Source organism: Excalfactoria chinensis, chromosome 10 (genome assembly GCF_039878825.1).
Source record: "Excalfactoria chinensis isolate bCotChi1 chromosome 10, bCotChi1.hap2, whole genome shotgun sequence".
NCBI classification, from domain to species: domain Eukaryota; kingdom Metazoa; phylum Chordata; class Aves; order Galliformes; family Phasianidae; genus Excalfactoria; species Excalfactoria chinensis.
Genome location: NC_092834.1, coordinates 11971884 through 12116062, shown reverse-complemented (window position 1 = coordinate 12116062; position 144179 = coordinate 11971884). Strand labels below are relative to the sequence as shown.

Genomic DNA, 144179 nt, shown 5'->3' with positions numbered 1-144179 from the left:
GGGGCGGGAGGCCGGAGGGGAGGGGGGCGCGCGAGGCGGGGGCGGGCCGGCGGCGCGGGCGGGACGGGGGCGGGGCGAGGCCGTGGCGGGCGGCGCGCGGGGCCGGCAGGGCGGTACGCGGCATGGCGGCCTCTCCCGTGGAGGTGTTCGGGCTGCCCGGAGAGGAGGTGAGGCCCGCGGGACGCCCGGCTCGGCGCGGGGCGGGCGGTGGCCGAGGGGGCGGGCGGAGAGCGCGACCGCGGGGAGCCCAAGGAGCCCGGCCGGGCGGGGGTCCTCCGAGGGGCCGGGGAGGGGGGGCTTCCGGCGACGGGCTGCGGTGGGCTGAGGGGAGAGAACGGGCGGGGGCCGCGGGCGGGGCGGGCTTCAGCGTGGGGCCGCCCAGCGGCGGGGCGGCGTCCCGGGGCGGCTCTCCTCAGCTCTCCTCGGCTCCCGGGGCCGTGCGCGGAGGCGGCTCCGGGTCCCGACGTCCCGCCCACGGCTGCGGCTTTGTTTGTGGGCGCCGCGCGGAGCTCGCTGCTGCTGCCGCTGTCCGTGTCCGTGGGAGGCGGGCGGTTCGCGTCCCGGCTGCGCGCCGAGCTTCGTCGTGGTGACGCGCCGATTTTTGTCGGGAAGAAGCGACGCCGCTGTGGGAGCTGTGCGCTGCGCGAGGCTGCGGGGGCTGCGGCACAGAGATGGCTGGGCCGGGCTGCGCTGCCCCCAGGCCTTATCCGCTCTCTGTTACAATGCGACTCGTAATTTGCGCGGTGTTTTCAGAGGAGTAGCTGTGAACCTCTCGTAGATCGCTTATTTTCCTCTTAGGATTGCAGACGGGCTGGAATAGTGCTAGAGAATTGCCACAGTGCGCTGCAGGGCTCCGTTGCCCGCTGTTCTCATAGAGCCTCTTAATGGTCGCCAGCAACTTCGGGGCCGTCTAGCTGGGCTGACAGCACTCCCCCCAGGCGCTGTGTTCCAGCTGACTCCAGTAAATTTTACTCAGCTTAGGCTCTTATTGGCCACCCTCGCTAAGGGGAAAGTGTTTTGAAATCTGGTCAAAGCTGACGCTTTCCCATCTTTCCTATGTTTCTTGGAACACAGACCCAGTTTGGAGAAGGATGCAGAGCTCGGGTGTGTAACAAATCCATCAGATCCAACTTTGTCCATAACTCACAAGTTTAGCCAAACCTCTTCAAGTTACAAATGTGGAAAATACCCTTTGTTTACGGTCACAGACTTGCTGTGTAGCTCTCATGTATGATTCTGCGTGCCCAGTTCAGATTGAGCAACCTCGGGGCTATAGAAAACCTGCAGCTCGCTGCTTTGGCCCTGGGTGCTGGCATGGAGCCTCAGCTTCCTGTCTGTGTTCTGTTGTTGGTCGGTTTGTGCTTGACACAGGATTGCTAACATGATATTGCTGGCACAAATAAAGTGATGGTGAAGAGGCTGGGCTCCAAAGGAAACTGTAATTGAGGTTGTTTTGTGCACACCTGCTTATTTTATGTACTGTACTCGGGAACCTGAATTTCAGTGCCCAAATCTAGCAGCTCTTCGTTGCTCTGGTTCAGTTTTCTGTGAAATGGGTATCTGTCTCTGTTCCTCACAGGACTTCTTGTGACTTGAATTGGTGAGCACTAGAAAGGGCTGTGTTGAAAGCTGTTAGTTCTGTGCTCAGAGCAGGATTTTAACGCTGTGTGAGAAGTGACACCTGAGGTCGTGTGCTGAAAAAGGAAGAAAGGAGAAAATGGGGGTGGGAGGCATCTCTCAGGAGTCTGAGTCCTCTGTAGTTCTAAATAGGATCAATGTGCAGAGACAGGGTAAAATAGCCACAGTATAGGAATGACGTCGGAATAAAACTGGATGCTGATCGAGAGTCTTGATTATTTTAAAAACTATCTTACATTGCAGCAGTGCAGAAAGCAGAGAGGAAAAAAAGGGAAATGAGCAAATTATACTCCTACACCTCACCTGAGTGTAGAAAAATAAAGAGCATTAAGAACGCTTAAAGCGATTACTTTTGCTCATCTCATTAACCTGTTCTAAAAGAGGAAGGCAGTGCCCTGTGCGTGCTTCCCACCTCCACACACACCTTTTACCCCCTGCCCATTACGTGCTGCTGGCTCAGCACTGCTGCTGCTTTGCTCTCCCACAGGAGCGGTGCTTGCTGCCTTTAGCCATAGGTTTTTTGGCTGAGCGTGTTCCTAAGCATTATTTGTATGTTAATAATGTGTATGTTCGAGTCCTTGGCTCCCGGTCTGACTTTATTTCTCCCAGCTCTCGTATCACCCAAATAGCATGATGATGTAAAGTCACACAACACGCAGCTCAAAAAAAGCAAACTACGTTTGGTCTGTTTTGAGGATTAAAGCAGCAGCTCTACAGGCAAAACCACATCCTGCTTGTGCCCGTCCATCACTTTAACTGTCACCAAGGAGCTGCCCTCTCTGGGATAAGTGCTCTTGTCTTCTGCAGGTCACCAAGGATTTATTTTACGTGTACATTGTTTCTTTCTGGAAAATCTGAGATATACTCTAAAGCAATATAAAGGTACACTACTGGTGCAGTTTTTTATGAGTGCTGAGCTCGCTGCTGGTGAACTGAATGTCTTGGCTGTACTGCTTATCTTCTGTGCTTCTACAGGCCTGTCACCACAACCCGTGTGGTGCTGCTGTATTTCAGAGGTGATAACAGGATGTTCTTGCCTACAGCAGTTGTTTGCTACATGTGCTCTCTGTGGGAGTACTTGGTCACTTTTACACTGGCTTCTTCAAAAAGCACTGCCGTGCCGCATTAACAGCCCTAGCTTTGGGCTTTCCACACGTTCTCTGTGAGTTTCATCTCTAGAGGTATGCTTAAAATTTCAAAACTTGGATCAGAGACTAAGGTAGGAAAACAAACAAAGTGCACTTGGCTTATCTTACGTGAGAATGTTGCCTGTTGATTTGGGGATCTCTGGTGAGCTGATCAGCTGACTAGGCTGGCAGAAAATCATCTGGCACAGTGAGGTGAGTTCATCCCGTCAGTTCTGCAGTTTGAACAGTTGCATGGAAGGTTCTGCTGCATCCTAGAATTGGTATGAAGGAGATGATACCAGGAGCAGGTATACCGTGGGATTGTTCTATCTGGACACGTTAAGGGCCCACTCATCTTTAGATCAGGTCAGGGTGTGCGCGGATGTGATTTGCCATGTGGAATTCAAGAGCCTCACAGCTCGACTGAGATCAGCAGAGCCTGATCATCGGTGTGTGGGGGGCAGAGGTCAGACAGTCATCCTGCAGACAGCCCTCTGTCCTCTGCAGGATGTTCAGGGTAGGAGAGAAGAATGAATCATTCAGCGTAATGTGCTTCCAACTCCACTGAGGTTAACCCATCTGAATTTCTCATGTCTGCCTCGCTCAGTAGCGTGACCAGAGCTGTGTGCAGCTTGGGTGCCATAGAAGCCACAGGGCTGTTTGAACTGCAGTGATAGCAACATGCTCACTCTTACCATGTTGCTCTACAAGGTCTTCATGTGTGCTGCATAGTACATCCAAATCAGTAGGAGAGTACTGCAAGTCTCTCAAGGGAAAATGGTGGCTGCTGGTGCCCAAGTGTCATCTTTCTGAGGCGTGTTTGGGAAACAGGGCTGCTGGGAACAGCTATATGTGAGGTTAGCCATCGTGTCCTGTAGCATTAAGCACATTGACTCAGCAGAATCCCACTTGAGAATGCTGAGATCCCAGATAAATTAGTTAAAACAAACAAACAAAAAACCCTACCATTTTGATATAGCTGGTGTGTTGAGTTCTTTACTACTGTATGCAATACGATGTTGATAATGCTTGGAAAGGGGTAAAAGTAGGATCAACTTGCCACTGAATTTTAGAACTTGTTCTGTCAGACAACATATCTGCACTGATCTGTAGTTTTCAGTGTGAATGCAGAATTGTGCCAGTGATTGCTTTTTGGCTCTGTAGACTAAAAACAGATCTGAGAAATGAATTGTATGGGAAATTGGTAATCACAGCCTGAACCTCTGATTAATCAACTGAGGCTGGTGTTGGGTCAGCTGTGGGAGCACAGGTGAGAGTAATTTAGCTGTGCTCCTGGAAGGAGTGGAGCTTGACTCCACCTCCTCTAGGCCTCATTTAAGGGCTGACCACCACTAATGCAGCATCTCTTGGAGATTGCTCACTGGTGAGATTGCCTCAGCATTTCCCAGTGAAGACATCCATATCAGTGAGTTTTTCCTCATAAATAACCTTTTGAATATCTGTTACCATCTTTGTATCATTCCTCCTTATGTGAATGTACTGAATGCATCCTAAATATGGCATTTTGTATTTCAGGAGAACACGCGAATTGTCAGGGTGAAGGTTATAGCTGGAATTGGTCTGGCCAAGAAGGATATCCTAGGAGCCAGGTAAGAACACAAGGGGTTAATGTCTTAGGAGACATTGATTATTTACTTTCCATAGCTATTTATCTTAGTAAAGCCCACTGTATCTGTTTCAAAAGAAAGAATTGTTTTAACAGACACCATATAAATGACCTGAGGCTATATAAACGTGGTGATGTGTGCTTTCTTGCCTCAGAGTTACGTGGACAGACCTTATTCCCTAGCAAAGCAATGCGTGGGAAAGCGTAATTCTCCACATAATACAGCGGTTCTGTGAGGGAGGACATTTACATGTGTATGTTTCTCTTCAGGTAGAGTGCAGTACAATAGTTTGATAGAGAATAATAGCTCAATTATAATCAAAATTATCTCAATAGTACTTTAAAGGCTTGGGGTGAGTGCAGTTCTCAGCAGCACAACAAGACTATTTTAACCCAAATTACCTGCAGAGGAACAGCATCCACTAGTTCTATAGATGTGGTGAACCAGTGCCAGGGGCTACAGGCTCTGGGTATGTACCAATTTCTAAGTTAACAATCTGTAAAAGGGAAGAAACAATTAAAGTGGCTTAACGTTTACCACAGTAAAGATCAGACTGCGAGGTGCTTTGCAGGATCTTGTAGAATTGGCAAGCAGCGGCATGCAGCTTATGGTAACGTTTTTTCTTCTGCCCTTTGAGCAGAGGGACTGGAGAAGAGCCGGTGGCATTAATATTAGATCTCCTGTCAGCTTTTTTTTGGCATACGTAGAGGAATGCAGGAATAATGCACTAGCAATATTGTTATTATTTACTTGTGCCATCAGTTTAGCATTAGAAAAATTTCTTGTGTGATATTCATGTTGTTTTTCTTAAGCCATAGAATGTCTTGTATTTTTTTTAATGACGTATGAGTTTTTAACTCTCCAAGAAAAATAGTGGCAGATTTTTGCATCGGAATGAAATGCTTTGCCCCTTTCCTTGAAAAGAGTAGGAATATTGATCGTAGGAAGGGGAAAAAAAAACCCAATCTGAGGCAGTAGACCATTTTAAGCAGTCCTCTTAGTCACTTTCATTAACGAAACATTCAGGTTAATCTCAAACTCTCTGGAACAGAGCATGTTAAAAAGATATTGCATGTTTAAGGAAGCACCTCAGATGCTGGGTGTTCCAAGTTGTTTTGGTCAAAACCAGGATGTATAATACTTGAAGCATTTTTCAGTCACAGCTGGTTGTGTGTGTTTTGTAGAAGCACATCAGGAGGTTTTAAACCTTTCCTCGTGAAAGGAGAATTGCAAAAAGAAGAAAGACTCCAATTGTAGTGATATGCGGAATGTAAAACAGCAGAGCTGCTATGGAGTTAAAAGCTAATTTAAACGTTATTACTGATACTGTTTAGAAAATGTTTCTAAGTGTCAATATATATATGTAGTCCTTATAAAGTAATTGTAACTCCTAGTTTCATAGCTTCTGTTAATTTAAACCTTTTAAAGCTCAACTGCTAATAATGCTGACAAAAAGAAAAAGGATATCTAGCAACTTGCTTATCTTTTTTTTTTTGTTTTTCCCCTCAGTGACCCATATGTGAAAGTGACAGTGTATGATCCAGTGAATGGAGTCCTTAGCAGTGTTCAGACAAAAACTATTAGAAAGGTTAGCTTACTTGTCTTTGTGGATGTGGGTTTTATTTCTTTCATTAAACTCTGAGGAAGAAGTTAAAATGACAAGAAATATGGGGGCTAACATCCCTCCTGAGTGAAAGAAACGTTCTCTAGTCTACTCTGTTTTTCTGTTTGTGGTATTACTTAAGTATTTTCCTTTCAATAAATTTGTTGGCCTAAGCAGTAAAGATAAGGTAAGCAATGACTCAAAACTAAGTGGTTAATGGAAATACTGGATTGCTTTGATTGTTTTAGGTCAATAACGGTGTAATAATCTGTCTCTTTCTATACGACTTTACTGTCTTGTACCAAATCGTATAGTTCACCTGAGCTGTGATACTTTTGGTTTCTCTGGGATATCTGCAGACAAAAGTCAATGTTAGAAGTAATAATTCATGGTAGATCTATGAAAAATGAGAGATTATACACGAGAGAGAAAAGAATCTTCCAAATGGCTGTTGGTAATGACTGTGATTTGTGTTATGAGCTGACCCAAGGGTTGTTCTGTGTTTCTGTTTCACCTTCATGCTGACAATTGTTATTAAGCATGTATAGTATTTAAGATAGGCACCCTCAAAATTGATGTGTGGTTGATCAGAGAATGTTGGTTTTGGTCCACCTGTGCCTGGTGTGTCTAGATGGCATTGTTGAGAGATCTGGCATTTGCTAAGAGTTCATAACTTAGAATTAATTTGTGCTTATGTGTAAGCAATGCAGATAGCGGATATGGACTTGAGAGGAAGCAGTGAGTGTTACTGAAGATATACAGTAAATTAACTGATTTACATGGCAGGATGGGCTGCCTTCTGCATCCCTGCCGTTACCCAAAATCTGGAAATACATGTGTAAATCGTATCATCAATTTTGCACAGCATTAAACGGCATAAGACTATTATGACTTTTATCTATAATAACAAGATTAAATCTTCTGTACTTGAAGTAGGTTGTTACAGGAGATGAAATAGATGTGACACGTGAAAGAAAAGCAGAAAAAGACACTGGAATGTTGTTGGTACTGTAACCAATGTTGTCCTTTTCCTCCTTACATACAGTCCTTGAACCCAAAGTGGAATGAAGAACTTTTATTTCGAGTAAGTGTTTGAGGTGTTTTGTGTTTTTTTAATTATGTTATTACCTGAGTTGGTTGTTACGTTAATAATCATTTTTATTTTCTTGCAGCACCATTTTAAACCAGAAATGCAGAGCTTATAATTAATGTTCAAAGGCTCACGGACTACTTTCCTTAGCAGAACATCTGTTATTTTCAAGACTGAACATTTTACTGTAGCACAAATACAAATCTTACCTTCTTTGTTCCATTAATGCACAAAAACTTGGGCATGAATTTATCAGCTAGTTTTGGGATGGCACAGATTTTGGCTAATTGGTGCCAATTGGTAGTGTTGCATAATGAACATAGTATTATTTAAACTTTAGGAACAAAATGTAGATTTGATGTTTAATTTAGGTCTTATTTGTCCAACAAGCACATAGTCAGAATGTGCACTGTGTTGTTGAGTGTTTCAGGAACTGGGAGGACCCGATTTTTTTTTAAGTGACTACTAAAGAACTCTTGAGTTCTGAATTTGGAATGTGAGAAAACTGCCTTTGTGTAGCGTGCCCAAGTGATGATGAATTTCCCTCCTCTTATAAACAACTTAAATCTTGAATAATGAGGAAATTGTGACCTTATATAAAGTAACATCAGTTAAAATAAAGTATCATCAGTTTCCAGTCAGAGCTTTTCTGCAACATAAAAAATGCTGTACTCTTGGATATCTTTATATGTATGGTTAATTCTAGAAAGCAGTTTTTTTTTTATTCCCATCTGATAAGCTTATTAGATTGACTGCTTGGTCTTGTGCCACTGGTGTTATTTTAATTCTTCTCACTTTCGCTGTTCTCTTTCAAGCATTACTGTTGCTTTCTCTTTTTTCCTTATTGCTTAGAAGGAATATCCTCTCATCCATCTTTTTTATCAGTGCTATGTAAGGAAGAAGGTCATTTTCTTGCATTTGTTTGCTATACCTTTTTATAATAACTCTTTTGACTGATAATTGTTTTAATTTTTCTTGCTGCAGTGTTGTCCAAGACCTCTAGTCATTGGTTTAAAATCTTTCATAGAAGACCAATGTGTGGTTCACTAGTTTGCCATCCCTAAACTTAATCCTAAATATTTTTAGGTTATGTATCTTAATGTTAAAAAATACTTTTTGGTCCTTTTAGACCTCTAGTTAAACCAATTTGCTCTGAGCCACTGTTATTGGAGGAAAAGAATTTTAATCTGGATGTCAGCATCATTTAGTTTTTGCTTTGATATACGTAAAAGCAATGATACATTCTTGAACTCTCATACCGAGTTCTGTGAGAAACGGTCATTTTAATTTTGACTTTTTATTATTCTTCCTGTGCTTATACAGAAGGAAAGAAGTATCTCATTTGTCTTAATGACATGACCAGTGGAATTCAGCTGATATTTTAACTACTATCATCTTTCTTTTTCCTAGGTTAATCCTCAGAAACACAGACTCCTTTTTGAAGTGTTTGATGAAAACCGTTTGGTAGGTCCTTTTATATTAATATTGCAATTTAATAAAGGCTTCAGTGAAAATAACTTCATCTGGATTCAATATTCAAAATAAAAATAATAATTAAAAAAAACAACAACAAAAAACTGAAAAAACCAAAAAGAAAACCCAAAGGGAAGACCTGATTTGTTTACTTTTCTGACATTAGCACACTTAGATGTTCTGAAGTAATGAGGCCATAACTCTGAACTTCTAATGTGCTTTAACTCAGAAGCATTTTTTCTTACGTTGCTTCTCCAGTGGTACAACCAAGTCCATCTGTGACACTGAAAGCTCTCTACTGAATGCTTGTTTTTCTTACAAAGCAGTATTGACAGTGTAGATGTTTGTATATGTGGGGGCATTTTTTTTCAATAGCATGAAGGAGTAGTGGGACAGAAATGTGTTTCTTTGTCAACAGGCAGACCCTGAGGAGTCCTCTTTTTCTTCCTGCCCATATGCTCAGTTGTGAGTTACAGAGGCTAATATTTGTGTTGTAGGCCACTTTAACAGACATTTTGTCTCACTGGAATATATACCTTTACTTCAGTAGAACCTAATTGGAGTGACTTGAGTGGTGTTTAGCTTGTACTTCAGACACTGTTTTGCTCTGCTAGCCATTTTGGAGAATATCAATGCCTGAGGAATGTGTGAGCAGCAAAAACCCTTTCATTTTTTCCTAATGCTGTTTGGATTGTCAATAATCTGTTGTACCTTTTATGGAGGGGCTATTCTGCTAATGGTTGAAAGAATGGAAATGCCTGCAAATAGAAGTCTGATTTCTTTTGAATAATTACATTTAAGAAAGGAGAGCTTAATTTCTTGGTTATAGCCATCACGCTATAACAAAGTCATTTTATCACCAGGCTGGTGGTGTTTCTTGTCCCAGATATTTCAAATATTTAAAGCAGCAGCTTTAAATGGAATCACCAGAACTTGTAGTTTACGTGTCAGGATGCTCCGAAGTTAGTCTCAGAATGCTGTTAAGGGCTGCAGTGCAGGCTTAAAGTACTGTCCATAGTCATTGGAACCACACTGCCACCACGTGGAAGTCAGGAGGCATGACTAGAAAATCATAGGCCTAAATTAAGGGGAAAAAAGCAGAGAGTTTGGTTTCCACCAAGAGAATTCCTTGTTGTTCATTCTCTAATAGGAAGTAGATGAGTTGTTTGACCTCTTTGCTTGTGGGAGAGGAATCAACAAGACATCTTACTGGCATCGGTGTGAAACTGTGCTTTGTTTCCTTTATGTGACTGCATTTGGAGATCAAAGCGGCATGACCTAATCACTCACTGTGTAGTTCTGTGATAACATTTTTTTACATCGTTCCCATTTCCTTATTCAGTGGAAAAGGCCGTTTTCCTATTTCTATATAGCTTTCTTTCTCTTAAGTGAACACTGAATTTCCATCCCACGTGTCTTGAACTACTTCAGTTGGTCAGATCATTACTATAGCTGTGATTCTTGGGACATTGACAGTCTTGCTCACTTCTGTTGTCTTCTCGTGTCAAAAATCATGGGTGCCTCGTGCTCTTTCACAAGGATATGCATGCAGCTGTGCTCAGAAGGTGTTTCATCTGAGGTGATTATAGTGGGCTTGTATATCAGTCAGTCATTGTTTGTTCTGCCTGCTGAATTCTCTTACAGTTGTGGGACTGTCTTCATCTTTGTAGAGTTCTGTCCCATGTGTTTTGATTCCCATTAAATTCTGAAGAGAAATCGAAAGCTTGAAATTTCTTCTTGTTTTTAAGTAATGTTGCTTTCCTGAAAACTTGGTTCAAAATTCCTCTTCAAAGTTTGGCATAAATTGGAAGTCCTGCAGGACTGGTTTTATCACCAATACGTCTTAATGACTAACTTTTACTGACAAGAGTATGTCCAGTAAAATTGTTGCAGGTTTTTGTTGCATATGAAACTAATACGTTATGAACTGTGCTGCTGATAGGTGTATTGTTGGGACAGATAGATTCTTGAAGAACTGCATTGTTTCCTCTTCATTCGCATGGTGAAGGGTGTGTGCTTTTTAAAATATATTGCTTGTAGTTCAACTGTAACTCTTTTAAAACCGTGACCAAAAAAGCTTTTATGGTATTTTACTTTTCTTCCTGCTTCAACATGTAACATTAGAAGAAATCCAGCTGGTGAAGCATAATGGAATAGATGAACTATTGTATTTGTTGGCTTTTATGAATAAGGTAGTATTCATTTACTGCTGCATTCTAATCATGGAATTCAGGTAATGGAGTTTAAGTAAGCCCTGGAGTATAATTAGAAAACAAATTTGTTGCTTGCAAATAGAGTACTGTGAATTGGATTCTTGGCTCTTATTTGGGAAGGAGGTTTAAATGTTAATTTTATTACCTTCTAGCTTAAAATACAGCAAAGGTTAAATAAATATGGAGCAGAAAAAACTCTAGTAGTGTGACCTATAAAAGTATAAATGGCCTAGTGTTCTCCTCTGTTTGCACTTTTTCAGCAGCACTAAGTAATTTCATGCTAGTCTGGTAGCTTTTTGTACTGTATGTATGTATTTATACTGTACATATGGCTTCTGTATTCATAAGTACATTCGTATCAAATATGTTTCAAAGAAAGAAAAGGGAAAAAAAAAAAACACAGAAAAAGAAATATTGAAAGGCAAGATTGCCTTTTTTCAGAAGTCCCACTAGATGCCAGCAAAGGACCTTACCAGATGATGAGACAGCGAAATGTTTGTAAGAACTCTCAGTCCTGTTATTCTTTCAGGAGATGACAGTGTATTAGTTACTTTCTATGCTCTTCATTTTGATCAGTTTACTGAAATAAAACCAACTTAGTAGTTAACTATGAATGTAGAAGACAGCTTTTATATATTTATTCCAGATAGCTTTCTTCTGTAATTGTGCTCAGTGACCGTATTTATCGTTGTGCATAATTCTCTCAGTGTTCTGTAGTTTATGTAGCTGGGCATACATTTGCATGCCATATCGAACTGTAATGAATGTCCGCTTATTCTGGGCTTCCAGCAAACAAGATGGTAGTTTGCTTTGCACTGTAAGAATATTTTGTTTCTTTCTACCTTCAACAAGCTGTAATTTGGAAAGGTTGAAATATATTATTTAACATGGCAGTCTGGATGTAAGCACTGAATTATTAATCAGAATATCTTGTTGCACTTTGAGTTTAGAGGCGTCTCACTAAAAAACATTAACTAATTGGTAGGAGATCTTTTCACTGCGTGGAAATCTTTGCAAAGAGTGATTGGTTAAACAGAATGCAGATTGTTAGGTAATGCCAGGTTTCTTTCAAGTTTTGTTTAAATAGCCTAGAAAAACTTTTTTAAGGAGAAGGGTTATTTTGCTGGTTTATGCATAAGTCAGACCTCAGCAGTTTGCTAGCATGGCTACTATTTGGAAATTCAATCCTAGACTTGATACTCAATTATATGGGATTTCATTCCTACCAACTTCCTGTAATTCTAAACCTATGGGTAAAAATATTAGTAGTCATACGCTGCTGGGGAAAGTACGGACACATTGACTCAGCTAGTGCAGCTGCAGCAGAAGCTGCTGTTTTAAACTTGGAAGTGCTGAGAGGTTATTATTATATTCATATATGCAAATTACAGAAGGTATAATCGAAACAAGGTTGATAGTGTTTGTCAGTACGTTGCAGCTGAGGTCGCTGGAATGTAAGTGCTTTATAAATGAATGCTTTCTGACTGCGAGCAATCAAAGACGATCTAGAAACTGCACTTCAACAAATGGCTGACTGATTTCAAGAGGTACAATATCTTTTTTCTTAACACTGCTATCCTGTAGAAATTAGGACAAAGCTTGCAACTTCTTTTATGGGCTTTTACTGTTGTGATGCACTAGCTCCAGGTTCTGTGCAGCTGCCTGTAAACTTTCTGCTGAAGGATCTTTGTGGTTTTAATTTGCTAATATGCATGGAAATAAGAACAAATGGCACGACGGTTAAGATTGCATTTTGCAACCCAAAGAAGAAACACAGATCTGTTATCGGAAACCTCCGAAGATGTTTTGGATAGTAACAATCAAATGTACTTCAAAAAGGCACAGAATTCTGAACCTAATGGTATGCAAATGAAGCTGGCTTCTAGACAAGTTGCTTGTGCACCTGTAATGCAGCAAGTAATTAATCAAGAGGGAAATGCAGCTATTTCTTCACTGCAAAAAAAAAAGAGCACGTCTCTGCACATTTCTCTGCAGTCTAGAAGGCATAATGAATGTTTTCGGTCTGGTGATGCTGCAGCTGCTGGCGAAGATGCTTCATTCATCAGTATTTGTAATGAAGGAAATTGTGGCATCAGAACTGTGGTTGATCATCAAGCTAACGATAGCCATCTGAGCAATACTGCTGTGTGCATCGGCAGTCTTAACAGTATTGCAGCCAGTGACAATGGGTCCTTCAGCAGTGCTGGCAGTGACTATGGATCATGTGCAAGTACCACGAGTGATGGAGGTTCATATAGTAACAGCGTCATCAGTGACAGCAGCAGCGGCACTCTCTCCACAAGCGATGGTTCTTTCTGTTGTGGTGTTGTACACAGTGATTCTTCCTATGGAAACACTGCAAACAAATACGGTCCATACAGAAACAATTCATCTCAGGAGGAAATAGAAGTGTGTAGAATTAATCCTGCTTTTGACCAAGAAGCTTTGTCAGTGAGGAAGAAAACAAAAGTTCCACTGCGGCGGTGTTCATCATTGGTAATTTTCCCCAGAAGCCCTTCCAGTACTCCTCCAGCTTCTCCAGTAACCTCAGGTCAAATGCCACATAGAGGTGCCTATCAAACATCACATAAACTAATTATTTCTCCTAGTGAGCTGGCACACAAGGAAGACCAGACTGTTTCTAAGGGATTCCTTTCAACAGCAGTCAATGGACTTCGACTGTCTAAAACAGTTTGTGCGTCTGGTGAAGCTAGAGACATAAGACAACTTTACTTGCATACATCGTTACGGGACAAAAGTCGAATTTTGAACTGTTCTGAGCAGGCAGCTCGTGAAGAAATAGCTGACAGCTTCTCATGTATTTCAGTCCATCTGACTCCAAGAGCATTTGCATCAAGCAGTGAAATGGTTAATGGCTGTTGCAGTCAAGAGTTAAATCTGAACTCCACTACAAAATACCCTCCTTTAAAACTGGCACGCAGCACATCTGCATGTTTACCCTCAAAAATAGATTCAGAATACCAGATGAATATAAACGAACTGGAAAGACCGAATGCACAGATGAGCAAAGCCCACCATGTTTTGCAAAGAAGTGTTTCGTTGGAAGGATCGCGTCAGAAAGTTTCTTGCTGTTTATCCAGTCTTAAATACAAGTGTCATAATGCAAGGACGTCTCAGTTGCACATACAGTTCAAACCTGGGAACGAAGGAAAAACAAGTGGTGTTAAGAAAAGATATGGAACCTCTAAAAGGGAAATATCTAGCACTTCTTTGTGGAGGCCCCATAAGGTGAGTGTTCTGACTTATAGAAAAATGAGTGTTCTGCAGCTGAAATTAAATTATAAATTTTAACTAATAACATTTGTAATCAAGACTTTAAACACAGCTATTTCAGAATTTCCTAATGTTGTCAAACTGTCATCATTGGGAAGGTTAATTTTTATATTATCCACAACACTTGTTTTTTTTTAGGTTTGATTCTTAAAATATGGTACTGTTTTTGGTGAATTTGTCATATAGGGAAATATCTGTATTTAATATATTATAAACAATTATTTCCTGCTTACATGAACCCAAAGGGATTTTCTTGTTTAAATAACTTCAATGTCTAAATAACTAAACTTCAGTTTTGTAAAGTTTTAAATACGTAACTTTCTAGCTCAATTATAGTAATGATTAACATTGCATATAAAGTTGGCAAAAATGAATAAATTACTATAAAGAAGGCTTTCAGGTTTATTTCATATAGGCTTTATTCTCAGTATGGTTTACGATATGTGAGATTAAAGATAAGTTATATTTGAACAGAGAAACTGTAAATACCATTTGTTTCTGTATACACCCTGAACCACAGGAATTTTCAGTTTCCTTTCCTTTTTTTCCCCCCCCTTCCAACCACTTCTTCAGTCTGAGCAGCACACTGTAACTTAATCTCTCTCCCAACAACATTGCTGTCCAAATTATAGTACTTGGCTCTAGGAGGTTTGTATTAAATATATTGTTTGGTAATGAAGCTTACATCTAGCTGAATTTCAGGAGGGTTTGATCTTATTAACTCTTGAAGCATTTTGTGTTGTTAGTAAAGCATAAACCATATGAAATGTGAATACTAGAACTTGTTATAGTGAGGTTGTGGAAACTTGAACAAACTGAGTATTACTTACTGTTTTTAATTGTGAGCTCTGGAGAAAGAGCAATAATACTTACAAAAGTTATTTCATGTTTTAAGACCTCACTGTCCATTAATTTAAATTACCGTGGTCTTATATTGCTTGTTGAAGCAATGGGTTTTAGGCCAAAGATCTGACAGTTCAGTAAGGAACTAGTAATATTATTACCTGTAAGATAATTTCCTGTGATTTTTATTGCCGTTGCCTTTGGTTAGTGCCTGGTGATTCCCCACTTTTTTTTTTTACTATTTTTTATTTTTATAAATTTGTTTTTTCCCTAAAAAGTCAGATACTTTCTTGTAAAACTCCTGGTCCCATTTTAAGCTTCATTATGAAGTTCACAGTGGATCACTGGAAATCACCATGTACTTCATTGATTCCTCATCCCAAAGTCGCCCTGTAAAGCTGATGGCAAATTCCACAATAAGCACAAACAGATTATGGCATTTTAAGTAGTCTGGATCTAGTTATTCCTAACTTGTTTTTTCTTCTTCACTGTTTTCTTTGAGTCATGCATTTCAAGTACTTTTCACTGCCGGCTTCTGTGTTTAATGTCAATTAATGTGTAAAATATATTTAAATATTGAATGAATTTTACTACATTTAGTTTAGATAACGTGCAAGTTCAGGATGATTTTGTCAGTGTTTCTGGAGAACGTCACTGAACTGATAGTTGGTTTTGGTTCTTGGAAATGGTGTTCAGAGTGGATTGTCAGGAAATCCAGGCCAGATTTCACTTTTTAAAGTACTTTATATATGAAGAATCTGAATCCCAAATAGCGGCAGTTTTGTACCTGTTGTGTATTTGCAGATATTTGACTTTTGTCAACTATATAATTTGTACCATGCCCACTAATTAAAGGGATTTTTAATGTCAGAAAACTGGATAAGAGGGGCTTTATATTAGTGTGTTTTCCTCTATATTCTTCTGAAAGGCACAGAGCCATATCACTTCTGAGATCTTTGTATACAATATCCTATCAAGCGTGTTATCAAATATAAAAGCCCCCCCACCAAACCAAGCAAAAGCTGTAGTTGACTTCATGGCAGTTCAGCAGTTCAGTAGAGTATATTAGAGGAATAATTTTATATTTGAAAAATGTAATGGATTCTATGGCAATCATTTAATTATACAGTCCAATTAATTATCATGGTGTGTTGTGACTCATTTAAAAATAAACAACTCCCAAAATATTTCTCTTGACTCCAGTTAGTCTGGCCTAGTATATTGATACGCTGAGTCCGAGTTCAAATTTAACAAGTTGATACTGGAGTAGCGTTTAGTAATGTCAGCTATCTGTACAGAGCAGTCATGAAATCAAATCAGTGCTATGGTCAGAGACTGCGGAGTCTGAAGCAGTGAGAGCTCTATGCATTCTTTTCTTATGTGCCTAGCTACTAGCCCTCAGCCACCTAGTATCAGGTTTCGTGCTTTCTATAATCAACAGCTTGTTAAAGGCTGACTTAAATAAATAAAAATCAAAACCCAATTTCTGTGACAACTGGCCTTGGATTATTTTTAATTAAATTTAAAAATATGGGGAATGATGATGGTGTGCGTGCCACTGCTGGTCTTTACTGGAAATATGTTGAATAGATTCTGCAGTAGATAATGGAATTTCATTTGTACGAGCAGGAGGAAGAGGTATATGAGTACACAGCTTAATCACTGAAGGTTGTCCTTGACTTTGTTTTTAATATTATTTTCCAATACATATATACCTTATGTTAGGTATCCCTGTTGACATTAACAATTCCTTCAAAGGCACCATCACTGCTGGTTAGAAGATGTAATCAATAAATCAGCTTGCAAATATGTATGCCTTTATAGTAGTTTCTTATACCCTTAACAGAAGCATTGTATTGTCTTCCTTTCTCGCTTGCAAGTAGTTTTGCTGAAGTTTTGTCCTTGTTGTGTGAAATGCACATTGAAGAAAAATCTTCAGAGGTGGTGTATGCTGTCAATTTAGGGGAGGAAGAAAAAACACAGAAGTTGGAACTCTTAAGCTATTTTTCTCATGTTGTGAAACTACATTTTGCACTTTTAAAAGAGCATGTTGTTTGACTCTTTCAGTAATAATAGCATGAAAAGTGTTAATTACTATCGACCAGCTTGGTAATCTAAATCTTGGAGAAATAATGGGAGGAGTTTGTGTGTGAGGGTGTCCCTCTTTGCTGATAGTCTCTCCAGCTGACCTGTATGTGCTGAGGGGACCAAAGCATGTCTGTGGAAGATCTTCATTCCCACAGTTAAAGTTGTATCACAAGGTTGTGCTGAGTTTGCAAAAATAGAGGATGGTTTGGGTTGGAAGGGACGCTAAAGATAATCTTTTGCTAGATCAAGTTGCCCAAAGCCAGGTCTAACCTACCCTTGGATACTCTCAGGGATGGAGCATTCACAGCTTTTCCACAACCCATCTCAGTGTCTCATGACTCTTATAGTGAAGAGCTTCTTCCTTATAGCTCATCTAAATTTACCCTTTTTGAGTTTAAAGCCATTACTTTGTCCTGTCACTACAGGCTCTTCTTAAGAAGTCTCTCCATCTTTCTTAACTCCCTTTAAGTATCAAAAGGCTGCTGAAAAGTCTCCACAGAGCCTTCTCCAGACTGAACAACTGCAGCACTCAGCATTTTCTCAGCTCTTTGTACCCACACCAACAGCTCCGTGTCTTTCTTGTTTTGAGGGCTCCAGGCCTGAACACAGTGCTCCAGATAGAGCTTCCCAAGAGCAGGGTAGAAGTCATGTCCCTTGCTTGCCTATCCATTCGTTTTTTTGATGCAGTTCAGGATATGGTTGGCTTTCTGGGCTGTGTGCATGCACTTCTAGCTCATGTCCAGTTTTTTTATCCTCCTGTACCTCCAGGTTCTTCTCCACAGGGCTGCTCTCAATGCATTAAACCCCCAGTCTGTGCTTATACTGCAGATGCAGTACCATGCCCTTGGCCTTGTTGAACTTGATGAGATTCAGGTGGCCCCACTTCTCTAGGCTGTCCAGGTCCCTCTGGCTAGCATCTCTTCCATCTACTGTATCAGCTTCACAACTGAGGTTGGTGCCATCCACAAGCTTGATGACACTGCACTCAACCCTGTTGTCTGTCAATAAAGATGTTAAATGGTACCACTCTCCAAATGGACTCCTGATGGGCTGACCTACACCTTCACCTGGATGTTGAGATATTGACCTCAGCTGTCAGCCAATTCCTTATCTCCTAGGTAGTCCATCCATCAAATAAATCTCTCATCAATGTAGAGATAAAGATGTCATGTGGGACCATATCAAAGGCTTTTTTATGCTTCATTGAATAAAAAGGGAAGTGTGATGAGAAAGGGGAAGACAACTGTGGCTTGTTTCCAGCTGTCTCCATCTTGGTGTGTTAAACAGAGGGGCTGCATGGATGTTGTCTGTGTTTCAGATTTGTGCAAAGAAGTGAGGTGAAAAAGGGTCAGATGAAGCAAGAGGTGGTAAAGGGCAAATCACAGATTTGACATCTCTATATTATTTATGATGTTATGATAACCTCGTCACCTAGTAGTGTTCATATTGTTCAGTATTGCATGTCCTGAAGGCTCGTGTTACAGGGCTGTCTATTGCCTGTTGCTATGTTATGGTGTATCAGGTCAGTCAAGGAGAGTCCGAGTTGCATTTGGCAGTAATGAACCAGTAACATTCAGGTTATGGTCATGCTGTAACAGACACTGTTTTGACTGCAGCAGAATACTTCACTAGCCCTTTATATTGAAGCTTTTTAGTCAGCAGCAAAAGTTACATGTATATATTAAAAAGTAATTTTTGTGCTCCGCACTAATTATAATTAGCCTCATTCTGTTTATAGCCTGCAGTTGAACTGAATGTGGGTTGGTTTTTCATATTCCAACAAAAGGGGAGACTAAAACTATATACGTTTTTAATTACCCTGCCTTCAGGCTGACTCATGGTCCTTTTGATCTACCACAGGAGAGTGGGTAAAATTGATGGTTTGGTTTCTTTAATATAGGCAACGGCTATTTTTCCTGCATCTCTGAGGCTTAGTAAACATTAAGAACGTTATGAAGTAAAACTTGCTTCCAAGGCAAGGTGGAGACGTTGTTTCCTTCAGTTCTGATTAGCCAAATAACTCAGATGCTTTCAGGTACAAGACTGTGATCATTGCTGTGATGCTTTTTATTTTATTTATGGAGATTTTAAATATATATATATTATATATATATGTGTGTATATATATATATATGCCTTTGTAAGCCCTGTAAGATAAGACAGCAGAGCTGAATGTACCTCTGGGTATTCTCTGAAGAACTGTCAAGAAGCCTGGGTTGCTGAAATACTGATAAAATGAAATATTTTTTGATGTACTTAGGATGTCTTTCTGGAGGAGGGTGGCAGGTAGTATTGCCAGTGTTTTCGAATGACTGAAGGGGAAAGAAGAGGGGGATTACAAGCTACTGCTTTATACAGGACTCTTAAATTGTAAAAATATTTGACAAGAACACCCAGCAGAAGTTCTTGATAAGTGATCTCAGGGCACAGGTGTGGAAAATATTTATTCATTGATAACATTAATTGCTAATTAAAAGACAAGAAATAGAAGTGAGAATTGAATTGTCAGCTCTGAAGTTGCAAACAATTCTGTGGCAGTGAGTGACTAGATGGATAGAATGGGTGATTAAAAAATCACTGTTGATGAATACCAAGGGAAAATTGGCATTGGGAAAATAGCTGATGATGCATGCATGCTAACGGGCACCCATACTGGTCAAGAAATATTCTGTCATGGTGAGTGGCTTACTGATTAGAGTTAAACTCTAATCTGGTTGACAGTTACAAAGCAAATAAAATATTGGGATATAATAAAGTAATAAATAAGTAACGAAGTAACAAAATTGAAAATGCCATAATGGTGTTGTACAAACCCACATGTGATGTGCTTATTTCTGGTCATCCCCTTTCAGAAAACATCCATAAAATTGCTGGGAAAATACAGTCAGAGGTCACAAGATTGGGATAAGTTCTATGCGAGGAGACCGAGAGCTTTTCAGCTTGGAGAGGGAAGGAGGGGAGAGTGATATAAAGGGTGTTCTGTAAAATTACAGTTCAAGGGAGGAGAATGTAAACAGAACTTACTCTTGTATCACAGATGTATTCTCTATTGTGTTGCTGTTGCACGAAGCTGTGGGTACCAAAATAGAAATGGATTTCAAAAAGAGGCTCTGTAAGTTTTTCAGTCTGTCAAAGTGTATTGCATTTTAGACAGAGGAAAAAAGTCACTAACAGTAGTTAATTGTAATATGGAGGATATACTGGAGGTTGTGCTATTAACTATTGCTTCTATCATCTCCTTAGCATCTGTTCTTTGCCACAGCAGGGAAAGGATACAAGGTTATGTAGAACACTGACCCGATGGTTAGGTTGTCTCACGCCTGCCCAGCCCTTGCAGCCACCTAGGCTCAAATGGTAGAAATGCTTTACAGTTCTCCCTTCAGCCTAGGCTGAGTTTTTTGGTGCATTCCAACACGTGTTTTTTAGAAGTGGATGATATTCACAGGTTGAGCAAGCAAGCAGAACGGAGTGGTATTCTCAAGTAAGTCACTGGCTTACAACTTGTATTCTACCCTTGTCTGAAGGGGACTGCCCTGCATTTCTGTGAAGTGTCTCTGTTTCAAATGAACTTTCTTCATCCCTCCATGTGACGAACAGAACTTGCTGCTTTGGGAACACAGCCAGCAAAATGTTTGTAGCTTATTTCAGTGCTAGTTTATGGATCTACAATCATCTCTGTTTTAATAGATCACTCACTCAGTGTCTTTGCATCATGGCAGTTTAAGGTAAACTGAAAAGTCTACAGATGGATACAATTACTAAGACCTAGGGCTGCTTTCAGTCTATCATAAGCAAACAATTTAATGACATCTGCAAGTCTCTGGCTGAAATCATATGCAAGCTTTAATCAGAGTCATTGAAGATAGAACATATTGTTCCAGCCCCAGCAGGGGGATTGAGCTATATGATCTTTTGAGGTCCCTTCCAATCCCTGACATTCTGTGATGTTAAAATATAAATGGAGCACTGCAGCTACTGAGGAAGAGGAGTATGGGAAGAAACTGAACGTTTTGCTGGACCTATCTGGCTTCTCTGGCAGTGTGTGATTTTTGTGGTGTAAGGGAGAAGGCCTTGTTCAGTGACATGAAAGCACGGGGGATTTCAAAAGAGAGAAAAGTTCCAGAACTTACTAAGAACAGTACTTTTAAAAAGAATTCTACCTTAGCTGCTTGTTGTTCATTGTGATATTATTAATAAAGTTCAATTTGGAACAAACATTTAACTGAAGATGAATAGATCTGGAGTAGGTATCATCTGGCAAATTATAGGTTATTTAAAACAACGTTATTGTGGGAAGCATTGAGTAACGTTAGTAAGAAATGTTGAGCTTATCTAAAGAAAGTTGTCACGCTGATCTAGTAGGAAGAATTGCTGGTGGGTTATCTGTGTAGTCGTTGCTTTCTGTTATAGAGATTGAGGCATCCGTGGTGAGTTCATGCATGTTGGTTTAATAACCTGCACATAGCAAGTGTATCTGTGTATCTGTGTGGTGCTGTACTGCACCTAATAAACTTCCCAGGAGTGAGACTGTGATGCAGATGCTCCGATTGACTGTTGCCATCTTGGAGCCAAATTAACGGTTTTATTTTCTTTCTATTTCACTCTCTCAGTAAAAAAAAAAAAAAAAAAAGAAAAAAAAGAAAGAAAAAGAAAAAACTGACTGTGTATTAAGTCCCTTGGATGAGTGCGTTAACATCTGTCATATCTGGTTTGATCTGTTTCTCAGGGAGAAAATTACTTGTGCATTTAAACATTTGATAGGGTTTTACATTTTTTGTGTTCTAACCTTCATGGTGTTAATTAGTCAAGGTAAAAAAAGAGTGCAGCTGGAATTGTTACTACAAGAGTTTGTTTCTCAAACCTTAACTGAAGTCGTAAGACTGGGCACAAAAGCTCCCACAAATAGATTCAAAAGTTTTATGTTTTTTTTATGCTATTATAGAGTTAACTGTCTTGATATTGGAAGCAGCTTATCAAAGTAGTAACTAAGCAAATATTTGGTACAGTTTTCTGATTATTATTTTTTCATAATATAATTTTGGAAGTGTTGACTAGTTTAACAGAGGAGGCCAAATTTGAATTGGCTCGTGACTTTTTATAAAACCTAATACTCCTGCTTTTTATATAGTAGCTTATTTGGCACATCTGCCTATAAAATCAAGAGAACTCAAATTCCTGATGAATAAAACATACCCTTTACTAACTTTTGACTTGTTCTCTCTTGTACGTAAGTATACTTGGGTTGTATGAGACAACAAATTATCATCCTGTGACCTATGTGAAAATGAGATCTCAAATGCCAAAAAACCCAAACCTATCTTATATTGCTTTGTTAACGAATGTGTAAGTTCAAGTAGCAAATAGTAAATGGAGTAATATGGGATTGATATTTTAAAATCACTGCAGGTTAAATATGGACTTTAAATGTATCTACCCATAACATACCAGTTCTATGTAAAAAGTATAAGGTATAAAAGAAGAAACATGATATTTTTGCTCTGGTCTTTGTAGAGCAGGAATTTTCTGAAAATATCTTTAGAAGTGAGGGGGAATTAGTGAAAATAACTCGTGTCATTTCTGAATCCTGTCTGTGAAACAGATGGTAAAACTGCTGAGGCATGTTATGCTGACACCTTCCTCTGGAAGCAGCCAGCCAGGCTGTTGGTCCTGCAGGAGCTTATGTTGTGTAATAGCCATCTCTCTAACATAGTTGTTTTCTCCACTTTTATCTCAGTAACTGTTGATTGTATTTGTTTGTTAATGCCAATTAAAAAGAAATGCTTGCATTTCATATAAAAAAAAATAAATCCATTCACCATTTACTGTTGACACGAAAAAAAAAAATGCAAGAGTCTGAGATTGTAATGACTCTGTGCAACAAGGTATTTATGGCTTTGCATGTTAGGAAAAACGCTGCATTTAGAATCCACGAACTTGGTAAGATCTTAACATGATAATTCAATTTTGCTGTTTTCCTGCGATGAATAGTGTGTGCTGGCAGTGTTTTGTGGAAGGAAAAAAAGCTCAATTCTCCTGATTTAGGGTTTTAGAATGCCAAATAATATACTCAGTGCAGCACAAAAAGAAAAACACTTGAAATGGTTAGTATAGCCCAGGGAAGTTTTGTTTGGGTTGGGCTGGATATTTTTTTTTTTCATTCTCATCAAGCTTGTAACTAACATTGGTGTTTGGGTGTTTAAGCAAGAAGAATGTTCTTTTTATAAGAGATCTATTGAACCCTTGTTTTCTTAAGCAGTGATAGTCTGGATCACTGTTTGTTTTTCCAGTTTGAATCAATACTTTATATTCCATCGAATAAGAGCTGTATGCTCTCTCCTTTTCCTGTACAGCTGTTGAATTGTGCCTGAAGACCAGCCTCATGTACAACCAGCTGGCTGTTCAGAAAAGGACTGAGAATGTACTTAGGATCCACTTTATGCACTAAGAACAAAAAAACGTAGTCACAAAAGAGATTATGGTAGAGAGAATATGTTCTTTGAACATCTGTGCAAGAGCCATTAGAAGTGGTACTGTGATTAATCCAACAATTAAGAAAGGCATTAAAGTCAGTTTTATCTACTCAAACTTGATAAATTTTGGGTGGTGTTCCAAGCACTGCTCTTTAATGTATGACTCAGTGTGATGACGCTGTTATACTCAGATAAGCGTGTCTTTTAGTGGTTTATTCATAACTGCTAAAGCTTATTAGGCATACATTTATAAATTAGATGAGAATGAGTTTTGGAATTCAGGTATGTCTGGATTACTTTTTCAGTGTTTGTACCCTTCTGAGCACTCACTTTTGCATTGCACTGGAGTTCTTTAAACGTGTTGGATACAGCAGCTGTCTGTCCTCGCGTGTTTTTAATAACCTTCTATAGACTAAACCACTGAATCAGTAAAATAAAAGGCCTCTTTGTTAGTGTACTATATCATTAATAAAGGTTTATGCACTTATGGTTTGGCAAGCAGAAAGTTTGACTTCTCGGGCTGTCAAGTAGTTACAAGTTGACAAGAACAACTGACCTACTTGTCTTTGCTAAAGGAACTGGGATGCCTGCTGTCATGAAACAGAGATGCAAACAGTTTCAGCTCCACTGGCATTTAATTGTTAATGTGTGCGAAGTCTGTTTCAGAGCTTCTTTGGCACTTCTTTGAAGGCAGTTAGTCAGCTTGTCAGAGTGAGGCACACTGCTAAGCAGCATTTCTGCTATCTGATCTATGTATTAGTAGTTTGGAGGTCAACAAAAATCTCGGCTGGAGGATTTTACTCGCTGGCTGGAGGAGAAAGTACTGTTAAAGGTTGGTTATCGAGGCTAGCTCTACTAAAAATAGCAGGACAGCCAGCAGAATAATAAAGTGAATAACAGGAGCTCGTACTAAAATTACGCTGGTAACAAACACAATGTTCTGAGGTTTTCGAAAACGCAGCAGACATTTGTCCCACATTCCAGTAATTTATTTGAAAGGCATGTTCCACTTGAGGATTGCCAAGAACTTTACAAATAGTAAGCCTTTTAACGTGGCTAAGGTATGTGCTGTGCCATTTTAAAAAGAACCTCATAGGCAGAAATGATAGCCATATTTTTTCCAAAAGCTTGTGGTCTCTAATAATACAGAAAGTTTTCCTTTACTAGGTCAGGGAACCTTCAGACTCTTCCGTTATGAAAACCTGTTGTAGCTTTCTATCCCAGACCAGTTTGAGAGCTAGAAAAAAGTGGTGGCATTTTTTTTGGGGGGGAAGGCGGAAATGTTTTTGTTTGGATTTACTTGTGAGTAGCTTTTTTTCCTTGGAATCTGAACAGAAGACACACATGCTATAAATTTAATGTAAGGTTATGTATCTGTACTTTTTTAGCTCATTACTATGTGATAAGCTCTGCAGTCCAGTTACACATTGTGTTTTTTGAAGGTATAAAAAGTAGAGTTTAAGTTAGCGTTGTCAATTAACTGATACATATGTGAGGCACTTTTTCCATATATATCTACAATTCAAAGACGAAATGGGCAAACCTGGGATGACAGGCATAGAGAAAAAAGGATCCAGGATTACTGAGGGAGAAATATCTGCTTGAGGAAAGGCCTGTATCCTTTACAGTCAGAGGTGTTCAAATGGAGAATGCTGTCAGTAAGACAAAAAAGACCGAGTAGGATTGAGTGGGAATTTTAGCACCTGGAAAACTAAAAATATAGCCATGCTAGAAGAAAGGTGAAATGCACAGCTTTGCCTTGAGGTGAAAGGAATGTATTTCAATGAAATATGGAAGCTGGTAATGGAAAGTTATGGGAGAAGACCATAGAAGTCCTTAGATTGTAAATTTGAATAAAAGCTTGTGGTGCATCAACAAATTTTTAGGAAAGAGCAGCCGCTGAAACTTCTGTTAGCTGTTTAAAACACAAGTCAGGAAGATGAAACATCCAGGGGCTGCGCAGGCTGCAGCGTGGAGGACTTCCACAATTGCTAGTCTGTCTATACAGAGACTTCAAAAATGTGAATTATTTCACTCTCTTTTGATTTTAGCACACAGGCAGTGGTGTGTATTTGGGTTAAATGGCCCATGCGATACGTTTCCTTGCCCACGTGAAGGTTTGTGAAGATTTCAAATCATAAGTGGACTTGAAACAACTCAGCCCATGCTTCTGTAATCCAGTGGGATGTCAAGTGAAGTACTGGTACTGCTGGCATGACTGTTGGGCACTGTTCAAGTGACCCACTAAAAATCCTCATTTCTGTAGGAGTAAAAAACCAGTGATCACCAGTAAAGCATAGAATAATTTCATGTGGTGTTGTCCGTGCCTAAATTAGGCTAAAGAATAGGCTGTGGAGAGGTGGTGAAGCTGTATTCATAGTCTGGTTATAATCAGGGCATCTGAAAAGGCATCCTAAGTCAGGATAGGCTCCTGCAGATTTTTCATGCTAAGCTAAACTCTGTGGTGAGTGTAGAGCAATGGCATTTTTCATAGATATAATGAATTTTAGTGCACTTTCAGATGTCAAGAGGCATGTCGGATGGGATAAGGCAGATGCTGTATTTCAGGCTCCTGCTGGCAGGCTCGGGACAGCTGGAATTGCTGCAAGTTCCAAAGCACTTATCACAGATGAAACTTCCTCTTACTTCCTCTTACTTTTGACAGTTAGCTGTATTATTTTGAAGTGAAAAATAATTTAGTAGATGCTTATGTTAGACATTCTGCTTAAGTTCATACCAATTTCACGCATTCCTAGCAGAAGGGTCTGTAAATAATTCTGTGTTATTTCGTGATAAATGTTTAGTTGTTTAAGCATATATCATGACAACTGTTTTACTGGAATAGCTAATGGAAGCTTCTTTACTTTCTGCCCTTCAAGACAGTGTTTCTATTGGAGATGCTGACAGTCCTGACTGAACAACTCCCTTCTGTTTGCTTATCAGTAGTCCATGTGATTTTAAATAATTAAGAAATCCCATAGCACTGTCCAATGTCATTTGTTTTGAGGAAGACAAGGCTGTCCAAGACTCAGGTACCAAGTCAGTTGGAACTTGCTCTGTGCGGAAAGTTTCCTTGTCTGTGCTTCAGCTCTATCTTGAAGATCTTAAAAGGCTTTACTGTGTTATCAGGGGTTTAAAGCACTGTTTCTAAAACATTGTGAATTTACGTTTTTTGTGCTTTTTGTTTGTGTATTTTCTAGACTCGAGATGATTTCCTTGGGCAAGTGGATATTCCCCTTTATCAGTTACCGGTTGGTATTTTGATCTTTTGTTTTCTATTAACAACATGAAAAGGGATTCCGTAAAGAACTGTTTTAGTCACCTAAGGAAGTAAACCATATCGATGACCTGGTTGAATTTTCCTGTTATGTTTTTGTTTACTGCTGGTGTTTATCAAAACAATATAGTTCAACATGTATGTAGATACTGATTGCTGCTGCTATGAGAGCTAGAATTGCTTGTAGCTTTTTCAGAAATAAAAAGGGAAACATTTTAAGCTGTCTTAAAGACAAGAAGAGATTATAACAATTGTCATATTTCTTAATATTTTGTTTGAAGTCTTTCTTTGTTGCTTTGAATGTTACATACATTTCCTTCTATTAGTTCTTATTCCCACAAACAAATGCACAAGAAAATAAGTGGAAAACAGAACTGGACTTGTTCTGTACATCTGTGCATTTTTGCATTCCTGTTGCAAAGCACATTGTTAACTTTTAGGGAAGATCACCAAGAATGCTCAACTAAGTAAGCAACTAAGTAAGCCTTTCCTTTTTTTTTTTTTTTTTTTTTTTTTCCATTTTGGGATTTCCAAATGTTAGAGTACTAACAGTTTTATCAGCAGCTGATTTAAAGACAGGATAATAACTGTGGCAAAACCTTTCCAAGAGCAGTTTCCTCCCTTCGTCCAGGCAAGACCCAAGGTCAGAGTAGTCACAGACCTGTCCTGCCTCCCGCTGTAGGCAGGATGTGAGGTCACAGCACCGTGCTCGGGGGTGAGTAGCTGTGATGTCCCTCCAGAGAAAGCTGTCTCTCCCTGCCTACTGGGAAGCTGGGCAGCAGCATCACAGTCTTCTGGGGATGTTGGTGCATTACCTTTAGCCAGAACTATATAGTCTCACTTGGGTATTTTCACATTCATTTTCTTACCTTCCTCAAAGGTCAGCATCTCCCTGTCCCCTTTGTTTCCATTTTTGTGGTTCCTGATTACTTGTTTTTGCCATATAAATCTACTGTGCTTCATTGGCCCAAGCATAAGTGGATTTTTTGTTGTTGTTAACAACAAACTTTCATTTTACAAAAGTAAATGTATCTTTGATAAGATTAGTTTTGGATACATGAAGTCAGTTTTATATTATAAATTTATTATTGCATGTAGTTTTGGGTCTTGTCCTGTCTTCCTTGATACTGTGTGAAAGCAGACTGCTCATAACTAAGAAGGGCTGGTAGTCATGGGCACATTAAGAGGTTAACTACAGTAAGGTAGGGAACAGATACTAATTTTGTCATTCCAAAACCAAAATTAATTAATCAAAGGCTAACCTGGCATTGAATCCAAGGCACTTCTTGATTTTGAAAAAATAAGAGGCATGATTACAAAGCATATATTTGCTCCTTTTTCTTTTTTTTCCCTTCATGTGATTCTGCAGCATTTTACTGTGTTACATCGAGCAGGGATTAAAGGAAAAAAAAATAAGAAGACAGTTTGAATTCCATTTTACTTTCAGAGAAGTATTTATTTTAATACTTACACCAAAATGTCTGGTATATAAAATAGCATTTTTCTTTCTGAGATTCAGTGCAGGAGATATTCAGGAAAATTGATTTTCCTTAAATTGCCATGAAAGATGCCATTCTTCCATGACAAAGACAGAAGCCTGTTAAAATATACATACATACATACATACATACATACATATATATATATATATATATATATATATATATATATATATATATATATATATATAAGCTTTTTAATGTAATAGCGGCTAACCTTATATCCTGGAATTTTGGGCTTCTTCCCAATGAAATATTGACATTTTTTTGACTTTTTTTTTTTTTTTTGCAAATCCCATTGTGGAATTGCATCATCTGGCATTTTTTTCTTAATTAAAAATTCTACAAACAAGTGCAGTTTTTTTGTCTCTCGTGCAGTACTTTTGGAAATGGTTAGGATATATTAACAAGTGCCTAGAGTTAGATCCCAGAATTCACAAACAGCTGAGTAAGCAAAATTCATTTTGACTTGAAATAGGGATTTCCAAATGTTCCTAAACACACAGTACTGTAAGAAATGAACTGTTTTTGTAGGAATTGCAGAACAGCAGCTGGATGGTAAATATTTGTTAACCAGAAAAAATAAGTATATTATTAGTATATTTTTTTCTGTAGTTGTCCTTCACGTATATTTCTGTACCTGTACCCAGGATATATATTTATAAAATTGTATCTGTTTAATTTCTGTGCTTCTTTCTGTTGAGCAAATTCACTTTCAGGAATCAGAAGAAATGTTCTCAGGAGTGGATTCCTCTGTGGTTTTGTAAAGATTTTCATTTCTGCCAAATCCTAAAGCTTTTCATATCAGTTCTGCATAAGAATATTTGAAAAATACCAAAGCAGGGGAAAAAAAATAATTATGGCAGATCTTTTGAATGCCTGAATTGAGAAGTGACTGATTTCAGGCTAAACAGTCACTTTTCCCTATGCCTGTGCTTTAGAAACTGTAATGTGTGTGTATATATATTTTACACACTGAAAAGGTTCATTGTTCTTTTTTCTTCCCTTGAACTGGGGAATTAACTTTATTCCTACGATAAAAGTTGGCTTTGATTGCCAGAGCTTTAACTGAACATGTTATTCAAGTTTAAGAAGTTACATGGACGTTAAAAAACTGATCTACAATTTCTGATAGTTTTCCTAAGCAACAAATGTTCAATGATAGAAACTTCTTGAAAAAACTTCTCTTATTCCAGACAGAACATCCAAGTATGGAGAGACCATACACCTTTAGGGATTTTGTTCTTCACCCAAGAAGGTCAGTAAATACCATGTAAAAATTCTAACTTTCGTATCCAAACAATTCAATTATATAAATAGTTGTATGTATATAAGTATTGTCTGCGTTTTCACGTTTTCATCACAGAAACTTGAATTTCAATGGAGCAAAATATTTGCGGTTCTGCTAAAGTCAGCATTTGTTTAAATTCTTCTTCAAATGGAAATTGTTTCCTCCCTTCCTTTAGAAGATGTCTGTTGTTTGCCTGTTTCTCATAAGCTGTTTCATATGACTTTAATTACATAACGAAGCTAAAACTGAAAAGCTGCTCACATTTAAGAAGTCCTGTTAAGAAAACAAGCAATTATAAAGTACGTAACACTTCAGTATTGATTTTAGTGTTACACATTTCATAAGAGTTTTTGAAATGTAGATTTTTTAACCTGGATCAGCAATGTAGAGCAATGGAGATAAAATTTATAAAATGCATGTCAATGTTTTTTCAGATATTGCTTTTTAGTTATGGGTTATATAGAGCTTTCTCAGCCACATTGTTAGCTGAAAAGGCAATTTGAAGAATTTTACATACTTGATTTTAGGTTCTTAGCATTTCGGGGTATGTTCATGAGTCTTAAACCTGATACCATTTTAGAACTTGGTTAATTCAGACTCTAAGAAGTCAAGTTTCTGAGGAGAGACTTCAAAATAATCCTCCAGCTGGACTTACTTAGCTTTGAATTTTGTAACAACTCCACAAGTGCACTGTAAGAACGCTTTTTCTCCTCTACAGCCATAAATCAAGAGTTAAAGGTCACCTTAGATTAAAGATGACTTACTTGCCTAAAACCAATGGATCTGAAGAAGAAACCACAGAGCAGGCCGAGGAATTGGAGGTGGGAAAATATATACTTTTTTGCTGAGAAACTTAGCAAACAGCTACTAAGGGCAGTAACCATGAAATGAATGTCAGAAATCGCTAAAATTATTTTTAGAAACAAGCCAGTTAGATCTGATTGCTTTTGTCTTGCTGTACAGCCGTGAGTCAGTGTAAAACAGTTTTTCTGTCTGAAGGAGTGTATTGTTCTTTTTTCAATAGAAAGGAAAATGTACATTAGACTTCAGTTTTGTTCTTATACTGCATTGCCATATTTCCATATATCTTTTAGTTATTAATTTTGAAGAACTTGAGTTTGAGAGTGAAGTGATTCATGCAGAAGTCTGTCCTCTCGTTTCTTAAGAAATACAGCAACAAAACTGGGAGCCAATCTTAGTGCTTTCAGATATAGTAGGACTGCACCTTAAAAATGTGATGATTTGGGATACTTTTTCACTTTGATAATGCAAGTTAAAAATAGTTAATATTGTGTCTCTTAGCCTGGGTGGATTTTATTGGACCAACCGGATGCTTCTAACCAGCCCCAGCAGCAGCAGCAGGAATCTCCTCCACTGCCTTCAGGCTGGGAAGAAAGACAAGACATCCTTGGCAGGACCTATTATGTCAATCATGAATTCAGAAGAACACAGTGGAAAAGACCAACTGCTCAGTATGTCTTTTGTCCTGAAGATTCGAGCCTTATATTAGTTTTCAATTTTCTCTAGTTGCACTGAAAGCAGGGAGAACTAGAAAATCCACGCCTTGAGAGTTAGATCTGAGACCTTCCCACATCTGAACATTCAAGCCCATACGTCTTGGTCATTGACTAGTGGTCCATTTAACTACAAAACATCCTTCCTACTCTCTGGAAGCTTATGTTCAAATTGAAACTGCTTTTAGTTATAGATTATTTTTTATCTCTAAGACTGATTCTTCCTTCCCAGCAGTGACTGTATATTTACCTTACTGTTTTGATGTGTGTGGTTTTTTTTTTTTTTTTTTTTTTTTTTTTAATGGACTACAAATTTTGTCCCTTAGCATGTGAATTATAAACACAATAATTAAAATGCTGTCTGGTTATTTAATTTTACTGATGCTTCCTTTTGAAATGAAAAAAAGCAGTTCCCATTAATTGTACAGCTTGCGACTGCCTCACTTTCTCCATCCAGAACAACCGTAAGGTGTATTTTTTGCTGTTGGAAGATAAAACGTGACTGTAATATAGGTGATGTTTTTCTTTTTCAATAGGGACAATGTAGCTGTAGCAGATATTGGTAACATGCAGTTGGAGGCCCAGCATGCGTTCACTCATCGTCGGCAGATATCAGAAGATACAGAAAATCTAGACAGCAGAGATTCTCCTGAGGTAAAAAAGCATATGTAAATCTTTCTGGAATTCACGTAGGCTTTCAGCTCCAGTCAGAAAGGTTACTCTAAGTATTTGTAACTTAAAACTACTTATTTTAAAATATTTTTTCTTTGTTTCTTTTTAAAGAGTTGGGAAATTATAACTGAAGATGAGGCAACATTGTATAGCAATGAGAACCCTCAAATACCTCTACCACAGAACAGTTGTGATATACAGACTCATCTTGCAGAAGAGCTGAATACCAGACTTACTACCTCTGGAAGTTCAGCTACTGGCCAGTCAGCAGCCTACACTGTAAGTTATTTTTTCTCATTGTTAAAATTGTATTAATAAATGCTTTGTATCAACTGTTATATTTTTAATTTCATCACAAATGTTGAGAACTTAGAGTAATTTTACTATAGAAGCCCATCTAAGCAAACATTTTGTTATGGCCCGCTTTACTTATATAGAACAGGAATTTCTGCCTGAGTCTGAGGCTTGTCTTAACTATTTTTCAGACTCAAAATCTACCTTTTATTCCAGCATCGTGCTGATCTGAGTAGCACTGAAAAGCGCAAATGAAGAAAGCTGTCTGTAATCATCCTGAGTGTATATTTCTAGGGGAATAGTTCCATACTGGTAACTTCTCCTGTTAGGATAAGTTTAAAGATAACTCATTTTTCATCTCAAATATTGGGATGTGGTTTTATGATTTGGGCTGAGTAAACTTGATGACTGGATAGCAAAAAAAAAAAGACTTCACTCATACAGTTCTAAAATCTTGCACTGGTTATGAAATTTGTCTAATTTCCTGTAAGTCTATTCAGCTGACTAACCCAGCAGAAAACTCTGCTTTTTCTCCTCAACGCTGTTTTCTGCTGTTTTAGCAAGTTGAAAGAGCACCCTAGGTTGTCTGAAAAATGCTATACCAGCAAGGGGAAAACAGCACGAGTACACAGCAATGAGTGAGTCTTTTTGGTGGCAGCAAGCAATTAAATAAGCTTAGCTGTCTTGTGAAACCTGACCTTCATAAATGGCCTTGTAAACTGATATGTGTATGACTTGAGAAATCCGCTATCCATTGAGGAAAGCCCGCAGAGGTGACCCAGACCATATGATGCATAAGATCTCAGTATTTAAATGAGGTTGCCACTCCGAGTGTGACTTAAAGGTAAATTGTTTGTGTTTTTGTAAGATTTTACAAAGACGTCTTAAATGTTTCTGGAAATAGTGAAATGAGAGCCACAACACTTGCATATTCAGCATCCTATGGATACCAAGAAAGCCATTAGTTCTGTTTGCTTGGTGGGTAGCCAAGGAGAAAACAGACGGTTATTTGTAATAGCCAGCTAGAACAGCCTTGCATCCCTTCACCTCCACCACTCAAACAAACCCAAACAAACAATAAAACAAACAATAAAAAAGCCCCACAAAATCAGTTGTTTTCTCTGAAATATTCTAAGAGGGTGCATGGGTATATGGAGAACAATACTTCAAGTAGTCCTGAAACTTCTGGAGGAGGATGAAATGCAATACAATTGTAGCAGATGAGATATAAAAAGTAGCTCTAGGTAAACATACGTGTGTGTGTTTATGCAAACTGTAGTAATTGAACCACCCCTTTTGAGAGCTGTTATCTCAGTCTTTCATGCCCTATTTAAACTGCCCTCTGAAAACTTGTGTTGGCTCTGATGTGTCATAGGCTGTAGTTGGCTGAGAAGATAATGTTGTATACATTGTAAATTCAATTGTAATGTAACTGGTTGCAAATAACTGATGTTTTTAATGCCAAAATATCTATTGTTAGGGTTTTCAGAGCTTTTTCAAGTCTCTATATTAATTTTCTTTGAAGCTACAGAAGATGCTGTGAACAATGTTACTAGCAGTGCTGAAACATCAGTTTACAAATTTTTTTTAAGTGGTCATTTCAAAACAAATGATGTTTTCAAGGTGAAAACTGTAACAGTTTAAATTGTGATTATCATAGTCTACAGTTTGCTGTTGTCCTTAAAACTGCAAAAATAGCTGATATGTCATTTCTTCTCCACTACTTCAAGAGCCATTCCAGCAGAAGAGGTAGTCTGCAAACATACAGAGTTGAAGAGCAGCCTGCACATCCAGTGGTATGTCATCATCCAAAAACATTTGTTCGAAGCATTTATACTGTGATCGGAGGCTTGTGTAGCACAGAAGTTGGAGGATGTAGAACATCTTAATTTAGCTATGTATAATGGGCTCCTGGCAGCTCTCCTGATAAAGTTGCAATTATGAGAGTCTAGCAGGACTGGAGTTCAGTTATGAAGTTGGAAGATGGAAACTTTACGTTTTTGGGTTAACATCACTTAATACATGGATAGAGCTTGCAGAGGGAAATGATTCTCCCATGAAATACTGTTTTTGAAATCATTTACTTTTTAATAAGGGCTATACTGCTGTCCTTATGTTACATTTTCAAGGTGATGCTGCGAAATTATGAGTTCCTATCCAGAAATACGAGGCTAGATCAGCCATGTCTAAAGTAGACATCTAACTTAGTCCTTTTAATCCTTTTGGATGAGAGACTTGAATTAAAAGTAAATAAATAAAATAATTCTGTCACTTGATGCTTCAGTAAGGATTTAAATATTACTTTTCTAATTTTTCAGTCCATGGAGAATCACAGCTCTTGTTAATTATTATGTTTTTTAATTTGGCAGAGGAAAGCCTTTTCATAGTCAGTTTCATAGTTTTCCTAACTGCTTTTTCTTCTGTTGTCATTAATATTTAGTTACTGCCTACTTCATCTGGATTACCGCCAGGCTGGGAAGAAAGACAAGATGAAAAAGGGAGGTCATATTACATAGATCACAATTCCAGAACTACTACTTGGATAAAACCAGTTGTACAGGTACTTTCTGCATTCTGATTATTGTTTTCATTCATATAACCCTTTAAGCACCTCACATAATAGGAGTTAAGTTAAGAGATCTCTTTGAACGAAAACATATGAGAGGCATAACCTGATAACAAATCACAAAAATCTGAGGGAGTGCAGCTGGAGTTAGTAACAGTAGTATTTATGGTAAGGCACTCTACGATTAACGTATCAGGAAAGCCTTCTGGAATGTGATAGCTGTTGGGGAAGCCTGAAAAACATCTTTCAACTTTGGTAGCCTAATCTGCGATTGTTAGTTATGTTGTTGATAAACAAACATGTCTACTGTTTGGCAATTGCTTTATGAAACTGCTTTCATGAATCAAGAAATATTAGTACCTTAATATTAAGATAAAATACGTTGTTCTGCAGATAATTTTTATTAGTGTTCTTTTTTTTTTCTTGGTCTGTAGATTGCTATGGAAGCAGGTCAGTTGCCAACTGCACAAAATACTTCTATAGCAAGACAGCCACAAACAACATCAGGTGATTCGTCACAACAGTCTTCTAATCAGCAGCCTGAAATGGAGCAAGGATTTCTCCCTAAAGGCTGGGAAGTTCGACATGCACCTAATGGGAGACCATTCTTTATTGACCACAATACCAAAACTACAACATGGGTAATGATTACTGCTTTCATGGACTGAAGTTCTAGTTTGTCTCAAGTGAAAGCTTTCCTGCTTTCAGCAAACTTGCATAGATTTCTTCAGTGTCAAGATTTCTTTACTAGCATCTTTATTTAAAAACAAAACAAACAAACAAGGAAAAACCTATCAACTCTCCCACTGCACACGCAAGAAGGAAAGAATGACTACAAATGTGAATGTGATTTATTGTCAGTAGGGAATGTATTGTGACACATTTCTTATTCAAGCAAGATAGCTGTGTCATGTCTGCTAAGGAATTTATCTGATTTAAAAAAACAACAACAAAAAAAACCTGAGTAATTTAAAATATCATTCCTGAGTAGAATCTCATGGATTTTATAACATGATTTTATAACTTGAAAGTTCAACTTAGGAGGAAAATACTGTGTATGGGAATCAGTTTTGCAAGTGTAGAGCATCTCTGAAATAACATTGCTGTTACAACTGTGATAGTTTGTATGCAGTGTTAACAGAGGTCAGTTTTGTTATTCCTGTCTTCCAACAAGAAATCCATTACCTTGAGTCTTTTACATCCTGCAATGCACAATGCAAATTGCTGTGAATTCCTGGAGCAGGCCAGGTGTAGCTACAGAATGGATGAGAGTGTTCAGCGCTGGTTGTGCTGAGTGACACTGATTATCACCAGCCTTTCCTAGTAGATGGACTTAAGTGTTTAAAGACTGCTAGATGAAAGGGAAATCTAGAGAATATGTGAAAATGATACAAAAAATATGTATACTTACATCTGTACACATGTATGTACATATATACACACATGCATAGAAAAGGAAGGGGATTTAAAGCTGATTAAAAGATGATGATTGTGAAGTACTGAAAGACTGATGATCTTCAAGGAACTGCCTAGATGTAGAATATGCAACAATTGTCTTGTTGGTACTAGGCATGCTTTTTACATGGTCACTAACAAAGAGGAAAACAAAATTAAAGCAAAGCAAAACAAAACAAACCCTCAAAACAATTCTAACATGCTGATTGTTTTGTTTTCAAAGGAAGATCCAAGACTGAAAATTCCTGCTCATCTGAGGAGAAAGACTTCCCTAGATCCAGTAGATCTAGGACCGTTACCAGTAAGTATATAATTTGTACTTGTTTTTCAGGGATAACAGTTTAATTTAAACTGCCACGATCTAAATTTGTACATGAGAAAGAAAAAATGCAGTCTGTTGCTTTAAAAAAAAAAAAAAAAACAACAAAAATTTTTTCAAATAGCAACGACAGCAAACTAAATTTTGAATTCCAGAGTTAAGAGTAGGTGTGGGGAGCAGGCAGCAATCCCTACAACTGCTGATCACCTCGTGTTTATGCAAACTGTGTGATTGTAAGTTTTCGTTACTTACCTCCTTCTTACAGCCAGGGTGGGAAGAGAGAACGCACACAGACGGAAGAATATTCTTCATAAACCACAGTATGTACAATGTAATATTCTCTCACCACTCATCATTTCGTTACTGTTGTCTAAGCTAAGGGAAATAATCATGAAATACCTTGCAGATACCAAGAAAACACAGTGGGAAGATCCTCGACTGCAGAACGTGGCAATAACCGGACCAGTAAGCTTTTCCTTACAGCTTTATATATTGTTCAGGAGTGTGATTGACAGAATCCAAAAAAGCTCTCATCATTTATTGGGTCTACATGATGAAACTTTTGAGGATATTTGAACGAGGCATACTTATTTCTTGAAAGACTTAGTAGATTTTCTCTGGAAGTGGTCTTTAAATACCAGAAATTAAAATCAGTTCAGAAAGAAAATTTCTGTAAAGGGAATGAAATTCATTTCTAAGTGAAAAATAATGGTCTGGCCTTGATACTTTATCTGAAGTGCAAAATTACCAGGATTAATTGCAAAGATGGTGCGCATTATAATTATAGAATGGGTTTTAGTGTTCAACTGATATCTGTGTTTATTAATAGCCCACATATGTAAACAACCTTCTCTGTCCATGGAAAATAGAGGTGTTTGTAGCCAGGTTTCTCATGATAGAGCATGGAAAGACTAAACGCTATGTAGGTCATCAGAGACATTTTGATCACTTTGATCTTGGCCGGTCGGTGTTTTTAGTCACTTACATCAGTTAATAGTAAAGTGTGGGATAAATTCCATGGAACTGCTCAGGACAAATGTTTGAACAAAGCTGTGCTTTTTGGGTTTTTTTCTGCTGTCCGTATATTCAGAAATTGAAAATATTGTTGATACTTAGTTAAAAAAATATATATATATTCTTGTTTTCTCAGAACTTCAATGTATATGTTTCACAAATACAGACTAGTTTCTTACGTTAATTGTTAGGATACCTAGAGTGCCTTTTCAGTTGTTGATTCTGGGTTTTGTTTGTTTTTCCAAAGGCTGTGCCTTACTCCAGGGACTATAAGCGGAAGTATGAGTTCTTCAGAAAGAAACTGAAGAAACAGGTTAGTGATCAGCAGCAACACAGCACAAGGTTAAGAAATGCATGCTGCTAAACACAGGAAGTGTAGGTTACAGGGAAGAGAACTTATTTTTCTCTGAGCTGCATAGAGAATGTGGGACTGTCTGATTACATTTGAGAAGCAGCAGCTTGGTTAACTTGATTACGATTGCCATTTAATCTAACAGTAAGGTTTGTGACTGTGAGCTGTGAAACTGGAAGCAGTCTAATTGGAAAGCAGAAATTGTAAAAGTTTAAAAACTCCATCTGGAGGTAGGCTGTAAACAGAAAAGATTGCAAATCATTGGCATAACATGTAATAGCTTTTAGAAATCATAATATGGGAAGAGGAGTTCTCAAAAAAGATTTTAAGCTGTTCAGATAGAAATCTGATCGGGCTAGATGACTGCAACAAATTATTGCAGCCTTAAAATGTTAAGCTTATAAATCTCATTTGCAAATTGTTGTTTGAACTGGCAGTGACCGTTGTATTTATAACACTTAGCATCTGGATATCCAAATAAGAAAACATCTGTGAGCATCTGCCATCAAATTTAGTGTCTTTGGGGATGTTTTATATAATGGTTGACTTTTAGATGACACCTGTATTTCACCTTTTGCCTAGCAAATTAATCTCTAGCCTTTCTAAAACCTGTGCACTTTGAACTGATGTGTACATCTTGCATAATTACGTATGCATCTTATTTTCATAGTCAAGAAGCTTGCTGTTTGTTCTAACGTTTTTATCTTAAGCTGGGAAGTGATAGACTGCTCTTGTATCCTGTATAACCAGAGCAATTTAAGAAATACACAGATTTTAAAGCATACTTCACCATTACTTTTTAAATGTTGACATCTATGCCAATGATTATTAGGGTAATGGATTGATTTAAATTGAGATTGAATTATTACAGACCTTTTTTTAATCATCTAAATTTGGTTTTAGTAATTGATTCTATAATTGCTTGAACATCTTCTCTGTGAAAGTGATTTGCAACTAAAAATAGTGTGTTTTATTTAAAAATGCTTCTTAGCTTTCTGGAATGATGAAATAGACCGGTGTATTTCAGATGTTATGTAAATTTGATATCTACTGCTGTACATTACTTTACAGCTTGGGAAATGACAGATAATGCACTCCACCCCAAGTAATTATTTATTGTTTGCAGCTTGGATCGAGCTGTTGTTGGATGGATATGTATGCCTATATACAGGCATTACATTTAAAGACAGGTCCTTTTATTTGTCCTTCAGTTGGGCATTTCTGCATTCAAAAATTCATTAGTTCTATGTAGTATATGACTGGTTCTATAAAATCTGAGCTGTATTGAGTTTCGTTGCACCATCGTAATCTAATCATTACGCAAAATGGGTTGAAATTTCCTGTTCCCATTTACACTGAATTTCTCAATTTTGCCTGCAGTAGTTGCTTAAGTGAACTGGCTGAAAAAAAAAAGTGAAATCAAGAAAATACTTCGTTCTCTTATAGTGATTTTAGTATGTAAGCAATGTTGTATCTCTGAAAGCTCAGCAGCAAGTATGATCTCCTTGAATACTTTTTAATTTAAATACTTTGATATATGATAGGAGGAACCTTGTGATTTGTTTTCAAATTTTAAGTTGGTTGATTTTTATTGAAATATTTTAGGAATGATTGTTTATCATCTGTACCACCCCTTACAGTTAAAGTACTGAATTATATATTGGAAGTGAAATAAATCAGGGAAAAATATAATACAGTAACTTTATTTGTAAACTCTGAGGTTTTATGATGGTGTTTTTTTTGTTTCTTTTTTCCAGTCAAGCTTAGAATATGATGAAGTAAAAGCTTCCATACCTCAGTGTATGTAGAACTGAGCATACGCTATTGCTTTTATTAATAAGAATTTATTTTAACATGATTTTCTTGGGATTCTGCATCAATAGAACTTAATATCTGAAGCTTTCCATGCTGATGGAATTTTGTGTAAATAGAACCTCTTGTCAGCCAGTGTTTTTCCATATTATTTAAGACAAGGATTTGCATGCCACACTTTTGTCTGTTTACAGACGCTGATATTTGTTCCATTAATCTGTTTTCCTCTTCCTTGTCATTTTTAGAGTGATATTCCAAACAGATTTGAAATGAAAATTCATCGCACAGCAATCCTTGAAGATTCTTACAGAAGAATTATAGCTGTGAAGAGAGCAGATTTCCTTAAAGCAAGACTTTGGATCGAATTTGATGGTGAAAAAGGTTTGGACTATGGAGGAGTGGCCAGGGAATGGTTCTTCCTTCTTTCTAAGGAGATGTTTAATCCTTACTATGGATTGTTCGAATATTCAGCTACGTAAGTATTATAGTTCGAGAAGATTTGAGTACTAGGGAAGGCAGATTCATTGCATATGTACTTTAAAAATGGAATTAGTTTAATTTCTTGTTTCTTTTTTTCCTCCTTCCTTCTTTCTCCTCCCTTCTAAACTAAATTGAAGGGTTTAATTGATAGTAACTGAAATATCCTGTGTATACTGGTTTTGCAGAAGATTATAGAGTAAAGAAAGCCTACCTTTTTGGTTTTTTTCAGCAGTAGGCCTTTTCGTCGTTGCTTGCACAAACGTACATCTGCAGCCATCTACTACCTTCAGAACAAAGAGGCAGTGTTTAAGAGATAATGCTGAGAAAATAATTCCAACTACTTTAATAGGAGCTAACCATTTCTGTGTGGTGCATCTGTAGCTTACGAAGATAATTCATGGCGTTATTTCTGCTAAGCTAATAGAATCTTCTGTTGAGTATTATTTAATTTTAGATTAGTAATTCACTGATCCAAATACAGCTTTTTTTTTTTTTAACTTCATGACAAGTGTTGCCTGATTTAATCAGTGATGTCTTTCAGATCTCTGCATGTGGAACTGTTCCAATTAAAAACAAATTGTGCTTCTGTTTCTTTCCTTCTGCTCGCCTCCCCTTCAGAGATAACTACACTCTGCAGATCAACCCAAACTCTGGACTGTGCAATGAAGATCATCTCTCTTATTTCAAGTTTATAGGTCGAGTAGCTGGAATGGCTGTTTACCATGGCAAACTTTTGGATGGTTGGTATTTACTTAATACAGTACTTGGATTAATATTGTGCATATTTTGAATGTTAAGTTACCTACTGTTCAATGTATTTGTTTTCCTTTAAAGCATTTTTCATTCGTCCTTTCTACAAGATGATGCTCCAAAAGCCAATAACACTTCATGATATGGAGTCTGTGGTACGTAATTTGCTTTATTGTGTATATTAGGATTTCATGTTATGTTTTTCATACGTGTAATTAATGACACTGTGAAGATTAAAAATGCTTAATTCAAGAAATTTTTAGGAAACATGTTTTATGAGACTTACATGTTGTACAGGAATTAAAACTTTCATTGAAAAAACAGACAGACTCCGGTCTAAATTAGTTGACTAAAAACTTGACTAAACTTGATGATGTTTCTAGAAGTATTTTAGACAGAAAGTTGCTTCTAAATAAATAAATATAAGCATTAGCAGCTTTGGAATCAACATATCGACCTGTTTCTTAAGGTTGTTTGTGTATTTTGATGGTTGAAAAGTAGCATATTACCTGTACTCCCAGAGGCTGAAAATTGCAGTTAGTGATAAAGTATCGTATTTCTAGAGAAAAAAACCATAATCTCTTGTTAAATTTGGTTAGTTCCCCTGATAATGGCTATTATGAACGGTGGTTTTGGGCTGAGTGACTTTTGTTCAGCCTCTAATTTATTACTGTTTTCGCTGTCTCATGAGAATACTGAATATAGTTACTATACAGCTACTATAGTTTCTGAGTAACAGGATGGTTTTTGTCTTGTCTTTTTTTAAATACTGTATGTCCTAATTTTCATGTCCTAAATTTCTGGAGTCTTGTCTGATGATAAAGGGAAAATGAAAACAGAAATGAGAGGCTGAGTCTAAAACACATGACTTCAGAACATGCTGTGTTGTCCTATTGCAGTGTTGATACGTGCAGTTTCTAGTCCTGACAATGCTGAGTCTTCAGTTTCAGAAGTCTTAGTAGTTTTGTACAGTTGCAGAGCCTATGTACCCAGTACAGATTATTTGAGATTGTGGAATTTGTTGAGCTGTAACAGAGCCATTTTTAGCTGAAAATGTGACTATTTTATTTTGTATTTGCTATTCTGAAATTGCAGGTTGTAACCTTCTAAGATCTGTGTGTCATGCTACTAATGAGCAAACAACTTTGCCTACTTTCAAGAATTAATTTTCATTTTGGTTTATGCTGACAGTATTTCATGCTTATGATTGTTGGGTACTTATAGAAAAGTTTAATGATAGTTTCTGTTGTGAAGAGAAACCTTCCTTTTTGTGTATGCCCACTACATGCTCATAGAAATACCATCCTGTATCTAACCTGCACGGCAGCAGTTTGGTTAAGTGAAAAAGGAGGATTTATTTATTCCATTCTTTGTACCCAGTGCTTTCAGTAACTGTGCTCTTAAGGAAAGCAATTTAATAGCAAACTAAATATATTTCTCACTGACTCTTGATCTTGAGATACTAATTATTATATTATATTATATGATCAATCAAACTGACAGCATTGTCCATGCACTTAAATTCAAGCAGCCGTTTTGTGAATTACTAGCTTATGCATCCTGTTTATATGCGGTCATTTTGATTTAACAAGCTTTACTGTAGCAGGAATGTGTCCATCAGATCTTTAGAACTGAGGATGGGAGTTCAGATATGAGGCCTTGAGGGTACCAGCTAGGTACTACTTCACTTTGTAAACCTGATGTTGGCAGACCATTCATTCCAGTGTGATGGTTTTGCACCAGAGTAATTAGACTGGCACAGTTCTTTTAAAACTAAATGTGCCACAAAGCACTGAAAGGTTAGTCATCGTTGTCCTGGACAGCTGTGATGCTGTAAAGAGGAGCTTCTCCTGTAGAAAGAGACCAGATGTCACTATCTGGAAAGGGAGTGTTCTGTTCCAGTTTCTCATGTCCACATGAAAATAGTAATGAAAGTAATTAAGTATTGCTATGTGCTTTACAATATATCTGTTTTAAAGGGTCTTTGAAACATAAATCTTCTGACTTCAGTATAGAGCAAAGTATAGTTGTTGGCTTTGATGGGCAAATACAATGAAATCACTGCTGCACTCAGTCTGCAAAAGACCAGGAGTTTTTTTTATTCAGTTGTATTTGTTTAGGAAACACTGATTTTTCCTGTCTCTACTTAAGTAAGTCTCTTGTATTCATTCATTAAACTTGTAATTCTCTCTTTTAGGATAGTGAATATTATAATTCTCTGAGATGGATTCTTGAAAATGATCCAGCGGAGCTGGACCTCAGATTTATAGTTGATGAAGAACTTTTTGGACAGGTTAGTATGCATATGTAAAGTACAGTAGGCAAAGCATAAAGCATTTGACCTATGAGAATAGTTGATTTTATCTGTATGGTATTAAGAAAACAAATGAAAAAAGTCCATCATTCAGTCATGTTGCTGTGTTTATTCAGCTTAATTCCTTTAGCTGGCACATGCTCATTCCATCCTTTGTTAGTCAGGATGTGATGTGATAAAAGACTTGGAAATGAGCACAGCCTTAGAAACAATATCTTATGCTTTTTCTTAGCACTCACATTGAAATGTGGCTCTTGCTGTAAATGCAGCTAAGACTAAAATATTGATGGTCCCATTACTTGACCAGGAGGAAACTGATTTTGTCTGATTTGCTGGGAAAGATGTGCTCGTAGGGAAAAGGTTGTAATCATAAATTTCTCTCAGAGTTATTAATAGGGTTTTGTTTTGTTTTTCTTTAAGCTGTTCAAGACAACTATGGAGTAAACCAGTTTGGTTTAGTATAGAAAGTTGTCCGAGATAGATCACATAGAAATACCAAAGGTTTTTTTCAATTACATGCCAGGAAGATCCAAGTAGGCTCAATAGCCTTTGAGGTCTTGTGTAGCTAAATTGATTCCTCTTAAGAGTGTGAAATAGTGCATCTGCAATAAATAGGAAATCTGACATCTGTCTACTGAGGTTCTGATGGTCTGAATCATTAAATTACTGATATATGTGCAGATTTCACATATTTACAGGAGGTCATTGTTGAAATTGTTCCATAAGTGTTTTTCTTTGATATCTGCAAATCAGACTTGCTCACTGAACATGCAATTAGTGAAGCCAGTACTACTGAAAACTTGTATGCAAATTTAAGTCATCTATTGTAGCCAAATAACACAGAATTGAGGTTGGCGTGCTAAAAATCTCTTTAAAAAATTGATTTAAAAAAAAGAGACTGATTCTACTACCCCTGAAACTTGCACTATTTCTCGTAATTTTCAAATTCTACTTTCTTGAAGATTTAGCTGAATTGCATAATATTAACACATGAATTGTTGTACGTATCTGATGTAAGACCTGTTCTATGTACCTCATCTAGACTCATCAACATGAACTGAAAAGTGGTGGATCAGAAATAGTTGTCACCAACAAGAACAAGAGAGACTACATTCAGTAAGTAGTGGTCCCTGTGTAAGGTATCTCCCTGGGTAGCCGCTCTAAGAATCAAGCCTGTGTTGGCTGCATTAACAAAAGAAAGTTGCTACTGTGTATAGATTGTTTTTCATTTAAATATTCACTTTTTTTCCCACAGTCTTGTAATTCAGTGGAGATTTGTGAGCAGAGTACAGAAACAAATGGCAGCCTTTAAAGAGGTATAATTTTAAATATAAAAGATTCGTAGAATTTGTTGCATCCAATCTTAAGACAGGCTTTTTAGAATGTGACATCCTAAATACCTGTGGTAGTATTGTTACATATATAAGAAAGGCAGTGGCACTTTGTAATGTCAGCTTTGAATTTTCTCTGTCTCAAATTGTTTTAGTAAATTTTTACTGAGGTGGTAAATTCATATTGGAAAATCTGCATATTTTTCAATCCTGGCTGACAGCTGTAGCTGTAATGCAAATTGTTGAATGAATTCTGCATAAATGAAAATGGAATCAGACTAAAAGAATTAAATGAAACTAGCTTGTTTATCCTATTTGTGTAAGTGATATTACATACACGATCAGAGTTGGTAATTTGGTTCAGCATGCTAAAGAAATATGGAATAAGTCAGAATTAAAGGAATTAACCAGTGAATGGCTGAATCTCAAAGAGCTGTATTTGATATATCACTTAGGCTCTGTTTTCTATAAGTATCATTGTTTGTAAACAAAAATGCATAAAATTGTCTTGATTTTTAAAACTTCTGTTATGTTTTTAGGGTTTTTTTGAACTAATACCTCAGGATCTGATTAAAATTTTTGATGAAAATGAGCTGGAGGTAAGTATATAAGTAATATTGTAGAAAAGAAAACAAATTACAATGAAACTTCATATTACAGACTTAAACTTTGCTTGTCTTTTTCATGTATGTAGTTACTGATGTGTGGACTGGGAGATGTGGATGTAGCTGACTGGAAACTACATACGAAGTACAAAAATGGCTACAATGTCAATCATCAAGTCATACAGTGGTTTTGGAAGGTATTACCAGGTTTTTATTTTTTTCACTTAAGGAAACCTGTTCAAAAGATGCTCCCTGTCAGCTATGCCAGGTCAGCATGTAGTTGATTGATCAGTAATTGGGTAAATATTTATATGTTGAAAATCCTGAGAAAGACAATAAGCAAACTGAATGAGATGCATGGCAGGAGTGTAACAGACTGCTGGTAACTTGCCTTTAAAAAACAACAACAAAAACAAACCTGTTTGGGGTTAAATATTATTATGTAGCTTTCTGTGGCATAGTTAAACTGAAAAGGTTAAAATCTTCCATCTAATAAAACAGTGGAATTTGGCTGCTAGTTGATAACATCAGGAAACTTCAAAAGCAGTAGGGGTGGAAAGTCTGTTGCATAAGTCTACTAGCTTAAAACCTTAATTAAAAACCTTTCAGCTAAGTCCTTAATTGTAATTATTCTCATACACAGGCAGTCTTAATGATGGACTCTGAAAAGAGAATAAGATTACTGCAGTTTGTTACTGGCACATCGCGTGTACCTATGAATGGGTTTGCTGAGCTTTATGGTGAGTACATAAGATTGTATTCACAATTAACTGAGAACACAATATGGCTATTTTAATTATTTTGACTTTTTTTTTTTTTTTCCTATTTCTGTTTTAAAATGAGTTCTGAAGAGCTTCAAAGATCTCTATTTAACACCTTGGTGAGCTTGAAGTAGATTCTGTTATATAAGATACTGTTACAAAGACATGCTTGTATCAGTAGTTAACTTCAGATTCTCATGAGTTCTGTAACTGCTTTCATCTGCCCCCAAGCCACACCTACACAGATAGAATTGTTTGTAAGGATATCCACTCTGAAGTGGACCACTGAAATTATGTGAGTTAAACATGAGCCAAGAGAGAAGTAGCGAACCCACAGCAGGGAGACTGAAGCAAGCAGATGGCAGTGGGAGGCAGGCTGCAGTGCTAAAATGAGATGTCCCTCTGTGGAAAGTCCGTGGGCAAGCAGATAGGACGGCCCATGAAGAGTAGGGATGCTTGTGAGAAATCTGTTTTCAGCTGCCATCAGCTACTGAGTTTTCTGCTAGACTGCTTCATTAAGGCTGAATTGCAAATGCAAGTGACTGAATAGTCTAACTTGTATATTTAAATTAACATTTCCTTCTTTGTAAACAAGACAGTGATTTGTGTAAAACAGTAGGGTTATCAACAAATACCAACCACTCCTTGTCCTGGTTTTCCCCTCTCTTCATTTTCATTGTGAATACTTGCTTTATTTTATTTTTTTCCACTCCATCACTGAAGGGGTTGTGAGTACCCAGGAGAAAAATGATGTGTGCAGCATTGCTGAGCCAGGTGTCTGCTCTCACACCTGATCCATGGGCACTGCTTTGGAGCTGCAGCACTTAGAACTTGATAGGAATTCTGTTGCCTCTGGAAGTGTTTTTAGACAAATAAATAAAATCCTGTAAGGAATGAAAGAAGGAAAGAATCTGTTGAGTCTCTTAACCCCTTTCTGCTCAGGGATTTATATCCTTGGGCAGCCTTCTGGCCAAGTTACAATTTTGGCATTTCCATTTAATGAAAAATTCAGTGAGCACAGTGCTTTGGTTCTTTCTTTTACAGTCGTTTCTTCTTCACTGTGGCCAGCATGCCGTCCTCTCTAAATCCCAGTAATGGTCCCAGTCACATTCGTACCTGCTTGTATTTGAAGGACTGTCGGTGCTTGCCGTGCCCGGCTCCTGTGTTGCTTTCGTTCTTGGGGCTCGCTTCCTAGCGGCACATCTCCCTCTTGTGGCCACGCCGGGAATTTCTGTTTATTAAAAAAAGAATGCGGTGTGAATCTACCAGCGTTTGAGAGCAGATGCACAAAACAGCTGAGATTTCTTCTATTTCCTGTCTTCCCCCTAGCCTTGCTTTGTAAGCCTCTAGTTCAGTAGTTGAGTGGCTAAAATACAGGCTTATTCACACCTGGCTGTGAAAAGAGGGTGTTTTATCTTAGTGTCACGTGGCAGAAAGCATTCTCAATTGTAGAGCTACTTCTCTGCTTCATCCTTCTTCCTGGCATTCGTTCTAGTCGCCTTCTCTAAGTTTGGGAGCTTCCTTTTTGTATTGATGGTCTCCTTGTAGAAGTGAGAGGACACCCACCATTGTAGGTCATCTCCTGTTCTCTGACAAAATAGTGATACTGCCTTTTTGATATGCAGACAAATGCTTTCTACAGCTTAAGGAAATGGTTACAAAAGGCCTTTTCCATCCACATGGGACGAGTTGATTAGATTTAAAAACCTTTCAGATGTCTCATACTGTAAAATAGTTATTGAAGGCTCAGGCGTAGCTGGAGCTGCAGTTGCTGACCAACAGTTCTCTCAGGTGTGTGTGTTCATTACACGAGGTCGCTGAGTCTCTGGACTTGCACACATGGCTGCTGTATTTCCAAATGTTTTCAGTTACCCTGCTCTGCTGTTGCCTAGGTAAAGGGACACATCGACTAATTTCTGACGTTGTAACTTGGCACATTGTGATATGTATGTCTAAATTTTTACACAGAAAACATGCAGCATAAAACTGTCTTCCACATGAAGTGTTTGATGCCAGTTGCTATGCATACATGTTTAGATCTGAGACTTCTGACTCTAAGGTGTAAAAGCCTTTTGAAATTAAGATGTACCAAGAAATGCTTTAAGCAAATTCAAATTATTGACAATTATTATGTTTTTGATTCTGTATTTGATTCATGCAAAAGGCTCCTTCTAAAGTCAGAATCTGATGACAAAAGAACAATGTATTTCATAATTTGAAATGATAATGAAAAGAATCATGTGATCAGGTGAAAACTGAAGTACTCTTCCCTACAGGTTCAAATGGACCACAGTTGTTTACAGTTGAACAGTGGGGCACCCCTGAAAAACTGCCAAGAGCTCATACCTGGTGAGTATTTAGTTTAAGTAAACTGCATCCTTGAGTTAATGATGAAATACTTACGAATTTTCATCTGTTTTTCAGCTTTAATCGCTTGGATTTGCCCCCGTATGATTCATTTGAAGATTTATGGGATAAACTTCTTCTAGCGATTGAAAATACTCAGGGCTTTGATGGGGTTGATTAAGCCACAGACATAAATTGTAACAGTCCAGTGCTGCAACTTCATTTCAAGGGTTTACAGATTTGAATTTTCCAGGGACTACCATTTTACTTAGTCACACGAGTATTCAATCTTCATAGTATCACTTGTAAAATAAGTATTAAAAATTCACTAACTTTTGAAAACGTATTTTGCCATTTCCACAGTTTTGTATACTTTGATAATTACTACAATATACACGTTGGATGGGCCAGTGCCAAGTAAGTCAACAGCTAAAATGTTTTTAAGCAGTTGCTTCTTCTTACAGTATTTGACAGACTGTCCTGCAGTAAACTACTGAAGTGAAACTGTGAAGAAATCTTTGCAGAGGATGTACATTTGAATTGCTGCTTTGAGAGAAACGACTGAAATTGTTAGTGAGTTAAAAATACGTACTTCACGTAATGCAATATCATCCGTGCTGCTTCAGGCTATTTGCTACAGACCTGCCCAAAGCACCTTATAATTCAGCAGATTAGGTAAAACGATGCAGAGCATTTGTTGGCGTTACCAGCTATCAGTTTGCAGAATGTTGACTTGCTTACAGGTTTTTTTATTTTATAATTTCAGTTTCTAACATGCTTTTGTTAAGACAGTGTAACAACATCGGGACTTTTTATAAGACGCAAGCAGCAGAATTCTGAATAGTACTGAGAAACGATATCTTTTTTTTTGGTCAGAATTTGTATACTGTTGTTGGTTTATTGAGTGTTCACTTTTTTTGATAAATTTGTAGTTCAACAATGGATAATGTTTTCAATTCAGCCTTTTTGCAACAAGTTAATCTTAAAGCAAAATTTGTATGAGTATCACGGAGTATTGGTTACTGGTAGTTAGAGGCCTTTATTATCCATTCTTGCAGTATTGCACTACATAACAATAAAGAACATGTTTACAGGGTTTTCTGGGCCAAGTTCAGCGGTCTGATGTGTGCAGACTTCTCAGAAGCTTGCAGGAGTTTTGCACATGTAACCAGGGGCAGAATTTGGTTCTTTAATATGTTTACAGGTTATGCTAATTTCTATAGCTGCATTTTTATATTTTTTCCTCCACTGTTAGTCTAGAAACCAAATTTGTTAATACAGTATAACCAAAGTCATAACCAACAATGTGCAATTTATTGTAGATCGACCTGTCATATAAATACTAGTTTGATTTCTTTTGTAAATGTGGGTATTATTTTGCATTAATATTAACACTTCTTTTGTTTGTTTGTTTTCGTGCAAGTGCTGGTTAAAATGATTGGTCAGCTTGATGATAAAAAGACAAAAAGATTGATTGATATACCCAGCTTGCTGTAATTTGAACTTTTTGTTACCAATACGATCAGAGGAAACGACAGCATCTGGCTTTGGCTAGCAAGTTTCTGTTTAGTCAGTCTTCAGAAATATGCAAGAAGGTATTGTAGCACACCTCTCTATGAAGATATGTAAATTATATAACTTGTAATGGGTCTTAAGGGATATTTAAAATCCCAGTTTGTTTTATTCTTTGACTAGGTTGCTAGGGCTGAGAATACAACGTGTAAATAAAGGTAATTTATACAGATTTCCCAAATCTATATGCAGTTTTGTAAAACATGAATGATATATCAGTAAATCTGTATAGATTTGAATGTAGCAGTATTTGTTGCATACTTTAAAGTATAAAATAAGGATCCTGAAAGCAGTAAATAAAAGTTTATTCTGATACGTTGTGACTCAGTTATTTGAAGTGCAAGTTGGTAATCTTGAAATAGTAAGAACCTGTTGCATTTTATTACTGCTAAGTACACTGTAAGCAATAGTTCCACCATAATACATTGCTGAATATGTATGTAGCCGTTTAACTGCAGAAATACTGTTTGCCAGACATGCTGCCTTTAAAAAATGTTTTCTTAAAAGGGCAATTGTGGTTAACTGTGAACCTTCATTGTATTGTCAGCCCAGAAACACTACACAGCAGAGAGGCAAGGCCCCACAGAAACTCCAGCTGTCTGTCAAGTTCAGTTCGACCTGTGGGAGCACCCTTCTTAGCTGATCACAGGCATACAGCTGGCAGACATCAGTTGGTGAGTGCAGCAGGGGAAAGAAAAGAGCTCTGAAATTCTGCTCCCAGGCAGCATGGGCTGTCTAGCAGTGGTGGGGATGTACTGCAGGGCTTGGTCCCCAGTGCCAGCTCTGGGAAACACCCTGGTGCATACGACAGGGCTTGTGGGGAAGGATGCTGCTGCTAGCGAGTGTCTGGTTCCTCTTCTAGGAGCTGAGGGCTCATTAGCCTTACTTGCAGGTGCTGTGCTACAGGCATAGCACTGTGTTGTCCAGCTCAGGAGCCAGTGGACAAGGGAGCAGACTTGGAGCATCAGGGAAGATAAACAGCAGAAAATAACCAGGGTTTTTGTGGAGACCTTGTGGAGGCAAGTGATCAGAGCACGGAGTGATTGTAAGAAGGGGAAGCTGAGGATCATAGATGGGCAGCTGCTGAATGGAGATTCCCAGTGTATACAAAGCTTGTGACCACAGGCAGCAGAAGAAAGAAGGCGGCTTCTTCTTCACTAACCTTAGGTATGAAATTTCAGAGTTGTCTTGATTCTGTTGGAGACAAAGAGAGGATCAGTGCACATTAGGAGAGGGCTCAGAGCCAGTTTAAAGCCAGAGCTTTAAGCTAGATTCGTTGAGGGATGGCAATAACAGACCACCATTGAGTGTGACAATGTGGGTTTCTGGTGCTAATACTGGGGCAGGCTGACAGGAGGTGGCCCTTATGAAAGCCACCAAAGACTGAGGAGGGTCCATCTCAGGGACCTGAACATGAATTCATAGCCAGGAAAAGACCAGGAGGAACAAGAACTCTGTGTGCAGACAGAAAATACAATGAAGGTGTGATGGGATGGTACATGCAACTGCTTGGATGCAGGGAGCCCTTTGGAAGGGGGTCAGCAGGCTGATACAGAGCCTCTTGATGTGGGATATAAGAGGCACCACAACAGGTAAGTATCCTGCTGAGGAGTCGAACTAGGTTACTCAATTGTCACGAAGAAGTGGGTAGAGTTGTCTTGAAGCATCTCAAGGAACTTCAAGGTTGCAAACCATGGTTATTAGAGGAGACTTTAAGTTCTCTGACCAATGCCAGAAAGCTACCACAAGGGATCTTGGAGGTTTCAGAAGGGAATGAGAAATAACTGAACTGGTACTAGACTGTCCAACAACGTTGGTGCGCTGGATCTGCTGCATGTCGCTTCTTACTTGTGTTTTCCCTCCTCCTTGTTCCCAGAAATACACTCAGACTGGGAGGAAGGGGTTAACTCCAAAGGTACCACTGAGATGGTTCAGGGATGTATTTCAGTAGAAACACTGTTACCAGTGTGTGGTTCTGTGGGCCAGTTGCTGACCCCTAACCACAGTTCTACAGACCACACTTGATAAACACATGGGGAAGCAGTTCACCTTTGTAACAATTTCATTCCTTTTGACACCCAGCAGTGCCAGGTGAGAGTACAGCAGAAAAAAATTCCCAGGTAGGTATGAGATAAACGTACTGATCAGTAGAAAGCATAGATTTAAACAAGATGCCAACTGTAGAGTGGAGGCTGGACCAGAAAGCAAGGGAGAGGATGGCCGTAACAGAAAGTTTCACTTTGTTTTAAACACTGAACTGAAAACTAATAGATGTTTTTGGTATTTGTTTTCTCTGCTGCTTCAAGGCTGAGAGCTGTAAGCGTAAGAGTTCATTGCCATCAATCATGGCCTTGGCAAGCAATTATTGATTCAAACTGATTTTAATAGAACCTGAAAAATACAAGATTCTGGCCTGCATGTAACCTCCGCTGTATTGATGAGGCTGTAGCCCCTGGCTGATGCCTTCCTCAGCAGTTGTTATCTCATCTGTTTGACTTTGGTTCTCAGCAATGCAAAGAGCCCAAGGATTTGCTTGGTTCCTGTAGGGCCTGGAACTCTGCACCGTACAAGCTGAAGGTGCTGAGAAACGCAAGCGGTGCTGCGTGGGGTCACGAGATGGCGCCTGCCGCTTCCAGGCTGCGCCGGCATGCAGCGTGCAATGTGACTCCTGTCATTACCTCACTTCGAGTAGTCTGAATCAGGTAAAGTGTGTTTGAGCTGGTTCTAATGCAAAGTCGGCTTAGAGCAGGGTGAGCAAGGCTTTCTCAGATCATCAGTGTGTCAATAATTTCAGTATTTTGGTCCTTCTCTAAGATTGTCTTTCTCTATAATTTCCCATTTGCCCTCGGGACTGTCACATGTAAATGCTCTGTGGTGTTGTGTTACAGAAATGAGACCTTTGCTATGAATAAGAAACTTCCAACAGCCATTTAAAATTTGGAGAGGGACCTGTGTCTTTTTTTCCCCTTCAAAATTAACTTCTCTCAGCTGCCAGTTTTTCAGGCTGGGTTTTAGTTGTCCCAAATCGTTCCTTTTTCATAAAGTGGTATTGCTGATTTCTCAGCATTCTTCCTGCATTGTGAGGCACAGCTGTGGGTTATTAGGGGGTTAAACAGTAATTTCTTCTAACTGCAACCGAGGCTTCACTAGTGCTGCTTGAAGGAGACATGACATAAAGGATCTTTAATGCCATTAGTAAGTCACGCCTGTAACACAGTAAACGTTTTTCCTAGAGACAAGGTAGAGTATAACATTTTTCCCTCCTTATCCTTTTTTCTCCCCTCTCTAACCTGATTGTTTCATCCATAAACATACTTTGCAGACTTCCTACTGCCCTGGTGTTTGATTTTTCTGCAAATCCTTACCATAGTTTTGGTGCTATTTCAGTAATTGACTGTGTTCACAAAAATCGGTGCATTTCCCATTGAAATCCACAGACTCAGGCATACCTTCAAAATGAAACATGACCTGGATCGACACAATTTCCTTTTTCCTTTTGTTCTTTTTTTTTCAGTGTGACTTAAACGTTCCTTAGCAAATACATGATACTCTTACCAGGTCCCCGGAGTGGAAATTGCATCACTACAATGAGAACGAACTAAAACATGAAATATTTAGGACTGAAGATGTCTGCTTTTAAGTACTGTTTTCGTTTTACTCATCCCTTGTGTGGTCAAAAATTGCATAGATTGTTAAAGCAGAAGACTCGCCTCTTTTGTCTGTCATTGCTCAGAATGTCTGTTTATTTGTGTTTTCCTTTCTGTTTCTTGTTAATTCGTTTGTTGTGGCGCTTGGACTCCTCACGTAGATCATAAATCATTATCGCATGATTTTCTCTGTATGAGATTCTGTTGGGAGGGGGGCAGTTTATTTTCATATCTCTCCTTTTTAGTGAACCGTTTGTTTAAAGGAACCAGCACTCCATTCTTACGATGTGAACGGAGAGCAGCTCACCTATTATCTGCAGTACGACCACCGCCTGCAACAAAAACGCCTGTACGTTCAAAAGGCAAACAACACCTACCGCCTTTGTTGTTGTAAAGGAAGATTAAGCATTTAACTAGCTGCTGCATTGCTCTACATGGCTCACACAATTAGCATGTGAGAAGCAAGCCTAGCTTTGGTACTCTTACACTGAGTCATTTTTCTTTGAAGTAGAGACTTAACTGCTTTTTCTGTGTGAAACGTGTATCATTAGCACGCTAATCAGAATACAAACAGCTCGCAAAGGGGATAATGAGGGAGAACTTGTATGTAATACTTGTTTTACATCCACGTGACTCTGTAGAAAAATGTTTTGTTTCGCTGAGCTGTCCTTAATTTGAGGTTTCTTGCTTAATGAGACTTCAAACAAATTCTGCATTGTGGGTTTCAGGTTTTCATCCCAGAGAGAGGCTTGGGATTTCAGGGGGAGGGGGATGGCTTGAAAAACCTGAACAAACATTAAGTGAGCACGCCTCTTGAGGAAAGACAGATAAGGCAGCCTTCCTGGATGTGACAGCGTAGAACTTCCAGCTGAAATATACCTCAGACTGAAAACATGCATTGCAATTTGTGTTTCCTAAGCCCATTTGAGTGGAAGTTAAATCTATTGAAAAATGCGTTGATAATTGTCTGATAGCTTTTCTGATGTTTTCTACAAGTTGAAATGTTTCTGACTGGGATTTTCTTTTGAGGGCTGCTAAGTACGACCTTTTGGAGGTCCTACTACACGCTGCTGCTTGGGAGCATGTAAAATGCTAAAGGTTTAAATCAAATTGCCCTGAGGAATGGTTACTGACCTTTTGAATGCAAAGCTGTCAAAACCTTCAGCTAGGCATCGGCTAGAGAAGAACACTTATGGCAGATCAGTGCAAATTAGAAAACAGTGTGGTTCTGACTTTTGGTAATTCCTAGTTAGTAAGAAACAGCTCCTGTGCTCCAGCAGCTGTTGGAGGCAAACCGATGTGCTTAGGAGTTGCCATGAATAGCATGTAATAGGTGGTTTTGTTGTTAGTTGGGTTTTTTATTTTTATTTTTATTTTTATTTTTTTTTCAGGGAATGGCTTTTATAATCTACTTAAGAAATTAAAAGTTTTCATTAATTACCAAATCCTGATATAGTTATCTGAGCAGGACGCTTCACTGACTTCAAAGGGATTTTTGTCTGCTTAAGGAATGCAGGGTCAGGCCCTTAACTAGTGATAACTTTCTTCACTGGGTTGTCAGATATGACGAACCATGCCACTTTAATGGAGGTTACCCTCGCCATGCCACGCCATCCCTTTGTCCTGAAAACCGGCTTTCTTCGCTTGCTCAGGTGACTGAGTTTCTGGGTGGCTGCTGTGTGGAGCTGGAAATGACCCTCTGCCCAAAACTGCACTTTGTGAATGTAATTTCTTTATGTTGAGTAACAATAGTACATTATTTTCTGGTTATGATATATAATAAATCTAGTTAGGGGAAGTGTTTGACAGATTTATGACTCCTCCCATGTTATGAATTGCTGCCCAGCAATTAGTTGTCTGTCCTTAATAGTTTCATTCCTAATTAGTTCTTTCTGAACTATTGCTTGCTACAATGCAGAGTTTTAAATGAGTGCCTTACTTTCTATGTCAACTTACAGAACTGGACCAAAAAGAACCCATCAGGAAACCATTCATACGTTGAATTTCAGACCAGTAATTACGAGCATCTTCTTGTGTGAACAGTGGTAAGCAGTCATATATATCCCTCGCTGATTAATTATTTCGCAGATTGGTAAAAATAATTCAACATGCTTGATAGGAATGTTGCAGCTGCTCTTCTGTTAGTGTAATTAAAAATTAGCTATTAGATAATTGGAAGCGCTGCTTCACCTAAAGTAATAGTTGAGCTCGGTTAACATAGAACTAAAAATTCTCTTTTTCAAATGCTTTTACTGTTCTACACACTGAGAATTCAAAGTCTCAAGACTGTAAGCACTTCCAAAATCAAATTTCCACATATATGTGTCCACAACTTATTGAAGTGGAATAAAAAGAGAAGAAATTTGAAACTTTTCACTGGCATTAAGAAAGCAAACATTAACTCCTCAGGTGTAAACAGGCTGGCTCAGCTGATCTCTCTCTGTAGGAAGAAATTAATCCTGATGATGTTCTACGTAATTTAACAACCGAACAGCTCAATTGGTCGATGTGGGGCTGCAGCTGTAGAAGGAATGGGATGAGATGGGAGAGCTGCAGTGTGTGCCTCAGGGCATCCTGCCCTTGGGGGTGCTGCATCTTGTTCTGGGCACCTCACAATGGGCATCTGTCCATCCCTGCTTCTCCTGAAGCTGGTAGGAATTTCTGTGCCCTCCTCGAGGGGAGGGTTTGGACTACTCTGTCTGTTGAGGATTTTCTTATCTCTTGCTAGGCTACAGAATCATGCTGCAGATGCTGCAACAGCTTGTGCTGAATGGGATGCTGCTGCAGTGCTGGCTGGGGTTTTTAGTCAGGCACTTGCATGGCCTGGTCCTCTGCTGAGCATGTTAGGCCAATTCCACTCACTCACTTAGATTCCTCATCACACACAGCTTTTTTTCACGTTACTTAGATCAACTTTTTGTTGTGCATATAGTGTGTAGACAGGCAGCTGCTGTAAAAAATGCAGTGGAGGGCTACAAGGATGATGAGGGGGCCTGGAGCATCTCCATTATGAGGAAAGGCTGAGTCCTGGGACTGTTTAGCCTGGAGAACAGAAGATTGAGAAGCAATCTTATCAGTGCTTATAAATATCTAGTGGGCAGGAGTCAAGTGGATGAGGTCAGGCTTATTTCAACAGTGCCAAGCAACAGAACAAGGGGCAACAGCCACAAAGTGGAACACAGGAAGTTCCATGTGCACATGAATGAAAACTTCTTTCCCATGAGGGTGAAGAGCACTGGAGCAGGCTGCCCAGAGAGATTGTGGAGTTTCCTTCCCTGGAGATGCTCAGAACCCATCTGGATGCTTTCCTATACATCCTCCATAGGGAACCTGCTTTAGCTGGAAGTTTGGACAAGAGATCTTCAGAGATCCCTTCCAATCCCTACAATTCTGTGAGTCTGATTCTGTATGTTGTATGTGTATTATTTGCCCAATGCAGCAAGTTCTGCCATGGGCCTACATTTGGCTACTTCGACCTTCCAAAGGTATCTGAACATAAATGACGGCAGAATGTTATTTAGTAAAAATAAAAATCCCAGGTTATACTGGATAATAGCATAGCTGAAACCAGGTTCTACCAGCAGCCATAACTGCTGGCTGTTCTCCTGGTCTCTGTACTAGGCAGGCACAGCTCTCTGGATGATGAGCTGAACCAGGGACTTAACTGTAGTGAAAAATACACTTAGTTTCCCCCCTTGTGTTACTCCCATCAGGACAAATTGCACCACCTGATTCCTCACTTGGCCACGGCAGCCCTTGTGCCCTCCCCCAGTGCAGGCACAGCACCTTACAGTTGCAGCACTGCACCAACCCAGGGGCAGATGATGGTGGCTGTTCTTGTGGGAGAGTCCTCCTGTTGGCTGTGCTTCTGCCCTTCAGCACCCACCAGCAGGGCCCTGAACCAATAGGGTGGGCTGCTCTGCATCCCCTAGGCCCTGTAATGCTGGCAGAAAGTTCTTCCCAAACAATGGGAAGCTCCATGTGCTCCCAAGTGATTGCTGCAGCCCAGCTGAGGTAAAATGCCTGTGGCTGCAGCTGGTGGAGGTGGTAATTTCAGCATCAAAATTACAACCCCCTGTGCAGCCCAGCTTTTGGCTCCCCTCAGCCTAGCCCCCTCACTCCCTCCTAGCACCCAGGTGTTGCCTTTTGCGGTCTGGCCTGAATTCTTGATGAAGCCATTCTGCTGCAAGTCACAGCTCCGTGTGGCCCTTCAAACATCTTGGTCTCCATCCCCAGAGCCACGTTTTGTGCACTGGGGCACCGGCAGGATGAGCCTGCTTGCTGGTGAGGGGGAGGAGGTGCTGGGAATATGCCTTGAAGGCTCCCAATCTGTTTATCTTCACACTCCTGAGAGGCGATCACTCTCCCGTGACAGGGTAGTGCACTGAGGGAGCTGCACTGGCAGCAGGGAGATAAACCGGAGGGGCACAGGCTGCGCGGGCCAAGTGGCCTCTCCTTGACCAGCAATCCCTTATGTCTGTGGGAGATGGAGTGGGACGGGAGCAGCAGGAAGCCTCCTCCAATCCTTTGTAGCAGTTCCTCGGAATAAATTGTAGATAAGAGGAAAGGCAGCTGAGAACGGAAAGACAAAGAAAAGAGCCACAGCCTTTCGCAGCAAAAACGAGTAGGTACCTGTAGTGAGGTACATACAGTGATTGATAGCTGGCCTCTGACTTGCTTTGTTTTTTGTTTATTTTATTTCCAGTAATTGTTTCCTGATTGGAAACATAGAGAGGGGAAAAGAGACAAATGATTTGCGTGTTTCCTGTTGTAACAGCAGAGTGGAGGTAACTTATATGGGGATGAAAAGAGACCATATTTCATGCTTGTTGCTAAACAAATAGCTGCAGAACAGTGGGTTGTCATGCTAAGCGAAAAAAAGACGCTGACAAAAAGCTGCCTCTGTCTCAAAGGTTTGAGAGATTCCTTTGTAGATGCAAACACAGAAAGTGGTAACCTAGGAGATATTCTCTTTCTGCCCATTTGTTCTCAGTCTGAAACTTAGGTTGTTGACCCTGTGTATTGATGTTTTGATTTATAGAAAATAACGTCATCATACTGTGCTTCAGTATTTGCAGGATTTTGACTTTGTTGGAGAAATTGTTGAGGGAGGGGACTGTTCTGAGCCAATTCAAAATATATACATTACAAATGCAGCATATGGGGCAGCTCTCCACCTGCTGGATGTTCCTGTTCTTCCCTGCAATGTTCATAAACCATTATTGAAGTTGTTCTGTGTATTTTAGTGCACTGATTCTATAGCTGCTGTCCTGTGCTACTGCTGTACCGTCAGCAGCATGGTGCAATCTTTCCTAGTTCTGTGTTCATTTTATGCTATCAGAAGGAGTAAAACCAAGGGGAAACAAGTCCTACTAGGGGAAAAAAAGGAAGAGTTTTCTGGTAGGTTGGGTGTCTGGAGGAGCTCACTGCAGGCAGGGCAGCATCGGCTCTGGCACAAGAGCAGTGGGGGGAGAGGGAGCATAGGGCTGCTGTACACCTGAATCCCACAGTTAGAGCTCTGCACTGTATGTAAGGGGAAGAGTGCACCTGGGATCGGGTATACTCTCAGGTGTGTACCCTGTCTATGCAGCTGTGGCTGCGTGGTGTGCTAAAAGCATCAAGAAGAGGTCCTCTTCTCATCCCTAAACTCATGGCAGAACCCATCTTTGGTCCAGTGTGACCATAGCAACCTCCAAGGCACCGTGAAGCAACATGGCTAAGGCAGAACCCTTGATGTGTACCAGCAGATCAGCATTGGAGAAGGTGCCTGGAAGAAAAGAGAAAAAACAAAAAAGGCTAGTGTAGAAAATAAATGGATTTCTTCCACTTTGGTGTTTGTTGGTTTAAACCATATGAGATCTGTGTTAAAATCCCTTTGTCGATGAAGTGTGCTTTTCCTGTACAGGAAGGCTCCCTGGAGAGAAAGTTCATTAGCATCCCAAGGGCTCAGCCCAAGGTGTGTTTGCCCATCTGCTTCAGGAAGGAGTGAATCTCCTTTGAGAAGGCAGCTGAGATGGTAACTGTACGCGGGCTTGGAATGAAGCAAGAAACCACTAAGTGACCAAATGTGCCGAAAGCAAACATTTGTATGGTGAGTCTTAATGGAGCTGGCTTAACATATTGTAAATCTGTGAATTCAGTTGTAATTGGATCAGGAGTTTGACATGAGCAACACGCAAGTGGCCAAGCTTGCCTCTAGTGACACCAGATCAAAAACATTCAGAGCAAGAACTGTAAAGAAGAAAGGAGTTTCTGTAAGCAGAAGGGAGCAACGCTGCACCAGCAGCACTGCAGATGTGGCTGCCATCAGCTGGATTTGAGGGCTTGACCAGCTGCGGGCAGAGCTGAGACAGTGCAAATTGCTGTAATTCTCCTGCAGTTAAAAAGGCTCTGGCAATTACCACTGCTCTCAGGCTGCTCTGAGGGATGTCTGCAGTTCCCATGTATTGGCAGCTGTACCAAGTTGGTTGTACCATCCTCTTTCCTGGGTGCCTCTGGCAACAGCAACGGGGCAAGCCAGGATGTGGCAGTGGGAAAGGGTTGAATATACAGGCTGGGATCAACAGAGCCAGGAATTTTGATGGCTTGGGTGTTTGCATGTTTGTTTAGAATGAGATTTGGGCCACAACTTGGGTGTTAATGTCCAGACCAAACACTGTCAGTGCTGCTGTGACAGCTTTTCCCAGAGCACCAGTATGATACAGCCAACACTGTGCTATTCCTTCTCAGGTTTCTGAACTGACATGAAAGCTGAGCTGAACTGCTCAGTGCAAAACTGACCACGGTAATAGTGAACTTCTATCTGGTTCAAACTGCAAGCAATGTAAATGGTTTAAAACCGCACAAAAAATTGCTCCAACCTGGATGGAAACAACACTCTCCACCCTCAGCCTGGATCCATGCCTTCTTGTGGCTGCAGAGATCTTGTAAATATGGAGTTCACCAAGGGAAAACCCATCTCCAGGTGAATTTTCAGTTTCTTTCCTTTCCCTGAGGCTCCTACATGCCATGGAGAGTTCTGCCTGTTTGCTTTCATTCTAGTGATGCTGGCAGCACTTCAGACAAAGCCTGTAAGCATCGTGGTCGTGGGACTTCACTGACTGTCAGAAGGTCCCTGTCTCTCCTTGCTGGCTATTAACATGACAAAAGTTCTGGACTTTGCATCTTCACCCCATTCAGCAGCCGCACACACAGAGCACTGGAACAAAGACTTGGAGCTGGATCAGTTCATGTCAGCCTGATTTTTAAAATCTTTCTTCTCAGGCAATGTATAAACTGTGCTCATCAGGGCTGAGGCTGAGGGTGAAGTGCAGTATAAGGTAAGTTGGGTAATGCACAAGCTTCATGCTGTTATTCCAGCTGTTGAGAGCACTTTAAAGGGAACTCTTACTGCTGGCCTAGGTCTGAAGGCATTGAGGAGGTCACTGCTGAATTACTACATGGTATTATTGCTTTGAAAGATGTGTGCATCTCACAGACTCAGAGGGAGAGCATGTATGGACCTGGAAAGAACCACAGAGCTGGGAAGGTTTGTCATCATTTCTCACATATGCCAAAAATAAAGATTGAGACAAGTGAAAAAATCTGCTCTGATGAGAGGAGAAAAACTGCTGCCCTGGAGCAAAGTAGGCATAGGTTTGTTTGTGTTGGCTGGCATTATCTTGTACCCTCTGGACTGTTGTTGTGCCTTTCTCAAGATAACAGTTCTGTGAGGCTGTTAGCCAAGGAGATAATTATGTTTATTGGCTCCATACTTACTAATGTGGTGGATTTGACAAAGTTATGGCTGCCAGCGCCTTTAAACTGTGGTTCAGTGGGTTTATCAGCCAGTGGCAAAATATGAATTTAGATATGTTATCTCAAGTCTGCACCATCTCTAAGGCAATTAATTACTGGAAAACGTGTTAAGAGAAAAAACATCTGACAAATGAGGGAGGGGAGAGTTTGTGCTGATATGGTTACAGCATTGCTTTATTCTAGTATTGAATTTATCTGGTTTGCTCAAGAGAAATATGAAAATGGAAATACTGGTGTTGCTCGTAGCTGCCCAGACACGGGCACAACGAGTGCCCTGAAGGGACGCAGTACTCTTTGCTGATCCACTTAAAACAAGTGCTGCATTTGATCTCATGAGCCAGAACCTCCTGTTGGCACAGCACAGTCCAGGGAGACAGCAAAGCAGTGTCAGCGCAGCAGCAGGACATGGCAGAGAGCACAGACAGCGCAGCGAATGCGAACCACCCACAAGTGGGGATGGGACTCTTCCTCTGCTCCCTTCCAGAAAGCATATTTGTCCCATTGCCCAGTGCGACCACAGCTCGCCCTGATGTGGTGGCCGGGGCGAGGTGTCCCTCCCCAACAGAGTGGGACCGTGCTCTTAGCTGGGAGTACCGAACCACAGTGATTCTTTTGCCTCAAACTACGATACTAAACACCCATGGCACTCTGTTTCTGTGTTTCCTTCAGGTCGGTGTCTGCTGGGGGGTCCCACTCAGCCCTGGTGCGAGCGGTGCCCCCAGGCCTGGCCTAGAAGTCTTCCACGAGGCCCTGACCCCCTGCCTGGGGGCACTGCTCTGCTGCTCAGGAAGGACGTGCAGGGGCGATGGCTGGAAGCAATACATCACCTCGGAACAGATCAGAACCGCATCTCAGATTACATCTGCCGTAATGGGAAATCCATACGGAAAATGAAGCCTGCTGATAAATATTTGGTAGTTATGCACTGAAAATGACTGCACTTTTGTATCACAGCATGAACGTGTGGTGCTCCTGGGCCTGCACCAGACTGTCTCAAAAGCATTGATTGCATCTATTTGTTTACTTTTACGCAATCTTAAATACTTCGGCTATGGAATGTTCTTAACATCATTTATTCAAATTGAGTGAGAAGAATTGCACAGGTATTAAATGCCATTTTCATGTTTTATTAGCCTTGTTGGTAACTGTTCTGTTTGACACCCCCGTTGTTTTGCACAGTTCCTCACTCCAGCTGTGCTGTGAAGTGCAGTGCATTCCTGCGGCATCGTGCTGTGCGTAGTGCTCATCAACATCTCGAATCATGAGGTGAACCCCACATAGATCAAAGACAGCTAATCTGAGACATTGTCAGAAGGGGAAATCACAGATAAATATACTATGACTGTTTGTGTTGCTGTGACTACAACTTAAATCCTTTTTTACCCCAGTGTTATTTGCTCTCCCCGAACCCAGCGCAGTGCTGAGCACAGCAGTGGTGCAGTCGCTGGTCATGGGGTGCCCTGCAGATGCTGGGAGGGCAACTGTGGACCTGTAGACCTCAAACTGCCCCATCACTGGGTTTGTTTTCCAGCAGTTCTTTAATTCAAGTTGAGCAGGAGAAAGTACAAGTAATGGAACGGGCTACAGAGAGGTATGAGCTCTCTACAGGCAACACTGAATTCAGATCATAAGCAATTTAGGTTATTTTTCAGCTCCAGTAAATGATTTATATTTTTTTTTCTAGTTCACGGTTTTTGTGACTGGATACAAAGTAAAACATCGAGGAAGTTTCAAAAGGACCAGAGCAGTAGAGTGCGGTGCTGTCTCCTATTTGAAGACCCAAGTGATGGATGTGCTGTTCTGTTGTGCAAAGTGAGTGTAAAACCGCCGGACACCTCTTGGGTAGCTGTGATTTGCATGCAAAACCCGGCTTTCCTAATTACCTTTCCTGAAAATCTCATGCTAAGATCAGAGAAGCTGAAACCGTCTGCTCACGTATAGTTGACGAGTAAGCAGGGGGATGGAGGTGAGCTATGGCTTGCACCGTGTTTGTACAGCCCTGCCGTTCCGTTGGCGGCTTTTAGCAGAGTCAGGAGCTGAGGCCGTGCCCCGGTGATGATGCAGCAGCAGGATGGGGTTTGGCTGCCGGCTCCTGGGAGCTTTGCAGCGCTGGCAGGAACACAAAGCAGTACAAACAGCAGTACAAACTGCCCGTCCCTGCCGTCAGCAGCTCTCACAATGAATGCAAACAGGGGGCAAATCTGCTGAGTAAGAAGATGCCTTCCCTACGGGGTAACTTTAGAAACGATAACTCCGAACAGACAAAAAAGAGCTTAGAGTCCCCATTTCCAAATCAGCTGCCAGAGCGGGGTAAGATCACGGGTGAAGCTGAGAGCATAAACGCTACCGGCAGCGTTTGGTTTTGGCGACAGCCGTCGAGTGGCTGCGATCAGCCCGGGTTGGGGCTCCCGGCCAGCGTGCCCGCACTGCCGAACCGGCCGGCACCGCACCTGCACCGGGCACCGCAGGAGCCCCTGCCCGCCGAGCACGGAGCCGCACGCGTGTCCAGACAGCTTGCAACTGCTGACGACCCCCGCCGCCGGCCCGGCTTCGGAGGGCTCCGGGTGGGATGGGCCGGCGGGGATCGCCGCACGGCGCGGCCCGTGCAGAGAGCCGGCAGCGGGGCCCGGCGGGGCGGGGGTCGCTGGAAGCGGCCCAGATGGCGCCAACTTCCCCCCCTTCGACTCCTTCCACCGCCCCCTCGCGCGCGGGCCGGCTCCTGCCCCCCGCCCGGCAGAGCCTTCCCCGCCCCGGGGGCATTGTCCGCCGCAGCCCGCCCCGTCCAGCCCGGCCCTCCCCCCGGCCGCCCGGCCCTGCCCCTCGCCCCTCTCCTCCCCGAAGGCCAATGGAGACGGGATGCGGAGAGTAGGGCCGGGACGGGCGCGCCGGGGCCGCTCCGTCCGCCCCCTGTCTCCTCCCCTCGGCCGCTGACCGCTCTCTCGCGGCGGCCGGCGGGGCAAGCCAGCCGCGTCCCGCTGCATGGCGCTGCTCCGGGCGCTGCTCGGGGCGCTGCTCCTCCCGATGCCAGGTGAGTCCTCACGCTCCTGCCGCCGCCCCATTGTCCGCTCCGCGCGGCCGCACGTGGCTTTATTTATCCGACATCGCCGGCACCGCGAGCGGGAGGCGGACGGAGCGCGAGGGAGAGCGCGAGCGCGGCCCCGCTTTGTTCGCGCCGCGCCACGACGGGGCGGGCGGTGCAGCGCGGAGCGGCGGGCGGTGCAGCGCGGAGCGGCGCCCCGCCGGCAGGAGGCGCTCGCGGGCCGCGGGGCCGGCGGCGGGCGGCTGTTAGGCGGCCACGCGCTCGCGGCCCCGGGGGTGCGTGAAGGGCCGCGGGCGGGGGGCCCTCGGGGGGCCGGCGGTCAGAGCGAGAGGGTTCCGCCAAGGAGTTCTTGTAAAATTAACCTTTTACGACTCGCCCCGCTCCAGCTCATTTGACAGGCTCGTAAAATTAGCGAGCTCGCTGCCCCAAGCTGTACCGGCAAAACGAAGCTGACACCTGTGCGGCAGCCCCGCAGCGCGCCGGGGCTGTGTGTGGTGAATGAATCCCGCGTGGTGAGCGCTGAGCGCGGCTGTGGGCGCGTTGAGGTGTCGGGGCGTTGCAGAGCCCTGCTGCTTCACGCGACCCAAAGCCCACAGCTCCTGTTGCCCCGAGGGTTCTGTGGTGCGGCTGTGGGGGCCCGAACTTCTTGCAGTCGTTAATAGTAAGTTGCACCTCGTGCTGTGCGTGCTGCCCCCAGCTCACCAGTGTGCTTGGGACCAGCGCTCCCGTCCTTACAGCCGATGTCTTTCTCTCTCCCTCAGGAGTGTGGTGCTTTAGCGAGCTGTTTTTTGTGAGAGAGCCTCAAGATGTGACAGCCTCCAGGAAGGACGCGGTGGTGTTAGACTGCCAGGCCCGCGGGGAAGCTCCTATAACTATTACGTGGCTGAAAAACGGAGGCAAAGTGTCTGAAAGTGAAAGGATCTACACCTTATCCAATGGCTCTTTGTACATCAGTGAGGTGGAAGGAAGGAAAGGAGAGCAGTCTGATGAAGGATTTTACCAGTGCTTGGCTCTGAACAAGTATGGAGCCATTCTCAGTAAGAAAAGTCACCTTACGCTAGCAAGTAAGTGCCAGCTCTTGTTTGTTAACCTGCTCCCGAGTTTGTGGCTAAAGCTCCTCAACAATGCAAAGCAACTGACTGCTTTGATGTTTGTGTGCTTGGAAAGTCTAATCCTGCAGAAGGTTTGTTTCTTTTTAAATGTGTAAATATTATGAGCAAAACTTGCCATGGCCCTGTTCATTCCCTGGTGTGGGCAGGGAGGCACAGCCACATGTGAGACCTCGTGGGTTTGGTGCCTTGTATGTGTGCAGGCTGCAACACAGAGCTTTGCTGGCATGCAGGCACCCTGCTATGAAAGTTCTGGGTCTTGTTCTCAAATACCATTTGTGAAGCTTTTCTTGGGTTATCTACAAATCTGATCTTTTTTTCTTTTCCTTGTCTAATTGCTTGATGCTGTGCTGAGCAGTCTTGGGGATATCCTGGGGCCAGAGCAGAATGATAACGGAGTTGCCTGTCTTGGGAGATGGGAGGGAGTGGAACGACTTTCAAGGCCTCCATGAAGACTGAATTACCAAGTCCTTGCTGTTCCCATAGATAGGATGAGAGGGAATGGCCTCACGTTGCACTGGAGAAGGTTCAGGCTGGATGTTAGGAAAAACTCCTCCAAAAGTGTAGTCAGGATTTGGCTGCCCAGGGGAGGTGGTGGAGTCCACCTGTCCATGGAGGTGTTCAAGAATCATGGAGATGTGGTGCTTAGGGGTGTGGGTTAGCAGATGTTATCAGTAGGTGGACAGTTGGACTAGATGATCTTGGAGGTCTTTTCCAACTTTAATGATTCTGTGATTCTATAGTGTGTGTATGTTCAGCCAAGCAGACACAGGTACTGTCCCATTTGGAGATACTGCAGGGTTCTCTGGGACCAATGATAGGGGCCTTCCATTAGGGAAGCAAGAGTCGTGACTGTAGGGCACTCCAGGCCCTTACACTGGATGAATGATGAGAGGAATAGTTGCATGTAAGTGCTTTTACAGCCCTAACAGTCTGACCCTGAGCGTGTGTTGGCCTCTGTTTTCCTACCATCTTTAATGTATTGAACAAGGGATGCGTGCTGCAAACTGAATGCCATGCCTTTCCCATGACAGTGCAGAGCTTTGCCAGTAGGCTGGAGTCAATTCAAAGAAAGTGTAACAGAGAGTACACAGTTTATGTAGTCTTCTCATGTTCCCTCACTAATAGGACTTAACTGATGAACTTAATCTAATAGGAAAAGGCTTCCTTTGACCTCTTCAACCCTGTTCTTAGTGGCAAGTTGCCCTAAACTGTGGCACTGATACCTTTGTGGAAGCTAGACGTTACTTGTAAATTACAAGTTTATCAAATTCAATCTGAAACTAGTTAATACAGTTGGTACATGATACTCATGCTAACATTCAGGCTTTTCTTAACGCCCCTATTTTTTTCTTTCTGTACTTCCAAAAGGACTACAAAAACTAACAGTAAGGTATCACAGGAAGGTGTGAAATACCTTCTTCGGTGAGCCAGAGCTTTGGGCAGTTGAAAACCAGCCTGGAAGCAGGTGGCTCCAAGTAAGTCATGAGTCTTCTCATGCTGCAAGAGGCTGTGAGCTGTAAATTTAAAAAACCTGGCTATTTATTACTTTGTATCACGGTACCTCATTGACATACAGCATTAACAGACTGTGGTTCCTAGATGCTTTTGATTAAATGGTGAACAATAAAGTATTGATGTTGTTGATGTTTACATTCATTAGGTTTCAGAGACTCGGCACCATTAATAAACAGGCTGAGGAAAGCTGTTCTTAAGAGGCCAGGAATCTCACGTTTTATAAGCATAGAGTAAAGCAGTAGATGATGGATTCTGTATGTGAGACTGAGGGAAAATTAGCATCATTTTAAATCCAAGATGTTGTAGGTTGAGCGCTGTGTTCTTGATCTCAGAGAACTTCTGGAGCAGTGTGGAGCACTGTATGGACTAGTGTGTCACAGTAATACTCTTGTAGCATCTTCTTTTTTCTTTCCTTTGAGGCTGTCAAAAGGTTTCCTTTTTTATTTGAATGCTTATGGCTGGAGAAGAGATAGTGGATCCATAAGGATCCCCGTAGGTGTTGCTGACTTGAAGATGAAGTGGTTAATTAGTGACCAAACATGAAATTATCCTGTGCAGAAGTTTGTTCCTTTTGGTTATATTCCAGTCTGCTCCATTTCAGAATGTTGTATCTTTACTGTCAACTACAAATAAGGCAGTAATTGGTATAATTACCATTGGTATCATTGAAGTCCAGAAAGCACGTGCAGAATTAGTGTTAGATCTCATTTTTACAGTGTCTCTGCTGGCTGTTGTGTCTTGGCTGTACTTTGCACAGGTCTTTAGTGAACGAAATTTGGAGTCTTGTGGGGGGATTTTTAGGCTTGTAAATGTGTTCAGAGGCAGTTCTCAGTTGCTGTGAAAGCAAATTACCTCGTGGTCAGGGCATGGAAGGAACCGTACATATTAAACAGGTGGAGAATAGGCATTAAATGGGCATTCTTTCTTCGGAGGAAAAAAGCAAATGCTGTCTTTAGTCTCTGGTAGCAGCAGGGTGCGAGGATGTTCTTTTACTCTGCCTGGTCAGAGCTTTTGCCAGTAAGCTTATCTTTTGCTTCCGAATTGTAATGTTTAGTGTTGCATTTGGAAACCAATAACTTTAATCTGTCCAAGAGTTTAAGATTTGAACACACAAGGAGATCAGGTCTTGGTTTCTAAAGTTAGGAACTGGAAGCTGAAGGTTGCACTCTTGGCAAGAATTCCATTATTCATGTGCAAATTAAGAATTCACAGGGTTAAAAGGTTAGAAACTGGCCAGGATGAGGTTTACCCTTGTGATAAAGAGCAGATGACCCTCATTCATTGGCCAGTGCTTTCATGTAGCTCCTCTGCAAAGTTAGTGATTGCCATGAATTGTTCTTGAGGAATGCAGAAATTCAAATGTGAGCAGGCCTTTCCTTAAGTGTCACTATGGAGCCTTATCTCCTGAGCACATCAGAGTAGGTCTGCAGGGACAGGGTTCCTCCCCAGAGGCCCCAAGGCTTTGCTTTCCTGTTGTTCATCCATGCACAAAAGAATTTGACTAATTTAGGGCTTTTTTTTTTTTTTAATCTTTTTTTTGCTGTAAGATCCCCCTACTCTTTGGAAGGGGGCTGTGGAGCTGAGGTATCGCTTAGGTAAAAATAAATATTCGTTTCAGTACATGCTTGTAGTTCTTCCAAAGCCGGCTGATTGACACAGGGGGGAGAGAGGGAGGTTCCTGCGTAGCTCTTTGTGAGGCTCCATGTGGGGGTGAAATGCTAACAGTGAAGAGTAAATGACTTGCTCAAAATTCATCTTATTGCAGCCACAGCAACTGGGGGAGCTCTCTCTGGCTAGAATATAAAAGGAGTGTAGAACGTGGAGAAAGCCCAATTACTTTTAGTACAACTTTGAATCAGCTAAAAATAAAATGGGATTTGTGTATTTCTGCATTTTAAACTATGAATAAAAGTTTAACCTCAGTTGGCAAAGACTGTGTAAAATACAGACATCCAACAAGGTAACACTAAGGAAAAATGGAGGAGGAGGAATGGTGTTTTGAAGTTAGTAATGCAGGCTTTGAGTAGAGGCTGGACAGGATGCTTGTTGTTTATTTCCTTGTCACAACAAGTGGGAATTGGAGTCTTGGATGGATGGGATGTATACAGCTGCGAGGAGCATTCCTAGATTATTTTACAGTTTGGGAAATATTTGGCCTGGTGCACATAGCAGACTTCTTTGTGGAGAGTTTGTGCTTTTGTTTACCTGCTGGGGCAGCGATGTGACTTCTGGTCCCATTGCAATGTCAATAATCATCAATGCTTATGTTTTGATATCCTACATCTCTTGCTCTGCTTTTAAGTATTCAAATACTTAAGAGTGCCTCCCACTGAGCCTTATCCTCTACTGTGGCGATCATGCTTTCTTAGCAGTAAACCACGCTTGTTCCAGATGCTTGTTCCCACTTCTGCATTGTGCCCTTCCTTGTGTGGGCACAGCTACATGTGTGGCTATCAGGACAGGGAACCGGTGAGGGTTAAAATAATAAAATTAAAATAAAAGATGGTTTTTAACCCAGATGAGTTCCTTGATGTGGTTTGTCATGGAGCCACTTGCACTGGTTGTATTGGTGCAACTGAGAGGAGTGATGTGGAGGTGGAAAGGCTTGTTAGAGACAGAGAAAGTCCATTGAAAATTAGATAGTCACAGAAATAAGTGTTCATCAAACTGGCCTTTGTAGAATGTGCACACAGGCAGAAACGTTAACAGCCTTTCTGCTGTTAATTTTTTAAAGTTTATTTAGTGTCTTACCTTAAGTGGGGGGTTAACAGCTGTGGTCTAACACAATATAAACTTTATTTTGTGTCATTTGATGGATCTTCCAAATTTTGATGTGGCTCAAATGTATGTTTAATGATGTTAAATAGTAATGGAAAGAGAAAGAAGGTTCTGCAGTGAGGGTGGGGGGCAGAAGGGCAGGAGTGTTTTTTTTCACTGGGGTGGAATGAAGTGGCAAATGGCTGATGTAGGGAATGGTCTTGAATTGAAAGAGATAACAAGGCTTAATGCTGTAGGACTAACGTGGTTACAGGCAGTTTGAGGAAGCTCTTGTTTTTGGTTTTTACAAGTGCTGCCTTATTGCTGTTGTTTTGATTAGTTGATTTGAGCGTCCTGGGAAGAGAACCTTGCTTCCTAAGCTGAGGGTGGACGTGGCTGTTCCTTGGTGTGTTCAATTCCAGTATTTAAGGCAGGAGGAGATGTTTAGTGTCTCAGTTAGAATGCTGGTTGCTGGCAGTGAAGAATAGTAGTAACGCTTTTGTCCTTCTGAGCTAATACAACCAGAGCTTTTATGTTTGGGTGGTTATTTGTTTGTTTGTTTTAAACTGGCTTCTATCAGTTTCACTTTATAATATCTAAAGTTTTTACCAGCTTTATTTTTAAAGGAGTGTTCGGTCTTACTGGTGGTGGGCTCTATAGCTAGTAAAACCTTCTCCTGTATGTTAAAATGTTAAAGGGAAACATACCAGAAGTTGCTCTGAGCTATGACTAGAGAGAGGTGTGTTTCTCACCTGATACAAGTTCTAAATGTGATGCATGTAGTGAAGTACTGTGATTTCTCCTTCTTCTTTTCTACTGCAGCAAAAGATGCTGTTCTGTTCTTGCAGTGTGGTGCTCTTCCTTAACACCCCTTTCTCTCCCCTTCCTCCCCCTTCCCCTGCATTTCTTGGTGTAGAAATTGTTGAAAGGGCATTCAGTAAGGCCCCCTTTTGTCAGCCAGCTCTGATTATCCTCAAGAAAAGGATCTCACTCTGAGCAGTTGTTTGCCTAGAGACTTGTTGTCACGTCTTCACAATTTAACAGCTGTGGCTATTGATGGTGTGCAGAACAACTTAAGACAATGGCAAAAGAGAATCTTGGAGGAAGAATTTATAAGTTACTAAGCATTTTTCTACAGAAATGCAGCCATTTTCATTGTTGGGCAAATTTGTGTTTTGTTTTTGGGTGTTTTCTCCATAATTTCATATTTTTCTACGTCTTACATCCAAAATTGTGAACATTATCTTTTGTTTAGTTTCGCATTGTGGGTTTTTTTTTCTGTTCCATCAATAGGCCCAGCTGTTGAATTGGGATTGATTACTTCCAGTCTTTATAACTGGTAATCACCACCTAAGTGAAAAAGTAATCAACAATGTCAAATCTCCACATTTTGTTGAGCAAGTGTGGGTTGTATGGACAACATTAGTTACCAGGGTCAACCTCTACTTAGCTTTTAAGCAGCAGCATTTTAAGCAGCCTACATTTTTAAGTTGATTGTCTCAGCAATTGAATTAGAGGAGAAAAAAATCAAAGTAAATTGCCTGTGCTGGGCAGTTAGAAATCCATTGGGTAGTTTTCATACATCTGTAGTAAAACTTTCTCTGTGTGTGTGTGTGTGGATGAAATTGTTACTTTTTTGCAGATGGAGATACAACAGATATAGAGAGGAGATGGTTATGAAACCACTGTTTTGGCTGTGGTTTGTGTAATGAAGTTATAACCTTCTCTTCTATGTTGTTTTCTCTGTTTGTTAAAAGATTTGGAGGGAGATCGCTTTCCTTATGTATTACAGGAAAATGTAAATAACTAGTACCAGACAGATACGTGTATATATATGTATATATTTACTTGATGTTTCATAACTATAAACAGTAATGGGGCTTATAGAAACACAGAATTGCTTAGGATGAAGGGGACCTTAGAGATCATCTAGTTCCAACCCACCTGCCATGAAAGGGTTGCCAGCCTATTCACTAGGCTATCCAGGATCCCATCTAACCTGTCCCTGACTGCCCCCAGGGATGGGGCACCCATATCTTTCTCTGAGCAGCCTGTTCCAGTGCCTCACAACCCTCTGAATAAATAATTTCTTGCCAACATCTAACCTAAATATCCCCCCTTTTAGTTTAAAGCCATTCCCCCCTTGTCCTGTCCCTATCAGACCATGTAAAAAGTCATTCCCCCTCTTGCTTGTAAGCTCACTTCAAGTACTGCAAGGACACAATGAGGTCTCCCCAGAGCCTTCTCTTCTCCAAGCTAAACAAGCCCCATTCCCTCAACCTTTCTTCACAGGACAGGTACTCCAGTCCTCTGATCATCTTCATGGCTCTCCTCTTGGCCCATTCCAGCAACTCTGCATCCTGCCTGTGCTGGGTACCCCAGGCTTGGATGCTTTACTGCAGGTGGAATCTCACAAGGGCAGAGTTGTGGGGACAATCACCTCCCTGTCCCTGCTGGACAGTTTTCTTTTAATGCAGCCCAGGATGCAGTTGACCTTCCAGGCTGCAAGTGCACACTGCTGGGTCGTATCCAGATTTTCATCCATCAGGACCACCAAGTCCTTCTGCACAGGGCTGCTCTCAATGAGTTGTTCTCTCAGTCTGTATTCATATTTGGCATTGCCTTGACCAAGTACAACTCCTCATTAGGTTTTCTTGTGCCCACTTTTCAGGAGTGTCCAGATCCTTCTGGGTGGTGTCTGTCCCTTCTGTTGTGTCAGCTGCACCACTCAGCTTGGTGTCATCAGCAAACTTGCTGAGGGTGCGCTTGATCTCACAGTTTGTGTCATTGATAAAGATGCTGAAGAGCACCAATCTCAAAACGGACTCTGGGGGGACACCTCTTGTAACTGGCCCCCACCTGGACATAGAAACATTGGCAGCAACTCTCTGGTTGTGAACATCCAACCAATTCCTTACCTTCTGAATAGTCCAGCCTTCGGATCTATCTCTCACTAGTTTAGAGATAAGGATATGGTGTGGAACATAGGGTGCACTCTGTAGTAGCCCTGCTCCTTCTGGAAACCTGTCCTTGGCTAAGATTGTTAATACAGAAGAAGAGCATGAGGGCACACTCTGTCATTGCAGGGAGTTAATTTTGATGAAAATTCGTCAGGTGATCTTGAGAAATAGAAAACAAACACAACTTCAGTGTTTTCACATGGTATATTTCTTCCTGTCTCTGAATCTGGACATTGGTTTTAACTAATGAGTGTGTACATGGTAAAAAACGAGTCCTGTAATTTGACCTTTTATAACAGAAACACAGAAATGGCTTCATGGAAAAATAAAGTAAAATTAGAAAAAGAAAAGAACAAAATAGAAACAAAACACACACGCACACACAAAACCAACAACATAAAAACAACAATAACAAAAAAAACAACTTGGAAAATTGAAAATCCAGGGAGCAAGTGGTGGAGGTAAGAGTACCGTTTTGCAAAGGAATGTGTAAAAATGATTAATAATCTGCATGTGTGGAAGTCCTGTGTTTGGATAGATCAGGAGGCAGTAAGGTGTGGTTATTTTTAAGAGGCTTTGCTGCAGAATAAACTACAGGTAAGTCATCTGCTCAGTTAAGTCACTGTTAAAGAAGAAAAAAAAACAGCAGTCACTCCTGTAGATGATAAAGATCATCACAGCTTTTCCTCACAAGACTTTACGGTTGCACTTTGACTTGTATTTTATCATTTTTTTTCAGTGCTAGAATACTACTGAGTGAATTATGTCTCCAGTCTGACAAGAACTGAGTTTGAAAGTGACGACTGCTTTTAGAGCCCTATTGAAACTCTCCTGAGCAGTGAGAAATAAAATGTTTGTTGTTTCTGAATTAGGGAATGGAATCTGTTGCAAAAAGTGCTTATATGTCTTCTCATATATAGATATAGGTTTAAAAATGTTGTGGTTCGTAAAATCTGAATTCAGACAGGAGTTGTCTTTGCCAGTCCCGTGCTTAAGTAGATGTTAGAGTGAGTGGCACATTCCATCCTGTGTATGTTTACAGTTCTGCCCTAGATTGGCATGTCTTTCTGAATCATGGTTTTAAATGGGATTGATGCAGTTTGGAGAAGAGAGTTTATCTCTAGTTACAGGCTATGCTGAGTGGTATCCTGAGTGCAAAGCAGTAAAACTTGCCTAGTTCACTAGTATCAGAATGTGGTTTTGAAATCACCAGGTTGAAAAGGAGTACACAAGTTAACTACACTGAAAGTGTGATCTGGTGTTCTTTAATGGGTAGCTAGGGGGCAGTTAAACTAAATCGTTACAGTTTGTAAAGATGTGCGTCTTATATATTGATGCCTGGATGTAAGAAACTCAGGGAGATTCACTGAACAGTGGCAGCTCTGTAATGTCTGATTTGTTTCTCTATTTATTTTTTGGTAGTGTCTTTGTATAGGATTCTCATCCATTTTGATTAACTGCATTCTGTGTTTTTATTTCATTAGGTTAGAACTTATCCTGTGCAAAACCCACATGTCTTTTTCGTATCCTTGGCAAATTGATAGAGTTATAAAAGGAAAAATGCCGGATTCTTTATTGATCATTGTAATTTTTCCACACATGTAATAGCAGATCTATAGACATCCTGATAGATGCACATTGCTTACTTCTGAAGGCTTGCATTGCTCCAAACATGTCTCTGAATCATCCGGCTGAAGTTCTGAGTTTTTATATTCATTTAGCCTTGCTGGGTTAAAGAAAAAACAAGGGAATAGGATTGGAAAACTAATTTGCTCTTCTATATCCCCTCATCCTTTGCAGCATTAATTTCTCATATGGAATAGTGATAGTCAGCCACTCTTTTTCACGCCAAAGTAATTACAAATCTATCAGCCAGTTCTTTGAGTTGCATGGTGAGACACTCACTTCCTGTGCACCTGAAGATAACTTGGAGAGGAGAAAGTATCAAATAGAAAAGCTCTTCATTTGTTTATTCATCTGTTCTGATATTCAAAATCTTCCCTACATTTGTGTCCTTCCCAGTGTTCCCACCCTTTTCTAGTTCTCCTGTCAGACATGTAGTCTTTTTTTTTTTTTTTTTTTTTTTTTTTTCCCCTTCTTTTTTTTGTCTTTCCTTATAAATTGAATGTCACAGAGATGCTGTGATATTGTTTTGGACTTGCAAAACTGCTTCTGGTAACCCCCCCCCCCTCCTCCTTATTCCTGTCTGGTGCCTGGAAGGAGGTACTGTTTTGCAGTGCAGCTTATTTTCACAGCTGTGGTAGAGGAGGGAAGTGTCATAAGATACTTTGAGATCAGTTTTGACCCCAAATTTAGATGAGGTAAAAATGATTGGACAGAAGTATAATATCTTGTCTCAAGTGGTCTGGCTGTCATTTTAAAATCAGATAATAATTGTGATTAAGAAAGAGCTGTTTTGATAGCCTTTACGGTATACAATAAAAAGGACTCAGTGTTACATGATACTGTTCTTTATTCTACGTTTTGTTACAACTGAAAGTTATCAAATAAGCTGTAATGTTTTCAAAGATTTAAAATTGAACTTAAGCTCCCAGAACGTGCAGGAGAGTGCTAAATAATTTCTTATTCTCTCTTGCTAGTACAATCTTCAGCATGTTAATAATGATTTGGGTAATTTATCAGCAGATTAACTGGGGAAAATTGCTAGATTGCCATTTCACTATCTATACCAACATTCTAGTAAACCTCTGATAACTGTAAAACGTGCCTCGGGCTGAGCTGTGCATTGTGTATGCTCTTTGTAATGAGCATTCATTGGCTTTATGAAGCTGTTGTCAGACATCTATCATTTTGTTCATTAAACTTGTCTGTGACATCCGGCAAATTGATGTTAGCTGGAAATGTTCTATGGGAGTTCCAGCATGACTCTGTCATATTGCCTGGGGAGAGAGGAACTTTGTACATGGTGTATCCCAAATTACAAGGGTGAAACCTTCCCCTTTGCCTTCCCCATAAGTGTAAATGAGCATTTGATCATTCCTTTTCCTTTTTTTTTTTTTCCCCCTTAATCTTCCTTTCAGTTCTCATTTATGCAAACAACCCATTAGCCCACAGTTTGCAAGCAGATTTATCATTGATCTTCTGTAGAGATTGAAAGTTGATACTGCTTTTGCTAGTTCATCCAGTCTTACTAGGAGAACAGCTCAATTTTATCATGACTGAAATGTATGCAACATATTCAGTGTATATATACAAATATATAATACAGATCTTCAGTACTTCATGCACAGTGTTTCATGCAACTGGTACATCTGAGGCTGTATTCTGACGCACGCCCCAATATATTATCAAAATTAATGTTTCATTTATTTAATAAGTGGAGATGTAATAGGGTTTGGGGTTTGTTTCTCAGTAGTTGAGGTTTTGTGGCTGTTGTTCCCTCCAGCTGGTGAAGTTTTTTTTTTGTTTGTTTTTTTCTTTCTTTCTCTTTCTTTTAAGAGTTTGAACCTTATTCCAAGCAATACTTATGTTTTCTGGTGTTTTGAATTCTTGGATATACTAAACACTAGGAAGGGTAAGTATCGATACAGTGTGCAAGAGATAAAGCTATGGAAATTTTGGTAACTTTGCTGGGAGTTTTATAACAAATGTTATGTTGTCCAGCAAGTGGCATTTAATACTTGTTTTTAATGGTCATCAGCTTCATCTGATACTGTGTATTGCGGATTCACATATAACGTACAGTATTTGACCAAATCCTTTGTTGACAGACCAGAGGAGGTGCCCCACTGTCACCACTGCCAAAATGCACCACCCACCACCTCACTGTGCTCACATCCACGGTTTGGTCTCCATCAACATTCAGCAAGCATTGATGAATGTCAATGGGTGCCATTTTTTCCTCATGGAAGCATTCAATTCCACCCTTTTGCTTTATCCACACATCCGTGTCAGATGCCATTCTGTCAGACTGCCCCTCTGCTGCCATCTGTCACACAGCAACAACATGCAGTGGAATACTGGTGGGAAGTTTCAACCTCTATTGCCATACCAGCAACATCTGCCTCTGATTTTGCAGTCTATCATAATAAAATGGGAGGCAATACTTTTGGAGCAGCCCTCATATCTGTTGCAGGGCAGTGATTGACTACGTCTTTTGAAGCTGCTGTGGAATGATGAACAATACCATCTTTGGAGTGATGTACAATATCATGTTCATTCTGCTCTTGAGCAGTCTGTGTGAAAAATAGGTGCTTTTAACACCTGCCTGTGTTTGGTTCCTGTGTATAGCTGTCTCTGGTAATGGTGGTGGTTGTTAATAGGCTGTCTGCCCACCTGCTAGTGATTCTGTAGTGCTACCTGGTTCCAGCTGTATCAGGGATCTTTCAGAGCAAGAATGAATGTGCAGACAATTTGTGACATAATTGGCTAAAATATTCATCAGTAGGCTAAAGATAAGGTTTAGATTGCAAAACCTCCAAACAAAATGGATATCCCCAAATCCATTAGGTAGAATTTTCATCTTTTGAGAGAAAGAATAGAGCAGTTGGCTCTTTAAAATATATTGTGCCCCACTACATAATTGTTCAGTGGATTAAATGAGTTTATTGATTTTTGCTTCTCTACTGACACACATTTATGAGCAGTTTCTTTGGCACCATAGCCACATGTCAAAGGTCATAACTTTCCTTCACCGTGGAAGAATAAAAGCTTTCAGATGGTGAATCCCTGAAATCCACACAGTGCATTATAGATTCACCCCCACATAGGATTACTGGGATTGCATGACTTTATTTAAAATAAGTAATTAAAATATGCACAGTAAAGAACTTTACTTTTATAACATCAATTAACTGCAGGTAGCCATTATCCATGTGAAAGGTGAGATATCTATTTTGATAATAGGTATCGTTGTAAGATGCATGATAATATATTAGGCTTTTTTACAGTCCCAGGTTGTACTGAAAATAGTTAAACTTAAGAATATAATTAACATTTCTCATTAAGAATTTAATAGCACTTCAGCTTAGAAACAGTTCTTTACTTTTAGAGTTGTACCAAAGACTCACTACACTTTGTGTACCAGAGGTGACATTGGAGGTAAATCTTGTTGGGAGAATGAAACACGTTTGAAACCTATGGTTTGCATTTAGGTAAATGCTAGTAGTGATGTTTACTTTAATGCCTTCCATTAGTGGGAGTGTGTGGGATTTTTGTCATGTCCTGAAAGTGAGATTCTACTGATGAGATAACCATGAAGCTATTAAATAAGAAGGTGCAGTAGAATATAGAGAATTGGTCCAAAAGAGAAAAATCAATCATGCTTTAAACACAAACTCGCTGACACTAGTTTTGAAGTTTTGGAAATGTAGACTGCGATACTGTCAATGTGGTGACCCTCATGCTCATCTGATTGGTAGCCTGGTGGAAGAAATGATTTTTGGGGGGGGAGTAAATAAGATATCAAACTAATGCAATTAGCTGTGATGATTTTGAACTGGTGTTCTGTGTGATCTGAAAGGCTTGAAGGTAAAGAAGCAGGAGAAGTTGGGATTTGTGACTATCTGGGAAGAGTTTGTCATACTCATTCCATTTTTAGGAGCTGTTAGCTGGTTAGCTAACATTAGCACTACAGCTGAGGGAAGGTGTGACTTGCTGTTTCTTTAACTTAATTTCTGCTTTAGAATTGTCAAAATGTCTGTGTTAAGTAAAGTGAAATACCTTGCCATCAGTTTTACAAAGAAGGAAAATTGGATGCCAAACATTGTAGAACTGTGGCCTATTGATGCTTGTAAGTAACAAATCTTGCTAAAAGTACCATTGATAACCATTTCTGCTGTGTTGATTTCTGCAAATGATGATATTATTCTAAGCACTGTCTGCTGTTAAACTTACCAAATATATTGCAGGGCTGTGGTTGCCAAGTGTCAGACGTGATAACCCTTTGGATAGAAATATGTCGCTGCAATATCCATCTCTTTGATGGATATTTCTAGTTTGTTTTTATACGTGTTAGACCTTTGCAGGAGTGTTTATCCCATTCATGGCAAATCTAAAGTAAAGTAAAAAAGTAAAATAAATCTAAAGTAAAGTTTTTATTTATTTTTCCTTTTTGCTAGGAAAGCACGGGAATGTTCAATTAGGGAGTAACGAGATGGGATTTGTTGCAGAATTGGTCTGGGAGCAGCTTTTTCTGTTGCTATGAATAGATCTCAAAAATTGGTCGTCCTGTAAATTTTGAGGGAAGAATCATCTAGAAACATAGGAGATGCTGTTTGTGCTGAGCATGTTGTAAAGGCTGAGATGGGCAATCCAAGGCAGCTGTGGATTTGTCTTCAGCTCCTCATTAATTCAAAACTGGAGGGAAAAGTGTGAGCTAACACTGCTGGGAGAAACCAGCTGGCATGGAAAGCTGAAGTAAGTGAAAACAACGGGGTAATTACCTGGAGAGGAAGTTCGGGAGGGGGCATGGGTGAGGTGGAGGTGTGAGTGGGCTCATGTGTCTGGAGGTCAGGAAGGGGGGGAAAGTGCACTAGTAGGAAGCAACTAGAACTAAGAAGGCTGCAGAGTGAGGACTGGGGTTGGCTCAGTTTGAAGATGACCACAGGTAAAGGTTGGGAGCAGGAGAGAGCAAGTGGCTATGAGCAAGGATTGGCTCGAGGGAAAATGGCAGAACAAAGTGCACCTTCCAGAGCAGCTGATATTCCTCAATTTGGACTGTGGATCCAGGAGTCCTGTACTTTCCACCATCACCTCAGAAACACAAATTTAACCTCACAGCCTGGGGAGCTGCAAAGGCCTTAAATTGTATCACTGCTTCAACCGTGAGTTTCTGTACTATGTAATGCAAGCCAGGTTGACCCCACTTTTCACAGAAAGCCTATGATTATGTGTTTGTTTTTCCTCTCAGAGTTTGATGTGAGGCTCTGAGTTTTGATCTCTTGGAGATGACATGAGTTGGGGGAGCTGTGGTTGCAACATGTTGGTACTTTTGAAGGATCACTGTCTTCTCCTGGACGCCTAAAATTAGTGAATGTTATAAGACACCATCCAACTGTTTGTACCCAACAGTAAAATTAAAATAATAATAGAACCTCATCTCGAGGTGTTGTGAAAGTACATTAACATTTGTGAAGAACTGTAATTCAGAGCCCTGCAGAAAAGGCCACGGGGAACTTAATAACTCTTCAGGGCAGTGCTTACTAGAGTGCAATAAATAAGGAATGAGGCCACACACTGAACAGAGGAGGGAAAACAAAATACTGAATAGATGCTGGTTACATGAGCGCCATTCATTTGGTTCCATGAATAGTGGGGGAAGTATGATTGTGCAGTTGGCTTGTTTTCTAAAGCATGTATATAAACAGTGAAAATCACGATCCATAGGCAATTTTTTCTTCAGCTTTTCTATAGACTGAGTGTTAGGAAGAATCCATTTGATATCAGAGTGCCTGCACACTACTGCAAGTCCTAAGACAAGTTACCGAGTTTACAGAACTTTATGGTACAATCAAAGTGTGATCTGGTGCCTGAGCACCTATGTAACAATAGCTTTAATTTGTTTAAAACACATGTCAGTAATCTGAGAATTATCATTAGCAGTGTTTGCTCCCTAGTGAAGATACTGGAAAGGGCTGTGGCAAGATTTATACACCTGTTGGTAGTGTTTATCACAACGTAAGCTTAGGATGATGTTGTAACATGGTACTAAGAAAACCCACATTTGATTTAGATGTTTGACTGCAGTGTAAGCTTGTGTGTGGTCAGGACTTGTGTGAGTGCTGAGATGATGTGCTCTCAGGTATTTGTCAGGCCAGCTTTCACTTGCTATAACCGGATTCTGAAGATAATTGTGGTGTTTTTTCCTCTGTGTATAAGAGAGGCACTTTTCTTTGTGGTGTGTGGTTTTAGGTTGGTGCCAAGTGAGGACTGTGAACTGCAGTGCTGCAGAGAAATTTACACCTGTGGGTTTCTTCCTTTATCTGGTCTATTTATTTATTTAATCTGCCCATCATCTCAAATATTTACAAGACAATCCAGCACGCAGCCCAGGGTACCATGTGCTTGTTAGCCCACTGGACTTACCTGGAGCCATAGGGTGTCCTTCTGAAGATGTAGCTCAGTGTTCATGACTTTCATGACTAGAGGACAGACTCTTAATAAATAAATAAATAATTATGATTATTTATTTATTTTTTCCTTCTCTCCCCCCTGCATATTTATGTAAAGGATCTCAAAAGTGGTGAAGCACTCAACACTTTGTGCTCTTGGCACAAGTTATGCACCTGGGTCTTGCTGGGAGTCTGGCACTTTGTTTGCCTGATCTTCTTTCTGTAAGGATGGTTTTCGCAGGCATGTTCAGTAGCTGGAATTATGATTAGATGTTAAGCCTTATTTGTACTTATTTTAATTGTTCTTTTCCCCACTATTTAGCTGTTGCTGTGTTTGCCATTGTCTTGCGTTTACCTAGATAATAGTTGCCTGGCCTTTGACAAACTTGTGAAGAGGAAAGATGGTGACCACCTGAAACAATAATATCTGTGGCAGAATAGCCTGAGAACTTTAAATAACCAAAAGGGACCGTTTCCAAGGCAGCTAAGTGACCTTTGGATCCCAGAAGTGAGCTATTCATAGAGGCAAAGCTTTTGTCCTGCTTTGACCAGTGGTCAGTGAACTCTGGCAGGCCCCTCAGCTCACCATCTTGGCCCTAGACTAGCAGCTGGTGATTGATTCATTTAACTGTCCAGATTCACATTCTTCTGTCAAGGACTTGTCAAGGAAGAAAAAGGTTCTATGGAGGGCTATTCATTTTACTAAAAGGAAAGGGATGCATTATATGATTGAGTGGATTACTTTTGGGTCAGAAGAGTTCCTGCATTGCTCTGTTTTAATTCAGCCTTCAATCAAAGAGAGATTTAGTTTATCAGTGCAGTGCGGTGCTCGTGAAGAGGGACAGATCATTTCAATTCTATCAGTGTATTTAGGGCGTTCTGGTGTGTGTGTGTTTTCTTTTTTCCTCCTCCTTCCTGTGATTTGTTCCCTCCCATTCATTTATTTTTTCACTAGCTAATCTATAGATTTTTGTGATCAGTTGATGTGGCAGAGGGTCGAGAACATTAATATCTCTCAACATTGCTCTTAGTTTTTGTGTGTACAGTATGTAGTTACTAGTGCTTCCAGTACCTCATGTACGTGGTGCTAAGCAATTCAGAAAAGCCTAAAGCAAGTAAAATAAGATTAATGTGTTGCCTTTGTTTTAGATATGGAAAAAACTGAGAAGAGAATAAGTTGTAGAGGATTAAATGAATAGATTACTTACCTGCAGACAGCACAAGCAGCTGTCAAGCTGAGGCTAGTAACTACTATCCAGGTCCTATTTTCACCTGTTAAACACATTTTTTGTACAAACCCAACATTCTCCAAATGGACAAGAGTGACATCTGCCCATTTGTCTGATGCTGTTTTTAGAATTCCTTTTGTTAAGCAGAGGAGGATGTTTCTGCTTTAAGAACTCGGAGTCATCTTTTCAATTTTCTAATAAACATGTACAAAATCTGAGTTGCATGAGGAAAATGTGTTGCCAGCCCCTTCTGTTCATTGTCCCTTCAGCTGGGACAGATTCCCTTATTATTATTATTACTATTATTAGTAGTATTTTGACTGATGCTCATCATAAAGCACTGAGAAGAGTTTTGTTGCTTAGCTCCTTCTACTGGAAATAACAGGCATTAAAGAGCAGATCCTGCCAGTTAACCTTCTGTATCTGTTTGAGTGAGCATGATGAGCTGCAGCAGATGAAATATGACCTTCAAGTTTCCTTTCTCCACTCATATAAACTTATATTGTTTTGATTTGGCTTACTGAATGCATTATGAGGGATTTCTGATTGGCTTCAGGCCAAGATGTTAAACTTCTGCTGATGGAAGTGCAAATGTGTAATGCACAAGAAAATGCAGTGGGACTTGGTCTGTTTTCTTTCTTCTCTTCCTCTTTTTGAGGCTAAAGGGAAAGTTTTTTATTTCTTGAGATAAGTGACTTAAAATATCATAAAAGCACAAGAGATGAAGGAACTCAGATATTCTAATAGTGCTTAACTCTGTTAATTCTCTGTTCCATGCTTCTATAGCTGCCTCAAAAATCTGGGATCTATACAACATCTGTTGAATAGGCCTCCATTGCCACTTGTAGATATTCTTTCATGGTGGGATTGGTGATGCTCTTTTCATGTTTGCACTTAGATTTCCTATGGATCAGTCCCCTTTCTCAGAGCTTGTTTGTTTCAGCCTGGAGCATGATGGTCTGAGATGAAGATACTGGCTTCTGTGCTCCAGGTAACACTACCTTGGTGCCTTCCAGGTATCTTCAACTCATGGCCTTGAGCTGGACATAAATAACGAGCCTTTGAAAGTCATGGGAATGGAAAGTGTGTTGGCATTGTGTATTAGAGTATATTGGTAATCTAATAACTCGAGGTATTACTTAGTAGAACATGGCTACTAGCTTGTAGTGTGACTGGGCAAACTGGAAATCCAACTCTTGCCTCCCACCAACTGTTATCAACTGTAGCAAACAGCCTAAAATTTACCTTATGAGGTAAATTCCTCTAAAGAGATTTTTTTTTTTTTCATTATTTTTTTCCTTCTTTTTGATTTTGATATGAAAATTTTTATGGTACATTCAGATTAAATTTGAAGATTGTTTTCTAGACATGTAAAAGAGTGAGAGAAATAGAGGTCAGGAAAAATACAGGCATCTCCACAGCATTTCAGGCTTATGATTTTTGCCTGGAAGCCACACTTCTGACTTGTTTTACACGACAATTGTGGTAGTTATAAGTTCTCCCCCTTCCCCACCTCCGAAACTTTTGCAGATAAGCATTTAATTGGAGCATTTAAAGATTTTTCAGTAAATATTCAGTACTTAAAGTGCCTTTGGTTCCCTTTTTTTTGCTGGGTAAGGTGTATTTCTATGTGCTGCTCTTCATTCAGAATTTTGCTGTTACTACGCTGCAAGAAAGGACTTACTGGGAGAGAGCTCTGGCCTGTGTTTTTTAAGCAGTAGGAGGGCATTTGGTGACAGGAATGAGCTGAAGGCGTTTGGCCCTTGAGAGTGAAGGCATCTTTCCTTTCCCTATGGGAATGCAGCACTGTTGACATTCGGAGAGGGGGCCAAAGGGCTTGAATTCCCAGCTTCAGTCCCCAACCTTTTGCAGTGAAATTCTGTGTTTTGTCCTAGGATGCTGATTCTGAAACACTATAAGCAAAAAATGCAGAGTGCTCATATCTCTCGGGTAGCATTTCTGACAGCCTGAAGACATCCAGCACCGCAATATCAGCTTACATTCATTCATATGTGGATGGTGTCAGTTTGCCACAGTAAGAAATGGGACCTCTTCCTCCGCCTCCTCAGAGATGTGAGGGAAGGCGCAGTGGTGGTGGGCGGCACAGGAATGTGTGGGGCCCCACTGCTGTCCTGGGATGAGCTCTGCAGTGCTTCCTGTGATTGATGAGCTGGGCAGGGTGAGGTGAAGTGTGGGCACTGCATTCTCCTTAAGGTCTTGTTTAGTTTTTGCTAGGAATAGCATTTATTTATTTTTGAAGGTACCTGGTGGGTGAAAAGATATCTTCCCCTTCCAATGGCATCTGCAGTGAAATTAATTGATCAGAGCAAAGCAGCTTTAGAACACGCAGCGTTGGAGGTTTTTGCTGCACAGTGATGAAATCGGCTGATCTGTGTTTCACTGAGTGATTATCACATTTTCATTGTTCATATGGGGGGCTCTTCTTTGAAGAACATGTGAATCTTAGTAGTTGATCAACTCCTGTTCCTCTTTGTGACGTTCTTCTTTTTTATGTCCAATGAGGAGAGTTGTGAAGGAATGTGTCCTTTGTTGCACGGTCCTGCTGGTGTTCTGATCCTTCTTGTTGTAAAGCGCAAAACTGTGCTGGATGTTCTCCATGCAACAGTTGGGCTATTGAGCAGAACTAATTCTTCACAGAATGGCAACAACTCCAAAGAAAGGCATCTGTAGGATTAGGCATAGGTACTGGAAGGCAGTCACTTGCCAAACTGCTGGAGGAAAGCAGTTCTTGGAGGAAAGCAAGGGAAAAGCTGATGTCCTTTCTCTTGAATGCACGCAGCCACACAAGTTGAGCAGCTTTGAAGCTGGTTTATGTGGCTTACTGTGTGCCTTTTCTGTACTGTTTCCTGCATTTCTTGTCTGCAGGAAAGCAGAGGGGAATTCCTTGATAAGTGCGTTAGCATATACTGTGGCCACACTCTGTTGCCTGGGTATTAGATAAAGCTAAGAGGGGAAAGACCCAGCTGGGGAGCCTTCAGGACTGAAATGATCGAATCCCTTTTGCCTGTTTTTATGATTCAAGGTGTGTCAGTTATAGTGTCAATTAAATGTCAAATATACAAAATCACATGTCTAAGCCTCAGTCTTTGCTTTCCTTGAAAACAGTGCTAGTGATAACTCCTACGGTGATATATGTGCCTGGTTTCATTAGGAAGGATAGTGGTGGCATTTCTTTTGCCACAGATTAAGTGATTGAGATGGGGTAATGCAATGTATGTAGTCATGTGAATAGCTTGCATATAATTGGAAGAGTTGGAAAGTGTTGTTGCAATATCATTAGCTGTTTTGATAAGGTAAAAAACTTGTGTTTATGATTCCTGGACTTTCTTCCTTCAGATTAAGAAATCTGGTGTTTGTTGCTGTCATGTGGTTTTCCTGGTCTACCATTTCAGTCTGGCTCTGAGAGCACCTGATGGGCAGGAGAATAAACAGTAAAATGAAGCATTCATGAAGTGCTAGGATGTCAGTTAGGATCCACTGTTACTTTCTGTAGCACACTGGTGCTGCCTATGATCCTGTTATTGTCACAGTTATGTCAATATGTCATGAATAACAAGCTGTCTTTGTTCCAGCAGTCTGTAGAAGGAAGAAGATGTGCAGTCTAATTGTCAGACTGTACTTTTATAGTCTTGCATGCGTCTTTCTGTGTTTAGGAGAGAGATTTTTGAAAGATGGTTATCCACTTCTGAAGAGACGAATTTCTTTGTTTTGATCTTCTTTATATACAGCAGACACAAAAATCACACTTTCCAAAATTTGTGGTGAATATATGCTGCAAAAGGAAATGGCATCTTTATTCATAAAGCCCAGCGTATTCTTGAGTTCATCCTCCAAAAAAATGGATCAATATCTTAGAGATCCCTGGTTGCGTGATGATTATTTTAATAATTATGAATTGACTGAGTTATTTTGTAAAAAGGAGAACTTAAACAGCCAGCCATATGTTCATACGGTGAAAGCCTGGTCTGCCATTTGATCTGTCATGTGCCCAGAAAACAAATATTTACAGGACCGAATACTTCTGAGAATAGAAAAACAGCAACAGTAAAGCTTAATTCTGACTTCAGACATCTGGTTTCAAAACCCCCTCACCAAAGGGAGGCTATTACAGAACCACAAGCATCATTTGTTCTTTTTTTTCTCTCTGATGCAGCCAAAGGTGATGCTCCTGCTTTGAGATCCTGTCCCCAGACTTTCACTTCTGAAGGCTACTTGCAGAGAGAAAGAAGGTTTTGTTTCATTTTTAGTTAAAATAAAGAAATTAAAAATGAAGTTTTTTAACATCGGGACATATAAGAAAGGGGCTATTCTCACTTCTTTCTAGGGGTTTAAAAAATGTCCTTATCTATCCAAGTGTCTTTTCCTTTTGTGTCAGTTATCTTCTGCCTCCATTAGAGTGCTTATACTCTCTTTACTTTAGGCAGTGAGATATATTGGCAAACTTGCTCTCAGCAGTTTCCATTTGGTCAGTCAGTAGTATACTACTTTCCGAGGATACTGTAGGAATAAACTATGGATGTATTACCCTAAAAACCTAGTCAAGATTAGTCTGCTTGAATTCCAGTTTTTCAGGACAAGAAGATGCTACATATGAAAATTCAGACTGGTTAATTTCGAGAAGCTTGTGATTAGAGCTGTGTATCTGTGTGTGTGGTCAGAAGCAGCTTTACAGAATCCAGCCCCAGCCCAAATGGTTGGAGAGCTTAGTTACCTTCACTGGACATTTTCAGCCTTGGTTATTCCTGTACAGATTTTAAAGTGATCATTTGTCAGCCACTGAATTAGGAGCTTTAAAGAATAGAGCTGGGAGACCTGAAAGTGCTAGGGGAAACAAATGAGACTGCAGCTGACATCTCCAAGGGAACTTTTGTTCGAGGGTGCTCAGGATGTTGACCTCTTTGCTTCTCCATTTCATTGCTTTTAGATTATAGCATTCCTTAGTACTGGAGAAGTAGTGGCTAGTTTGTGTCTGGGCAGAGTTTTTTGGATGGAGGGTGGTGAGGAATCCATGGATGTCGCTGTTCCGAGATGTTAATGCACAAAGAAACCAGTTTACACCATAATTTTAAAGTGTATTATTTATATATATTATATTATTTATATATTATATAATATATAAATATTAAATATAAATATATTAATATAAGTATATTAATATATATATATATATATATTTCCCAATTTCCTGGAGATTGTCAAGCAGAAATTCTAAGTAATCTGCATCTTAGTTTGGAAATCAGTGTGTGCTACTTACATGCCTGTTAGCAGCAGTGAAAGGATAACACTGTTTCTGTCTTTTCCTGTGGTTTTTTTTTCCTGTTCTTTGCACCTCTTTCTCTTTGTTTAGTTTCAGTGATAGAACAAAGTGTATGATGGGCTAGGAGTAAATGTTTTTGCAATAACGTGGCCATGAGTTCCAAAACGGCCTGTCTCCCAGATGCAATCGACTGGTGGTGTGAGGTGAAACTGCAGCAAGCACTGGGAAGGAGATCACTCATCACCTTAGGAATCAGCTTCTAGGAGACTTGACCAGAGCAGTAGTAATGAATTGAGGATAGCAGAAAGGACAGAAGGTCCAAATCCTTACTCGTTAGCTCATCTGCGATCTTCTTGGTATAGATCAGTAAAAGCTTTCTAATTACGCCTATATGTAGAGCAGATTTTGCTGCATCCAAAACTCAGAATGTGATTTTTGAGAGAGTGTCACAACTAATGCCTCTGAAATATTTACTCCTTGCCTACAAGCTGCCAGCGCTGCTCCATGAGCTGAAACATGTGGGCCATGGCTTTAAAGGACCAGTTTTGTCTATAGGGAATGTCAGATTCTGTGATCATTCTCCATGTTTACGTGGCTTTCAGTGGTGTTTCTGATTCTATTTTTACAATATCTAGCTGTTTATTTATTTATTATCATCTATGTTTTTAAGTTCCATTGAAGATCTGGCATACTTAACATTCATTTTAAAACAATACAGAAACATACAAAGAACAACAACAACAATAATGGTGTTAAGTAAGATTAATAGAATCTGAAGGTTCTCCATTTCTCTCCAGTCTTTCTGCTCTCCCTCCGATCTCAAAAACGTAGTACATGCCAGAGGTCTGAAATAGTGCATACATCACTTAGATACTTAGATACAGTATTTTCACAATAAAATATTGCTTACCTTTAAGATAAGGCTTTGATTCAAAGCCCATTGAAATCAAGGATGCGACTCCCTAGAAGTGTCAGTGGAAGGAGTGGATGATAAGTATTTGTCAGCTAACTCTAACATCCATTCTCTCTGGGTCTGTAAACATAACTTGCATGGAGCTTTGCCAGTAGCACTCAGTCTGTCACCCCATTTTGATGAAATCAGTTCTCTGACTTAGAAGAAAGTGTGGTAGGAAGGGAAGAGAAATTGAAGTTGTGTTGCAAGTTAGTGGCTTGAAAACTGTAGGTCTGGAGGCTTTTATTATTTTTTTAGCTTCCAAAAATCTTGGGTCGCTGTTGGTTGTGTGCTGTACAAACTGGAATTCCAAACCACCTTCTTTAAAATGTTCAAATTCCTGCTGTGTGGACAGGATCAACTGACGAGTGGCTAAGAAAAATCTTTGAAGTAAACATCAATGGATATTCCCTATCAGGTACTGATAGTGTCAAATCAGTGCAGCAGTTTGTCTCATGTAACCTACCTATTACTTAGTTGTAGTGCTCTAAGGGAATAGCTTGAGACTAGACTCCTTTTCTGTCTCAGAGTCTCCTTCAAAACTGCTGCTTCAGTGTTCTACTATCACAATCTTAAGAATTTCTTAATATCGGTAAAGTAACAGAGGACCATTTCTTTATCTTTTGTTTTCATGTTCGGAAGAGTACATGGGTATATTGGCCTTATCCTGGAAATACATTTAACTTGAGAAATATCTGTGAAAATACCCAGTATAATCTGTTTCACAAATAGCATAGTGATAGGCTGAGTGTTAATCTGCTTGCTGATATTTCCAGTATACACAGCAGGCTGTAGAGTTTTTGTTCTGGATGTTCTGGAACAATGCAGAGAGAACTTATTAAAAGAGGGAATGTTATTTGCACTTCTGTACTTTCATTGCTTCTTGCATTGTAATGTAGGCTGTAAGAAACACAACTTGATACCCTACCCAGAATTCTGATTTTGTCTTAAGCACAATTTTTTTCCATGATAAAGAGTTTGTCTGTGACTTTTCTTTTTCCTAACAGCAAAATTTTAGTGACCAGCTTGATATCATAAAGGAGAGGGAGAAACTAAAGCTTAAGTCTGAAGCAAGAAAATGAAACAGAAAGGTAAAGGAAATAAGTACGCTTCAACAGGGATGACTGCTTTTCCAGGCAGTTCAAGAGAGTACAGATTGTAGTCATGTTTAGCAGTTCAGTGTTAGTCCCTTGTTAAAATCTAGGGATTCATAGCATCAGTCTCCTTGTTGCACATTAAAAGGATTACATTTAATTTGAGATTAGAGAATACAAGAAGCTGTTTGAGGAAAACTACTCCCAAGGTATTGTTAAAGTGAAGTGAGGTGGCTTCTCTAACGGTCTCGGTTCTACTGCATGTTGGGGACTTTAAAATTGTGAAAACTGGTTCAGTATATAATGTATGTCGTCTTTGGAAGTGAAGTGATCAGGAATAGCTTGTTTGAAATGCACAGAAAGGCAATTGAATATATGAATCCATACTGCCTTTCTGGGACTGGGACTGTGGTTTGACTTGTGTTAATCCAAAGATATTAAATTCTGTGGGTATTTTTCTGAGTGATTCAACTATAAACAAGGCATTTTTGTGAGTCAGGTCAGGATGTCATACAATCTTCTGCTCTTCTCTCCTGCAAGTATGTGGAAGCCTGCAGTGGGTGCAATATGCGTGAGTGGGAAGAGTAGTATTCAACATTATTCACCTCCCTTTTATGCTCCAGGTGCTTCTAACCATGCAAGTGAGAACAATAAACATCTTGAGAGCTCTAGTATATGTAAACATTCCTGATGATTAATTAATTAATTTGAGGAGAGGCATAGGATGAGTTTCCATATAGTACAATCCTCTCCCTGTTCTTAGGTTCTGGGGAGGAAAAGACAATTGTCTGATTGTTTCATTACTGTCAGCTGCTTTTTGTTAGATTATCTCAGCTCATTAATAGGTCAGTGTGTGATTTTTTTACTGCCAGGAATTAATAAAGGAAATAAATGAACAATTTTAAAATCTTAGAGTAAAAAGTCAAGAATTTGATATAGTGTTATCCAAAATTTTCACTCGGAGTTCTTAACATTTTGGCAGTGATGTCAGGAGCCTGTGTGGTTTATGCTCTTACTGTTATCTCACTCAAGTATCCTTCTCACTGCCAGGCCTGAATTGTGGTTAGAAAAGCACTTGTGATTTCAATTGGTCCATTTCAGTTGTGACTAAACTGATGCAGAGTCAGTGAAAGCATCTCAATTCAGGAGGTGCCACTAAAAGCACGTAGTGGGAGATTTGGGTTATATTGAGCCTGTGGCAAACCTCCACTGTCTCTATGCTTTTGCTGACACACACAAGCTCTACCGCTCTACTGGTACTGACTCCTTACCTATCTTTTGGTTTATGTACTAGCCTCATTATCTTATCTCCGCAGGTTTTAGGGCCTCCTGATGTAGAATGCACCATACTGATAATTCTTTAAAGAGTGAAAGAGAAGGTGGGGGAGATAGAAGGCTGGAAAGCCATAAGGGCTTCTTCATACAGAATTACTCCGGGTAATCTTTTTGCCTTGTAGTGAATAAAAAAAAAGAAAACAACAACAACGAAAAAGAAAACAACAGCAAAGCCTCTGTAGATTCTGGAGGATTCTAAAGGGAAAGAAGAAAAAAAAAAAACATTTTCTTTGAGGAAGGATCTTTGCCATGGCATCTGGTGTGAGATGATGGCAGGAGTAGTGCCACTGCCCCCCGGACAGGGTGGGTAGCAGCCCAGCCACCTCTTTTACTGGTGGAAAAATTGCCTCCTTGCTTGCCTGCTCTTCACAAATGCTTTGCCCTTCAGCAGATTCTTCTCCATTTCCTCCTCTGCAGCTAAAGCCTTTTTCAGCTTTTTCTGTTTCTAGTGATTGATGAGTGTCATCACTCCTCATCCTCTCTAATATCTCCTTCGTATATTTGTGAGACAGTCGTTTTCTCTCTTTGGTTTCCTTTCCCAGAATTTTTAATAATAGTAATACTAATCAAAGCAGATTGGTTTCACTTGCGGGTTAGGACTGTTGTGTAATTCTCAATACCATCAACACATACACTCTACAAATGGCGTTGTGCACTTTTGTTCTTTCTACTGGAGTGGTTCATCTGTGTGAGTGGCTGTTATCTCTTGAGAAACACATTAAGTAGCTGGTATCTGTACTGAAGAATTTCACAATATTTGCTGCTGCCTGGAAAGATGAAACCCAACTCTCTGCTGCTGTTTCAGTTCAGGGAGTAATTTCAGTTCAGTTCCTTTCTTTCAACTTATTTATTATACAGTTACACTCCAGTCTTGGGCCAGTGTCAGCCGGTATGTGTGAAGAAACCAGCAAGGTTTAAAAGCAATAAATACGTAGGTTGTTGGAATTTCTTTTGCACCTCAAGGAAGCTCATTCAGGAATCACTTAGTGACAGAAAGGGCTTGAGATGGCCTTGACCTGCCATAGCCTCTGGTTTTAGTACACAGGTGGAAAGTGCAGGATGAAAGGGAACATTTAAAGTCATCTGAACTTGTGTTTGAATAAGCTTTGGGTTGTCATTTCAGGAGTGAAGGAAATATTAAAATAGTAGTAATAATAATTAAAAAAAGACTGCTATATTTTAACAAAAAGGATATGAAGCTTGAGCATCTCTTTAGATGTTTCACTTTTCTGTAATGCAACTGTAACTGTTAAGTCTATTTAAACCTGTTTAGGTAAACATTTTCCCATTCCTGCAGAATAGTTTTCAATCCATGTGTATTGTAGAAGACACAAGCAGTGTTTCTCTATTTAATCAGCATGTGATGGCAAGTAATTTGTCTTTTGAGCCTGTGGGTGTTTGCTTACAATGATAAGTGTTGAAACTCATACCAGAACTGTACTCCTATTTCTCTCTGTTAAGATAACTTTATTGGGTATAAGTGTGTGTTTTATATAATTACAAACATTCCTACTCAAAAGTAACTGTATAAACATATGTTACCATCACTTAAATTGCAAGAGATTTCAAAAGTAAATACAGTTTCTATCACTTTCTTTTTCTCTGGACAGCATTTGGTATCTTGGAAGTTAAAAAAGAAAAAGAAAGATGGGAGCACCAGCTTCTTGGAGCAACGTGAATTGTTTTCTTTTGGCTATAAATTTGAGAACAAAACAATCAAATAGACTGAAGAAGAGGGGGAGACCTCAAATAAAAAGGCACTTACATTTATTGTGTTTTGCAGGGTTCCTTTCGGGAACAACGAATGTCTCCTGAGACTTTGTTTCTTATCCATTTTATAGAGCTCTGGCCTCTTAACAGCACTGCTTTAATGACTTGTTCTTGGGGTTCTGAGTTGGTATCAGCGTTTGCCATGAAAACAAGCCTGTTACAAAGAGGTCAGGTTTCACGAGGCAGCAATAGACTTGTAAAAACAGATTTTACTGGCACAAGTAAAGTCAGAATTATGAAGAAACCAGAGATTTGCATAAGGAAACAGGATGCAGAATGAAAAAGTATTGAGCTCGACTGGCAAACCGTGTATAAATTGAAATTGATCAGGAGAAGCAAATGGGGATTTTTTAATTGTTTCTTTCTACAGTCGTTTTTAGTGACATTAATGACTTTTTATTTTCCCCCTGAAGATTTTGAGCAGTTCTTTGAAATTCTGACTTTGCTATCATTGAAGACTTTATTTCTGGGAAAATACCTTTCTCATGCTCAGGTAGAAAAATGTTATTTAAATGCCAGCCTCAATTAACATTTTCTGTTAGATTATCTAAATAGTGTAGCTGAACTTGCTTGTTGTTGCAGTGTATTTTTATTCTGTGAATTACTAACTTTCCAGTGTTTCTTGGAATTCTTAAGAAGATCATTTCTGACTTTAATCTTCAACTGTGATTTAAAGGATGTTGGAAATAAATCATTGAAATATATTTGTTTGTAGGTATGTATAAATATGTGTATACTCTATGTATAATAAACATAGTCTATAACATATAGTATGTAATGCACTATACATATACTATGTGGTATATGTCATATCATATACCCATATATGAGGGCTGCTCCCCAGGGAACGCCTCCTGTTCTATTATGTTGGCTCACAACATCAGAGTTGGATGTTGGTGCTATGGCAGCAAAGGCTGAACCTTCCCACCAATATTCAGTTACGTTTTGTTGCTGTACAACAGATGGCAGCAGAGGGGCGGTCTGACATGGATGTGTGGATGAAGCAAAGGTGTGTGATTGAATTCCTCTATGAGGAAAAGATGGCACTCACTAACATTCATTGCCAAGTAGGCTTGCCTGGCTGACTACATCATGCTTTCAATAAATAGGTGATGAATGCAAAGCACTGTGCATTCTCTTAGAAAATCTGTTAAGAACAGCACTGGGGGAATACTCTGCTGCCTGTCTGGATGGACACACAGTGTCTGTGTAGGCAGGGATGGGAACGGATGAGAAGGAGAGGAAGTGAGACAAGTCTGGATGCTTTTGCCTTGCTCTTCTCTGGTGGAAAATGACAGATTGGACAGCATTAAATCCAGCAGAGAAAGCAAAGCTGGCAAGTTCAGAGTTATGGGAACAATCTGATATACAGGCAGTTCGTTTGAGTTGCACTGAATTGCAGAGAACTATCATGCTTTCTTATGGTGTTTCCTTTGCAATCAAGGGAAGATGCGTGGTTAGGAAGAGAACTGAACTGTTTCATCTCCTCATCCTGTCTCCACCCCATCTCCTGGCAGGCTTTAAATATATGACTTCTGTTGTGACAACTCTATGCAAGCTGTGGGGTTTCTGTTTGCTTCAAAGTAAGTGGTTAATTTGTACTTAACCATGAGATTTATGAATCTGGTACTGTTCAAAACTGAGAGAAGTGACTGAAAGTGGAACATAATGAACTTTGTTAAATTCTGCAGGTGAGTCCAATTCTCTCTGCAGTGAGGGTGCAGAGTATGCTGGGGCTGTGGGGACCTGTTCTGAAAAGCCACAGCCAGGCATGGGGCTGATTGTCATGCCAGAGCATCTCTGCACTCATCCTAGCAGTCTGAATCACATCTGGGGTGCCAGACCTTGTTTCCAGTGGCCATAGTGTTTGCACCATGTGGTGGCAGTTGCTTTCAGATGGTTTTGCAGCACAGGGCAGTTTGGTTGTCTTGTTAGTCAGTCTTTGGGAGGTCTGTTCACAGCACTGCAACACTTGGGCTCTGACAGTATGATTAGGAATGTTCATTCTTGTAGTGCTTGTGCAACTACTGGAATGCAGTGCAAGAAAAAGGATTTATTCTGACCTGAAGTATTAAATAGCTATACTAGTAATAGGATAGTTAGGCCTATGTTAGGAGTTAGTTTGTGCACGGGTAGTAAAGCAATTGGGTGATGTCATATTTCTACCACACTCCACAATTTGATTTTTTGATGCTATGGAAGAGTATCAAATTGTGGGGTAGTAGTGGTGGGAAGGAGCATTCATTAGAATGCTTGGTGTACATCAGTGCTGCATGTGTACTCTGTGTAGAAGAGCATCATTGAGAATGCATTACAATAAACAGGAGGTAAAACGGTTGAAAGAAAGTGAAGTAAGTAGAGGAATTATTTCAACACAAAGCTTAAATATTAAGGGATGGTTAACTTAGTAATATTGATCTGCTACATCATGTTTTTTGTAATTTATACAGCAGTAGAAATTTACTTGAAATCCTCTATTGGTATATCAGTACCATTGAGGTTATGCAGAGATTGTTCCCTGTGCAGTTACACAGAGTGGGAATGTGTGTGGAACTGTGAGATATCCAAAATGAATTGCCTCTGAAGAGCTGCTCTTTGTGTTAATTATGTAGTGAGTAGCAGTAAATAGAGCAATTAATTAGAAGCTTTGTATTCCTTCCCTTTTAGCTTTTATTTCCTGAGCGTAGAAGCCCAATTACTGATTAGTTTCTTAAGTTTCTGCTAGCTAGAAAGCATTTATTGATCCGCCAATTCAGTTGGCTCAATTTTGTGAACATCCCGCAAAGTTCTGACTGCTTGAAATTGTATTGGGAGGCACTTGGACTTTTGGTATCAAAGTGTTAATACCTGGTTACAGGTGTTTTGAATTTTTGCTTTCTTTTTCTATCAAACCAATTGTATCTCCAAAAGCTCCTACTGAACTGAGTGCTTTTGAAGGACTAAAATATGGCTGTCAAGAACTGAATGTTCTGGGAATGTTCTTTTGCAGTCGGTTTTTTGTTGTTTGTTGTTGTTGTTGTTTTGTTTTGTTTTAATGAATTATAGTGGGGCTCAAACTACTTGTATTGATGTGAACTGCCACAGTTTAATAATCAGTGTGCTTTCTAGCTACATGCCAGACAAATGTACACTTAATTCTATTAGAGACACATTTTATTTTTTGTTAAAACATTTTTGTAATGAATGGAGTTAAAATAAAATTGTGCTAAGTATACTTTCAACTAATGAAAGCATGCTGTTGAACAAAGTTAATAAGGTAATTAGGTCACTGTTTCCTTACATGTAGGAAAGTGGACTGTTTGAAGTGCTTTACGGTGTTTCTTCAAGTTGATCTGTGTTCTGGACCTTGGTTTATCCAGGAATTTTTCCTCACTTTAGTCCTTGAAGTTACATGTTCTTGTATGTTTTAATTTTTATTTTTTAGCCATTTCTGCTTTTGAAGTTCAGCCACTTTCAACTGAGGTTCAGGAAGGTGGAATAGCTCGATTTACCTGTAAAATAGCAGCAAACCCTCCTGCTGTTGTGACATGGGAAGTGAATCGAACAATGTTGCCTTTATCTATGGACAGGTACGTAGAATTGCACATTTCAGGATGACATTTATTCTCTGTGATAAACCTGAGCTGGATACAAAAATAATATCTGAATACTTGCAATGCTAGTACATAAAAAAAAGTTCTAAGTGTGCATTATGTCAACAGCTCATTAGTATAATTACTGGCAATAGTTATGTTGACAGTTTTGAATAGATGTGATGAGCTTGAAGCAGAATCATCTGCTATGGTATATACATTAGAGTCATAGGATGAACATTGGCCTATGAAAAATTGGAAAACTTTGCTTGTAGGTCATTCTCAGGGATGGGGAGTGATGTAGGGTGCTGAATAGGTGGACTTTTGATGGGTAGATAGCTTAAACTAATGAGTTTGCTTTCTCTGGTGTAATGTAGAAGAATTAATATTGTACCTGTGGGGTGCTTTTGTTTGTTTGTTTTTAGAGGGCCTGTAAAGAATTATATGTGCAAAAAACTGAATTAAATAACTCCATGCTAGGTAAATTCTTCATAGGGGTACTTCTCTCGTGAGTTGATTAGTGTGAAGTATACAGCCCATTTATTCTAGCTATTTTCCCTATCCATACTGCATTAATTGAACCTACTTCCATTTTTCTTGGCACCTAACTTTTGTTGAATGTGCAACTAGCATGCAAAAGAAGGTAAAAGAAGGTACAAAAAAAACCCTATAATAATTATAAAATTATAGGTGTGTTTATTGAAAATTGCATACCGTAAGGTGCCACTGTAGCAGAAACTATTGCCAAGAAAACTGACCAACCTGAGTAATATGGATGTGGGATCTGCCTAAAGAAGATTGAGATGTTTGCTTCTGAGAATTGAGAACAGTCTGCTAGTTAAAAGTATACAGGTTCCACTGCTTTTGTGCTGGTGTTAGTGGGGGAATCTCACCTGTAGTTCAGAAGTGCAGGGATGTAAGTCATGTATAGAGGATGCTTCTAAGTCTCCAGCCTGCTGTTCTCAAGTCAGTATAGCAGTGTCTGTTTATAAAGTATTCCTTTCCATGATGCTCTTCACTGGTGGAACATATATCTACATTTATTTTTGTGTTACAGGATAACTGCGCTACCTACAGGAGTTCTTCAGATCTACGGTGTTGAACAGAAGGACGCAGGAAATTATCGATGTGTTGCCACAACAATAACCAGTAGGCGTAAGAGTGCTGAAGCAACACTGAATGTTATTCCAGGTACTCAGCATGTGAGATTTTTCCACAGCAATGTTGCCTTCTTAATCATATAGCAAGAACACTTAGATGCATTAAGGAGCTGTAATTAACTCTGAAACACCCTCCAAAATAATAGTTCTACTTGCTCAGATCCCGTGGCTGAAATGTTGTTCAGTGTACAATTGCTTAGAAAAGGATTTAGTGTAAATTTAATTCTAGGCATTGTTTTCAAAAACTGTCGTATTTTTATTCATAAATGGTTTATTTTTTCTTTAATTGTTTTCGCTTTCTGTTTTATTATTATTATTATTATTATTATTATTATTATTATTATTATTATTATTATTATTTATTTATTTTTATCTTTCTCCAAAGCTTCAGACTTAAAGCCTTTTCACAAACCAGCAATAATAGCTGGTCCTCAAAACGTTACAGCATCTCTTCATCAAACTGTCGTACTGGAGTGTGTAGCCACAGGGAATCCAAAGCCTATCATCTCATGGAGCCGATTAGGTAGGTCTTAAAATTATAGAATACAGTCTTGAGCTTCTGGAGGGGAAATGAAATTGGAAAGGGAGGATTTTAGCATCTGGTTCCTGTTCTGAGGCGTTGTGTAGTAGGTTGGCAACCATTAGCAGGTTGGGGTAGGGTGAGCGAAACACTTTTACTTATGTACTTCCATGCTGCTGATGAGAACCCCTGAGGTTTTCCAAGGACTCAGCTGCTTCTGTTGTCGGTCCTGCGTTGCCTGCAGAGCATAATGGACAAGGTGCCTGGTGGGGTGGTGACCTCCAGGGCTCTGTCAGTCAGGATAGAATCATGGTTGGGTTTGTGAAGATTGGAGTGGCTACATCCCACAAAACAATCCTGTAAATTTTTCTCTACCTATTCTTAAAGCAGTATGTGAGTGGGATTTAGGACATGTATGAGTGGGCAGTTTAGACTCTGAATAGCCATGGTCAGATCCTAAATAACCTGACTGGAAAGGGAAAAGAAGAGAGGGAGCACAATAATAAAATCAATAGCAGTCATCACTGTGTCACATTTTCTTTGAAAATTGCCTCAGTTTCTCCTGACATGTACCTAAATGCAAAAGTCAGGACTATACCTGTAGAAGCAAATTATCAGATGTGTTCCTACATTTTATTTATAGAAGTGGGAGAAATAATGGATTGAATCTGTAGCTCTTCTAGGCAAACAAATGAGAAAATAATTACATAACAACCTAAGGGCTTTTTCATAGGAAAAAAAAAAAAAAAATAGAACATATGGTAACCAAATATGTTCATTTTATTCCAAACATAATTTAGGAGGTGGATGATCCCTGATTGTAAAGATGATGTGGACGTTGGTAGTAATAAACTGTATCTTTGTGCAAGCCGACTAGGGAGGCTAACTGGAAAAATAGAGCTAGTTTTCATCTGTGATGGGAAATATCAGTTATAAATGACTTAGTAGGTAGTGTAACCTAACTATCCGAATGGTCAGACACCTAGTTAAAAGCAAAGTGAATGCAAGACGGAAATCTCTGAAAACTCATTTGTGATTGCACTTTTCATTTTTTTGACCTTTAGACTAACACATGCCATGGCTGTCTAGGCAACTTTCTTTAGTTAGGTTATTTAAATACTCTGGACAACCTAATAACCATACTTTTCCCACTGTCTCACATAGACCATAAGTCCATTGATGTCTTCAATACCCGTGTCCTTGGAAATGGGAACCTCATGATCTCTGATGTGAAGGTGCAGCATGCAGGCGTGTATGTCTGTCGAGCCACTATTCCAGGCACACGAAACTTCACAGTAGCAATGGCAACTCTCACTGTGCTGGGTGAGCCTGTTTTGACTTCTACCATGTTTTAACATCTTGCTTTTGTCTGGAGCTGTGCTGTATACCAGTTTGAATTTTTGTCTCAAATATAAATGCTCCTAGGGTTATAGCAGCTTGCTAATGTGAAACAGAACTGTGGCAGCCTTCTTTTGTCAGAGAGATGAGAAATGTCAGATACTGAATGTTTGATTACAAACTAGCAGTTCATTTCTACTTAGAGGCAGCAAGGTGCAGTACAATGTCAGGAAGACTGACTTTCAATACAGAACCCAGAGACAAAGTACAAATATGTAATATACCCATAAGTGTCATTAATGATGCTTTGTAGGCTGGAGTTTAATTTACTGTTTCCCTTCACAAATGCATAAACCAGAATGTGTTGCAGTGTTGCTTTTTGTGCAGAAGGTCTGCAGTTTTAAACAAATGTACTTTGTCTATATGAAATGTACTTTCTGCATGGGTGTATGTGTGTTTAAGCAGCCTGAGGAGAGAGGTTTGTATGTAGGAAAATTCTTTCTTAATTTGAGTGTCCTGACACTTCTGCAAGCTTGATTTTTTGCTTGTTACTTACCTGTAGCTCCTCCTTCATTTGTGGAATGGCCGGAGAGTTTAACAAGGCCAAGAGCTGGTACTGCTCGTTTTGCCTGTCAGGCAGAAGGAATTCCTGCCCCCAAAATCTCATGGTTGAAAAATGGAAGGAGAATACACTCCAATGGTAGAATTAAAATGTACAACAGGTAAGATTACAATTGCTGTATGAGAGCTGTGCTTGTAAAGGAGACACATCCTTACGGAAGGTTGAGGTATCACCAACTAAATATAGCCAAACAAGATACAACTAAATAAATGTAACTTGGGCATTGAATGTAGCGTTGTGGACATTTCCCAGGCAGAAGTAACACAAATTAGCCAATTTCTAAAATCATCAGTGAAGATTTTGTGATCTCTGTCTTACTGGAGTGGAAACTGAACTGATTTTACCAGTCACTCTGGATCTACAGTACTGTAGTAGAGACCTGAATCTTACCAGTTGTTTCAAGCCCGTATCAGTCCTTCTGTAGAGTGAACAGCTCATATTAAAGTCTGTTAAGAAATGACAATCTTAAGGTGGTTCTTTTTGCAGGGAGGAATAGACCTTTGTATTTGTTTTCACTGTGCTCGGCTTTGCAGCAATAAAAATGAATACTGACATGGGAGGATTTGGGTTATGCTTCAGGTTATGAAATTTCACAACAGCACATCCATTTCTAATTAAAAAGTTTGTGAAGTGTGAGTTATTTAAACTCATGAGGCAAATATAACTGATGTTGCATTATATGGAGCTAAGTTGTTTTTTTTTGTTTGTTTGTTTGTTTGTTTTTTCTTTTTTCCTTTTATCTTCTTTTTGGATTCAGTAAATTGGTGATTAACCAAATAATTCCTGAAGATGATGCCATTTATCAGTGCATGGCTGAGAACAGTCAGGGATCTGTACTCTCCAGGGCCAGGCTTACTGTAGTTATGTCGGAAGACAGACCCAGCGCACCTTATAACGTCCATGCTGAAACAATGTCGAGCTCAGCGATCCTGCTAGCATGGGAGAGGCCACTCTATAATTCAGACAAAGTGATTGCATACTCTGTGCATTACATGAAAGCAGAAGGTAAGCAGTCTGATTTGAAGTGTATCCATATACTACTTATAAATGGTAAGAGCTTGAATGTCCTTGCAAAGGCTGCCAGATTTGAATGGTTCATAACCAGGGCTGCATCAGAGCATACTGGCATAAAAATCCATATCATAACCAACAGACATGCATGGGGAAAAATGCTTTTGCCAAATCATCTCATCGGTGGGACTGAGTGTTCTTCCAACTCACCTTGCCTGATCACTCCAGTGAACAGATTTTGAAGTCAGAAATGGACTTTAAAACCTGGAACCTACGTACTATTGTCTGTGTTTCCCTGTTTGCCCTCAAGGAGGAATACAGCGTGTGCTTGGCAGGGAAGGACAGCATCCTGGGGTTTGTAGTGAGCAGTTTTTCCCAGGATTAGACTGCTATGTCTGGATCACCAAATTCTTGTGACTTTACAGGCTTTCGTATGTTCTAGAACAAAACAATTGGTGCATTATTGGCTTCAGCTATCATCTCTTAGAATACTAACTTAACAAGAAGGTTTGCTTTCCTACAATGAGAAAAATGTATTAAATTTTTTAAATTATATGGAAATAGTCATGAATGGTTTGCTATGGCCTCTTAAATGTTATAGAAATAGCTATTTAAAAGGGAATGGGTAAATTAAAAGAAAATTTGGGAACTGGACATTTTTAATCACTCAGTGTGATGTAATTGCTTTAAGGAAATCTTTATGGTGATAGAAAACAGATATTTTTCATAAGCAAGGTAATTTTCATTAAACTGCCAAAGGACCTGAAAATTTCTTTGGTGTGTGACTTAAACTAATGTTTATGCTGTAACGGAGCTCTGTTTTCTTGGAAGACTAATTTCTTTTCCCATTTCTATTCAGTAACTCATTTATTCAAGGACAAGACTGCAGATGCTCAGTGCTGTATGGAATACCAGTCTGACATCTGCTAAGCAGAGGACAGGAAGGACAGCTTAATTACTCTAATACTCATGCAGAAATAGCTGCCTTTGCTTTTGCAAGTGGGATTTTTTAGGACACAAGAGAATTTTGTCTGAAGGAAGGAAGGAAAGAGTTTTAAAAGATAATGAGGACAAGAGGTGCGGGAAATTACCCCCTACACTTTCAGTCACTGAGGTATTGTGCTCACAACCCCCACTCAAAGCTAATATGAATAAAGTCACGCTAGATAAGCTATCTGGGTAATTGTGTGTCCGGTGCCGGTGTAGAGAGCAGACACTGGGTAACTTCAAAGAAAACTGGGAGGTTGTCCTTAGGGAAGCCTGCATTTGTGCAGGAAGTACTCTTTCACTGTAGTGAAAATGAGGTATCTTCTGAAATTTGTGCTCTGCAAAAGTCTTTTGCAGTCTCTGCTTCAATTGCCTGCTTGTACAAGGACTGTTGCATGTATGTTGTGAAATGAGATTGTAGCTTGGCTTAGTTTAAAAACCAAACAGTAACACAAAACCAAACAAACAGGAAAATCCAAAATCAAACCAAAACACACAGGAAAAAAAAAACAAACAACACCCCAGCAACCCCAATTACTTGAACTTTCTTTCTCTAATACCCATTTCTTCATAATTCAAGACAGTTTTGTGACATCAGGACATAAAAATGTATTTGTCTTTTTTTTAAAATTTTTTATTTTTATTTTTATTTTTATTTTTATTTTTAAATTGTATTGTAAAAAAAACATTTGAGCTCAAAAGGCTCCTGAAACTGCACTCACCTGAAAATGGTTGCTTTCTGTATGGTAGTCTGTAGTCTGTAGATCTTTCAGTGGACATTGCCCACATCACAGGCTTTCAGGTTCAGATCCTCTTCCCTACTTGCATTAAAAGAAAAAAAAAAAAAAAAAAAGTTTTACTGAAGTTAGTTGCAGAAACTAACAGGTGCTGTTTTTATTTTATTTTATGTTTTAATTTTTGTTATTTTTGAAGCAGAATATTTTACATTCAAATCGGGGTCATAGTGGCAAGAAGAATAAGGGTCTGATGAGCGTGCATGTTGGAGTGTGTTAATTCCTTGTTAGTAATTCAGATGAGGCACAAAGGGAACAGTGATTGTGGTGGAAGGCAAGCCTTGTTCCCTATTATGGCTGTTTCATTAGGGCCTCTGCATGAGGCCTAGCAATCCATTCAATGAGAGAACAAGTCCTTTTAATTTGAGCTCAAGGATCTTGTTTAGCAGGTCAGAAATCGTGCCTTGCAATTCCTAATTAACAAGCCATTAACTAGTCTGTTGTGAGATGCTTGTAATCTTGTCTAATTAAAATGCTATCAAGTTAATTCATAAATGTGGGAAAACTTAATGCTGGAATTTGCCTTTCGTTTTGTTTATAAATTCAGTTGTGAAGAGGAGGAGCTGGCTCTTACAGAGTTTTGATTAAGTTGACATGCATTTGGTGTGAATTGTTCCTTAACACAGCAGCTTTCACCACACTTATTCCACTTTATAGCCTTCCTCTATAGGAATAAAGCCCAACAAAGACAAGGACTGCTGCTTGCATTGCTATGCATATTTTAATGAGAATTGCTGAGAATTTTTTCTTTTTATTCCTGTCTCTTTTTCTCTCGCTCTTTTTTTTTTTTTTATTAGCAACTCATTAAGGAGCAAAATACTTTTGAAGCTCATTCTGGGCTGTTCCTACTGGCTTTTTTCCAAATTAAAGGAAAAAAAAAGTGTCAATCAGCTGTACTAGAATTTGCAGGGCTAAAATGAGATCCTTCTGCTGAATAATTTCTTTGTTTTGTGTTATTTGGGAGGTGGAGGGTTTTATGTTTGGGTTATTTTTGTTTAGTTTTGTTTTGATGGAGTAGAGCCTTTGCATTCCTCCCAGACTGCCATAGTAAGGCTCTGTAAATAGGTTTTGAAAAAGCCTCCTGACTCTAAACAAATAGATTTAGAAGTTTGCTCTGAATTATAAGGCTATTAGAGCTCGTCTGTTGTGTTACTGTATATTGGGTGCAGTTTGTTGTGACTAATTTAAAAAGGGGTTTAGAGTTGCATTCAGTGTTCCTGATTCAGGGAAAATCCTGCAACGCCATTATCTACATCACAGTAAGACACAGTTACTCCTGCACATAAATGAACTCAACTTAGTAGGCTGAAAAAATAGAGGTAGGCTGGGTAAGAAAACGAAATAAGCTTGTAAGATCTCACAGCCAGATACTGCGATGTTTAGAGAATATCTGGAATTTTTGTTCGTTTAACCCTTGTTTTATGCCAGGTTTAAATAACGAAGAGTACCAAGTGGTCATCGGAAATGATACAACTCATTACATTATTGATGATTTGGAACCAGCCAGCAACTATACCTTCTATATTGTAGCTTACATGCCTCTGGGAGCCAGTCAGATGTCAGATCATGTGACTCAGCACACCCTTGAAGATGGTAAGGCAGATAAACACCACTATTCTTAAGTGAGCCTTTTTTTCACATTGAATAGAAATGTGCAATCAAGTACTAATAGGCTTCAAGGATCCAATGACATCAGTGAGACTTCTGGATACCAGTGATGTAAGATTGACTCAGCTAACAAAAGCAATGGGAATAAAATAACATTCTGATAGAGCAGCACTGTATATTACATGGCATCTTCTATTTACATTGAAAGATATCTCATTAAATCAGGTAAGGAATCTTTTCAAATCTTCCTCAGTGCTGAGGATTTGTTGGAAGCCTAGGATTTCATCTCTGTGACTTACTGTGACTTTATTGTTGCTCGGAGCCCCATCCCTGGAGGTGTTCAAGGCCAGGCTTGATGAGTTCCCGGGCAGTCTGATCTAGTGGTTGTCAATCCTGCCCACATCAGGGGTTTGGAATTAGATGGTCTTTGACATCCCTTCCAACCCCAGCCATTCTGTGATTCTATGAAGGCTGCTCTCAATGAAAGGCCCAAGGAGCTGGGAGGGAACAGAATTAGGACAGCTAACTTAAACTGAACAAAGGGATAGTCCACAACATATGACATCATGTGGAAGAAATTTTGAATAAGCTTTATCTAGCTCTCTTCTGCTGCTAGCTAGGCAGGGAGTGGTGATCAATTGCTTGTGCATCACAAATTATATACAATTATATATACATTTATATATATGCTAGTAATGACTATTATCCTTTTCCTTCTCTTTTTCTTAGTAAATAGTTTTATCTCAACCCACAAGTTCTACTTCCTTTTTTTTCCTAGTTCTCTTCCCCATCCTGCTTGGAGGCAGGGGGGTGATTAGCAAGCTGTGTGGTGATTAGCTACCTGCTGTGTTAAGTCACAACACGTAGCCAGAAGTTACTACCCTCATAACATGGTTGGTGGAAGGAAGCACACACAGAGTTCTGAGCACTACTGGCTGTTGTTTAGACTCCCAGTTTCATCTGCTGCACGTAACGTTGACAATCACTTTGACAGAACAGTAACGTGTTGACTGCCATCAGTTCCTGCTGGCAGCAGTAAGAGAAGAAAATGTTGAAGGCTTCATAGAAAGGAGCTTGCTAAGTTCATACTGTATGCAGAAGGTTGAGAAGCATGAGCATGAGCAGTGTCCAGCTATTCTTAAAATAAACAAGAATCTACAAAACTGCTTATTACAAGTACCTCACCATGGGTTAAGGTATCAGATGATAATTTCACATCTTTCTTTTTCTGGAGCTCAAAAACTTTTGTCATTTTCCTTTTCAGTTCCCTTGAGAGCTCCTGAAATTAGTTTGACAAGCCGGAGTCCTACAGACATTCTTATCTCTTGGCTGCCAATTCCTGCAAAATACAGGAGAGGCCAGGTGGTGCTGTATCGTCTGTCTTTCCGCCTCAGCACAGATAGCAAAATCCAAGTCTTGGAGCTCCCAGGGACTTCAGATGAGTACCTCCTTGAAGGGCTGCGGCCTGACAGTGTCTACTTGGTTCGTATTACTGCTGCAACGAGGGTTGGCTGGGGAGAGGCATCTTTGTGGACATCCCACCGAACTCCAAAAGCTACAAGCGTGAAAGGTAATAATGCTTATGTTACTCACTGCCTGGAGATGGGGCCAACTGTGGGCTTCATCTGAAGGGTGCATGTTTTTCTGATAGGTAGCACAAGGATGTGAAATGAGTTTTCCCAGTACGTGTTCTTATCCCAGTGACATAGGGGAATAGCGTTCTAACTGTGATTTTGTGAGTAATCTACACAAGCTTATGATTTCAGTGTCAGGATCAGAAGTTGTCAAGAAATTAATCTGTCTTGTGCTTTATGTGTGACAGCAGAAAGAAAAGCTAGTGTGTTATTATTGTGTTATCTTTGTTGTCACAGGCTGATGATATTCGTGTGTTTGATATGGTAATAGGAAACTTGAATTAAAATGTTTTAGCGTTCAGCTTTGTTTGCGGTGATAACTTGGTTTTCTTCTGTTCCACGTGATTTTAATAAAAAACAAGCAAACCCCAAAATGTAGCAGTTCAGTAAAACTCTTCTTCATATCAGGACATTTCACATTGGCAGCCTGTGTGGGTGTACAAGGGAGCTGAGTTGACACTGTCTACTCTGCAAACACTAAGTTTTGAGTATAGATATTAGCTCTTGATGAAGTGTGATATTATTGCTATTTACATTTCCTCTGGCTTATTTTAGAGCAGGAGATCATTTTATAGATTCTGGATTATCCTCATTTTCTTTGGAAGAAGAAGGAATTGAAAATACTTTAAAAAATCTTAAATGGATTTTATTTCAGTTTTTTTTGAGATGCTGAATTAAAAAATGGCTGTTTCCTAATTTACCTGAAATTATGCTTTTAGACATCCTAAATAGGAAGTAAGTAGGTGAGTACGTAAGTGAGCTAGAATCAAAATCTTGAGCGAATGTTTGAGTGATGGGCATTCTGATTCAACATAAGGTTTTGTTATTCTTAAGTATAATAATATTATGTATCTTTCTCTAAAATCAGCACCGAAGTCTCCTGAGCTGCGTTTGGAACCAATAAACTGTACGACCATTACAGTACAGTGGCAGCAGGACTCTGATGATACTGCAGCTATTCAAGGGTACAAGTTGTATTACAAGGAAGAAGGACAACAGGAAAATGGACCGATTTTGTTGGATGCCAGTGATCTTGAGTATACTGTCAGTGGTTTAGGTAAGTACAGAATGTATTTCTTAACTGTTGTGGAAGGCAATAAAATCAAAGGACATTTTAGGGATCTTAAATCTTCTGACTGACAAGGCTACTCCATTAGGTTTGGTCATCTATATTCCTAGCAATAAGCTATTTAAACTAGATTTATACTGCTGATAAGTAATCCTATCTGTATCCCTAAATATATGTTGTGCAGCACTTAGATAACCAGATCTTTTTCATCTTGTATAAGTTAGAAGGGCTCTCAGCTGCATGCCACAAGACACAGAACTGATAGTAAATACCCATCTTTTTAGTATTCTGTTTAATACTTGGTATTTTAGCTTTTGGATGTTCATGCTTGGTACCAAAGGTTTTTTTCTGGTGTTTCTAGGTTGTGTCTCTGTTATTTGTAGCCTTTGTCATGGCTATACTGCTTTGCAGAATTATGTTTAAAATACATCATGTGTGGTTTTTATTGGGTTTTCTTTCCAGTAAGCATGCAGACAGAGGACATAACAAAAGCAAAATGAGTTTGGGGAGGCAGAACTTTCACGCAGTCATATTGTTACCCAAATTCTAAGATTTGTGAATGTGGAAGGCTGCTCTACCGTTTTCCTTTGCTTAGTTAATAAATTGCAGGTAGAGTTCTTTTGAAATGTGGAGCATGACAGTAAGTCTCTCCTTGGAATATTTTGCAGATGTTGATATACATTGTCATCAGTTGTACAAAATCTGCGTTCAGAGAAGACAGTTCACATTGTGGCAACTGAAGTGCATTAGAATGTCAAAATTCATCATCTCTTAACATAGGAAGAAATCAATGTTAGCATTGATACTGTAAACACTGTTTTATTATTGGTAACGTTGGTGAATTACGGTTAAATGACTTGCAAATGGCTACTGGACCCTTGATGGAAGGACAGAGCTGATAAAGCAGAAGGCAGCAATGGCCATGTAAAATGGGTTTCAATGATTGAACGTTATATATAGCAATATGAATATTATGCTGTATGTTTTAATTTGTTGTTTCTTTTAACCTTACATTTTGAGAACTAATCTCTCCTACTCTAGTGTAAGTCTACCCGGTTACTTCTGTCTATTTTTTAACTGGATTATTTAGCGTGATAGTCACTAGGTAAATAGAATTAAATGATCTGATCAGAGTCAGGGCTGCCTTTCTCAAAATAAATATTCACAGTTTCACATAGACATTTCTTTGTGTTAAAGGTCTTGGCATTTATTTTTCATCACTGAGCCATTTCCTAGCCCAGTGTAAAATTCCATTATCACTTGAATTTGCTACAGGAACATACCCTTGAGTGCATACCATTCATTTTTGACGCTATTTTTAATTCCTCTTTTGCCTACTCCTGCTCTAGAAAGTTCTGACTTTTTACTTCCAGCTTGGAGAAGAGAAGGTTCTGGGGAGATCTTTTTGTAGCCTTTCAGTCCTTAAAAGAGACTTAAAAAAAAAAAAAAAAAAGAAAAGAAAAGAAAAGAAAAAAGACTTTAAAAGACTTTTTACACAGTCTGATAGTGATAGCACAAAGGGGAACCATTTTAAACTACAAGAGATTAAGATTAGATGTCAGGAAGAAATTATTTACTAAGTAGGTGATGAGGTGCTGGCACAAGCTGCCTTGAGAAGTGCCCTATCCCTGGAGACATTCAAGGCTAGTTTGGATGGGGCTGTGGGCAGCCTGATCTGATGTGTGGCAACCTGCCTATTGCAGGGGTGTCGGTATCATTTGGTCTTTAAAGTCACCTCTTATCCAAACTATTCTGTGATTCTGTTCTAGGCAGACCATCTTTCATTGTGAGATTTGTTGAATCTGCTGTTACAGATTCTGTTTCTGTTTCAGAATGTGTGTTTGTTCAGAAGCTGAAACGACTTCTCTTGGTGGAGGAGTTTGTTTGGGAATCTTGCATGACTTTAAACCTGCTGCCCTGGGTGTTTGCCTGTCACAGCTCACTGCAGACATGTGATCATTAGGAGGGTAGAACGAGCACAAGAGGGGCAGTTGCTCTGACAAGCACTTTAGGCTTATATAGTGTGCTGAACTAGGAACTGCTCATAGGTGTTACTGGTGATTGGAATCTCATCCCACCAGCTATAGCTAGACAGATTAAAATCAAAGTTAGCTTCTTGCTTAACAGATTCAAGAAAGCACAACCCACTGTGATGCTGTAACACAAGTTCATTGTTCTTAAAGTTGCCTGGAGTTCTCCCCCTTCTGAACTTTAATTAAATTAGAAGGACAAATTAATTAGTTATTACCATGCTTGTAACAGCAGTGTTTTTTACTAATTAAGTGAATGATGATGGGGGAAATGCAAGATGTTCTTGTGCCATTGATGCCTTCTATGCTTGGAAAAAGAGAGGAAAGGAAGAATTCACTCTGCAAATTCATCCCTCTGTAGTTGCTGTCTGGAAGCTGTAGCACCTTGTGTGGATGGTACTTACTGTGAGGATTTCGGAAAGTTGCACTTAGGTGACAGGGCTCATATAGGATCTCACTAAATGCTCACGAAACCCTGAGGCAATCAGGTTGTGGCAGGGATGTGTACACCTTAGGTGCTCTTGTGTCTGTTGCACACAAGATGATATCACGCTAACTAACCGTTTTCAGCCAGAAGCACCTTAGGGGATGGAAAAACTGGTCTGTTAGCTTCAGTGAAAACACCTTGAGCATGAGAGCACACTCAGCTTGCCCTTTCCCTGGCATGGCCCCTCTCTAGGAGAGCCTGTGTGAAGTGCTGTCCTGTGCTAGGGATGCAGACCTGAGTGCTGCTGGCTCCCCAGGGCCAGGTGCTACCAGGATGCAGGGGATGGACAGAGCCTGCTGGTGGTTTGTTAAGCATGAAATTGAGTGTATCTGCTTTTATATTTGTGTGTGTGTGTATACGTATATATGCATATATATAGGTATTACAGTAATAATTGTTTGTTGATTCTTGAGAGGAGTGTGGAGACTGCAGGCCCTTCTCTCTGGGAAAGCTTCTTGGGCTTATCTAAAACTGCTTAACGTGAGGGATATCGCAATCCCTTGCTGCTGCTTCTGATACTCCAGTTTTATTATACCTAGTGGCTTCCTCCTACTCAATCCAGTTCTTTTGGAGAATATACTTAGGTTCTGTCAGACTTGTTTATCTAATACACTCAGTGTTATTGGAATGTTTGATCTTAATCAGCAAAAATTCCACGCTTCTGTGGAAACTCTTCAAGGACTACCTTTGTCATTGCAGTATGGAGAAATGGGGGAAAATGCATGTCCTTCCTCAGCTGGACAAAATGTAGTGCTTTGTGAGGATTTTGTCAACATCTAAAGGATACAAAGATGTGTTTTGTGATCCTGCACGGTCTCTGCTCACAGAAGAGCCTTGTGCTGCAGAATCAGACAGCTACCCATCACACTTAGCATTCCTCCAGAGACTTGCTTGGCCTTCAGTTGTTTAATTTCACCTGGATCTATGTATATCACTTTATAGCCATGATTATAGCTAAGCTTCAGTCTAGAGCAGCAAAGACAAGGTGATTCTACAATCTATAGAAATGGAATAAAGGCATATAACAAAAGACAGCGCGAGGAATTTCCCCCGTGAAGCTGTCAGATGTGTGTCACTCGAGTGCCTTTTCAAATAATTTCATAAAGGCACTTCAAAAGTTTCATAAAGCAGTTGATATAATGGTCAGATGTGACATAGTGGTTTGTTCTGCATCCTATTGCAGTCATATGTGCAAGGAAGTGTAAATCCTAGCTTTACTGCCATCTTTCATGTTAAGAACTACAAATGTTGTAATATTGAGGAGAAATGCTGTATGAGCACATTCTTTTATTTTTCAGTTTCAGAGTGTGACCATCAGCGTGTTCAGGTAGTTATTTCTAATAGCTGGGGCTGTAATTTCAGTTCCATCCTGGGTTTTGTTGGTGTCAAAATGTAATCTTGCATATTTGTATCTGAAAATTGTGGGCCATCCGAAACTGCGTATGTGAGAATTGATGTTGTTGTCTGGTTATGAGTCACTATGAAAATTCAGCTTGAGATTCACAGGTGAATTTCAAGGCACCAGAAATTTGAACAGGGTAATGAAATAATGGGAAAGGAACAAAACAACTCTTCTCACTCTTTATGCTTTTTATTTTTCTTCTTTTATTAGTTTTCATTTCTTGTTTCACACTTAACTATTTCCAAATTCTAGTTGATGAAAGCCCAGTATTTCAGGACTCCCATATTTTTGATTGAACTACTTTATGTTGAGTCAGACATTCACTGTGAAGTTTTGATTTAAACAAGCTATAGCTGCCTTTAAAAAAAAAAGGATAAAGATGAGGGATGACAATAGTTCTTAATAAAGTACAACTACTATGGGTTTTTTTTGCTCGTATAACTGGATGATGGTACCGTGTGCTCTATATGCTGGAACCAATATATTTACACTGCTGTATTGTGAAAAGTGTCTAATAGCTCAGTGGGTGACCAGGACAAATATTATCATTTATTACCACTGTTTACAGCTGGGTCAGTTGAGTGTTTACTCATGCTGATTACATCCTTAAACTAAACCTCTTATCTGTCAGTTCTCCTGATTGTATGTAACAGGCTTGCTACTACTACTTATCAGTTAAAACAAGAGGGATTTGCTGGGCAAGGGGAGGAGGAACTGGCCAAATTGCGCAGGAATAAAAGCAAAAGCTCTAGAAGTAGACTGGGCATGTTTAAAAGCTGCCTTTTCCCAGCTGTGACCTCTTAATCTTTTGCAGACACAGAGATTTATGTATATTTGTATTTATCCATCCCAAACTCTTGGGCTAGGCCTGGTGTGATGGCATGCTTCTACTACATGTCAATAATGGAGAGAGACACATTCCTTACTTGATAATCATAAAGGGCAGACCTGTCACCACTATACATGAGCCTGTCTTCTAAAAGCAGACATAGCATATCTGCATATCACTTTTTCCTTGTTTTCTTTCCCTGAATTTATAAGGGAAGGAGGAGAACCTTTTATGATTAGAATAGGCAAGAGGAGGGGGCTTTGCTACATTGCATCTTTTCTTTTTACTTGCAAATTATCAAATGAAGTGCTGCTTTGGTAAGTTTTGGTCCCTTTTTTATAGAGCCATACTGTGTGGTACAGGCTGTAAGTGGACATAGAGATCAGATATTTTTTCCAGTTCTGTGTCTGGAGTTTGCATGTTAGTGCATTAGGTTTTGTTTCAAGTGTAGGACACTGCTGGCAAATCCTCTGGACATATTGGTAGCATTTCTTTCCAGATTCAGATTTATTGTCACTGAATGCACAGAGCCTTGGCTGGGTGGGAGGAGCAGGGAAGGAATGGGAACTTTGTTCTGTGCTGTGTTTTTTGGGTAAACAGTTGTTGGTCCATTGTGCAGCTTGATGTGGAGCAGGGAAGAGAGTAGGGAATGTCAGGTGGTTAGTTGTGCAAATGTGTTGAGATAGGAGACTGGACAAACTGATTTGCAGACTGACCCAGTTCCTCAGGTTTGTCCCTCCCTTGTGAAATTAAAATACTAAACATCTATTCATCTATTTGGATGAAAAATCAGTTCACTCAGGTTATAAATTGAATTTTTACCAAGCAAAACCGAAGCTTGCCTTTAATCATGCATCCTTTTGTCGGAGCTTATCGGCATGGCATCCATTACAGCAGTTGTGTCTCTGGCTCCCACTCGTACATACAACAAAACGGGAATCTTAGATAAACATCAGCTTGTTTTTTACTCCAGAGAGGCCAGTTAAGTATCAGCTGCTAACACTGCACACTCACTGTGCGATTCAAGTGCCACATCTGTAAAAATGCAGTGCCTTCCTTCCTGGGTGGTTCAGTAGTTACAGTTCTCTTGCATTGTGCTCTATCACATATTTGTCTCGTAATTATGAATTTTCAGTTGAATTTTAGTTCTCAGATAAAAGGATTACTTTGATTGTCACATTCTTTCTCATAGCACAGCCTTTGTTAAATATATTTGATTTATTGGTTCTTTTTGGTTTTAAATGGCATCTTAAGTAAATCTGCTGTTGTTGTTTCTGTAAGAAAGAGTTATTTTCACACAGTTTGTTTGCAATGGAAAGCTTTAATTGATGTTTGGTGTATTTGTCAGTCTTAAACTACACCACCAAACCTCTCAGTAGTTTACTGATTCATCCAGCAGACAATTTAATAGGCGCCAAATACTGGAATCTGTAACATCTGTATTAGCAGAGTAACTGTTTTGGTGTTGATTAAAATCTCACCTGTGACAGAACACAACAAGCGCCGGGTAAGAGGAATCTCCAGGCTTCCGAGAGTTAAATTCAGAGTCATTACATTGTTCTAAAACAAATGGAGAAGGATTTGTCCATGTGAGCAGACAAGTAAGGTCTCTCTTAGTTAAGATCTTTCAGAAAGAGGTAGATTCTGTGCTGGAAAAATTGCCTGGTAATTTATTTTATTTTTTTAATGTAACCTTCTTGCAAGTGCTCCCTGAACTGCTGCAGTTTGAATCCATTTGTCTTGGAAATGTTCCTGACTTTCTTATTTAACCATGCCTTGACTTTTGCAGTAATCCATGTTAACTTAGCACACCAGTTGCACTTTAAATGTGAGGGCCAGGGGAAGGGAAGAGCACAGAATGAGACTGAATGTACTGTACTTCAAAATAGTGTTAAGAACAGTTAAGCCTGGCTCTCCAAAGAGAAGCTGGGAGTTGTGTAGGTGAAGGAAGTTTCATTGTTTCCTGGGTCGATGCCTTGCAACAGTTTTGTAGATTAAAAACATCAAGATAGATGCTTTACTAAGGCAGTGTCTGAGATTGTGTCCCAAGGGCCCACCCCGGTAGCATGGAGAATTTCTGGCAGTTTTGGGGAAGGCTTTTTATCTCTTAATCAGCCGCCCCCAGTGCTGGGTCGGATGCAGTTGTTTTCTCTTGGGACACCGGACTAATTGTGTTGCAGCTTCAAGATGTGGAATCAAAGGTGCAGTGAAGAGCACTGAAAATTGGAAGGGGGTTTATTTATGGTCTGTCAAGATAACCTGCCTGCCTCTAGTGCAGCAAAGTGTGTCTTGTTGGATGTGTTTAAACATAAAATGGTAAAGTGACCGAAATCTTGCAGGAAATGCTCTCTGCCGTTCTATGTTCTTGGGGTAGAAATTGCATCATTTAAAGCTAACCCTGTGTGGGAATTCAGTTGGGAAACTGGGTCATGTTGATTGAGTAACAGTTGGGATGTATCCAAGTGGTGTTTCCTTGTTGTTTTGCTGGAGCTGGAGGTTGATATTTGCTTCATGAGAAAGACATATTGATCACCATTGAAAATATGTACCGTGTTTCTGACGTAAAGAAAAATCCCCAGAAGAGCCCTCAGTTACTTTTGAAGTGCTTCAGATATTACAACCAGTCCATAATGATGCATTTTAACAGCTATCTTGTAAAAGTTACCAGCAAATTAAGACTAATTTATCACAAGTGGAAAATATAGTTTTAAAGGGAAAAAAGAGAAGTGGCAAATACGACCAGATTGTTTCTCATGTTTCTTTCTTAAAACCAGACAAACAGAAACCAGTAACAAAACAACAGCAACAAAAATAAATCAAACACAACAGACAGTAACAAACCCAAACGAAGCATGTTGGTGTTTTACAACCTTCTCTTTTTCTTAATCTAAGCAAAAGTTTCTGTTTCTGAAGTGCAAGGATTTGTCTCTGAGAGACAGCATTATTTAATTTGCTGTTTATTGGACTTCATTAGTAAAATACTTAAGTCCTGGATTGCAAAGAAAATGCTCCTTGGAGAAGGCTTAGAGAGAACTCCTGTTATAGGAAATTAAATCAACATTGTCCATTAATCATACTGCATGTCAACCCCCAGACCTCTCTTGATTGTTCTTGGTGAATGTGAGGAACCATTAGATGTGTGAGGTCCTTAAAGGTCTGAGTAAGTCAAAGGGGAAGAGTTTAAAAAAATGCCAGTATTAGCACATGAAAGAGACTTCAGAGTGGACAGAAGAAAACATTTGCTGTACAGGGCTGGTTACGGTTCTTCATTTTTTCCCCTGGTGTTTCTTTTATTGTTTTCTTCCCTTGTTTAACAAAAATCCAGACTTTGTGATCAAAATGCTCACATTAATTTCTCCCGTGTTTTTTTTTTCTTTTTCCTTTAACTTTTTTTTTTTTTTTTAATTGGGTTGTGTCACTGCTTTTGATAAAGGGAGTGTTAATGGTGGAGTTTCTTTATGAATTCATTGTTAGTGATAAAGAAATGCACTTGTGGAACTGAGCTGTCCGTGTGATAACTTTCCTGCCCAGAGAATCACCTTAGCTAGAGGATATTTGCCATGAGGGCACTGTTGCTAGTAGAAGCATTACTCTGTTTTGGGAGACGATGCAATTGTGAAAAAGCCAATGTTTTTTTCAGGCAGCTGAGTTGCACTTTTGTGGCAAATGAAGGGAGAGCGTTTGGGAAATGGAGAAAAAGCAGCCTCATGTTGGAAGAAGCAGCTTTTGCTGCAACGCTTCTCTTCCAAACCGCTGATGTTTTGCACCTGGGAAAAATGTTTAGTAGACATAATTGCTGTATTACAAGTGTATTTCAGCATCTGCACTCAATTCTGCAGTATTTCTGACATTTGTACAGCTTAATATTGTACCTTGCATCAAACTGCATCTTACAAAATAGAGATGCTTGTTGCTGCGTATTTGTAGAAGTTGTGACAGGGAAATATTCATTGATCCAAATTGGTAGATCAGTTAAAGACTTGAGTTTTCTGCCTGTTGCATGCATGCAGTTATTCGTGCACTGGGTCTTTGTGCATCTGTCACATTTGTATTCAGACAGAGGAGCAGACATAAATTATTGTATAGAAATGCATCTTGAAAATGGGCTGTGTATACCAGATCCCAGAACGGTAGAAACTGGCAGAAGTGGAAATAATGAGGAGCAGTAGAGCTGATGGGAGGAGGATGTATATGGGGGAAGAAAGGCAGCTGAGTGTTGTGCTGCTAAGCCTTGTGTCCATTTGCCCATTGGTTCCACACTTTATTCTTTGTATATCTGAGAAGCAGGGAGGGATGTGCTATGCACACCCTATTGCTTAGCTCTGTATCTGTGTGTCTGTGTTTGCATGCATATATAAAAACAGACAGGAATAAAATGGGATATCTTTTTGCCTCCTGATCTGTTCTAGCACAGCACTTCTCCACTAGAAATACATTGCTTACTATAGCAGTTCTTTGTATTAAATTTTACTTTCATGATAATTTATGGTCTAAGCTAGGCTTCTTCTTCATTCATGCCTTGTGGCCTTTGCCTTCCTACTCCTTGCTTGCCTCTAACTTCTCTAGTTTCCATCAGTCCTGGAGCCTTAGCGGTGACAGCCACGTGCCTTGGAAAGCCACTGCCTGCCAGTTATTTGCACTGAAGTACAAGTAAGAGAAGGGCCATTTTGGAGTTGGCTCAGGTACTGATGCTTTAAACAAGAGTGTGACACAATATTCCTGAAATCAGTGACAGGACTGAGCTGTACTTCCAGATTTCCAGCTTTGCATTTAGTCTGCTGGATAACAGCTCCCCCTTGAGGGAAATGTCCTTTACTAATAAATCATAACATCTATTTCTGTCGGTTGGAGGTTTTGTGTGGGTGTGCATGGGGTTCATGATTTCACCAAGCAGCATAAGATGAAACAGATTCCCCATGGCTCTGCTGTATCTCAGGCAGCTGGATGCAGCTGGGAATAGCACCTTGGTTTGGTCTGTGGCTTGCTTTGTCACAGTGGGAAGTCACTTAGTTCTGAGTCTGTCAGAATGCAATTGGGAGCACGGAAGTACTGAAGTATTGAAAACCCACATTCCTTGTGTACCTGTCTGCGCTGCTCCTGTGTGCTTCTGTTACCATTTGTGCAGCTGCACAAGGACAGAGTGGGAAGTTGCCATGCATAAGAAATAACTCAGCCCAGGGAGGCTGTGGCAGGAACACGTGGCTGAATGGGCAGGGGAGGCAGGCTGCCTTCCTTCAGCAGTGGTGCTGGCTAATGCTGGTTTAAAATGCTCATTGAATCACAGGCTCAGCTTAGCATTTATAAAACTGAATTAATGATGGGATCCTTTTAATTGTACAAAAGCAGAAAGCTAGCTGAGAGTTAAGTAGCTTGGAGTTTATATTACTGAAGTAATCAATCAGTCAGACTATTTTCCATTTTCTACGTGTTATATCAACTTAAAATGCAGAGGAATTGCACAGAGATCATTTTGCTTTTTCAATCAAGATAATAAGATGGCTTGGATTACAATCTTGAAAAGGTTAGGAAAGATAACTGAAATAACCTTATTTATGAGCAGCATCCCAGTCTCTCACTTGCTACCTTTCAGCTTGTTATGCAATGTTTGACAAGTATTCAATGCTCGTTCTTCACAAAACTAATTAAAAAATACAGCAGGTACGGTGAAAGATTTAAATTACAGCTGGTCTGTGGTCAAACATTTTGGCAACAGCATTGCTTCCCACAAGAAGTGGTTCTGTTGGGGGAAAAGAAAAGAACAACATCCTAAAGGAAAAAAAATAAGCTACACCAAATTCGTGTTAACCTAAATTAGGGAAAATACTTCAAGCATGTAAAACATCCTTGGAAAAAGGGGCAGTCTGTGAAATTCTGCTCCAGATTCTGTGAGTAGTTTACTTCTCCACGTTGCTATTGCTGTTCTGTGCTGCGCTGAACATCCTTTGGAGTGCGGTAGTATTTACATGTAGCAAGTAGTACTGACAGTAAAGCATTTTATAATCCATTTCCAAGTGGGGGAAAAAAAAGCTTTTTTTTTTTTTAAATTTATTTTTTCCTCTTTAGAATGTCACCAATTATAAAGACATGGTAGAGCTGCACTGTCAGCCATAAGAGCAAAAGAATCCCATAAGTTTCAGGAGGTCTGCAATCTTTTAGGCTATTCTTCGTTCAGATGCTTTTCAGTATGGACAGCAAACAGCTTTTTGTAAGAGAACACAGCTCAGAAAAGTTGCTCTTGAGGGAAGGATTCAAGCTTCTGAAAACATCAGGGCCAAATTCAAAACGTGCACGAGCAGGATGACCCGCTCTACACCACTTGCAAGGGCAATCTGTGGTGCTCTCAAGGCTGTTCCAGAGGTTTGGTCTTAATTAAATAGTCTTCAAATAAACCGTTCAACATCTATTTAACTAAAAGCAACATCAACTTGCACAGCTGCTGCCGCTAATATAGACTTAGTAATCCTGGTGAATTATCTCAAAAGAGCCTGGCCTGGAACAACATGAGAGCATATGAGAGGAATATGTTTTTAGCTGGAATCAGCATGGAAATGAAAAGTTAGGATAATTCTTACAGAGAGGCAAAATAACCTGGCCTTCTGGGTGAGCATTTGTACGTTTGCACTTGCTGAAGTCATTCAGGAAGGAATATAAGTACATGGTGTATCAGGCTTCATTGCCTGGTAATGAGCTGTCACTTACTATATTCTTTTAATACATTTTTGCACGCAAATTCCTCCCACAAAACTCCTTATGAATAGCTCACGCCTCTGTGCCGTTGAATATAAACAGCAGTGCGTGCTTGAGCCAAGGACACTGTAGGAAATGGAAATTTTCTTTAGGGCATGTTTTAGAAGATCGAGATGTCCCTGTATGAAAATGTGAAGGCTAAAAATAACCCTGCTGTGCCAAACCGCTAGGGAAGTTGTTCAGCATAATCTAAATGTAATTAAAATGAATAGCCTTGTTAAATGTCAAAGATATGCAACCAGTGAGAGAGACTGTAGAAAATGAGGCGGCTAAGAAGATAATGGGGGGAAAGTAACAGACGTGTTCATGTATGGAGGGAAATGCTGCAGTGCATTTCATGGCCAGGGAAGCAGAGCCATGTCCTCATGCCACATGGAGTTACCTACTGGGATAAGGCATTTGAGTTAAACTCTTTACAAGTAATTTTAGGTATGCCACTGGTTTCCTGGTTTATTAATCTATGTAATTGGAAAATGCAGCGAATACTTTGCATTAACGGGAGTGTACAAGGGAAGTTTGATGCCAGCCTTCTTCTTAAGCCAGCTTTAATGCATCAGGATATAATGAAGTGTGCGAGCTGCCTTGTTAGAACCAGTATACGTTAGTCAGATTATTAGTCTACAATACATCAGTTCAACAAATTCAGTGTAAGACTTGTCAGTTTGTTGGGTTTTTTTGTTTAACAGGCTGCTTGTGTTCTTTTAAAGGCTGACTTGCTTTACGTATAGCAGTTGGAGAATCTTTTAGTGTAGTTCCTTGCTGTCCTCACAAGGAGGAGAGCTGCAGACCCTACCTGAAAATTCTGCATCTTGCAGTCATGCTTGCTGCAGCACAACTCCTAAAACTTAAGATCTGAGATGAATCGCCAGACCGACCACAGATGTTTTCGCAATGAAACTGTGCCCCTCCTAGGAAGTCACTGTGGTGCAAGTAATGATAGATAGTGTTTTCATTTTGCTGCACAGAAGGGTCAAAATGGCACGGGGAGTCCATGACAGAGCAGCAGAAAATGTTGGTTCTGTAAGAAAATTTATTTCATAGCTTCGGGGGAAAGTTTTGGTGCTGTGAATAGATTGCCTTTGTGGTTGTGTAAAAATGTGTTGTTTGTAAGGTGATGCTGGATGTCAGGCAATCAGTGAAAACTTATTATAGTGCTTGGTCTCTAAACAGTTGTTAAACAGAACTTGCCGGACTGCTTGCTGCATTGTGTTTGGATGCATTTTCAGGAAGCATTCCTTGCATTATGAAGACCACATAAATTGTCAACACTTCCTTCCCATCCGCAACCCACAGAGGCTGGTCTTCACTGAGGGAGATCATCTTTTCAGGCTCCTGCTTATGGGGAAAAAAACAAAGGACCCTATTTACAGCACACCCCTTTTTGAGGAGTGCGGGGTTATGATAATGTTTTAAATTCAAACTCTCTAACATTCACCTCATTAGCTGTTGTGTCTGTCGTGCACGGGTTGGTCACTGTATGTAGGGGTATCTGTAGTATGGTATGCGCATCCTATTTGCACCAGTATGTGAACTCTTGGTGGACATAACTGGCATGGTAAATGGCCGTACTGAAGGCTCTGCTGGCTCTTTCGGACACCGTTTCCCTCCCCCTCTCCCTCCTTTCTTCTTCCAGAGATGGCCTCTCTACATAATTCCATTAAAGTGATTGTGCTCCGAGGGGTGGACTGAGGGGCAGTGCTCTCATCTTTCAAAGCAGGACCAATGAGCTATGTGCTTTCCACTGGGCAGTAACAAAAGAAAGGGTCTCTTAGAAGAAAAGACGAGCACAAAAGATCAAAATTAGGTGTTTGTCCAGGCCTCTGGTATTGCTTTCAAGTTAGCTTTTGAGGGCTCACTTTGAAAATGGTGAGCCAGGCTAGTTAACATAAGGGTGTCTGCTAGTTTTAGAGTGTGTTGTTACAATAATATTGGAAGAGAGCTTTTTGCTTGTGCAATTTAACAGATCTCTAAAGCATGAGAGAAGCACAGTGCCTGATCAAAAACTGTGCAGACATAGCAGTAATGTTGTACAGCCCGTAAGAAAATCGAGCTAATTCAAAGTCCTTGAAGATTTGCTTAACTTCTTGTAAACATATTAGAGACATTACCTATTTCTGTTGCTTCGGCCATCCCTGAAAGGCCCAAACATTGTGTGCTGGGAATTCATCCTGCCCCTCCGGCCCTCCTCCCTTCGTGCTTTTTTGTATAAAGCTGCTATTGCTGATTGTGAGCAGAGGGAGAGGTGATGTTTTTACTGCAAGGGGGTGCGAGGTGTTGTTTGTCCTGGGGCCCTCACAGGGGATAGCGCGGAGCTACAAAAGGGATACAAACCCTTTTCAGATTTAGACAAACAAGCGAGAGCCATCCAAAGCTGTGGAAAGCCAGACCATTTAGCTAGATCAATTCATGTATGTCATATGTTCTGGTTTCTACCAAAATAAACCTTTGCAATGTTGTACAAAGAACAAATTGCTTAGTTTCCTCCTCAGTTATTTGGTTTGCAAAGGAAAACACGAGTATCACAGGCCGTCTTTGTTCTAACTGTTTGAAGTTACCTTTAAGTTGAAGAACAAACTGCACGAGATGTAAGATGCTGGCAGTTTTTACCCCATCAGAAACTACTTTAATATTAAAAAGTTAATACTTTAAATGTGGGATGAAATGAAACGTCAACCTCTGGTGCTTAAAAAGTACATATCCAGATCCTGGACAAGACTGTTAAAACCAGAATAGAATGGGATTTCTGAATTTGATTTTCTTCTTTTTCCATTACTCAGATACATTTAAAGGGCTTAATCTGAGAGGGAATACCTGCTTTTGAGGGGAACAGACCTGAATCCTTCGGCTTCTCAGCTTTACATTATCGTTAAGATCGATGTGTTTCTCCCTGTTCCTTTTGACTAGTATATTTGAAATGTATTTGCTTATTTTCCTAATAAGTTTCTGCTGTATTTACATTACTTTGCTTCAAAAGTACATTTTTAAGGATAGTATTTCCCAGCGTTCTTCCTTTCCCACCCTTCCCCCTTAATAATTCCCCTGGACCTCTGTTGCTTGGAGCAGACTTTGGCTAGCCCCAGATTCGATGTCAAAGGCCATGACCCGATGTCAGAGCAGCCCATGCTGCTGGCCTCTTCTTTGAATAATTATCTGGAGTTTATTGTGTTGGAGGGATGGGCTTGGGGGCAGCGCAGTCACCCTGGAAAGCCAGACCAATGAGCTATCCAGCCGGACCACTACCCAACAATGGACCTGTGGGCTGCACAAAAAATCCAGCAGCACAAAAGATTAAATTAAAAATGGACATTTGGCCACTGAGGTTTTGTCCTTACAACAACCTTTTTTTTTTTTTTTTTTTTTTTCCAGCCTGCCTGGTAAAGTTCTGTTTTGGTAGTTCAGACTGGAAGGAAGACGATAGTATTTAAAATGTTGCCTATGTGTATAAAACAAAACTATTTGATTACCTTCCCCAGCTGTTAGAGCCACCATACTGATTGTGGCTTAAGAAGTTGTTTCTAGGTTTCTACTTACTAAACCCAGCTCAGGACATGAAGCTTTTCAACTCTTCTTCCTAGAAATTCCGTGCAGCCCTGATTCTTTTAGAAACAAGAGCAAAGCCCAAAGTACTTTTATTTCTGTCAATTTTTTGCTTTTAAAGTGCTGAGGATGGGGATGAAAGTGCGCTCAGTATCCAGGCTTAATGAGTCAACAGTAAATGGTAGTAAAACATCCATTTTCTTTGGGCTTCCTTATCTTTTCCTCTCCTCAAAAAGGATTTTAAAAGTCTGAAATCCAGATTGTGGATGGCTGTCTCTTCTTATCAGGATTGAATGAAAGGTTCCTGGAGGTGGACTCACTGTTCTGGAGGGTTGGAAAGGGGGGTGAGGGTGGTGGTGGGGTTCTTTCATGGTCTGACCTCAAATTCTTTCTTAATTTTATCTAGCCCTGACCTGTTGGCTCTGCTCTGGCTCCTTTCAAGGCCTTCAGAGCTTCACAAACATGCAGCAGCTGAAGGAAACAATGACAGGGCTTTTAGGGGTTGCAATATTGCACTCTCTTGTAACCTTGAGTAACTAGCCTGTAAACAGATGTTTTCTACGAAGCATTTGCCAGAAAGCCAAAATTTTTGGCTGTTTGTACACACCAGACGTGTTTTGGGTAACAGCATATTCATGTGAAGCTAATAGGGAATACCAAATGGATGCTGCTAAATCCAGAGTGTTACGGAGCTGTATCGGTTAGTGTGGTGATGGAACCTGTTATCTTTCTATCTGTCTTTAATGCCACAGATTTACTTGAAATAGAAGAATTGTATGAAAACGAACTTATCAAAATCAGAATGGCATAGGCACTGCCTGGTCTTCTGCAGAGAACTTACTGGAAGATAGTGGTAAAATGTAGTCAGAACATCCTTCTGTGTTGTTCTGGGGAGGGAGGATGGAATTGTGTATGGATTAGGATTTGTGGTTGGTTGTGTTCGTAGTGTCCTTTAAGATGAGAGAGGTTTAATTATATAATGGAATGCCTTGAGAATGTGTTTTTTTTTGGTCCCACTGTGGATATGGAAGTGACTTGATTGTTCTTAGTGACTTTCACTACAAGTTTGGTCTGTACAATTGTGATAACTTAAGAATGAGAGTTGCTTTAAAAATATATATATATATTTAACCAGCTGCAAAGTGATTAGAAGCGCGTTTTTCTTCTTTCAGATATTTAACTGCTAATACAGGCATTTAATCTTTGATACCTCTAGTTTTTCCAGCTGTGTTCATTGGAAGTGCATGAGGACACCATCTGGCAGTAATGAGATATGACTCTACCAGATGGAACTGAAACATTGGTTGGGGAGAGACGTCCCTTCCTCTCCCCGTGTCACCTTTGTCATTAGGGAAATGTCTTCCAAACAGAGGATCTTTTTTCCCTTTTCCTCCAAATAATTCTAGCTGCCATAGCAATCTTCTCAGCAAACCGAGGTTCTCATATTTCAGAGGCCAGTAAGGGTTAACAGAAGTACCATTTATTGCTTCTTTTGGGGTGGTTTTTGTTTTTGTTTTAAGCGTGTATTTGTGTCATTATTTTGGAAGAACTTGAGGAACTGAATTCCCCTTATTCAGTGGAATTTCATAGAAGTGAGTACGCCTATATAGACTAATGCTAGTTCTGGCTTGAGGCGGTGTTGTATCTGTTACTTGTAGTTGCTTTTGCCTACAACTATTTATTAAGCCGTTTGTATTTTCCTACACTTTGCAAACTTGGCTCTGTATGCTTAAAACGTGTCTAACTGATAAATACGTCTATAATTGGAACATAAGAAAATTTTAAGTTCTGGAAAGGAAAATGAGAAAAAAAATGCCTATGGGTGCTTGTGAGTGCTGCTCTATAGTAACAACTTCAACCAATACTGAAAAAAACGGTGAGTTTTACATAGCAGCCAGGCTAATGGCAGTGGTAAATACTGAATAACTGGTGTGTTGCAATATAACGTGGATGTTCCAGTGAACATCCACTCTCTGCATCTGTAGAGCAACAGAAGCACAAAGAAACTAAGTTTCAGTTCATTGTGATGATTTTGAAGTTTCTATCAGTTTATTGCATCTGGGTAGATAACCGAATCTCCCTCAATCAAAGGAAATGAAATGACTTGTCAGGAAACCAGGACTGGAATATCAGAACTCGCTGTGATAGTTGTCTTGCTGAAACTATTTTCACAGCACTAACACACATAACTACTCTGAATTCCCTGTCTGCTCTCCAAGAAACTAAGCAGAATGTCTAGGATCAAATCTCAGTGATACGGTACGAGAAAACAGGGTTGTCATTCAAACTCTGCCAGACCTCAGCTGCTGTAATGCTTGTTTTTCTTCAAGTCACAATCTGCGTTTTAGATGGTAGTTCAATGTCCATACTTGCAGTATTTAGCTTTGCCATAGTTCTGCCATAGGTGTAGAACCGGTGCATAGATTTGCAAAGCAAGGAGAAGGCTCCCCCGTGTGTCTTTCTGCTGAAAGAAGGATCAGGGCTGAACCTGCAGATTTTCATGGGAGAGTGAACTATGGGATACGGGATTCCAGAGGAGCATCACCAGGGAGCAGTGACCAAGCTACAAATGCTGCTATAAGAAAATGGGCGTGCTCCTATGTTAACAAAATAAATAAAATAAAGCAGTGATGTTTGGGACAGTATCTGGTTTGATGTTTTTTTAGTTAATTGTTGTAAGGCATATTTGCCTTCTTCCAGTTCCCATAGGGTTATTATTGCCAAAGATACGTGGTCGATCCTATTTTTCATCTGTTTTAAGTACTGACAGGTTTCAATTATATGAAATGGGAGTACAAGGCAGATCTTACTGTGCTGTGTGAAGCTGTCACATCCAGTCTCCAATGTCTTTTAAAATACAGTCTCTGTGTTCTCTGGAGGCACTCCTGTAATGAAGTCTATGTATTAACTCTAGTATGTTTATATTGACGTCAGTGTTGGCCCCTTGATGTGTACAAACAGTGTTGTTTTTGTGTCCTTTTCACCAGCTGATTTAAGTAATAACAATAAAAATGCCTATAAAAAGGCTGTAGGTGACAACTTTACAGCAACTTAACATAGCCAGCAGCATTCAAAACAAAACAGAAACAAATAAGCAAAACAAACAGACACGTTCAGCAGGACAAATTAACTAAACATTATCCAGCCACTTGGTAAATAGGCTACAGAATTGCTCCTGTTCACTTCAGGTCTGGGAACAACCGTTCAGCCACTACACAAATGCTGACAATTGCAAATGCAAGAGTATTAAATGAAATGGCTCGGTGTTACCAGCCTGTTCGTAAGCACTTTGAAGAGGCAGAGGTGAAATCTTAATGTGAGGGGATTTTATTACTTATTTATTTGTTTTACTTGAATTGCATTTTGTGTTGGATGGATGGTGTGAATCGCTGTGCCTGTTTTGTTTCCCAGGGGCAGTGATCATCTGTAGAAAGAAGTGATACTTCTGGATCTGTTATGAGCATGAATGATGGCCTCAGTGTTCACTTCCCTGACTTCTGAGCTCAGCCTCCTGTTGCTGTGCGGGGTACATGGATGGCATGCGCTCAATTTGAGACCGCCAGCCCCATAGGTGGCCATGCCATCCAAAGGCTTTCATCAGTGATATATGTGTAAGCTGTTCAGGATACCTGTGTTGGTTAAAGATGAGGAGCCTTCTGAAGTTTGTTTTCTCTCTAAGGAAATGTCTGGCTTTGAATGTTTGACCCAGCTGATGAATGTGTTTGTGCCAAGCTTTTGGGGGGGGTGCTGTTTAGGACTAAATCACATCATAAGCTTGTGAAGAAAGCTAGTAGTCATTAATAATATTCAAAACACAAGGTTCCTTAGGCATTTTCATCAAACAGATTAGACACAACTATTTCTTGGAACCTGAGGCAGACTTCAGGCTATTACTTATCTTGTTCTGTACATGGTGAAGCTTGATCAACAGAAAGAAACATCTCAGCAGATAGTTTGGTGTTCACTGATGTTGGGCACGTGTGATCTGCAAAGCAAGTTTTGTATCAGCTGCTGAATATGCTATCTTAAAATTCTTTGGTAGGTTCCTCTTCTGTTTGCTGTAATATTCAGTACAGCTCAGTTACTGTTGCAGTTGCAGATACAAGCAGATTATTTTTTCAGCCATAAGAACTGTAACGTGTGACAGCTTAAAAATTGTGACACATCACTTTGGGATTAAAGCAGCCTTGCTGCCAGCTGAACCATGATGTACTGTGTATGAAGTGGAAGCAACCTTGGATTCTGGATGCCACAGGCCAGTTGAAAGAGTTCATTTCTTAAACAGGTTCTTCTTTATGAAAGTGATTCTTCTTGAAACTTCTTGCATTGCACAGAAGTAAGATGAGTCGGTTCAAAAAGGTGCTTTTTTTCTTCAAAAACATTTGAATTCTTTTTTGTTCTGTGGGAGTTAAATTCTCTCCCCCCCTTTTTTTTTTTACCACTTCCCATTTTTCTTCCCCCCAGTCAAGCATTCATGAGGAATTCAGGTTAAAAAATAGAAAAAGCAGTGAGGATAAACAGACCTCACAGATTCCTCATTCAGCTCAGCAGGGCACAAGACCTCAGCTATTCTTCACTTCACAGCGAAGACGATCAGTTCTGGGTGACCACTTTCAAAAGGCACGGAGTTTTTGAAGGTGCTCAGCAGGATGATGGATGGCTGTGTCTGTCATCTCGCGTCTTGCGGAAATGCAGCAGGGGTCTCTTCTGCAGGAACTTGTAAAGGAAAAGGTACAGACTGTGTGACCCTGGGCTGGTTGGATGCCACCTGTCTGCATGGAATCTCATCAAGGATCTGCTAAATAGTACTTGAAGTTTCTTCTGTGAATGGATGGGAAAATAGACTATTGCAGAGGTTGCTCCAAAAGTAATGCTTTCTATTTGTTTCACTGGAAATTATAACAAAGAACACAGTAACACTATTTGGTAGATAAAATTCTCAGCTACAAAGTACTGTTTTACAACACAGCCAACACCGTTAGCTCTGCATTTTTCCCAGTGATGAACAAAAGCCTGTGTGCTACAGTCATAAAAATCTGCACCAGTAGAGGTGACTGACTGCTCCACAGCTTTTATGATGCTGTTGATGCTAGAAAGATATTGCTCACACAGACCATCTTTCATTGGCCCAAACAGAAGGGAGTCAAAAGGTGCCAAACCTGGACTGTACAGTGGCTGTGGTAGGACAGTCTGGCCAATACTGGCAACGTGCTCCACAGTCTTCAAGCTGGTATGGGGCCTGGTGTTATTGTGTTGCAGGAGGGAAGTTGTCCCTTTCTCTGGCCTGATTCTGTAAGTTTGAGCCTTCAGTTTAGTCATCACCCCGATGAAGTGATGAGAGCTGATGTCTTGACCAGGTTTCAGGAAATCCAGAAGTCTACTGTTAGATTGACAATATCAAGTAAAAAGAGACTTCAAAGCAAATGACAATTTTACTCTAGTTCTTTTTTTAATGACATTTTTCTGTTTATATTGTTTTCTTGTAACATACAAGTCTATTTGAAAAATGGGAATGGGCTTTTCTTGCTTATTCTCCTGTTAGCATTAAAGACATCGAAGAAGTAAATCCAATTTTAAGATCCTCTTTCTCATTACCGCCTATGTTTAGATTTCAGTAGAATGGCATTTTAAAATAATCTAAATGTAAAATGTATCCAGTGATATTGCATTAAAGCTGATGTTAGTAACGGTGTCACAAAAAGGCTGCCTGTTTCAAAATAAGCAGGAAGGCACTTCACAAAATGCATTACTCTGAAGTGACTGCTATTTGTGTAGGATAAAATGGAGATTTGTTGACTGCACTGCTGATGCAGAGACTGCAGAGGGAGCTGACGGTCTGATGTCAGCAGAAGTCCTGTTTGTGGTGAAAAAATGTCAGGGAAGTGTGTTCCTGTTTATTTCATGAGAGGCCATGTCAAATCTCAGGTAAAATGAGAAACAGGAGAGTTTGTTTTGAAAAGGGATTATTTTATGGATACCGGGACTGTTAGATGACATCTGTCCAGACCTTCTTAGGAGATTAATGCAAAGAAGTACTTTTCAGTAGCCATAACAATGGGAGATATATATATATACATATATATATATACCAGTGCTGTTTCAAAGTTTAGCTAAGATTTGTTAACAAACAACAAGGGTGTAGGCTGCAGAGAAGCTGGCTCTGGCAGCACAGCCGTTCTGGTGGTTTGAACTTGTAGCTGTGAGAAGCTGAAGATCCATTTCTTAACTCTGTAGTATTTTATTTATTTGGATCAAGGCGTATCATTAACAAAACCGAGAAGAGCAGCGAACTGCAATGTGAGAACCCACAGACGTGGCCAGAGCAGCAGCAAACTGTAATATGAGGACCCAAAGACATGGCTAGAGAAAGGCAAGTAGGGAGACATTGAAGCCAGGAGCAGTGACCCTCTATGAATGACAGAGTCAGCTTTCAGAAGAGCACATGGAAGTGGTAGTTCTAAGTCAAAGGCATTACTGACAGTGACTGTTGTTTATGGTATTATATATCCTTTGGGAAGCTTGAACCAAAACTTTTCCCGCTCTGTTGCTTGAATCTTTCTGCATTTGCCTTTCTTGCTCTGCTTCATTCCAGCCTGTTTATCCAGAAATAAATGTTGTTTTCTGTGGACCTTGGGCTATTTTTTTCAACAGATCTTTGAAATTCACTGAAACTATTTTCAATACTCTAAATAATGCTATTATTTAAAAATCTAGTTCCGTAGCTGTGTGGGTGTGAGTTTGTTTAAACTAGAACTGTGATACTTATCTGCTTCCCACTGATATCTATTAGAAAATTCTGTTTTAGGTTATTGAAAGCGAGACCGATATATGTGACTGATCCCAGTACAGTCTAGCAAAAGATTCACGGAACTTCACAGGACTGGCTGAGAAAGGCATTCATCTGCACATCTACCCTGCTCATCAGTCCACAGATTGTAGCAGTCAGATTTTGAAATGAACACGCAGAACATACAAGTTATCTCACTGCCTGAAAATGCTTATTTTGTACTTAAATCTAATGATTTGTTTTCTGTTTGTGCAGATCCTAGAAGAAAATATCATGTAAGACTGCTGGCATATAACAATATGGAAGAAGGTTATCAAGCAGACCAAACAGTCAGCACTCCAGGATGTGTCTGTAAGTGTTGTAGATGCATGAAGTGTTTATGAAGGACTGAGCCGTTTCGGGATCCTAGCAGCTTTTGATTTTAACCTGTAAGTAATCAATTCAATGTAGAACAGAGAGACAGAAGGATCCTGTCTGTGGTGAGTACTATCCCAGTCAGAAACATTTTCCTGTTTCTGCAAGCTTCAGCTGAGGAAACAAGATGAGCTACCAGATGCATTTTCCTTCCCTGTTGAACTGTCTATGTCATCTGACCAGTGATATACCATATGTCTTATCAGTTCAATAGCTTGAACAAGATTCTTGGGTCTAAATAGCAGGTAATAATACTGGGTAGGAGCAGATTTGAATCTAAACCTGTGGGTTCAGACCTGTCTCTTAATCTTACCAGTATCTGTATATGGCTCATTAAATAATTTAAGCTTCTTTTTCCTTTTAAAAAGCTGTCCGTGATCGCATGGTGCCACCACCGCCACCCCCTCACCATCTCTATGCTAAAGCTAACACTTCATCTTCTATCTACCTTCACTGGGGAAAGCCTGCCTTTACATCTGCACAAGTCATTAATTACACAATCCGCTGCAACCCAGTAGGACTGCAGAATGCATCTCTGGTTCTGTACCTTCAAACGTAAGTGTGGTGCTATTGTATTTTGAATTCTCATTTCTGGATCCAGTTTCCAGTCTTTCTACCCTCTTTTAATTTCCTTTAAGGAGGATAAACTTTGCTACAAAGGACTGTGTGATTTTCCCAGTGGCTGTGAGTTCTGTTCCTCTGGTTATATAAGATGTGACTGTAGAACACCTTAGTTTTCTACCTGTCATCCATCACTGGACAAGCTCTTGAATTTTTAATAGCTTTATTTATCTAAGTTGAATTTATTGTTAAGCTCTTCTTCAACCAAATTGATTATTTAGGTAGCATCTCTGTTCAAAAATGGGCCTTCGTGCAGTGTCTGATATTAAGACTGGAAACCAAAACTCTGGGTTTTGATGGGTTGAGCATATCATGCTCCTAAATATGTGGCATCATACATACTTACAGCTTGCTCTTCAGAGAAGCAGTGTGTGTGTGTCACAGAACAGTAGGATGCAGGGGAAATTCTGCCTGAGCTCAGTGTTCAGCTCTGTGCACAGGTAGTATGGGAGTAAAAGGCTTGGATTCACTGTGACATCTTTCTGTGGTGACTGTGGTGCTGTTGAGGGAATATGTGTTTAGCATCCTCAATACTTGGGTTTGCTCAAGCCTTTTAAAGAAGATAAGTGCGGTATTAAGGGATAGCTTCCATTCTAATGTGGATGGCTTTCTCTTCAAAGAATACATCCTCTGCTGTTAACTCCTGAGTTAACAAGTAGATACGGTATATTCACCATGTAGAATTCTTGCTATATAACATGGAACATAGCAACAATTACCGCTATTGTGATAGGATGAAAGTACAGTAAGTATTGGTGACTGACCTTGTGCCCCTGAAAGTACTAAATTAAATTTAATAAAGTGAGATCTATTTCGTAATATCATCTTGAGATTCAATGTCAGTGTAGGTATTATCACATTGAATTAGCACTAGTATGTGTGAAATAATTGTATTTCCCAGAATCAAAACAAAGCAGACTGTCTCCAGTACACTGTGATCAAATAGTAAGTTGCAGTATTATGACTACTGCAATAAATATTAAAATTAATATGTATGACTACAATATGAGCAGGGCAGATTCATATTCCACAGAGATCCCCTAAACATGGGGGCGATAGAGGTCATAAATGTAAAGGGGAATTGCGTGCATTAGCCTGTGATTGTACTGTGATCTGAGACGTAGAACCAAAAACAGATGGTAAAACCAAAAGCATGTGTCTTTTCAACCATGGCTGTAGTTTGTGTTACTCCAGTTTAAAGCATAGTGTTGTATGGACAGATATGGAAAGAGCTGGATTTAGGATACCTGCTGTCAAATCTGGGCCATGATGTTCTTGGCATGACTTGTGAATCAGCGAATCCAAACAACTTGTATAAAAACCTGACCTTAAAACAATCAATGACAAACATAATGTCTTCCAGAGAGCTCCAGGGTTGGTACAGTTATCTTTTCAGCTGGACAGTGCGGATGGACCACAAGTCTGAAAATAACTGGTTTGTCCTATATGGAGCTGACAGTGGGAATCTGCGCAGAGTGGCTAAGAGATATCATTTGAGATCTGGATCTTCAAGTCATTTCATGCTGTTGTATTTCTTTTATCTGTACAGGTCAGAGACTCACATGTTAGTTCAGGGTCTTGAACCCAAAACCATGTATGAATTTGCGGTTCGGTTGCATGTGGACCAGCTCTCTAGTCCGTGGAGTCCAGTAGTTTATCATACTACCCTTCCAGAAGGTAAGGGCACTAAGAGAAGACCACAAGGTTCTGAAAAGTTCTGTACACCAAATGACCTAAAAAACTGCTCATTAATTTGAAGCTCTCTGCGGGAGAAAGACTTGATTCTAATGTCCAGTCAGTGCTGTTCTCAGTGGAAGATAGGAGTCAGTTTTTTTAAACCATGACATTCTTTTTCAAACTCTGCCTGAAATCAGCAACCAGCTTTAAATAAAACGTGCTACATGTACATTAACAACCACTGGGATAACTTCAATACAAAATGCAAAATACCTTTTGCAAAGATGTGGTTCATTTGTAGGTATCGTGAAAGCAGATTTTAAAATCCATCACTTTTAGGAGCTGTAAGACTTATTACATTGCACCGTTGTTTCTTGTACTTGGAACTTGTTTAAAAAAAATCTAAGCTATTGTCCAGGTCAGAGTTAACAGGAGAGTTTCTGTTGAGCAGCAGTAAATATGTGTCTGTTTATATGTTATCTGGGATACAGCAATAGCTGTTGGGTCTGCACAGCAGTTTAACTGCATGTAAATTGAGTTAGCCTAATAGTACTGTGTTACTGTTCTCACAGCACCATCTGGCCCGCCGGTAGGAGTGAAGGTGACTTTGATAGAAGATGATACTGCTTTGGTTTCCTGGAAGCCACCTGATGGTCCTGAAACAGTTGTTACACGATACACTATCCTATATGCATCCAGGAAGTCTTGGATTGCTGGGGAGTGGCAAGTGTTGCACAGAGAAGGTAAACTAAAATCATGAGTGTATGACCTGGGCTGACAGTGATGCTACTCATAGAATGCTTCTTAACTTTCAAACCCCGTGGACTACAGTTGGAATATGAACATTCAGATAAAAGTTATGATTAGTTTAGAATTATTCCTAGAGTTGTGATGAAAACATGCTAAGAACAAGTTAATACCTCAGAAGGTGAGAGGGGTGAGGTTGTCTGTGTTGCTTTGGAGCTTAGTGTGTGCATGTCTCATAAATCATCATGGTTCTGTGGTAAGTGATCACGATGGTTCTACTTTGTGAAAGTACTCTTTCAAATCTGAAGCCTCTGAGGTGCTTTGCTTTTCAGAAGTAAATTTTTCAATGTGGTTGTGTGGGTTTATATGCTTCTTCTTATCACTGCCCATCCAGTTAACTGAGTTTGCTTAAAGAATTTTACCCTACTCCTAGTGAATAGCTGTGCAAATTGAATTTAACTCTCTGGCTCTCTTGTAGTGCTGAACTCCAGCTAGCTGATTTATCAGTAATTCAGGTATCGTAGTAGTAATATGAACTGTAGTCATATGTTTGTGATCACATGTAGATTTATGTTTTATAGGTACTTTCCAGAATAGTATTTCGATTTGAAGAGCTCCATCAAGAACAGGTTTCTACTATAACCAAGAAAAAAAAGGCATTTTACTTTTAGATTGGCACTCAAAATAGGCAAAAGCAGTTAAGAATAGATAATATTTAAATAGTATATGAAACCAAGGAAGGAAGCTCAGTGTTACGGAATAAAGCTATATGTTGAGTAGCATAAGAAAAAGGGATGCCTAGGAATAGTTATATTTTGCTTTTCTGTTGTTGTTTCATGGCTGAAAGCTTACTTGTCACCAGAGAGTGATGCTTTAAACTCTCTGTATAGAAGAACATACACAACTTAATGACTTTTGAAGTGTATTCATGAAGGACAGTTGTCTTTTCCATCATTGAGACTGAACTGTTCTTTAATTAAAGACTGGTGGTTGTCCCATGTCCTATACAGTAAACAGCATTGTTTTGTCTTAGCACTAAACTTCTGGAGAAAATTTGTGAAATGTTAACCCCGTTCATTTCCCATACCTCCAAAGACACCCAAAACAAACAATGTAACCAACAAAAACAGAGCAAAAAGAAAAAGAAAGCCGCAAACCAACAGTATCACCTACAGAAGTCCTAGCATAGGCTTCAGTTTATGCCTGAAAAATTCCACCAATCCACCAGCTTAATGAAACAGCAAAACAAAACCATCACCAACAGAAAACAGCCAGCTTGGTCAAGCTTGTATTATACATGGCAGAATTAAGATACAACTGCAGTTTGTTGCTGATCTGTGATGTGAGATCTCTCCCAGCCACTTCCCCCTGTCTTCCTTAGTTCTTTTCAAGTGGATCAGAAGTTACGGCCTTTACACACTTGCTGTGCAGTAAATCAGTACAAAGAGCTTACTTGCTTTAGCAGTGCAGCAGATTTGAAAGGAGATGGTGGGAAAAAGCCTCTAATATTGAAACACGACCTTTCACCCTTGCTGGTGCTAAATATTACAGCTCCTTTGGTTACAGATACCTCACGTTTTACTTCAAATGCTTTCAGCTAGTGGGTGTTTCTTTTATGGAAGAGTTGAAGTAGCTTTTGAAGTAGATTCTCCTTTGCCAGATGTATACTATTTTCTGACACCAGAACAACCTTATATTTTATATGCTCCTGTGATACTATAAATTCTCAGTTCTGAAACTGATTCGAAAGGTTGAAATTTAGATTTAAGTCCAAGAAAGTAAATGGAACATATGAAAGAGAACAGGGGATAGATTTGGTCTTGTAACTGCCACTGTTTGGGGAAGGAAAAACAATATACTTCTATGGCAGGAAGTAACATTGGCATTTGAGAAAGCAGTTCTAATTTTAAGCAGCAGTCTGCAGTGCCTGGACAGCCAAAACTCTCACTGACTTTGATAGGAGTTTTGCTCATTTTATGACAATGCAAGTGAATCCTGTGTACATTCTTAATCTACTTCTTCTGCCTGTGGTGATTTTAGGAAATGAATCCTTGAAGTGTGAGACATTTTCTGTGCTATTTTAGTAGCACAGCTTAGATGCATAGTAATCAAGGAAGCCTACACGTGTCCAAATAGGGTTTAATTTCATTTTAAAGGCATGCTGTAATGTACTTTTCCAAGTCTGTCCCATATATTTACCAAATAGACCTGAAATTTGTTAAACTGCGCGTGAATTATGTTGATATGATGACTTCTATTGACATTCACAGTACAGTGCCATTCCATCTAGGAGCATCTAGGAGGCATATAAATTAGTATATGAGGGATAGCTACTCTTCTGCTTTCTGTGGCTGAAAGTCTTGCTAACAACTGGAGCATCTCCTTAGAGGTACAATCATAACAAAATCTCAGTTTGTTCCCATTGTTTAACTGGAGCTGTATATTAATATTTTCACAGGAGCAATGACTATGGCTTTGCTGGAAAATCTTGTAGCAGGAAACGTCTACTTGGTCAAAATAGCAGCCTCCAATGAAGTGGGAGAAGGACCCTTCTCAAATGTGGTGGAACTTGCTGTCCTGCCAAAGGAGACATCAGAGTCTAATCAGAGGCCTAAACGCTTGGATTCAGGAGATTCCACAGGTCAGTAGCAATGTTCCAGTTATTTCCATCACAAGTACCAGAAAAAAAAAGATCCCTGTTTCTTTTCACTTGCAGCTACTTTCTGGATAAACCATTCTGTGTTTTGTGAGGTGGTCCTAACAGTGCAGCATTTTCTTTCTAAATGAAACTATTTGGGGATTTCTGTCTCAATACAACTCAGAACTGGTTTAATTCCTCAGAAGTTGGAAGTTTGTCAAATGGGCATATGTAACTATTCTGAATTTTACTAACTTTGCTGAGGTGTTTCCTCGAAGTCCTTTATTTGGCTCTAGATGCCAATAGCACTGAGTCAGTTAGAACCAGACAGCTCAGCAGAGATTAGATGGCATCTCAAATCTGTTGAAATTTGCTGGCTCCTAGAATTCCAGCAACCTAAATCAACCTGTCAGTCAGTGATATACCAGCATATGGTTTCACCACAGAATTCAGCCCCACCTGCAGCTCTTGAAGGAACAATATGTGCTGTGCTACCTCAGGGAAATCAAGGCAAGTTCTGTGGTTTCTCCATATAACAATAGAAGAATAATTGGCCTTGTCTGTCACAGAATGGGATTTGTCATGGTGACTTCTCAGAGATTTTAAAGATGTTTGTGGGACCAGAGCTAGTAATTATTCAGGTATATGAAACTTTTAACCCTTCCTCACCGTTACACACTGAATTGTGATTCACACAAAGATTTTTCTTGCTCGGGTTTTCTCCCTTTCTGAAATTCAGTTATATTTCAGGCCTGAATAACCACAGTCATGCACTCAGGATCAGATTGATAGACACATGATGTCAAAGCGTAAAACCTTTCTAGGTGACAGTGGCTGGAGTTCTCCAAGCTGTTTCTGTCTGTGATCCAGTAGGAAGGGGTTGGAGCCAGGCTTCTTTGCTCTGAGACTGTAATGTGGGGCTGTCCCTTCTTCCCCTCCCACATCACTGCTGCACACACTCCTTTATTTGGATTACAGGTTTCTTCTTCAGAAATGTCAAAATGTGACAGAGAAGGTCTGGAAATCTCATTTTTGGTGTGATTGTAAATGTAATTCTGTTCATTCATTTCCTGATTGGGAGCAGGAGGTAACTCTTCCTACTTTCTGAGCCTTTTAATGTTCTTTTTTACTATAGCTTATTCTGACTATTACCATCTGGACCAAAAATCAATGACTGGCATTGTTGTTGGGGTTTGCATAGCCTTGACCTGCATCCTTATCTGCATCCTGATCTTAATTTATCGCAGTAAAGCAAGGTACGTTTTTGTCCTTAAAGCGTGAGCTCGTTTTCAACACCCTGTTTGTATATGAGCACAAGTCACTTAAGACATGCATTCTTCTCCAAGAGTGCTAAGTTCTTCAAAGCGCTTTGTTTTTTCACATCTTCCCAGCAAAAGTGGAAGCAAAGTCTCTCCTTATGTTGGCTCTTCCTACTCTGCTTGAGGCCCTTCTACAATGAAAAGACAGAATAACCCACAGAGGGAGTCAGTAATGCTTTGAAAACTAAATACAAAACATCTTTCCAAATAAAAGAGCTTTTTGAGTCAGATAAACATGCTACTTTACATTATCTGTTCCTCATGCTTAACCCTACAGTCTGTCCAGATCTGGTTTGCAGGGCTTTAACCTGTCAGTGCTGCTGAGTGAGAAGAATTTTGCCATGAAGCAGACTCATAAGGCAGTTTCACTGCACTGGTGCAAGCCACCGTATATTTTCCTTGTCATTAGCTGCTGCGAGGCCTAACCTGTCCCTAGTCACTTTTCCCATGACTGTAGGATCAGAATAAATATAAATTACTAAAAAGATGTATTTTTAAAACTGTCTGAAAGTATATTTTAGTAACAGATTTTTTAGTACACACTCGGAAGAAAATACGGCTTCAGAGACAGTCTCCAGGTAGCATGTTAGGAAGGCCTTACCATCAGTAGTGGCTACTTCACCCAAGTTATGTTAGTAATCTTGAGAATTCCTTGCTGCCTGTGGTCTGTGCATGATCAACTGGAAGCAGATGTTATTTTTGTCACAAGCAATAACATTTAAATTTCATGAGAACTGGGAGTATTGCGTAACAAAATGTAGATACTAACAATATACCAATATTGCATGATTAATAATAGCCTAGAATTTTATCCTTGATTTTATGTATTTTCTTCCTATGGGTCAATTTTATTCCCACTTAACATTGTGTAGGAAAACATCTGCTCCTAAACCTGTGCAGCAAAGCACTGACCAGCTGTCACATACCAACATCTCGTTAGCCAGTGCTAATGAGGTGGAGAAGAGCATTGAAGGAATCGTAGAGAATGCAGAATCCTTATTGCCAATGATAGTGGGAAACAGCTTCGTTGATGCTAAGGTATTGTGAGCTTTACTTACTACCAAAACAGAAATCTCACCTTTTAATTTATTGTTACAACATTTGAGTCTCTGTCAAAATTAAAATATAATTAGGCCGGAGCTGGGAAACAATGGAAACTGAGCTCCGTGCAGACACAGACGCTGTCTGTGAATGGTCACTTTCTGAAGAGTAGAATAGGAGCAGCAACTGGAATTGTTTGCTCTATATTTGTGGTATCATACCTATGAGTTCAGCCTCTGAGTTTGTCACACTCAGTGGAATTGCTCCTGACTCATTTCAGGCAGTAGATGAGTACTAGACCACAGAAAACTGAGCACCAAGGAAGACTTTGTTTGCCTTTATTTTCAATATGGAGCCAACAGGTAGGAATAGAGACATATTTTCAAATATCTTAGAAATTAATTCTGCTAAAGTAAATGTCCATCTCTCTTCCTCTCTCTCTTCTTTGTAGGGGGGATCTGATCTTATTATTAACAGCTATGGGCCCGTCACAAAGGCCAGCTGCAAGAAGAGGTGGATGTTCTTCCAGAATAATAAGAAGATGAAGACTGAGGAGGTAATTGGTCTAATATGCAGAGATGCACCGTCTTTACTACCTTCTGTTTGCAAAGGAATTTAAGGAGTTTTCTGTGTGTTGAAAAGCATTAGTGGTCTAATTTTTAATAGAACAGTTTTACCTCTGTTAAGGTTGATGGTATTCTACCTTGTAGCAAAGTCACACGAAGTCATGTGGGCTTTTTGTTTTCTGTCCCAAGTTGTCAAATATTTTAACTCTTTGCAGTCAACTGATAACTTTCTTTCCCATTCTCTTTTGTGAGCAGACAGGTTTCTGTATACTGTGTGTGCAGAGTATTTACAGTACACCCGCAGAGACTTTCTATAAATGCAAATTAAGTATAAACATCTAAAAATCCCCTGCTATCCTGACTAAGCTAAAAGCTTATGTTTGCTCAACCAATGAGAAACCAGCGATTTATCCAAAATACTGCAGAAATTTAGAATCTGAGCTATAACTGCCTTGATTCTAAAACTGTTGCCCTGGTTGGATGTGCTAATTGATTTACAAAATGTCAGTTCAATACTGAAATGCTAAACCAAATCCTGAACGTGATGGTGCAAATTCACATCTACGGAACATTTAGCTTATTTTTATAGAGTATTAAAATGCATTGTGCTTTTCTATGTTTAAGGAATAATAAAGCTAGAGCAGCTGTACATTTCGATGCTTCTGTGAGCAAATACGTGCTGTGACCCAAGTAATGCTTAAGTAATATGCATGAAGGGATGGGAAACAGCTCTACCAAGTATAAAGAAAAAACTATTGAGATCTTTCCAGTGAAATCATCCTTGATAAGCCATGCTTAGCAAGAGATTTATCAGTGTGGAAGAGAAAGGAGTGAGCAAGGCTTGAAACTGATTCTTAATCTCCTGTAGCAAAGCCCGTATTGTTGTTCCATTTAAGTGCTGTTGGAAGCATTCTGATTCAGTAGGAGCTAGGAATTGTGGTAAAAATTGAAATTATTTTATAGCTTTTCAGAGACTAAACAGCCTTTTCCTCTCTGCTTTTTATATAGCCTCAGAGAAGATTTGTCCAGGCAGTGTGTCTTTATCAGCCAGGTACCACTGTGCTGATAAGTGAAGATGACTCTCCCAGCTCTCCTGGCCAGCAATCTAACTTCCAGGTGCCATTCAGTATTGCTGCTGATACAGAGCATTCAGCTAACAGCGAGGGAAGTCATGAGACTGGTGACTCGGGAAGATTTTCACATGAGTCCAATGATGAGATACACCTCTCCTCTGTGACAAGTGCCACTCCTTGTGCTACCAGTCCTTTTGTAAGCAGTGACTTGGGTAAGAACGTGATGAATTCTACCATAAGTAACAACAAAGAATCTCCACTGCTGTCTGCTACTGACCAGCCTGCTACCTCACCTCTTCAGATACACTCTGCAGTGCAAAACTGACACCCTTAGGACCACATCAGACATTCTTGTAGTGTATGTCTGTTCGAAGGACAATGAACAGGGAGCCAAAGTTATATTGTGGAAAGCCTGACTAACTCAACAGGTGATCCCAATTTTCTGTTGAATGGGTTTTGGTTTTTTGTTTGATTAACTCATTTGTTTTGAATGTTTGATGGTCAACAAATGTGAAAGGACAGAAAAGATTTTTGACTAGAGTTGAAAATATGTCACTGGAGCAAAGGGAAGTCTTTTGGCTCTTTTGCTGACTATCTACCTCAGTTTGCCGAGAGGTGAACTCTGAAAGACAACTGCTTTACCTCGTTTGTGTTCTATTTGGTCTCAGTTATGGAACTGATGATACTTCCTAGTAGTGTTTTATTTTAGATTTCTTTTTTTTTTCCCCAGTTGCGTATAGAATGCGTGTGTTTGTGTGCGTGTATGCTCAGTAACCAGGGAGTTGTATAGGTAGATGAACAAGATTGTTTAGCTGAAGCTCTGTCTTTAAAAAGGAGGATATCTCAGAATAGAAAATGTAATGTTTTAATGTGGCTGATCTCAGCAATGCTCAAAATAGCAGAAACTGGAGTTGGTGCTTCCGTTTGTACAGCCACATGAATTGTACCTCTTGATTTCTTATAGCTCCAGGAAGCTTAGGACAGTGCCTTTCCCCAGAAAGTTGTGCCAATGACTGCTGACAGGATGTATCCTTCGGGCTCTAGGGCACACTGAGTTCCCCACGGTGACAAATACTATCAATTTATTGACAATTAATGCTAAAAAGCATGGCAAAATGAAGAAGAATTCAGTATTTCCAAGCAGTTTGACTCTGCCTAAGAGACATGGGATAGATGATAATGCTGAGTACTCTGATATTGCAGTACTTAGCAATGGTGCCTTGCATTATATATAATGAAATTACTGATTTGCCTTATGCCTTTTTAGTATGTATAAAGTTGCTTTGGATTTTGGAAAGATGCCTTAAATTCTTCTTAGATGTTATAAGTAAACTGCATCATGATCTTGTAGTTCACTTTTTACCCAGCTTTGAATGCTGATAAGCACTGCTAGCATCATGGTATGTCTCAGAGCTGTTTTTGGGATGCAACCCTGCTCCTTGCCTTTGCCTAGTATGCTGTTAGCCAGGAATTCTAGCTCAGGGAGTGACATAAGCCCATCTAAAAATCTACCATGAGAAATAAAAAGCCAGAGCTTTAGTTGAAGAGTCTGTTGAAGGACACAAGTAGTGCTACTGCCTTGAACCCATACAATTCCTGTTTTATACTACCTCTTTTAAAAGTTATTCTAGTGTGTGGTGGTGCTTGGTTTTTTTTTGTTTGTTTGTTTGTTTTTCCTGTACTCAGGGAACAGTTTGTTACTTTGAGCTGCCTCATGAAAATGTGGAGCAAACTGACAGGGTATCGTGTTTTATTTCTTAATGGGGGAGGGAGGAGGAGAGAAAGGAGGTTGGATTCATCCAATGTTATAAACTTGCCTATATAATTATCCAGTCCTCTTCTCTGCTTTCCTCATTTTACTTAAAAAAAGAAAAAAAAGAAAAAAGAAAAAGAAAAAAAAAAAAAAAAAAAAGGTTTAAAATGTAATATTGTGAGAAAGCAACCATTGGAGCTCCTGGCTCTATTGAAGTCTGGTGGAACTTCTCTGACTTTAAGGTAGGCCAGGCTGACTTTTGTATTGTTCTGTATGTATCAAAAGGTGGTCAGAAAGTCATCAGTAAGCCCTGCTGTTATGTACATTTTGTTTCCACAAACCAACCTGTAGTTACTGTACTTCTTAAGCTTGTCACTGCTAGTTCAGAATCAGAAAGCACCTGTTCACCTTTTCATAACGGTGTTGACTTAAAGCCTTTTAAAATAATCTTGTACCAAAGAATTTTCCATAGAAGAAAAGGAAGCTGCATATTTTCCTATAATAACTGAACTAGCTAAAAGTTATAGATTTGAGGAGCTAAATACATTTTATTGTACGAGTAGTTACTAACAAGAAAAAACCCAGCGGTGGGGCTGCTACTGATTGTAACAGTTGATTGCATAGACGAGTTGTTTGCTTCTACAGTTTGAACTACCTTGTTGTTACATAAGCCTTTAAAGAAAAATAATACCAGCAGATATCTCCAAAGACTTCCAAGTGTAACTTTTTCCTCAGCATGTAGTTGATCAACAGTACAGTATTAAAAAAAAAAGATATTTTCGAACAGTTTTGTTTTTTTTTTTTCTACTTGCTGAAGAAAAAGAAAAAACCTTTTCACCAAAGATTTATTTTTTATCTCATCAGGCAGAATGTTTAGTGTAGAGCAGAGTACTGTTTCTAGTTAGGTAAAGCGTGAATTAACTGAAACTAGGTTAAGAATGTGTAATTGTAGCATGAAGTTTCACACTTCATCTTTCAGAGTAGCCCCTTTTGTTAGTTTCATTCATGAAGAGCTGATATGCAGATGGTAACTATTTGCTTCTCCAAAGACGTGTTTGCTGTAAGTACTGATAATCGCCTGCAATTTGATGACCTTCATTACAGGCAAATACTTTACATTCTAAACTTTTTCATCCTCAGACTCGTTCTGTAGTTTAATCCATGGAGAATTTGGGAGGAATAGAGTTCATATAAGATTTGTCAGTCTATTATAAAAGTCAGTAGCCAAAGAGATCAAAATATTTGATGTACTGGAGTGCAGTGCATCCAGAATTCTGATAAACATTTATTGTTTGTTTGTTTTTTATTAAGGTACTTTTTATCAGCAAATAAAGAAAACCAAAGATATTTAAGGTTACCTCAGCATATAAGCAAGCTTAGTTAGACGTTAATTATTCTTTTACTTTATTTTTATGTTAACCAAATATAAGAAATTCCTCCAGAACTCAGCCTACGTTCACCTACTTCCCTTCACTGCGTCACATTTACTAAGAACTTACAAATTCACTACAGAACAAAAAAATACAGTCTTCTCAAAATTCAGGTTCTATCATAAATCACTGCATTTTGCAAGAGAATAGTTGTCTCAACGTGAAGCAGAGAACTCAATAAAAATGGCATTGAAATTTACACTTTCTCTACTGAACTGAGCAGCAGAACCCCTTGTGACTGTAACAGTGCAAAATCAGTCTCAGCATTGAAATGCTCTGCAACCTTGAAGCCAAAGTATGCAATGCAGACATCAACTTGCTTAAAAGTTTATACTCGTTGCAGTCTAAGAAAATCAGTTTTTCACAGATTAATGAATTCCATTTACCTGTAAAGAGCTGGCAGAACAGAACGGACAAAATGGATTACAGTTTTTCCAGTATTTTTTCTTGTTTATGTTTGTAGAACCTGAGTTCTGGAGAAAACACTATCATTTTTTAATTATGGATTAAGTATGTTCTGGAAGATGAACATAAATGTGGAATTTAGTGTTACACTGTGTGAACTGATTTTGTTGAAGTGTATTAAGAAGTAAAGAGCCATGGCTGGTGTAATGAGCGTATATGCAACCTTTGGACTTCACAGACAAATGAAAAATGTTATGGTTGATGTGGCTTGAAAAGTGTCAAAAACATGCAGAGAAAATCTTGACAGTGGTTTACCATGCTGTGTTTTCAAGTGAGGACAGTGATTGCCTGCTCTGCAGGACCTGGATCCAATCTCAATGCTCCAGCTGCCCACAGTTACACTTGTGTTCTTTCTTCATGCTATATGAAGAACTTTCTATCTAGGAAAACTGGGAGTGTGTATGTTGTGCAGGTTTGGGCCTGTAAGTAGTGTTTTTTTTTCTTAAAGCTCTGCTTTTGTAAGAGAAACTTAAAAAACCTACATATCATTATAATAATTTCTTATATTAGCTCTGCATTTTTCAGTGTAATCGGATTTTAACAGAAATAAGTTCTCAGAAATTTCTGTACTTGTTTTTAACTATATTTAATACTTCCTCCCCTCTTTAGTTTTATTCCCTTGCTGTAGAGTATGAGCTCATCCACATGAGGGTCTTTACCCTCTATCTTTTTAAGTCAGTGGGAGAATTAAATTTGATTTCAGTTTGTATGACAAACGAAGACAGCTGTTTTTTCCTTTATAAGATCTTCCCAGTACTGTTACTCATATTTTTAAAGGAAGAATGTATTGCTCTGTTAAAGCTCCCATTGGCTTTGTTTGTTTTTTTTTCTGATAGGACAGCAAGTTACCAGATAGCAGCGGCCCACTGTAGCTCTCCATACATGCAGTGTTAGCCTTTAATGAAGAGTGAGTACTTTGAGTCAATTTAACTCTTACATTGCAAGCTAAGCCAACTTGAAAGACTTTACATTTGCTGCAACCTGAGCATACACAAGAATAGTCCCCATGGATCACTGAGCAACAGGTTACTCTGAGCAAAAATCAAAGCTGTGGGACCAGAGCTCTCACTCATTTTGTTGCTGTATGAAGTTTAGGCAGGGAAAAGTCCATCTCCCAACATGGGGAATATCGTTCAGTCCCGTAGGGTACTCCATGTTTAGCACCAAATGAAAAGAGCTGTACAAGTGTAACTTGGGCAGTATTTCAGACAAACCAATTTACCGAGTGTTAAAACTGAAAGCCAAACTGCACCTAATAATTGTTAAAAGACAGTTCTTAGCTTGAACAATTGTTACACACTCCTTAGTTGCTAAAAATGCAGCTTTGCTACGATCAGCTAATTTTGAAAGCAGGGGAATTTGTCTGCAGGAAATACTGAGCACCTTTCTCTAAAAGCAGGTTAAAACGATACTATTTTTGTAACTTTATCTTTTGGAACCTGTGTTTACAAACAGTATTTCCTTTCAAAATGAGTCCAAAATGAAGCTGCTTGTTAATAGAAGCCCATCTGAAAGGTACACACATTCAGTTTGGCTCAGCTTCTGTTCTCAGCTCTCTGCACTGCAGAGTAGGTTTATTTCTTCGAGATTTCTCTAGTTTTACACTAAGACTGGTCCTAAATTTTCCAACAGGGCTATAAACACGTGGTTAAAATTCTGCAGTGTTGGAACACTCCAAGCTGAGTTCTAGGAGGTTTTGAACTTTCCATGGTTACATATACCTACGTTGCATCTGTCTGGTTTGTCAGTAAAGACTGACCGGATGTGAAAAACGTATACAAAATATTGCTTTTTGGTTGTTTGGCTTCTCTGTTGTTGTGTTTTTGTGTTTGGTTTTTGTTGTCGTCGTTGTTATTTTTTCAGCCAAGTTGTAATGATTTGCCAGTGTAGGAGCCAGGTATGTATTTCATACTGTGGTGTTCTGGATCCTTTCACTCCGTGTGCCATTTTCTTCTAAGGGCAGCAGTGGCTAACTGGCTAATGGAGGATGGAGCTGAATTGTATTAATTTTATATTTGTCTCAGGGGATCAGCTCCATGAATTCCATTGCGT

General features: G+C 39.7%; 2 protein-coding genes across 6 annotated transcripts; both read left to right on the top strand.

The window, feature by feature from the left end:
* Positions 1 to 74: 74 nt before the first annotated feature.
* Positions 75 to 50005, top strand: NEDD4 (NEDD4 E3 ubiquitin protein ligase). Of its 5 annotated transcripts, XM_072345608.1 has the most exons (29): positions 75 to 167; positions 4302 to 4375; positions 5903 to 5981; positions 7042 to 7080; positions 8497 to 8550; positions 26668 to 26718; positions 29440 to 29501; positions 30253 to 30355; positions 30837 to 31006; positions 31585 to 31702; positions 31832 to 31999; positions 33745 to 33810; positions 34455 to 34574; positions 35015 to 35221; positions 36259 to 36336; positions 36620 to 36674; positions 36761 to 36819; positions 37616 to 37681; positions 39778 to 40007; positions 40631 to 40752; positions 40847 to 40917; positions 42960 to 43055; positions 44119 to 44192; positions 44332 to 44392; positions 44947 to 45006; positions 45102 to 45209; positions 45656 to 45752; positions 48050 to 48122; positions 48198 to 50005. In XM_072345608.1, the coding sequence occupies exons 1-29, from the start codon at positions 123 to 125 to the stop codon at positions 48298 to 48300; spliced, it is 2709 nt and encodes a 902-aa protein (XP_072201709.1). In that variant the 5' UTR covers positions 75 to 122; the 3' UTR covers positions 48301 to 50005. The 5 variants fall into 5 exon arrangements, with proteins under 5 accessions (XP_072201709.1, XP_072201710.1, XP_072201706.1 ...); XM_072345609.1 differs by lacking the exon at positions 5903 to 5981; XM_072345605.1 differs by lacking the exons at positions 75 to 167; positions 4302 to 4375; positions 5903 to 5981; ... (1 more) ...; positions 8497 to 8550; positions 26668 to 26718 and adding exons at positions 12501 to 13946; positions 26745 to 26797; positions 27465 to 27474.
* A 14067-nt stretch (positions 50006 to 64072) lies between these two features.
* On the top strand, positions 64073 to 138831 carry PRTG (protogenin). The gene is made up of 20 exons (XM_072345851.1): positions 64073 to 64163; positions 64937 to 65239; positions 95674 to 95818; positions 96879 to 97012; positions 97367 to 97504; positions 98666 to 98824; positions 99402 to 99561; positions 100219 to 100466; positions 103682 to 103846; positions 105126 to 105431; positions 106364 to 106552; positions 128639 to 128734; positions 129166 to 129352; positions 130968 to 131095; positions 131668 to 131838; positions 134301 to 134483; positions 135616 to 135736; positions 136672 to 136837; positions 137292 to 137396; positions 138415 to 138831. Exons 1-20 carry the CDS (start codon positions 64115 to 64117, stop codon positions 138802 to 138804), a joined length of 3543 nt encoding a protein of 1180 aa, XP_072201952.1. The 5' UTR covers positions 64073 to 64114; the 3' UTR covers positions 138805 to 138831.
* Positions 138832 to 144179: the final 5348 nt, after the last annotated feature.

Excerpts from the sequence above, each read along its gene's own strand:
- PRTG (XM_072345851.1), top strand. The coding sequence starts at position 64,115 with ATGGCGCTGCTCCGGGCGCTGCTCGGGGCGCTGCTCCTCCCGATGCCA. Across the intron at positions 128,735-129,165 it reads CAGCACTCCAGGATGTGTCT|CTGTCCGTGATCGCATGGTG; the intron begins GTAAGTGTTGTA and ends CCTTTTAAAAAG. Across the intron at positions 131,096-131,667 it reads TCATACTACCCTTCCAGAAG|CACCATCTGGCCCGCCGGTA; the intron begins GTAAGGGCACTA and ends CTGTTCTCACAG.
- NEDD4 (XM_072345604.1), top strand. The coding sequence starts at position 12,501 with ATGGCACGACGGTTAAGATTGCATTTTGCAACCCAAAGAAGAAACACA. Across the intron at positions 31,007-31,584 it reads TGGAAAAGACCAACTGCTCA|GGACAATGTAGCTGTAGCAG; the intron begins GTATGTCTTTTG and ends CTTTTTCAATAG. Across the intron at positions 45,007-45,101 it reads TTGATGAAAATGAGCTGGAG|TTACTGATGTGTGGACTGGG; the intron begins GTAAGTATATAA and ends TCATGTATGTAG.